Source organism: Triturus cristatus, chromosome 8 (genome assembly GCF_964204655.1).
Source record: "Triturus cristatus chromosome 8, aTriCri1.1, whole genome shotgun sequence".
NCBI lineage: Eukaryota > Metazoa > Chordata > Amphibia > Caudata > Salamandridae > Triturus > Triturus cristatus.
Genome location: NC_140591.1, coordinates 18,564,357 through 18,708,535, shown reverse-complemented (window position 1 = coordinate 18,708,535; position 144,179 = coordinate 18,564,357). Strand labels below are relative to the sequence as shown.

The following is a 144,179-nucleotide window of genomic DNA, read 5'->3' as shown; positions in this document are numbered from 1 at the left end:
AGTGACACCACCGCCAAAGTCCGCTTTAATAGGGAGGGGGGGCTGACTAGTTCTTTTCCCTGTAAGAGTGGAGTCCGACAAGGCTGCATTCTTGCTCCCTTTTTGTTTTCCCTTTATATTAATAATTTGGAGCAGTTTCTGTTGGGTCTGAAGGCAGATTGCCCAAGGGTTGGGTCGCGTCATATTCCTGTTCTGCTTTATGCAGATGACGCGGTACTGATCGCACGGACACCAAGGAGCCTACAAATCCTGATTGATGGTTTTGTTAGGTTCATGAGTGCCTTGGACCTTTCTGTAAATCTGAGTAAATCCTATGTGCTCCTGGCGGGGAAAAAAAACACCTCTAAATTTACATATAAAATAGGGAGCCACATTGTGGAAGAGGTCAAAACGTTTCCATACCTTGGTGTAACATTCGATGGTGCCCTGCGGTTTGATACCCTGGTGGAGGAACGTTGTGGTAAAATGATTGCATCTAACGGGGCAATTGCTAGCTATGGCAGGAGGCTAGGAAGATGGTCCCCGGAACAGGTGATAAATCTGTACAGCTCAGTATCATGCTCCAAGGTAATTTACGGGGCAGAAGTATGGGGCTTTGTCAATACCACTAGTATCCAACGTGAAGAAAATAAATATCTGAAATCACTCTTGAGGGTACCACAAAGTACTGCTGGTTTGATTGCCCATAGGGAGCTAGGGAGACCATATATAGAAGATTTGATAAAATTGAGGCCTATTATCGCTTGGTTAAAAATCTGGTACAATCCTGACGCGACACTTAGTAGAGAAATCTTATTGGACTGCCTAAAAAGGGACAAGTGTATGCGCATCCCCTGGCTCCTTTATGTGAAGAATACCCTGGAGGAGCTATGTTTTGGGAACCTCTTTACTCATCCTGTAACTATTGTAGCCCAGAATAAACTGCATGTAGGGAGAATTTTTCTAGAGCGGAAAAACCTACGCAGAGATGAGGCTGAAGGGTGTAAAAAGACAGTGAGGGCCCATCACCTAGTGAAGAGCGTGGAAGGTGTGGAGCCATACTTGTTCCTCATGTACAATGCACAGGATAGGTTCCTGATGTGCCGTTTCAGATTGAACCTTCTCCCATTTATGTTGGCATCACCAGCGGGGTTTGCTACATCAATAGAACAGAAGGGGCCCTGCGGCTGCGACAACAGGTCTCCGCAAGACTCCCTTCATTTTGTTCTACTCTGCCCCTTTTACTCAATGCCCAGACGCAGATACCTTGTAAATATTTTGAAAAATGCTAATTTGGTCCACGCTAGGGAGGCACTTGTATTCTTACAGAAAGCTGAGGAACCCCAAACACTGTGTAGTATTATGAACTTTATCAAGGTAGCACTTCGTTTAAGGCTTACTAGAGGAGAAGACTGAAATGTTTTTACTTTAACTTTTAAGTGTTAAATATGGCTATATTGTTGTATTTATGTTTTGTTAATTCACTGTACAAAGAACCCTGAAATGTTTAATGACTTTTTAACATGTAAATATGAGTGTGCTTTTATGGTGTTTTTTTAATCACCGAATAAAGATTCTTTGACTTGACTTGAGTATACTTCCCAAATTTCTTTACTTATTCAGGTCTATACCACTCTCGGTTAACAATACTTATTTTAAACGATTAGATGGGATCTTTAGTAGCTATATCTGGGGATACAAGAAAGCCCGTAGATCAATTACTTTACTTAAATTACCGTTTAGTCAAGGAGGGCTTAACTTTCCTGATTTTAGACTATATTTCTTTTCAGCTTTTTTAAGTCGTCTTCGCAGTTTGTTTATTCAGAACAGACAACAATATTATTGTTACAAATTTATGTTGGGTGAGGACTCTAATATGTTTCTCACTAAAGTGAATGATCCAAACTACTTTAAGCGAGTAAAATTTAAGACTATTAGAGACAGTGCTAAAATCTGGCAACTTATTTTAACTAAATGTAACACTTCGTTTTTTCATCCCCAATTATCATTATGGGCGAATACTGGCTTGCCAGAAATATTTCATGATGGGATATTCAAAGCTTGGAAATTGGCTGGAATAGAAACACTAGGTGATTTATATGGTAATGACGGTTTTCTGGCATATGAGACATTAAAAACACTATATAAATTACCTGAAATTTCACGTTTCAAATATATTCAAATTTACGATTATCTCATACGCAAAATGAAGGTATTAAATATTTCTGATTCTGACATTTGGAATTGTTTCTATTCCACCAAGGCTAGATCACTTATTAGTGTGGGGTATAGAAGTTTAATTTCTTATAAATTAGATGACTGTGGGAAAATAGCTGAGAAATGGAGAGCAAGAACTAGGTATAAACATCACGGCCAATCAGATCTCTGCTGCTATCTGCAGTTTAAATCGGACTATCCACTCCTCATGCTTGAGAATCCAACAATACAAAACTATCTGCCAGTTATATTATACTCCCGAAAGAATTTCAAAGTGGTCCAGTAATAACTTAAGTAGCGAACGGACTAGGTGTCCCAAATGCGATTCCATAGCTGCTAGCTTAGACATATGTTTTTTACATGCCCTGGACTTACTGAATTTTGGGCGAAAGTAAAGCAGGGTTTAACCCAGATACTACATCGACCAATAATTCTTAATGTGGCATATGTATTGTTTGGTATACAGACTTTAAACAGCCCACAAGAAGATCTTATAAATATTTTAATGGCATGTGCTAGACTGATCATAGCTAGAACATGGATATCAAGCAAGCCACCACACGTTATGGCGTGGTGGATACTCGCCAAATAAACATATATTATGGAGTCATCCCTCGCTAAGATTAGAGGTGCTAAATCTCTGCAGAAGCTAGAAAGAATTTGGGGATCATCTTTTATGTGAGAATTTCCTCCCCTTCTCTTCCTTTCTCCTGTTTTTTCTTACTGTAACATGTACCGGCTATTTGTCTATAATTATAATAAGTTTACTGTTTAATTGTGAATTCTGTATCCCCACAGCCCATGATCTCATTTAAATTCGATCTGTTATGTTGTTATTTGCTATTTCAGTTGAAAGGTATTGACCTCTTGTCCTGACAAAAAAAAAAATAACAAAAAAAATTAAAAGAAAAAAAAAAAAAGATACGTAGCGAGCACACTCGGAAACCAAGAGAGCGAAACACACACACAGAGGGAAAACAATGAGCACGCAAGGGAGAATCGGGGAGAGATAACAAAATAAAGAAAGATCAGCTAGAGAAAAATAGGCAGAAATCAGACGAAACAGACGACTGGACGGGAACAAAAAGCAACAAGCACGCGAGTGGTGCGTATGCGCGCCACAGCAAAACATCTGTTTTGAATTATCAGGCACGCGTCTGGGCACGATAATTCAAAACAGATGGTGCCTGTGCGGGTAACCGCTAGCAATAGGCCGTGGGCGGAGCAAAGGCGGGACATCCACCCACCTTTGCCCAATTGCATGCTGTCTTTCTTAGAAAGACGCACGCAAAGGCCGATAGCTTCTGACCAAAAACAAACCACACGCATGACCGTGTGGTCAGATTTTGAAGCCCCCTTACAAAAAGTCTCACAGAGACCTAAAATGGAGTTCTCTGAAGGCCCCCAAAGTTCTTCTCAGGAGGGTGGGCCTGAGACTTCTCCCAGACCAAGAGCAAAGCGTATCAGGGTAAGACCTGGGACCCAGCAAAGGCTTCTGGGTTGAGGCATGTCTGTCATCAGACAGGTCATAGGAAAGGAGATTCAGCATCCTCCAAAATGTCCCCCTGTGGTGGACAATCCAAGAGATTGGCTAGGATAGGAGTGGGGGAGGAACTGAATTCTGGAAAGGCCAGAGGTTACACAGAGGCTACCATAGTGCCCATGGGTGTGGTGGATATTGAAGACCCTGATTGTCTTGCCTCCAATTCTGGAGAGGTATAGACAAGGGCTTAAAATCAATGGCATCAAGGTAGAGGCTTCGAGGGATACAGGTGTCACTGTCACTATGGTGGCAGCTAGACTGGTTTCCACAGATCAAATGATACTTGGTGTCGGCAACCAGGTTATCAAAGCTGACAGTGAGACTACGTTCCATCTAATGGCCCAGGTATGCTTGGAATGGGGAGGGTTACTGTTCCAAAGAAGGTGGTTGTGTCCCCTGGCATCGCAGGGGAGTGTCTGTTGGAAAATGATCCGGAGACGTCTGATTGAACAGAAGTTAAAAGAAAGGCTCATGTAGAAATGCTGGGTCCCCTTGAGTTGGTGTATGTTACCACAAGCAGCACATCAGGGAAGTCATGGGAGCTTGGATCCTGAAATAATGGACTGAGGCAGCAAGAGAAAGGGCAAGAAGTCTGCCAAGGCAGCTTGAAAGAGGTCACAGAGAAGAGTTCTCCTTAGGGAGATGCCCTGGTGCCTGAGGAGGGAACTGCAACTGATGGAGTCTGGCCTGGCCTGACCTGGCAGTGCTCCTAAGTGCAGGGGGACCCTCCAGAGAGGATCTATGCATAGGGTCTACTGAGAAGAGGGATTTCTGTACACTGAGTCAGGGACCCCAAACCAGGGGCAGCCAGGAGAGTGGTGGTCCCCCAGGTGTACAGAGAGTTTATTCTGACCAGAACATTCCCTTAGCTGGACATCTGGGACAAACCAAAACCTGGGACAGGTTAGTTGCCCATTTTTGTTGGTGCCAGATGTCTAAAAACATGAAGGGTTTTGTAGCTCATGTGTCACCTATCAAGCCAGTGGCAAGACAGGGAGACAACTAAAGGCTCCCTTAATTCCACATCCAATGGTTGGGACTCCCTTTGAGAGGGTAGGGATTGACCTATTTGTTTCCCTTGACCCTCTAACTGCACCTGGGAAAAGTTTCATTTTAGTAGTAGTGGACCATTTCACTAAGTACCCAGAGGCAATTCCCGTCAGGGCTGTCATTGTCCCTGCAGGTGCAAAGTCCCTCCTCGGTATCTTCACAAGGGTAGAGTTTTCTAAAGAGGTGGTCTCCGATAGAGGGACAAACTTTATGCCCGCGAATCTAAAAGCTATGTGGGATAAATGTGAAGTGAGCTATACTTTCACAGCCCCCTATCACCCTCAGACAAATGGTTTAGTTGAAAGGTTCAATAGAACCATGATAGGCATGATAAAGGGCCTGCCTGAAAAACTCAGAAGGAGATGGGATGTCTTGTTACTTTGCCTACAAAGAGGTGCCACAAAGGGTGTTGGTTTCAGCCCTTTTGAACTTTTGTTTGGCCATCTTGCAAGGGGTCCTCTAAGTCTGATGAGGGAAGGATAGGAGAAACCTCTCAAACAGCTCTACCAGGACATAGTGGACTAAGTACTGGGCCTGTGTTAATGCATGGCTGAGTTCATAAAGAGACCAAACAAACATTTGAAGGCCAGCCAGGAGCTTATCAAGCACTGGTATGACCAGAAGTCAACACTAGTTGAGTACCAACCAGGTCAGCTGGTGTGGGTGTTGGAGCCTGTGGTTCCCAGGGACATCCAGGACAAGTGGACTGGGCCTTATCCCATTTTGGGAAAGTCACATACTTAGTAGACTTAAGCACCTGTAGGAGTCCTCTTAGAGTGCTCCATGTTAACAGCCTAAAGCCACACCAGGACAGAGCTGACATGACCATGCTCATGGTCTCTAATAGAGGCCAGGAGGAGGAGGAAAGTGAACCCCTCTGTTATATATACATTGTATTTGTGTGTATATCTATATATATATATATATTCACATTTCATTTGTTCAAAACCAGAGAAATTCAGCTGTTCTAGGTACCTGAGTTAACTATAATTTGCGCCCCCGCAATGCACTGCTTATGACCTCACATATTACATCACTCATGACATGGTCGGTGACAAAACTCATGAATTCACTGAAGACATCTCAAATAACATCAGTGATGACATCATCCAGTGACTGAGTTAAAAAAAAACGTTTATGAGTTTAAAATAGATATACCTAGGTGTATTGGTGAATCAGTGGGTGTATGAGTGACTGTTCAGATGACTGAGTGGGTGCGTGACTGACTGTATAAGTGAGTGGTTAGGTGTCTGTCAATGTATGGATAAGTGACTGGTTGTGTGCATGTTTCTGATGTTCAAGGGGGTGTATGATGTTCAAGGGGGTGTATGAGTGTGTTAGTGGGTACGTGAATGGCTATATGGGCGATTGATTGGTTGACTATCTCTATGGTTGTGTGTGTGTGTGGGTGAGGAGGTGTGTGACTGCCTGTATGGATGGGTGAGTGGGTGAGTCAGTGCTTGTATGGGGTAGCGAGTGCATGTGAGAAGCTGTATGGATGAGTGAGTGTCTGTATGGCTGTCAGTAATTGAGTGCTTGTGTCAGTATGGGTGAGTAACTGGGTATGTGAAAGGCAGTATAGGTGAGTGACTGGGTATGTGAGTAACCATGAGTGAGTGAATGTGAGAGTGACTATAGGGATGAGCACATACTTCTGTCAGTGACTGTATAGGTCAATGAGTATGTGTTATTATTTGTATGAGAAAGTAAGTGGATGTGGATGTAACTGTTTGGGTTTGTGCATACCTGTATGATTGACTGTGGGGGTCAGTGTGTAGGTGTGTGAGTAGTTCTATGGGTGACTCGCTCAGTGTGTGAGTGCCTGTATGGGTGTATATGTCAATGGCTGTATTAGTGAGTGGGTGGATGAGTGAGTGGCAGTATGGGTGAGCGAGTGGATGTGTGTACACCTATGAATCAGTGAGTGGTTGTGTAAGTACTGGTATGGCTCTGTGAATGTGTTTGTGAATGGTTGGGTGGCAGTGGATGTATAAAAGATTCTATAGGGCTGTAAGTAGGTGCGTCACAGACGATGTGGATGATGTCATCAGTGATGTCAGTCACTGACCATGTCATGAGTGATGTGATATGTGAGGTCATATGTAGTGCATTGCGGGGGGGCAAGTTATAATTAACTCCGGTAAATAGAACGGCTGAATTTCTCTGGTTTTGTACTAGTGAAATGTCAGCCTAACTATATCATCCCTGTAACCTTTGTTTTTTGTGTGATTTTTTAAAGGTTTTTAAAATGTTATTTGCTTTCTGTAACGTCCTTGTAACCTTTGGTTTTTTTTTAGTAAATTTGTACGTTTCTTTTTTTTGATTTTTCAAAAACCTTTATTGAACTAATTGCACAGCAAGATTACAAGATTGCACTGTTTCAAGACATCATGTACAGGCATACAATTTGTTACAGCGAAGGGTACCTCGGATACCCGAGAGCAAAACAGAAAAGAAAATGTTGTGGGAGCGCTAGGACCATAAAATGAGCCACGGAGGGAGGCATCATATGTTGAAGGGGGGAGGCTGGTGGAGCAGGAGGGGGTGAGAGTAGGGAAGAGCAACAAATTGACCTTCACCGGTGGCCACCGCAGGTGAGCACCGGCAGGGAGCACGGGAGAGGTCGCTGGGCGCTGGTGATTGTGACTTATGAGGTAGGACACGAGTGGACCCCATATGTCAATTGAGTGGGATCTGGCTGGCATAAGGGCCCAGAATTCGGACAGGAGAATCTGACAGCGCGATGCATCTTCCAGCCAAAGGGCTACCTTGGGGGCAGGCCTGCGGCCCCAGCACATGGAGACCCTACGCCGCGCAAGGACAAGCAACATGGCAATCAAGCGGTGGGAGGCATCTGGGCAAAATTTAACAAAGCCTAATAGACAAAGCAGAGGGTCGGGCTGGACCAACGACGAGGTGATCGCAGTAATAGCGGTGCAAACCTTGCGCCAATTTGCGGAGACCTGGGGGCACAGCCAGGTGAGGTGGGAGAAGTCAGCCGCAGGAGCAGAGCAACGCAGGCATCTATCATTGGGAATGAGTCCCATCTTATGCAGTTGGGCAGGAGTCCGATAGAGCCTATGTAAATACTTGAAGTGGATGAGGCGGAGGCGATAATTTGGGGATAGGCGTTTGATCTGTTTGCAGCAATAAAGCCAGTCCTCTTGAGAGATTTCCATACCCAGGTCCTCGCCCCACGCCACCCGGGCCCTGTCAGTGGAGATGGAAGATGCTGCCATTGTGAGGCCATACATTTTAGTGACTAGTTTCCGAGGAAAGGGGGCCGCGTAAAGGAGGTCGAGAGTGGGAATCGAGGGGGGGGGGGGGGCATAGAGAAATGAAGGGTGAAGCTCCCTGCAGACAGCCCTGAGTTGATAGTATAGCAGGGTGTCCATTGGGCCACAGTCAGCAGCTAGTGAGAAGAAAGTGTCCCCAGGGTAGAGGTCAGACACTGTAGAAAGCCCCAGGCAAGTGGCGTGTTTAACCATCCCAGAAGACTGGAGAGCAGGAAAAGCAGTTTGATGAGCAATTGGCATCAAGGTCACAGAAAGCATACTAGAGCCGGAAAATTTACGGAGTCCTTCCCAGGCTCAGCGTAAGGTCTCAGCCGTACCAATCTCAGTACGAGGGAGTTTCGCTGGGGCGAACAAGGCGGTCGCGAGCGGCCATGGGGCAGCAAGGTCGGCCTCCACCGCAACATGAGGCTGAAATGGGGTGGGGTGGAGCCAGAAATTCAGAAAACTGGCCTGGGGGCTAAGGGCGTAGAGTTTGAAATCTGGAGCGTCAAGACCGCCGTGCGACATCGGGAGGGTAAGAATGTTATATGCGATCCTAGGCTGTCGACCGGCCCAGACTAGAGTGATGAGCAAGGCGCGAACCTTGCAGAAGAAGTGAGCAGTTAGGGGGATGGGAACATTAACAAATAAATATAAAAACTTAGGGAGCACCACAATCTTGGCGATGGCTATGCGGCCGGCCAGCGATAGGGGCAACTGGTTCCAGAGAGGAATCTTGACACAAACCAGTCCACTGCGCTGCCAAAGTTAGCTCTCCAAAGTTCGTCCACTTCCCTACTTAGCCAGATGCCTAAGTATCTAGTGGGGCCCGACGCCCATACGTAGGGGTAGTCCGAAGTAAAAGGCACCGTGGCGTCCGTTAGGGGGAATAGCACAGACTTGTTCCAGTTCACCTGGATACCAGAGTAGCCCCCAAACTGTATCACCTCACGAACCAGAGGGCTGAGGTTCTCCTGCGAATTGCGGACATAAAGAGTAACATCATCCGCGTACATAGAGACCAGAAGGCCACGAGCCGCAAAGCCGATGCCCTTTTGGGTATGATGCTGACGAAGTCTAGCAGCAAAGGGTTCCATTGCGATGGCAAAAAGCATGGGTGAAAGCAAATTTGTAAGGTTTTTTAAATTCTATTTGCTACCTATAACATCCCTGTAAGGTTGTTTAACTCACAGTCATGTTTGCAGAGTGGTGGAAAAGGGGTCTGGGCCTCCAACCAGCTCTCAGGAATTCCGTTGCGTAGGACTTACAGGAGGTACCAGTTGGGCTTCTTGGCCCTCAAGGTCTCTCTAGAGCAAGGGGACTTTATCCCCAAACTAGTAGAGCACCGGGAGGCACATTTGCAGCGTGGTGGAGAAAGGGGGCGTGGCCTCTGACAACTTCTCAGCAATCCTGCTGTGTGGGACTTACTGGAGGTAATGTGAGGGGTAGTTGCTCCCCAAGGATGTCCTTGGGGGGGCAACTACTCCTCATATTACTTCCAGTAAGTCCCATACAGGACTGCTGAGTTCTGATAGCAGGCCACGCCCCCTGTCTCTACCACTCTGCAAACACCTCCCGCCATTCTCTTGGTTGGGGTATGAAGTCCCTTTCAAAGCTGAGGGTCCTTAGGGACCAACCAGCCCACCTGTTACCTCCAGTAAGCCCCACACAGTGGGGTTGCTGAGAGGTGGTCACAGGCCACGCCCCTTTCTCCACCACTCTGCAAATGTGCCTCCTGGCGCACTACTATTTGGGGGACCCCATTCCCTGTGGCCCGGCCATTTCTTTTTTTTCTTTTCTTTAAAGGGGGAGGGGCGGAGAAGCCCTCTTTCTGGGCCATTTTCGGCCCCGGGGACCCCATCTCCCGGGGCATGGCCATCTACTTGGGGACCGCGTGGTGTACCTAAAGTCCCAGCGGTCTTGGCCCGGCTACCGCCTTCTGCGGGAGCCGGCATTGCTTTTAACACCTAGGGAGCTGCTAAGATGCAGATCTCTGGGTGTAAAAAGAAAGTACTCCACTTTGAACAAGCGAGAGCAAAATGCTCTCGCTTGTTCAAACCGGAGCACTTGTTTGCCATGGGATGGCGGGAGCAATGCTCCCACCATCCCATAGAAAACTGCAATGTCCAAGGGGTGGGCACCACAGGACATTTCTGGAGCCAGCCCTGAGGGGTGGCGGTCCCCAGAGCCATTTACAGCTGCAGGAGTGGTGACCCACAGCCCCTCTCCCATATTTAAAATACTCATAGGGAGGTAGTGGTCCCCAGGGCTGTGGGGGGGGGGGGGGGGACATAGAGCCCTCCCTCACATCCTTTTTCAGTATAGCCCCATGGAGGTGGCAGTTCCCGGGGCTGTGTGGGCCCCCCCACACATCCTTTTCCAGTATAGTCCCATGGAGGTGGCAGTCACCCTAATCCTGCAGTTTCATTTTTTTTTAAATGCTTCTTTTGAGGCCCAGGGGTCCATGTGGGGCCCCCTGAACAGGCCTAGGCGGTCAGGGTGTTTCTACCCAGCCCCCTTTTCTTATTTTGTAATGTTTTTTCTTTCTTACTCGGTTCAACCTAGTCACATGATGGCTGCCAACACTTCCTGGTTGGAAGTGCTGGCAGCCAATCAGATTTCAGGCATGAGATAAGAGGGGTTCTCCGAACCACTGCGGCCACAGTTGTATATCTGAGAAATCTTAGTAACTACTGAACGGATTCACACCATTTAACAAAAGAGTGCTTTCTGGATCAAGAGCTACCTTTGTGCCAAGTTTGGTGTAATTCCGTTCAGCAGTTTGGGCTTTATCCGTGTCTAAAGTTTCCTATGGGAATTGACATGGAGAAAACCGCCAGTAGTTATATTTAAGTTGTTTCACCTATGCATAGCCTGTTTACATAAGATATTTATCTTCAAGTACTGTGGAATTTCTTGTGTCTAGTGTTTATTCTAGAATCTTGCTGTGGACAGTAACCAGTGGACTTGGTTGCATGCAGTCCTGGCTGTACTGTGCTGATCAATAAATACACTTCTTTTTAATAATACTAAAGCATGGATTTTACAAATGGCTACGAGTTATGAAGGTGTATCTGCTACACAGGCAGCACAGGAGTAATATTCCCTTCAGTGAACCAAAGGAAGATTTTTTTATTTTTCTCAGCTGTTTCAAGCTATTGATTTGCTGTAAATACTCAGAATTCACATACGTGTTCCTTGGATTAGCTTTTTTATTGAATTTTATGACTTTCACATTTTTGAAAGCCCCGACCCTTCCTCGGTGCGACTGCTATGAGGAAATGAGCACAGGATACAGAAGGCCATTACCACATGCACGCAAGTTTGGGCATGCATTTATTGGAGCTTCGTTACACACCATTCAAGTACTGTGAAAGTTCTTGTGTCTAGTGTGTATTCTAGAATCCTGCTGGGGACAGTTACCTGTGGACTTGATTGCATGCAGCCTTTTTTGTACTGTGCTGATCACTAAATAAACTTATTTTTATAATACTAGAGCAGGCTTCTCCAAGTAGGTTGTGAGCTACTGCTAGCTCTCAAGTTACCTGTAAGTAGCTCTCCTGTATGAAGGCCAGCCTATTACATTTGAACTTTTTGCTTGGTTGAATTAATATAAGCACACCAAAATTGTAAAGTGTGCATTTGAGATACAAATGTGTCTCAGATGCAATGCCATAATTTTTAAAACTGATTTAATGCTGATGAGCTATGGTTGTGCATTATTTATGTAGAGCATTTGCAAACCGATGAATCCTTTTTTACATTATTAATCAACCAATCAGTGGATTTGTAAAGCGCAACTAATCACCTGGGAGGGTATCCAGGCGCGGAGGACAGAGTCGTTAGCACAGAGATCACTTCAACAGCCAGGTCCTGAGTGCCTTACTGAATTCTAGAAGGGAGGTAGACCTTCGGAGGTGCAGAGGGAGGTTGTTTCAGGATTTCACCGCAAGGTAGGAGGAGGAACGTCCTCCACTGTTGCTTTGGCGGGTGTGAGCGAGGGAGAGGGATGCGGATTGCAGGTGTTTAGAGGGCTGGTGGAAGTTCATGCGGTATTTGACATAGGCTGGACCTTGGTTGTGTGGGTCAGCATCTTGAAATTGAATCTCGTCTGTACAGAGTTTCCCGAGCATAGGGGTGATGTAGGTCCATGGGGTGATGTAGGTCCATTTGGGAAATTTGAGGATGTGTCTGGCTGCGGAGTTCTGACGGGTTTGAAGCCTCTTCAGGAGGGGGGGGCGGTGATTCCAGCCTAGAGTGCATTGCCGTAGTCCAGTCGGCTGGTGACTAGGGCCTGGGTGAGGGTGTGTCCTGTGCTGGCTGAGAGCCACTTGAAGACTTTCCATAGCACGCAAAGTATGAGGAAGCAGGTGGGGGAGACTGCGTCGATCTGTGAGATTCATGCTTAACCTGCTGTCCACCTAGACTTAGAAATTACTTTATTCAGTCTGTTTTGTAGTCTACAGATCATAAAAGTACAAAACCGATATAAATACTTAACCAGGTTAAAATAAATAGAATTCAAGTTACTATCTAGCAAATCAGTGAGTCAAGATAAAAGATCACGGCATCTTCAAAGTCCCTTCAGCCCCATTTGTGAACGTGTACACATGTTAAATAGCAGCTTCAATCATAACAACAACGCAACAGTCAATCTTTCATGTATAATCATGGGATGGCAGATACATAGTTAGCCCTTAAAAATAACTAATTTAAACGTTTTCATGTGCGGTGAGAGCCATATTTCTCCTTCTTAAACAGGCTAGCAGAAAAGAGGCTGTGGCAAAGCAGATCTATGGAGTCTGGAGTTGTTTTATATACAGTAATGCCAGACGACATTGCCTAATCTTGAGCTCATTTACAGTCGGGAGGATAAAGCTAGCTCTTTCCTTCTCGTATAAACCGCGGAAAGAAAAGGTGTGAAGGTCTGACTGCACTGACTCCCTATCACAGGGGCATGCCGGCAAATCAGAACTCCTAAACCATTTTGGTGGGTGACCTAACATCGATGGAATTAAGTTTAGGCGGAATCTCAGCAAAATAAATCTGTGTTGCCTATTTCCAATGCTATATAAAAAGTAAAAATACCCCTCCATTATCGGTGGTAGTTGGAGATATAGCATCACTGATTTCTTCAACCAATTTCCTTCCTGGCACCAATATGCCGCCTTTAAGAGAAAAATTTCCTTCAGTGTTTTCGTCGGGGTTATTCTGCACAAATTGGAGGTGGTAAACGATTTCTCTAATCCTAAAGCAGCTAGGTTTACCCACACATACTGAAACCAGGGGAGTTTACATGCTTTATCCAAAGCAATACAATTTTTAATTATTAGCGGAGTTAAGTTTACAGTGTCTCTGCGCCATATTGAGTGCCATAAAAGTATCGGGGTCGATCTTAATAGTATCTGTTATATAGGGTATTCCTGCTTCCAAGTGACAAATATAATTCGAACACAATCTAGAGAGAGATAGTACTTTCTTGTAAAATCGTGCCTTTAGGTTTTGGAGTTGCATTACCGGGACCATTCCCCATATACCTGCCCCGTATGTGGCTACAGAGTGGGTCTTTGTTTGGTATATTGTCTTTATAACGGCAAGTGGTTTTGTGCCAAGTCTACTAGCGAAAGTATTTATGGCTTCCATGCTCCTTTCCATCCCCAGGGCTCTATTTTTCACCATTTGTCCAGAACTGGTTTTTGCCAAAATGAACCCCTAAAATATGAAAAAGAATCAACCACCTCTAGTCTTCTTGTACGTAGGGCAAAGGATTGCGGTCTCTTTACCACAGGGGTACCTCCTATAAGGACAATGGAGTTTCTTCATTTACTCTTAGACCCACTGAGTCCATATGGGAAGCATATGCAGTTATCAATCGTTGGAGGGCTACCCCTGTACGGGCTATTAAAACCGCTTAGTCGGCATATGCGAGAATTGGTATAGTTTGGGAGTCAAAAATGGGCACATCTAATATGCCTCCAGTCAGTGCGGCTCCAATCCCATTTGTGTATAAAGAAAAGAGGAAGGGGACGAGAACGCACCCCTGCCTATCGCCCCTTGCGATCTTAAATGAGCTTTTGCACTCCCCGTACCTTACACTGGCAGTTGCATTGGAGTACAACTGCTGAATAAAACGGGTACGTTCAGGGTCCACCCCCATTTCCTCCCATTATGTTTTATGTTCCACAAGCGAGAATGGATTATGCAATCAAAAGCAGCGCTTAAATCCATAAAATAATCAATCAATCAATCAATGACACTTATAAAGCGCGCTACATACCCGTAGGGTCTCAAGGCGCTGGGGGGGGGGGGGGGGGGGGGGGGGGGTGCCGCTACTGCTCGAACAGCCAGGTCTTCAGCTTCTTCCTGAAGGAGAGGTGGTCTTGGGTCAGGCGCAGGTCGGACGGGAGGGAGTTCCAGGTCTTGGCGGCCAGGTAGGAGAAGGACCTTCCTCCTGTAGTCGCTCTTCGGATGCGGGGGACGGCGGCGAGGGCGTGGTTGGCTGATCGGAGGTGGCGTTTGGGAGCGTAGAAGTTGACTCGGCTGTTGAGGTAGCTCGGGCCTTGGTCGTGTAGGGCTTTGTGTGCGTGGGTGAGGAGGCGGAAGGTGATTCTCTTGTTGACGGGGAGCCAGTGAAGGTCTCTCAGATGTCCGGAGATGTGGCTGGATCGTGGGATGTCGAGGATGAGTCTGGCTGAGGCGTTTTGGATCCGCTGGAGTCTCTTCTGGAGCTTGGCGGTAGTCCCGGCGTAGAGGGCGTTGCCGTAGTCCAGTCGGCTGGTGACGAGGGCCTGGGTGACGGTCTTCCTGGTCTCTGTGGGGATCCACCAGAAGATCTTCCGTAGCATGCGTAGGATGTTGAAGCACGCCGAGGAGACGCTGTTGACTTGCCTGGTCATGGAGAGGGAGGAGTCCAGGATGAAGCCCAGGTTTCGTGCATGGTCTGTCGGTTTGGGTGCGGTGCCCAGGGCGGGAGGCCACCAGGAGTCGTCCCAGGCGGAGGGTGAGGAGCCCAGGATGAGGACCTCCGTCTTGTCCGAGTTCAGTTTCAGGCGGCTGGTCGTCATCCACTCGGCTACCTCATTCATCCTTTCGTGCAGGTTGGCTCTGGCGGCGGCGGGGTCGTTGGTCAGGGAGAGGATCAGCTCTACCAAAATACCAAAAAGATCTGACCTAGTTTTGCTCTGGTATATTTATCAGTTATCATAGCTAAATTGAGGCACTGTCCATAGTGCCTCTACAAAGCTGGAAACCATATTGCGCTTGCATCAGAATCTGATGCTCCTTTGCCCACCTATTTAATAGTAGGCGTCCCATTAGCTTTGCCGTAGTGTCCTATAATGAAATTGGTCTGTAGTTCCCATGGTTTTTGTTAATCACCCTTCTTATATATCAGAACGATTATGCTAGTATTCATGAAGCTAGTGGGGTGGTTTTAGTAATTTCATTAAAAACATTAGTTAGTAGTGGGGCCCAAGTCTTGATGCTCGAGAAAGAAATCTATAGGGACACCATCGGGCCTGGAGCTTTTCAACTAGTGCACTTATCCAATCCCCTTCTAACCTCCTGTTCTCAAAAAGTTAGATATTCATTTGTTGGTCTTTCTAGATCCCGACCAATAAACCCAGAGATGTTATTTGAGTCACAAATCTGTTCGAAATGGACTACCCCTTGATCTTCACTTACATGAGTATCTAGAGAGGGGTCACTTTAAAAAAAAAATAAATAAAAAAAAAATAAATAAGGAGCGTTTATCACTCTCCGAATTCTTGGAGGAGGCCGCTTTCTCCAGTTGTTCCCATGCTTCTTCTCTTATGGCTTTTTCCCTATCCCGTCTGGCCACCGCATATGCCCTACGGAGCTGCTTGATCTGGGTCCTGTCTTTCGGTTGTTCTTTTAAGGCCTTTTGCAAATTCCTTAGAGCTTTTGAGCAGGCTCGATCAAGCCACCCTTTCTCCTGTGATTTTAATGGGGGTTTTGTACATGCCAGGGCCAATTTTACTTTCTTCAGTAGGGTCTCAAAAGAAGAGGATTAAAAGAGAAGTATCGCCCTCACGCTTCAGGCATTTTAAGACAAGCGCCATATTCTCAGTTAAGAATTGTGGTACCACTTTCATCTTACCTATTTGTGTCCATTTGAACTGGTAGCCATTTTTACGAGCTAAGGTATGTTTCTCTAATGTTTGGGCAGATTTTTCTCCTCCTACTTTTACTAATAAAGAAGAGGAGAGGTTAGCATGGTCACTAAAAGCAGTAAATTGTATTACTAATTGGGCAATTCTACCCTGTATTGGGCCTGACACTATAATATAGTCTGTAGTTGAATCATAATCCTTTCTATTGAAAGTCTTATGGAATTCGCCATGTGTTGTGTCCAACTCGTTTATTATTTCAGATTCCTTGTATGGAGGAATCTATTTGAGCAGTTTCCGTACTCTTGATGTGTAAAAGTGCAGTAAAATGTTATCCCAAGTATCTTCAAAACCACAAATTGTTTGATTTGAACTTACAGGGCTGCACATTAAAATCCCCCATCCATACTAGATTGATATCCTTCTTTCTTTCCTGTACTAACATTTCCTAGTTCAATTTCTAAATTGCTCACCACTGCAAACTATTGTTGTAGAAATGTATTAATAGCCAATCCTGGTGGCTATCTCCCTCTACCAATAATACGTGGAAATGTGGGCTAGGGGACACAAATGTTTTGATTTTAATACATAATGTGTTTGCTATTAGAGTTAGCAAGCCTCCTCGTGCTCTCCCTGCAGAAGATGAAACAGCATTTGTTTGATAAGATCGAAACCCATCTATATGAATATTTTCCAGGCCTCAAGTCTCCTGGAAAAATACAATATCATGGTTTTGCCACAGTGCCAACCATGAGTAGTTATTCAGTTTTCTACCCAAACCTGGAAGTTCCAAGAGGCTATTTTTACATCAGTTTTGTAACCCTCGCTCCAAGGGGTAATAGTACTCTCTTTCCCTTGCTCAGGGGGCAATTGCCCCTTTACTAATTGACCTTGCAGGATTTGTTTTGGGCCTGGTGTCGTTAGTCAGTTGCAGGCCTCAACATCTGTGAGGGGGGTAAATCTGTTTCTCATAGTTATCCCATCAGTTTGAGTCACATTTACCATACTCGTTAAATTTGGGTTAACGAGGGGTATTACAGTTGGAGGTCTAGCCTGGGGTTTTACATATGGTGATGCTGGAGTCAACCGACCATCAGCGCGAAGGGCAGGAGGTCGTTTCATGGTGAGAAACAGAACAGCATATTGAATTTGGGACTCTTACACCCACTGGGGTTTTATTAGCAGAACATTTAAGGCGCTGCTGCAACTCACTGAAGTTTTATTTTTGCACTACATGGACCAGCAGGCTCAGTGTGAGTCGCCGCCCACTAGGACTGGTGGTCTGAATTAACATTACTAGTAGTGCCTTTGCATCACGCCTCTTTTTGCCAGAACTGCCTCTGAAGAAATGCAAAGTAGCATGAAACGCGTCAGGCAGGCATTTGAAAGTTACAGAAGACTTCCTTTCGACATGCTGTTCCTCTGTGATTAAAAACGAAAATTTATCTTCCTGTGGTGGCTCTCCTTCATGGGCAAACTTGGTTTGATGGATGGCGATGCAGGTCTGTAAAAGTACTCCAGGGGAGCGGGAAGATCTGTGATCCAAGTGATGTATGGTCTTTCAGCTGAGCCAGTAAGAGTCTAGATACTATTTTGTTGTTAAAACTTACTACAACACAATCTCCTGGGTACGCTTTGGGTGAAGATCCCACCCAGACGATTCTCCTAGCCATTAAGATGGGATTAGACAGGCCTTCAGGTGTTCTGTCATAATGACCAAGTTGGTTATTTATCCAATGTAGAGATTTATCCATCAATTGTCTTGATTTCCTTTGACCTTCCCTTAAATTTTGCACATTTACCAAAACCAATACTAATGATGACGCTGCAGGGGGCAGATCCCAAGATTCAGTCCGACCTCTGACTGTATTGGTTTCCTGCACGTGGAAGTGGGCCTGGCTGATCCGCTACAAGCTGACCATCCAAAGACCCCGCGTGTATGGTGATGGCGGATGCAGCTGAGGAGAGCGCCATAAGTTTTGAAGGTGGTCCCTTTCCCAACAGGTTATGGACTTTTCAGTGGAACACAGACTATGGACTGACCATGCCAATGCAGATGACCTTTCCAGGTTCTTCTACTTGGACGATGAGAACTACCAGGGGATAGATTAGTTGCTCATCAACTTTTGTCGGGTTATGTAGAAAAGTGCCATATTTGTATGGTTACCACCCTCTTCCCCCCCCCCCCCCCCTAACTTTTTATTCCAATACTGATGGTTATGACTCAAAGTGCGCAGGAGCCTGCTGCCCAGGCCCCAAGGTAGTGCTCTCTCCCTAAAACTGGTATGTGTGAATCGGTAAACCCAATTGGCAAGGACTTTAAACCCTTTACAATTCCCTAGTATATGGTACACAGGGCATGGGTGTTATGGGTCACTGGTCCTGAACCACCGTTTATGCCACCCTGAGTGACCCTAATAAAACACTGACAGCAGGCCTGCTATCGCAGACTGCAGGAGCAGCACAGACTCTACTTTGCCCTCACCATGTGTGGCACAGTCAATGAACTATTTTTAATATATGCCAGTCAGCCCTAAGGAAGGACTCCTAGGCCCTGGGGGCAGGGTGCTTTATATTAAAGGTGTGAACACGCAAGTGCAGGCTTATATGTCCCTATAGTGGCTTTTGCCATTAAAGGTTGCAATAAGTGATAGACGGTCAATAGGAAAACATGGACTGGACCCGGGCAAACCAGAGTTTGGCAGCTCCATTATGGTACTGTAGAAATCTGGCTTTTTATGTAGTGGGCCGATGAAGGAGCACACAGTGGAAAAATTCCAGATGACCCTACTTGGTTTAAAGGGCTTACTTTAATAATCCCAAGTGCTCGGTTTGTGTTAGTGTGGTTGAGCAGCTTAGGCCAATCAGAGGGGAGTGTTAAGCTTTCGTTGCACAGTCCATAAACGAGAGACACTCAAAAAGAAGTTTGAGACCAATTTAAAAAACAATGTAGATTTTTATATAATTTTAGACACTAAGACTACCAGAATCAGTTAAGTACTTTCAAAAATATAGATTACTGTACAACAGTAAAATGCTCAAATAATTTGAGGTGTAAACCTCAAATGCATTAATGTTATCCTATGAGAGAAACATACACTGCATACATGTACTTGCAAACAGTTGTTGAAGGTGCCTTTAGGGACTAAAGGTACTGAGGGGTCATGGTCCAAAGAACCACCAGCAGTTTGTTTTACCTACCCTGGTATGCCCAAGTGCAGAGGTGCCTGCAGATGCAAGAGGATGGCTCCTCTTAGAGGGAGATGCTGTGAGGTTGTTGAAGCACGGCAGAGTCCAAGGTTTTGGGGAAGATGTCCAGCTGCTGGACTAGTTGGTCCTGCAATTGTAGTTACCAGCAGGCAGGGTTTGGTGCCAATTTGGGAGCAGATCTTCTGTTCTTGCGTGGTCAGCTCCTCTTTGCCCTTAATCTGTACCCATGTAGACTCCTCCACCTGTCTGGTCTCGGGGTGGAGGGGGGCTAAATACTGAATTTAGGTGTGTTAAAGTGAATGTAGTAGCATAGGGGCTACTCACCCCTTGGGTGACTACACACCCTATATGACCTCTTCCAATTAGGAGTGCATAATCCTGACCGAGCCTTCCTGGTTTCACCAAAACCAGGATGGTGACACCCTTCTTAGACTGTCCACTTCAGGTGGCCCACCTGATGGGTGTGGCTTGCATGCAAGTGTGACATGCCTTCTGATTAGCTCATTTCCTGCCTGCTCCTGGATAGAGGAAGTGTTTTGCCTACATTTCGGTATCTGGAGACCCAGACACTGAAGTGAAGACATCCCCCCCCAGGCCCGCCCCTCCCCCCACTAGATGGTGGAATAATGCAAAGCATGTGAACCCAGAAAAGATTCATGCTGCTAAACTAAGATTAGCTAAAAAACAATAATGGGTGTCGGCAAACTACTGAAATGTAAGACTATTCAGCTGCCGCAGTTAATCATAAAAATCCCTCACCAATTAAAGAACGTAGTACGCTATATATATTTTACTACAAAACATACCAAAGACTTTAAGAGCATGTCCTGGTCAACGAAATGCAAACGTGAGCCTAAGAAAAGGGTACAATGGTATATAGGGTTCTACAACGGTCTTAAGAATCGAGGCATAAAAAACAAACAAGCATTTGCAATGCAATAGGTCTCGCAATTATAAGAGTTTGAGCTATTGGCATTGTAAAATTACAATTCCTTTTATTTATGTTTTGGTCTTAAAACAAACAAAAGGCATTGTCATTTACAATGTCAGTAGCATAAACTCGCATAAAAGCAGTGTGGGGAGTGCAGCAGTGTGGGGAGTGCAGCAGTGTGCGGCGTGCAGCATTGTGCGGCGTGCAGCAGATGTGGGCAGTGTGCGGCGTGCAGCAGTGTGCGGCGGGCAGCAGTGTGCGGCGGGCAGCAGTGTGTGGAGTGCAGCGTCATGCAGCAGTGTGTGGCTTGCAGCAGTGTGTGGCGTGCAGCAGTGTGCGGCGTGCAGCAGTGTGCGGCGTGCAGCAGTGTGCGGCGTGCAGCAGTGTGAGACGTGCAGCAGTGTGAGACGTGCAGCAGTGTGAGACGTGCAGCAGTGTGAGACGTGCAGCGGCATGCAGCAGTGTGTGGCGTGCAGCAGTGTGTGGCGTGCTGCAGTGTGTGGCCTGCAGCAGTGTTTTGTGTAGCAGTGTGCGGTGTGCAGCATTGTGCGGCATGCAGCAGTGTGCGGCGTGCAGCAGTGTGTGGCGTGCAGCAGTGTGTGGCGTGCAGCAGTGTGTGGCGTGCAGCGGCATGCAGCAGTGTGTGGCGTGCATCAGTGTGTGGCGTGCAGCAGTGTGTGGCGTGCAGCAGTGTGTGGCGTGCAGCAGTGTGTGGCGTGCAGCAGTGTGTGGCGTGCAGCAGTGTGTGGCGTGCAGCGGCATGCAGCAGTGTGTGGCGTGCAGCAGTGTGTGGCATGCAGCAGTGTGTGGCGTGCATCAGTGTGTGGCATGTAGCAGTGTCACGGTTGCAGCAGTGTGTGGCGTGCAGCAGTGTGTGGCGTGCAGCAGTGTGTGGTGGCATGCAGCAGTGTGTGGCGGCATGCAGCAGTGTGTGGCGGCATGCAGCAGTGTGTGGCGGCATGCAGCAGTGTGTGGCGGCATGCAGCAGTGTGTGGCGGCATGCAGCAGTGTGTGGCGGCATGCAGCAGTGTGTGGCGGCATGCAGCAGTGTGTGGCGGCATGCAGCAGTGTGTGGCGGCATGCAGCAGTGTGTGGCGGCATGCAGCAGTGTGTGGCGGCATGCAGCAGTGTGTGGCGTGCAGCAGTGTGTGGCGTGCAGCAGTGTGTGGCGTGCAGCAGTGTGTGGCGTGCAGCAGTGTGTGGCGTGCAGCAGTGTGTGGCGTGCAGCAGTGTGTGGCGTGCAGCAGTGTGTGGCGTGCAGCAGTGTGTGGCGTGCAGCAGTGTGTGGCGTGCAGCAGTGTGTGGCGTGCAGCAGTGTGTGGCGTGCAGCAGTGTGTGGCGTGCAGCAGTGTGTGGCGTGCAGCAGTGTGTGGCGTGCAGCAGTGTGTGGCGTGCAGCAGTGTGTGGCGTGTAGCAGTGTTACGCGTGCATCAGTGTGTGGCGTGCAGCAGTGTGTGGTGTGCAGCGGCATGCAGCAGTGTGTGGCGTGCATCAGTGTGTGGCATGTAGCAGTTTTGGCCTTTAAACAACATGTCCTCCCCATTTGTAGGGTTTCTGTGCTCTGTGTTAGGCAGGCTAACCATTCAAACCTGCTCTTTAAGCTTCAACATGATAAAAGCCCCGGCACCTCTTTGGTTACAAATTAAGCACTAGGAAAGTGGCTGTAGCCAAGACACTATTGAATTTTAGTTTATATGCTCTGTGTTACGCAAACTAAATAAAGACATATACAGTGTAAAGCTGCTGCCTCATCAAAACACCGGCACTTCCTTTGTTACAAATTAAGCACTAGGAGGGTGGCTGTAGCTACGTGTTTGCAGCTACACACAAATAAAAATAATAACGTAGCTCCACTTTAGGTCATATTTATGTTTGTGTCTATAGAAATATCAACTAATTTGTCCACAATCACAGGCTATTAAGCATATTCAGACATTAAAACCTGGTTTCAAAACTCGTAGGTTAGCAGTAGTGGACTTTAAAGAACATCCCCTCCCCATTTTTCGGTTTGTGTGCTCTGTGTAAGGCAGGCTAAACAAAACAACATGCTGTGTAAAGTTGCCACCTAATCAGAGCCCCGGCACCTCCTCTGTTACAAATTAAGCACTGGGAAAGTGGCTGTAGCCAAGCCACTATTAAATTACAGTTTATGTCCTCTGTGTTACGCACAATAAAAAAAAAGTATGGCGTGCAGCAGTGTGTGGCGTGCATCAGTGTGTGGCATGTAGCAGTGTCACGGTTGCAGCAGTGTGCGGTGTGCAGCAGTGTGTGGCGTGCAGCAGTGTGCGGCGTGCAGCAGTGTGTGGCGGCATGCAGCAGTGTGTGGCGTGCAGCAGTGTGTGGCGTGCAGCAGTGTGTGGCGTGCAGCAGTGTGTGGCGTGCAGCAGTGTGTGGCGTGCAGCAGTGTGTGGCGTGCAGCAGTGTGTGGCGTGCAGCAGTGTGTGGCGTGCAGCAGTGTGTGGCGTGCAGCAGTGTGTGGCGTGCAGCAGTGTGTGGCGTGCAGCAGTGTGTGGCGTGCAGCAGTGTGTGGCATGTAGCAGTGTCACGGGTGCAGCAGTGTGCGGCGTGCAGCAGTGTGTGGCGTGCAGCAGTGTGTGGCGTGCAGCAGTGTGTGGCGTGCAGCAGTGTGTGGCGTGCAGCAGTGTGTGGCGTGCAGCAGTGTGTGGCGTGCAGCAGTGTGTGGCGTGCAGCAGTGTGTGGCGTGCAGCAGTGTGTGGCGTGCAGCAGTGTGTGGCGTGCAGCAGTGTGTGGCGTGCAGCAGTGTGTGGCGTGCAGCAGTGTGTGGCGTGCAGCAGTGTTACGCGTGCAGCAGTGTGTGGCGTGCAGCAGTGTGTGGTGTGCAGCGGCATGCAACAGTGTGTGGCGTGCAGCAGTGTGTGGCGTGCAGCAGTGTGTGGCATGTAGCAGTTTTGGCCTTTAAACATGTCCTCCCCATTTGTAGGGTTTCTGTGCTCTGTGTTAGGCAGGCTAACCATTCAAACATGCTCTGTAAAGCTTCAACATGATAAAAGCCCCGGCACCTCTTTGGTTACAAATTAAGCACTAGGAAAGTGGCTGTAGCCAAGACACTATTGAATTTTAGTTTATATGCTCTGTGTTACGCAAACTAAATAAAGACATATACAGTGTAAAGCTGCTGCCTCATCAAAACACCGGCACTTCCTTTGTTACAAATTAAGCACTAGGAGGGTGGCTGTAGCTACGTGTTTGCAGCTACACACAAATAAAATAATAACGTAGCTCCACTTTAGGTCATATTTATGTTTGTGTCTATAGAAATATCAACTAATTTGTCCACAATCACAGGCTATTAAGCATATTCAGACATTAAAACCTGGTTTCAAAACTCGTAAGTTAGCAGTAGTGGCCTTTAAAGAACATCCCCTCCCCATTTTTCCGGTTTGTGTGCTCTGTGTTAGGCAGGCTAAACAAAACAACATGCTGTGTAAAGTTGCCACCTAATCAGAGCCCCGGCACCTCTTCTGTTACAAATTAAGCACTGGGAAAGTGGCTGTAGCCAAGCCACTATTAAATTTCAGTTGATGTCCTCTGTGTTACGCAAAATAAAAAAAAAGTATAAAGTGTAAAGCTTCTGCCTCATTAAAACACCAGCACTTATTTGTTACAAATTAAGCACTAGGTGGGCGGCTGTAGCTACGTGTTTACAGCTACACACAACAAGTAACATGATACCTACAACAAGTTAGGACTATTGGCTTTGTCAATCGTTGTTAGTTGCATAAGATAAATTAGCAGTAACTGTGGCTTGTATATAATATTGAAAAAGCATCCACTCGAAGCCCTAGTGACACCACGACAATGTTACTGCTCCTGAGTTACAAAAAGAGGCACAAGAATCCAGAGCAGACATGGCAAGTAAGTTGGCTGAAGAGGTGGGGGTGGCAAATGGTGTTCACGGGCGCTTTGATGTCCTCAGTGGCCGCGCGGCTCACTGAAAACATCAAAGCGCCCTCGAAATGTAAGTGATCGGCTGTGTGACAGGCGAAAGTGAAAGACGAGTGCTTTCAGGCTGCCAAATGGTGCGCGCGCCCGGCACACATGCACAGTAGTTGGCGGCCTGAAAGCACTCGTTTGCACTTCCAAAAGTGCTTACTATAAGTCTCGCCAGAGCAGCGCTAAAGCGCTGTCTCAGGCGAGACCTAAAAAGTGGAAACAAATTGCTCCAGTGTCACGGAAACCTAAAAGTGCTTAATATAACCGGGAGTGACGGGCAGCAGTGGTGAGAACTCCTCTGAGAAAAGCAAACTTCTCAGCAGGGCGATAGTTTACGCAACAGGGAGAATCTCTTTGCAACAGCACACAGCAGGAATCCGGCTGTTTGGATGAATACATGCAAACAAGGCTGCAGGCAACAACTCCAGCATTATTAGGCAGGAGAAGAGGGCTTGCGGCAAGATTCACTAGTATAGCTGGGAGCCAAGAAAAACATGCCTCACTACTGGCGCTTTCCACCCGCGACACAGTGTAATGTCATCATGGCTCCCCAAAAACCTGCATCTCCGACAAGAAAGGAAACTTTTGGCCACTAAGAAAACGCCTTAAAATGAACTTATTGTAGCATAGGGGCTAAAGAACGAAGAGAGAAATACAGTTAGGAATCCAGTTGCACTTTCTTCTCCGAGAGAACAGTCCGACGCAGGACACTGAATAGATCCTTGTAAAACTGAACTTAGTCACGAATCGGATCATGCAGACGTCTGTAGCCATTGGACAAATAAGAAATAAGTGAGGAAAGATGTATAGAATGCAAAGGTTTGTCGTACTGTGGGTCACAACCCCATTTGGAAGAAGTTTAGTTGACTTGCTAGCTAAGATGGTCCTCAGAGGTTTGGGATAACGAACAGAGATGGGTCTGACCAAACACATATGTAACACGAATGGGTTTTGTGCAATTCAACCTTGCAATCATTGCTAATATAAGTGTGAGCGGAGGACGGGGGCTTTTGGCCTAGGTATCCAACACGGATTTCTTACTACAGGCGTTAAAGTGTCTTTCAGAGACGGAAGCATGCCAACCCACATATCGCAGGACAGAAGAGACTCTGCCAGTTCCAACCCGATCACAGCAATTACCTGAAGGTTCATAAAGTGATAAAACTGGATTGAGCAAAATGTGTTTAATTGTCTTGCCAATACAACAATATTCATTTTTTTTTTTTTTTTAAATCACATGCAGTGATAAAAACCTATTTAAACCTTTTTGGCAACTGCTGTATCAAAATTATTTGTTCTACACACTTGTGCAATTCAACTGCTAGGGGACGAGGTGTGGCGCTGCGGCCAGGGCGACTGACTCCGGAATCTGAGTGGGTCACGGTTCTATCCCGGGCGCCAGATTAGCCCAGCACCGTGCGACTCTGGGCAATAGCTTGCTTCATCTTCCCGACGGCCCCCAGCGCCTAGACACCCTTACAGGCGATTGTTCGCGCTTTACAAATGTGGATTATTATTATTATTATAACTGAGGCACTAACTGCGAATGTTTCTGGTGCCGGTAGTCAGACAAAATTCAAAATGGCTTCACAGGTTGGACTTTCTTACAGGGTTTCTGGGATGAGGAGTTCGTGGTTCTCACCCATAGTGCCTGCCCCCATTTAACCCTAAATAGTCAACTCATTTGGGATGCCAATGGGCCGGACGCAAAGGCATGAAGATTGTGTGTCAGCCTCACCTTGTACTGCAGATGGGTTTGTCAACCTTTTGAGCAAGGATCTTAATTACTAAATCCTTGCAGAAGAAAGCCATACACACCGGAATGTATGTATGGTATGTGTGTACATAGCGAAGACGAAGCTGAAAAGAGGTTACCACCGTTAGAGGCATTTTAGTCAAATTTGCTAACTGAATTCAGGTTTAAGAATTGAAGAAAAAGACAATGTTGTGAGAAACTGTACACTAATATAACAGGTTTAAAATTATATTGCAATATTATCTAGATATTTTCCCATGGCTTATTCCAAACCTTCTATAACCACAGTCCTGGTTACCATACATACCCCATTCTCTTCAAAAGGTTTCCACCGCCCCCGGTGAGCTCTCCTTTACCCTCGCCTTTGGCCAGGGTCCGTTTAAATCTAATCTGATTCATGGCTCACACTTCAGCGTCCAATCCTTTGCCAAATGATGTAGGACATGGCAGTTTCCTGTTTAATTATTTAGTAATTCGATTTCAAAGCCCAACCATGTAGTACAAATGGAATTAGTTTAAACTAAATTAAATTTGAAACATTGCAAATGTGGGTATATGTTGAAATAAAACTTTATGAAGATTGCCAAGATGAAATTTAACAACTTATTCAGACAAGCTGGGTACACGTCCAAGCTCCTTTGTCTGAGAACAAGCAACCAGCCCAGCTCCCCACCTTTTTGAGACGGAACCCCAATGAGCCAAGAGGTGGTAAACTGATAACATAAGGCAGCTCAGAACATTTGCCCAGAGGCTTATTCCAGAAACCCATCTGCAGTACAATGCGCACGAGGCGGAACTCTCCCTCCATAGGAGACACTTGACCCAGCCCGGATTCTGGATACAAGGACACTGCTGTTCACAAAGTAACCCACGACTCCTCTGGTAGGACTGACTCTTAGGTAGGTGAGCACTAGGCCAGATCAGAGGTGTGTCGGGCTGGGTGGGCTACCAGAAGTTCTACGCAACCAGATCATCATAAAGGGAGGGGTGTTGGGCTGGGTGGGCTACCAGAGGCTCTGCGCAAGTAGATCATAAGGGAGGGGTGTCGGGCTACTAGAGGATCTGTGCAGCCACATTATCTTAAAAAGGGAGGGGCGTCGGGCTACTAGAGGTTCTGTGCAGCCAGATCATCATCAAGGGAGGGGTGTTAGGATAGGTGGGCTACCAGAGGCTCTGCGCAAGCAGATCATAAAAGGGGTGTCGGGCTGGGTGGGCTACCAGAGGCTCTTCGCATGCAGATCATCAAGGTAGGGGTGTCGGGCTGGGTGGGCTACCAGAGGCTCTGTACGGCCCGATCATCAAGGTAGGGGTGTCTGGCTGGGTGGGCTACCAGAAGCTCTGCGCAAGCAGATCATAAAGGGAAGGGTGTCGGGCTGGGTGGGCTACCAGAGGCTCTGTACGGCCCGATCATCAAGGTAGGGGTGTCGGGCTGAGTGGGCTACCAGAGGCTCTGTACGGCCCGATCATCAAGGTAGGGGTGTCGGGCTGGGTGGGCTACCAGAGGCTCTGTACTGCCCGATTATCAAGGGAGGTGTGTCGGGCTGGGTGGGCTACCAGAGGCTCTGCGCAAGCAGATCATAAAGGGAAGGGTGTCGGGCTGGGTGGGCTACCAGAGGCTCTGCGCAAGAAGATCATAAAGGGAAGGGTGTCTGGCTGGGTGGGCTACCAGAGGCTCTGTACGGCCCGATCATCAAGGTAGGGGTGTCGGGCTGGGTGGGCTACCAGAGGCTCTGTACGGCCCGATCATCAAGGTAGGGGTGTCGGGCTGGGTGGGCTACCAGAGGCTCTTCGCATGCAGATCATAAAGGAAGGGGTGTTGGGCTGGGTGGGCTACCAGAGGCTCTGCGCAAGCAGATCATAAAGGGAAGGGTGTCGGGCTGGGTGGGCTACCAGAGGCTCTGTACGGCCCGATCATCAAGGTAGGGGTGTCTGGCTGGGTGGGCTACCAGAAGCTCTGCGCAAGCAGATCATAAAGGGAAGGGTGTCGGGCTGGGTGGGCTACCAGAGGCTCTGTACGGCCCGATCATCAAGGTAGGGGTGTCGGGCTGAGTGGGCTACCAGAGGCTCTGTACGGCCCGATCATCAAGGTAGGGGTGTCGGGCTGGGTGGGCTACCAGAGGCTCTTCGCATGCAGATCATAAAGGAAGGGGTGTTGGGCTGGGTGGGCTACCAGAGGCTCTGCGCAAGCAGATCATAAAGGTAGGGGTGTCGGGCTGGGTGGGCTACCAGAGGCTCTGTACGGCCCGATCATCAAGGTAGGGGTGTCTGGCTGGGTGGGCTACCAGAAGCTCTGCGCAAGCAGATCATAAAGGGAAGGGTGTCGGGCTGGGTGGGCTACCAGAGGCTCTGTACGGCCCGATCATCAAGGTAGGGGTGTCGGGCTGAGTGGGCTACCAGAGGCTCTGTACGGCCCGATCATCAAGGTAGGGGTGTCGGGCTGGGTGGGCTACCAGAGGCTCTGTACTGCCCGATTATCAAGGGAGGTGTGTCGGGCTGGGTGGGCTACCAGAGGCTCTGCGCAAGCAGATCATAAAGGGAAGGGTGTCGGGCTGGGTGGGCTACCAGAGGCTCTGCGCAAGAAGATCATAAAGGGAAGGGTGTCTGGCTGGGTGGGCTACCAGAGGCTCTGTACGGCCCGATCATCAAGGTAGGGGTGTCGGGCTGGGTGGGCTACCAGAGGCTCTGTACGGCCCGATCATCAAGGTAGGGGTGTCGGGCTGGGTGGGCTACCAGAGGCTCTTCGCATGCAGATCATAAAGGAAGGGGTGTTGGGCTGGGTGGGCTACCAGAGGCTCTGCGCAAGCAGATCATAAAGGGAAGGGTGTCGGGCTGGGTGGGCTACCAGAGGCTCTGTACGGCCCGATCATCAAGGGAGGTGTGTCGGGCTGGGTGGGTTAACAGAAGCTTCTCATATGCACAGAGATGCTAATCTTAAAGAGCTTTATTTTATTTAACTTTCAGAAGTTTGGATACAAATTTGAACCTTGGGCGTTTCTCGTACAACTGGTCTCCAGCGGTCTCCCAACTGCGCTCTCCATGACGAGGAGCTATAATGCGGACTGTTAAGGGAACCATAGCACAACTACAGTGACTCTTCGCACTGCCCCCCAAATACACCCCTTGTCAGTACGAAGGGATGGAGCAATCATTGAAAAAACAAAAGAAACCACAGACTAGAGTGTGCGCGTTGTTCCGAATGCCGCCATCTTGTGATCGATCGAAGCAGATATGGGCCATGGGGTGTGTGGAGGTCTCATGTGTGCAGAGGTTGGTCCACAGGGAGGACACACGTGTGGGCAGCAGAGAGGCTGGACACTCAGGTGGGTCCACACACCCCAGAGGCAGATGGAGAGGGTGGCTCGAGCTGGCTGTTTTCATGATCTCTTCGGCTCAAAGTTTATGGCTGGGACTGCGAACACTGGCCAATCCGTCCTGAAGTTGTGGAACTGAATCCTTCTCTGGATTTTAGCAGCTTGATCAGGGGTTCTAGCGCTCTGAGCACAACAACCGACTGACTGCAGCTTTCCTGTTCGGTCAATGCTGGTACTCCTTGTCGCCCCGCAGTACCAGCAACAACGCCGCCTGGCTAGCCTCACCATGTACTAGCAGGAGTCAGGATTATTACAACAAAAGACTTTATTCATACAGATTAGCCAAACTGAAATGTGTTCTTCGGAAGAACTGAGCTGTTAAACGTCCATCCATCCAATTCGTGTGAGCGTGCAGTGGACGTGGGTTCGGAAGAAATGCACCAGAGCCAGCCCAGCCGCAGACTGTTATAATCCGCCTTTATTTGTAAAAATCCAGATATAAAACCACATCTCGGGATCTTTCCTTTTAAAATAAAAGGAAAAGGCACATACAAATGTTACCAAGCTCAGACCGACACGTTGAAGACAGGGGCCAGGCTCCGGTGCCCCTTGCCACGAGGCTCTGTCTTTCTGAAGAGGCCAGGAGTTCAGGACAAGGCTGCAGAACAGAGGACGAGCAGGGTGCGCAGGCGCACCGGTGTGAAATGTTCAGACAAGCAACTAATAGTACGTTTCTTTTTCCACCCAACCTGGCGAGAGAAGAGAAGACAAGAGTTCAATGAGCCAGCAGGTCCAGAAAGTAAGCACATGAGAAGCCTGCGCAGAGGGAGGTGGAGGCATGTGGGCTCCCACAACTGCACCTTCCATACAAACTACACAAGGAAAACTGAGCATCGACACCCTACACAAGCAACACGCAGAGCACCGCCTGCTGCAAGATCCAACCCACTACACAAGGAGTACGCAGAGCATCAACCGCTGCCACGTCCATACATGCATACCACACGAGCAACACGCAGAGCAGACGAGCAACACGCAGAGCAGACTACACCATCCACACCACCTACACAAGTGCGCAGAGCATCAACCGCTGCAACAGCCATACCATACAAGCAATGCGCAACGCACAAAGCATCGACAACTACACCACCTACACAAGGAATGCGCAGAGCAACCACCAAGACATCCAAACAACTACACAAGCAACGCACAGGGCATCAACATCTTCCATGCTACACAAGAATACTCAGCATGAACACCATCCAAACGCCCTACACAAGTAACACGTGAAGCACCGCCCACTGCAACAGTCAACCCAATATGCAAGGAGTGTGCAGAACATCAAGCACTGCTCCATACATACTACACAAGCAACATGCACCATCCACACCACTTGCACGAGAAATGCGCTGAGCACCAACCGCTGGGACAGCCATACACGACAAGCAACGTGCATGGCACCGCAGAGTTAATACAACACCTTCCATACTACACAACGAACACTGCACATTGACACCATCCAAACGTTCTACATGAGCAACATGCGGAGCACCGGCTGATGCGATATCCAACCCACTACACAAGGAGTGTGCAGAGCATCGACTGCTGCAACATCCATACATACCACAGAAGCAACACGCAAAGCATCAACTACACCATGCACACAAGGAACACGCAGTGCACCAACCACTGGGACATCCTACCCACTAAGCAACTCGTAGAGCACCGCCTGTTGCGACATCCAACCCACGACACAAGGTGTGTGCAGGGCATCAACACCTTCCATCTTGCAGAAGGAATACTCTGCATCGACGCAGAGCACTGTCTGCTGCGACATCCAACCCACTACACCAGGAGAGCACAGCATAGAACGCTGCAAAATCCATACATACCATACAATCAGCACGCAGAGCATCAACAACTACACCATCCATATACACTACAGAAGACCAAGCAGAGCATAGACCACCTCAACATCCCTTAGAGTAATATTGTGGAGAATTTTCAGAGCTGCCATGCACAGCAAGGAGATGCTGAGTATGACACCGACTACCATCTGTCAAGCGACCTCCAAAAAATCTCCAGGTGGTTTGAAGTGTTGGGAAGCAGCGGGGCGGGGGGGGAGGGAAGAGGGGAGTGCATGCTGAACTCCACTTGTAGGCACTCAATAAGAGGTGTTAACCCAACTAGTGGTGCTCCCTTTTTTGGATAAACATGCATATTCGGGTGCCCCAGCCATCACAACACGCACCTGACGGTCCAGCTCATTCTACAAAGTGTGCCAGCGGTTCCTACATGTCCAAACACAGTGGCACTTCATGCAGGTGTGATGAGTCATGTTGGGTAGGTAGGCGAGGACCCACATCCTAGAATGCTAGTAGCAACACGAGGGCACGTGCAATACTTACCACCAGGGCTGCGTCGAATGATGAGCTTTCGGATTTCATCATAGACAAATATAAGGAGTGAGTATGGGAAGGCACAGAACCACCACGTTGGTCTATCGGGAGAGAAAAGGAGGCGATTGGATGGAGGCAATGCTCAGGGTTTCAAATACAAAATTACAAGCGGTTAATCTTTACACCTTAGTCCAAGCACCACCACACGGAGAGGAACACAGAAAGCAGTCTGTATACACCATCCACTTCCACACATACACTATCACCACCTGCTGTGATCCAAGACAGCGAGCCATGGATAGAGTGTGGACTCAGCATAACGAGTATATATGCAAGCCAGGCAGAGCAAGGACATGAAATACAGGGGAGGGGAGGGGGGGGGGGGGGGGGTCTCTTGCTCTTTTACCTAAACCGTATGTGAGCTGGTGCTTTACGGCTGTGAACTTCGTCTTGATAGAGGAGCGGTTTGAATTTGTTTTAATGTCATCACCCTTGGGGACAACGATGTAGGCATTACGAAGTGGTATTTTGAGTGCTAAAATAATGAAAATCTGGTAACCTACTTTTTTTTTTTAATAACCAAGCCTCATTAACTTCTAATAAATTCGAGCATATTTTTGGATGGGGCAGAAAGTAGTGAGGAATCGGTCAGCCACTGTAGTAAGACAAAATATTTCCAGTTGAACAATATGACAACTTTAGAACCTATTTCCTAAAGCCATTCTGAAGAGTGGCCCGGGTACTAACTCTAGAAAGGGGAAGGAATATCTAGCAAAGAGTCCAGGGCCCCAACTTTCACATCAGTAGGAAACAAGACAGCCTGTCGGTACCCCTGTGCACTATCCAAGAGTAAATTATGAACTGAGATGGTAAAGCAGTAGGTAGGGAGGAGTAATGCAATATTTGCAACCCAGGGTTTTTGGTTAAAGAAGCTAGGAAAAGGGCCCCCACCTCTGCACTCCTAGTACCAACTGTTCAAGTCCACGAGCAGTGGGGGTGGTTCGCTGCTTTGTTGGAATATGCGCAGCTTTAGAGGCACAAAGTGTCTCCCTCAGAGAAGGCCAGTGGCAGCACATCTCTTAGCTAACAAGTACTTTATAGATGTCACAATTGGTATAACTTGGGTTTCATTATATATATATAAAAAAAAAAATTTACTTTCCTGACTACAACAGCAGCCAATACGGATCAGGAATCAACTCTCCACCCATAATACACACTGCTAGGAGTAGGTTCCACGAGCATGGAAATAAAATGAAAGGAAAATCACCAGTCCAACTTACTTGAGGGGGTACATTCTTAAAGCCACGTCCATTCCTGGGCAGTAAGACAGGAACGCTGCCAGAGCAGTCTCTTCAAAGAGGCCAAAAATCAAGATTTTATTCCTGGAAGACAAAATGTGTTCCAATTAGAGCAGGAATACGTTGCTTAAACAATTTTTCAACATCAGCATATTACTTGGAAGAATGTTTGACTTTAATTTGCCTCCATGCCCCTAATCTCCATCAGGACAGTCTGATTCATACCTTGCTGAAGTTTCTCTGCAGTCCTCAGACTGAAGTCCCTCTGACACTCGTCCAGTTATGGAGGAGTGTACCCTGGGGAGCGGAAAACCCAACAGCTCATTCCAAGATGGGAGGAGTGGGTTTGGGGGGTGGCAGGGGAAGATGAGAGGGGAAACCTCTTCAAGCACAGATATAGTCTAGTTACAAAGTACGAGAGGTGGCGGACCTCCACAGGAGGAGGGGGGGGGCATACAATCGAATGATCAAAATGGGACATGGAGTGTGCAAACACAAACCCTGAATACAATGATCTGTGGATCGAGTGATACTGGTTTGGAGTGTTGGCAAAAATATCCATCCAGGGAAGGATAAGTTTAGCAGGTAAACCTCGGAAGAAGCAATTTCAGCTGCGGAGGTTCGACATCCTATTCAACTAAACAATGAGTACCAAAAATTGGCAGCAAACAGCCCACAAATATATATATTTTTTTTAAAACGAACAATTATAAGTATAGAGCCTTCAAAGGGTAGAAGTAAAGAAGGTGGCAGCTGCATCCTATTGTGTGGGGTGACTGTATCCCAGGAGACTCCTAGGTTCTATGTCATGTTCCGCCATCGGCGCCTTCATCGAATGAGACTGAAGTGCTAAGAGGTTTTGCAGCAGTGGTCAGGGAAGACTCTTGACATTACATGTTGTGATCTAGAAGGGAGGCTATCCAGTACAGAACCTGCAGGTGCCCACCCAGGGCGTACTCACTTCATTCCTTGCTGGAAGACAGAGTTCCTCCTGGTTTTACAGATGATCAAGTCAGCCCACTGGACAACCACGATGCTGACGAAGAAGGAGGTGTGGCAGGTGAACTCTACTATCTTGCGCTGCTCGAACGTCTGAAAGAGGGAAGGCACAATGAGAGAACCGCATCTGTGCAGGACAAAAAGTCTGCCACAACCAAGGCCACCACTCGCTGAGCCCAGCCCGGTGTCCAACACTCCGCACCTTCTGGATCTGCGCCGCCCAGCAGGAGTTTGCCCACATCAGCAAATGTATATCAAAGGCAAGGCTACAACCAGTCACCCGAGCACTCATGAGCACCCATCAAGAACCTCCGCCTGCCGGTCCCCCAGCAGAACCGCAAACACTAGTTTACACTCCACGACCGCCTGTGGGCAGCTTACCCATTGCTGGCCATAGCTGTCCTCCACGTCATTGACCCAGCGATCATCCCACGACACTCGGATGCCAAGGAGAGTCCAGGGAAGGAACCCGTTCTCTGCCAAGATGACGAAGTACGTGAAAAAGCCGCCCAAGGCCTGGATCATGCCTAAACATGGGATGAGAAAGCATTAAAGATGCTGCGAGACATGCGGTGGGCAACGTATAGAGAGTCTGAGGGCATTTACAGTCTCAAATGTTCAACTATACCCTGCAAAACTGAACAGCACGCGGATCAATGGTACACACAAGGAATGGGGCTCCAACTGGACATACGCGAGACATAAGTGACGCGCTAAACGAATAGACATTCATTCCCATGCACCCCTCAATACTGCCCCTGGTCTCCTCCTGGCCAGGAGGGAGCAGTGTGCAGAATCGTGCCATAGTAGCAAGGTTGCCCTGCTTACCAATCTGCCCATAGGCCATGCTAATTAACCGCTCGTTCACTAGCTTGTCCGTCTTGGGGTTCCTGGGTTGTCTCTTCATGATGTCACTCTCAGCCTGTTCATAAGCCAGAGAGATTGCGGGAACCTGAGGGAAAGGGATACGAATTACAGTGAGAAAGTGGTGAAGCAATGCAGCGCAATGTGGATCACAATGGAAGAGGGGTGAAGCAACGCAGCCCAATGTGAATCTCATGGAGACAGGGTGAAGCAACACAATGTAGATCTCATGGAAGAGGGGTGAAGCAACGCAGCGCAATGTGGATCACATGGAGAAAGGGTGAAGCAACGCAATGTGGATCACAATGGAAAAGGGGTGAAGCAACGCAGCGCAATGTGGATCACATGGAGAAAGGGTGAAGCAACGCTGCGCAATGTGGCTCACATGGAAGCGGCGTGAAGCAACGCAGCGCAATGTGATCACAATGGAAGAGGGGTGAAGCAACGCAGCGCAATGTGGATCACAATGGAAGAGGGGTGAAGCAACGCAGCGCAATGTGGATCACATGGAGAAAGGGTGAAGCAACGCTGCGCAATGTGTATCTCATGGAGAAAGGGTGAAGCAACGATGCGCAATGTGGATCACAATGGAAGAGGGGTGAAGAAACGCAGCACAATGTGGATCTCATGGAGAAAGGGTGAAGCAGCGCAATGTGGATCTCATGGAGAAAGGGTGAAGCAACGCTGCGCAATGTGTATCTCATGGAGAAAGGGTGAAGCAACGCTGCACAATGTGGATCACAATGGAAGAGGGGTGAAGCAACGCAGCGCAATGTGGATCACATGGAAGAGGGGTGAAGCAACGCTGGGCATTGTGGATCACATGGAAGAGGGGTAAAGCAACGCTGGGCATTGTGGATCACATGGAGAAAGGGTGAAGCTAAACAATGTGGATCTCATGGAAGAGGGGTGAAGCAACACAATGTGGATCTCATGGAAGAGGGGTGAAGCAACGCATCGCAATGTGGATCTCATGGAAGAGGGGTGAAGCAACGCAGCGCAATGTGGATCACTTGGAAGAGGGGTGAAGAAACGCAATGTGGATCTCATGGAAGAGGGGTGAAGCAATGCAATGTGGATCTCATGGAAGAGGGGTGAAGCAACGCATCGCAATGTGGATCTCATGAAAGAGGGGTGAAGCAACGCAGCGTAATGTGGATCACTTTGAAGAGGGGTGAAATGCTGGGCATTGTGGATCACAGAGAAACGGTGAATAAATGCTACGCAGTGTGGACCACAATGGACGAGGGGTGAAGAAACCCTGCACAATATGCATCTCAATGGGGTACTGGTACGAAGCAATCCCAGCTCGTCGTTGTCGACAGAGGGTAATAAGGGTAAGAGACCACACAAGCCCTCTTACGGATATGATGGTCAAGTCTGGCACTGGCCTCACTTTTCCAGACGTAAACCTACAGTTATATTTCTTGTATGAAGGGTCAGAGGTGGTTGGGTGGGGAGGCGCAAAATAAAAGCAGATTCAACATTGTGTAGTAATGCGAAACGAACATGAGTTACAAATTCGGTCACTAAAATCCAAGCATGCTGTTATTTAAACAAAAAACGCAAAGAACAAAACAAAAAAGAACAAAAAAAATATAGGCCTGAACACAGGCCTAAACACTCACCATGTCTGTGCCCAGATCAATGCAGAGGATGGTGACCGTGCCCAGGGGGAGTGGGATGTTGGCGATGATGAAGATGAGGAAAGGGGTGATCTCTGGAATGTTACTGGTCAGGGTGTAGGCGATGGACTTCTTCAGGTTATCAAAGATCAGACGACCTGGGCGACAAGAAACACCAATCAGACGAGGTGCTGAGCGCAGACCAGCTCTTCCCAGACTAGACCCTGCATTATCAGCCCAGGGTGATCCACCTACACTGGGGCGCAGGGGGCTTTGACTAAAAGGCACAGCCTGCGCCTACTAACTGAAGGACGATACAAGCAGCGCATTAACCAGAAGTCACGCCTGGCGAAGACTCGACATCAGTGATTAACAGGCCAACTTGGGCCATTGGTGACTGATCAGCTGGGCCACCTGAATTATGCGATTGTGCAGCTGCGACAATTTCCAGGTAAATGGAGATTTAGCGCATTTGCCACATAATCCATCCGCTGCGTAATCTGCAGAGGTGAACAAAAATAGTTTCTAGTTCAAATGACAAACGTTACTAAAAGTACAGCAACACGTGTTGCTATGCAGTGAAAGACCATTTACAAAACTGGACTCATTACCTTTTATGTCGCTTGTTGCTATACTTTGGTGTTAAACAGGTCCCAAAGAGGTGCAACTAAAGCCCAGACAAGGTTACCAAGTTACAAAATCAAATACTATTACAAACTGCGCTGCATAATTTGCCCCTTTGCCGCATAATTACTTATCACTGCCACAGTTCCACTGGCCCTGCTGACCAGTGCAGGGCACAAGGTCAGCTGGAGGTTACTCATCTGGACGCTGGTTCCCGTCCCATGCTTTGGTGGGACACATGCTTGCACAGAGGCATGCATCACACCATGGAGTGGGCGCAACAGGCAAGGCCCGCCCCGGAAGTAGTGATGCCACCTCACAGGGGAGGCACAAGTGTGTCCAGCTCTTCAGCACTCACCTTCCTCCACGCCAGTCACGATGGAGGCAAAGTTGTCGTCCAGCAGGATCATGTCGGCCGCCTGTTTGGAGACATCCGAGCCAGCAATGCCCATGGCGATGCCAATGTCAGCCTTCTTCAGGGCAGGGGAGTCGTTCACGCCGTCTCCGGTGACAGCCACGATGGCGCCCTGCAGGAAACAGGAGGGTCAGTGGTCGCATAGCCAAAGTGGCGACTACTCTTTAAGAGCTAGGCTGCAGCCTCACTGGCCACTCACACCCCTCGATGGACAGAAGCGTGGATGTGCGCTTCACAGCCCCACGGTGCGCCAGTGTAACCCTCTCTGGGGCACAGATGCAAATACACAATCTAAAGTAGAAACCACAACTCGGTACTCCAGGAAAGAAGGACTGCTCCACTGGCTCACATTAAAGCACCGAACTCTAGCTCACTCCTACAGAAGAACTTGCAACTCGGGAAATACGACTGTTAGTTACTTAAATTCTTGATTTAGCCGAGGTTTAAAACCAACCTGGAGCAGAAACTGCCCACGTGACCCAATCGCTAAGCTCGGCACCCCAATAAATGCCTTTTGGGCATAATTACCTTCATTAGACCTCCCTTTTGCCTCTCCTATAAGTGCATGTTGCCTTTCTTTTTGCTTCAACACTGAACCGATGCAAAATGCAAGGAATGAAACTGAAGTGTATACTTCATATTGGAATATAAGGAACTAAACCGAAAATGTATGAAGACTTGACAGGAAAGAAAGTAAAACTGGAGTACAGTGGTGGGGAGTCAAGATCACACATGGCCAAGAGGCACACAAATTGAACACAGCGATGGGGGCCCAAAATCGCACGGACCTAAGAGACACAGCTTAACTCCAATAATGCATTTTGCAAAACTAGCTGCATTTTCGGGTTTGTTTGCACCCCAGACCCCTTTGCTTCTCGACTAAGCCCTGCAACTCTCACGGGTGACAAGCCGCGCTCTACAAGTCCGGACTGACTGCTCCACTCCGCACCTGTCGCTGACAGCCCTCCACAATGATCAGTTTCTGCTGAGGGGACGTCCGGGCAAACACGATCTCGGTGTGGTGCCGCAAGATGTCGTCTATCTGTTCCGGAGTCATGTCCTTCAGGTCTGTGCCATGGATCACACAAGCCTTTGCATCTCTGAAGGGAGAAAAGAAGGGGTACACGTGTCAAAGTACCAAGGGTCGGGAAGCACAGCAACTTCAATGGAAAATACAGGGCGAGGAGGATGGAAGCACAGAACAGGATGCAAGAAACAAACCAGGCAGAGGCGTTAAAGACCGCAAAATCCCTCCCTTGCATGATGCATTAACGAGCAGACACAGCCCCGCTAGGGTGAACACTGGCAGACATACCAGGGAACCTACACCAAAACCCATTTCAGGAACAGTGGCGGCTGCGGAGATTTAAAATTGGTAAGGTGTAAAAATTGGGCATGGCTTTAACGTAGCATGGGAGTACAGAGAGCGAGTCTGACTATCATAAGCTGGGTGGGGGGTGGGGGTTCTCCTGGTGGAATTCTCTTTAAGAGAGCAAGAAATGACACATTTTAAAGATAATTGTAACAAAGATCTTTATGAGAAGACAAGGTTTATAAAGCAATTCTGAATGTGTGATCTTGGAATATTTAAAAACATTAAATCATCCCATATCTCAGTGCATTGAATATGCTGAACGTTTGACGTATGATAAGTTGACTTCAAAATTCACTGTACACAGGAGCATTCCACCCTTAGCACAGCAGATTATCTGAAACCCGAGAATCAGTCCTGTCCCTCCCCGGACAATGCTAGAAAGTCAGTCGCCATGTATACAGTATACCCAGCTTCGATTCCTTGTTATAGGTGGAGTCACTTTACAGGCTATTAAATCAAACACAGGACATGTTTTGTGTACACTGCGCACCCTTAACTCAAGTATTTGAAACCACTCTTGTATGAGACAAGTAAACAAGCATTGGCATAGCCAATAGGTCTCGCCTTTGGGACCTTAGAAATGTTTAGCCATGCAACAGTTGCATAACTAAATACTTCTAAGGTCCCAAAAGCGAAACCTATTGGCTATGCCAAGCGGCCGCGAAAGTGATCTCGGTAAAAGCGGCCCGCGCACATGCAATGTAGCTCTAGGCTGGCCTGGTAGCACTTTTTGGAGCCCTCTCAATAAGTCTCGCCAGACCAGCGCATGCGCTGGGTCAGGCGAGACCTAAAAAAGATGTAGGTAAAATAGGGTCTTTGCCTAGGACGTCAGATTTACTGAAAGGTCAGATTGATTTAAGACACGTGGAGATGACGTGATAATCTCAGGATGGGACCGTTTTGTACTTTGAACAGTAAACAAAAAACCACAAAATGCAAAAATAACCTGCTGCTCACATTGCAGGCTTGCTGCATAGAGAAGAGCGCCACAAACCCTTGCTCTAGAGCTGGTGACTCGGGGCACAGTACCAAGCATGGTTACTGAACGGTCAGACGCGGCCTAACTCTCAAGATGGGCCCTTGTTAATGGGAGTGGAGGTATTGTTTCATCGACCTGAGGCAGAGCATGGAGATTTCAGTGCCTCAACCCTTTCACTGCGTAAGAGCTGAAATCCCGGGTCCAGTTATGCAATACACTTTATCTGGGCACTTTTGACAATTTTTGTACCCGGACACAGATTGTGATTCTGGAGTAACTTTCATACACGTCTGAAAAACCAATACCATTTATGCAGACTCACAGGAAGGAAATTAGAGTAAATAAAAACAATTGATTCACCAGTATATAACCTTCGAGCCCGCCAAAGCGTGTTTTATCAGCCATTAAAGGCCCAAGCCAAAAACAGGTAGAGCCCGCTACGGAGGGCTCTGAGGCTATTAGAACATTCTGCCCCTTGACTGGGCTCCGTGAGGACTTTGTTAAACATTGGAACGTTGATGCTCCGGGGCTTATACCAGCCATTAGAGGCCTGGAGCACTCCACCGTCTACAAGGAAGCCCTCAACATTCCAATACATTTTATTTTCAAGTCACTGAAGCTTGAGGTGGAACCGAAGCTGGTTTCAATACGGGTCCTGAACGCCAGACTGGACGGATGAAACACGCTTCAAGCCTGTTTGCACGTACTCGGAGGGGCCTAAATGATGCATACCGGAAGGGGATTGCTCCGCTCTACTCTCCTCGTGCATAATGCTGTAACTGACCCTGTGCATGAGGGGAAAGCCGAAGAGCAACTGTCAATGCCCATCACGTTTAAAGAAACAGGACCACAGAGTATTTAAAATAAAATCTCGATTGGTCATGCTCTTTAATAGTCCCACCCCTGCACTGCCTTGGAAGAGCAGCCCACGGGGACAGGCTAGCCTGCCTAGCACCAATCCAGGCTTTGTTCTCATGCATTTTATACTTAAAAACGGCATGAGAGCAAAGCAAGGATTGGTTGGGGCAGGTGAACTCCAAGCTCAAAAGGGGACTGTGGAGGCGGTTGACCCCCCCCCCCCGCCCAGTGCTTGAAAATCGGAGGTCAATTTTAACTAGGCACACTATGGTGCCTCACTGGGGGCGGGGCAACACATGATCCTGAGGCAGAGCCGCCCTGTTCAAGAAACCCCAAATCGTGGTTGTTCCCTGCATGTATTACAAAGAGAACCCAATAAAGTCCGAGGTAAATCAACTGCCAGGTACTTACCGGGGGTTCACTTGGTTGACAGGAATGTTCAGACGAGCAGCGATGTCCTCCACAGTTTCGTTCCCCTCAGAGATGATTCCTACACCCTTGGCAATAGCCTTGGCAGTGATTGGATGGTCTCCGGTCACCATGATAACCTGGAAGAAAGGGTCATGTTCACTTTATTTTGAATCAGACATTCACCAGCATCCATGGTAGAGACGCGCCACCATACAACCCCAGTGCTCAGTAAGAGCCCAGCACTGCAGGTCTAAGGTCAGGTTGCAAACAGGAAGGTTTGGAACAAAATCAGCAAGAGACCATGAAGAAAAAAAAAAAAAAAATGAGGGTGGGGGCTGGAACAAGAATGACCCCCTCCCCAGAGAGCCAGACTGCATGTGAATCTGCTGCCTAGGCCCATCTGCTGTAGTAACAAACCAAACACAAAATGCAGTCTTACATCTGAAGCCCTACATTTCCCCTACTTCACCTCTAAAGTCAACCACAAAAAGTGTGACGCATAGTTGATTCTTCCACCATCAGCAAACCAGAACGAGAAACTCCAGTTATAGGAGGGAAGCCTTAAGCCCACAAGTCCACAGCATGGCGCGAGTTACGCAACTGCCAGCATGACTTGAAGGTCAAAGCAGCAAAAACGTTGGTATACGACCATTAAAACAAGTAAATAAATAGCACTATACAACACGTATAACCCCCAAGCCCATCCAAACACAAACTAGCGTTGAGGTCCACACCTTGATTCCAGCACTGCGGCATTTTCCCACAGCGTCCGGCACTGCAGCACGAGGTGGGTCAATCATGGAAATGAGGCCCACAAAGCAGAGGTTCTCCGTGGGGAAGTTCACCTCATCGGAGTCAAACTGGAACTCTTCTGGGAACTGGTCATCCGGTAAGGCCAGGTGGCAGAAGCCTACAGGAGAGAGCTTAGGTTAGTAACGCTCAGGCCTCTTCAGCCAACAGGGCCACTTGGCTGCAGACTGGATTTCATGTGGTGGTTGAGATAAAGATGCAGTCAACCCAGTTCAACCCCATTCCCAGATCGTTGTGGACTCCGTCACAGGAGTGACACGGAACACGGAATTCACCCGCTGGTTCCATGCTCGCGCCAGTGATGCCATTCATGCCCACTGCCAAAGTAGAGTAGGAAGTGCCACACCAGATTCCGTGTTCAACAGAGCGTAAGCAATGTTTACGTGTACAGACACCCCAGCTAAACAACGCAAACCCATTTCCATCTGATACACTGAGTTAGGAGACTTTAATCTTTGCCACAGGCTGTTTAGGTGAGGGAATGTGCACCTATAACCTGTGCCTAGATTCAGGAGTACACAAGTTTGTTGAAGCGCATATTGCCACTGTGGCATGGCCAACCACACTTAGTCAAGAGTACCTGCTTACTCCAGGAGCTCTGTGCGCACAAGTCCACACAACAGCTTCACCGCCCTAGCTGCAGTGGGTGCATTAAATCTCCTTCCCTCAGTAGACACCCCTTCCAAGTTGGAGAAATGGAAAGAATTGTACCCCCACCAGCTTTCTTACCAAGTACTCTCTCCCCCAATCCTCCCAGCTCGAGGTACGCGTTCTGGAAGGCATCTTTCATTTCCTCATCCAGAGGCTGCTCTTTGCCTTGCAGTACGATGGAGGTGCAGCGGTCCAGGATCCTCTCCGGGGCACCCTTCATGACGAGCAGAAAGCGGGACTCCGAGGGGTTTGCATTCTTATGGACAGACAGCTACAACGGAAGGGAAAAAAAACATCACTCACCCCACATGAGCAAGTATACCTCCTAGCAAGTGCAGAACAGAGGCAGGGAGAGCGCTGCTCCCAGGGGCTGCTGTGGCAGAGGTCAGAGGGCGAGCAGTGCTCCCTGCTTTGAAGCTTCTTTTACCAAAGAGTGCTGCAAGACAGACAGCTACCCATTAGGGTGAACAGGGAGACACTAGTTCAAAGACTGCTGCAAGCACTCTACAGACCGCTACCCATTTGGGTTAACAGGGAGACACTAGCTCAAAGACTGCTGCAAGCACGCTCTACAGACAGTTACCCATTAAAGTGAACAGGGAGACACTAGTTCAAAGACTGCTGCAAGCACTCTCTACAGACCGCTACCCATTTGGGTTAACAGGGAGACACTAGTTCAAAGACTGCTGCAAGCACTCTACACACCGCTACCCATTAGGGTTAACAGGGAGACACTAGTTTTTCCATCTGTTTGTGTGGGACAGGAAAAAGCAAACGCTACAAGTGAAGGTTGACTAGGTGAATGGCAACATATTTCGATGCAAACTGAAAAAGCAAAGTTTGGAGTACTCACCGCTAACCTGGAGACATGAAAACTCCAAACCTAGGAATAATGGAAACTCGCATCGCACTAGTATAGACTCTACGGAAACCAGGCTTCAGCTCAATCCAAGCAAGTAGAGATGTGTCGGGCTTCAAACTAGTGTATGGTGGAAGGCGCCATAGCAACTTTCCGCCTCGACAAGGCAGGTCAGGCCAGGCCGGGCCCCTCGCCGCGGGAGCTCAGGCCGGGCACTGTTCTGCAGAAGGAGGGTTATGAAGAGGTGCCTTCGTTGACTCACCTGGTATTTGTTGGTGGAGTTGAAGGGGATCTCTGCTACTTTGTTATTCTTTTCCCTCATATCTCTGACAGAGCCACAGCACAGCTCAATGCACTTCAGAAGAGCAGACTCAGACGCGTCACCAGCAACTGATCTCTGGGGGGAAACAGCAAAGCAAAATGAGAGCAGTGACAGGGTACAGGAGGCAGACATGTAGCAGCTTGAGAGCAGTGACGGGGTACAGCAAGGAGACATTCATTTGTAAGTGCTTGAGAGCCGTGACAGTACAGGAAGCAGACATATGTAGGAGCTAGAGAGCCCTAACAGGGTACAGGAGGCAGACATATGTACGAGCTAGAGAGCCCTAACAGGGTACAGGAGGCAGACATATGTACGAGCTAGAGAGCCGTAACATGGTACAGGAGGCAGACATATGTAGGAGCTTGAGAGCAGCGACAGGAGGCAGGCATATGTAGGAGCTTGAGAGCAGTGACGGTACAGGAGGCAGTCATATGTAGGAGCTTGAGAGCAGTGACTGTACAGGAGGCAGACAAATGTAGGCGCTAGAGAGCCGAGGCAGTCATATGTAGGCGCTTGAGAGCCATGCCAGGGTACAGGAGGCAGACATATGTAGGCGCTTGAGAGCCATACCAGGGTACAGGAGGCAGATGTATGTAGGAGCTAGAGAGCCCTAACAGGGTACAGGAGGCAGACATATGTACGAGCTAGAGAGCCGTAACAGGGTACAGGAGGCAGACATATGTACGAGCTAGAGAGCCCTAACAGGGTACAGGAGGCAGACAAATGTAGGAGCTAGAAGGCCGAGGCAGACATATGTAGGCGCTTGAGAGCCATACCAGGGTACAGGAGGCAGACATATGTAGGAGCTTGAGAGCAGTGACGGTACAGGAGGCAGACAAATGTAGAAGCTTGAGAGCAGTGACTGTACAGGAGGCAGACATATGTAGGCGCTAGAGAGCCATACCAGGGTACAGGAGGCAGACATATGTAGGCGCTTGAGAGCCATACCAGGGTACAGGAGGCAGACATATGAAGGAGCTAGAGAGCCATAACAGGGTACAGGAGGCAGACATATGTAGGCGCTTGAGAGCCATAACAGGGTACAGGTGGCAACCATCTGCAGGCACTACCAATGGCAAACATAAGCCAATTCACTGTGGAGTCTTACAGAAATCCGCAAGGAGTCCGCACCTGTACTGCTCTTACATAGTGAGGTGCTTTAGCTCAGAGAACACAGGGTTACAAAAGCCCTTACTTTACATGGGAATTTTGTTTGCATTTCAAGGAAATCATACATGAGAGGAAGGAAAAATGACAAAGTCACTTCAAGAGGCGCTCCCAACCCAGAAGGGCCACACAAGCCGACCAGTGACCCGAACAGGCATACCCATGATAACACGCAGCAAGCCACAGGTTTATGGCTAGCCTGGCGCAGTTTAGCAATGCACCTTCAGCAGGGCTCTGGGAGGCTGTGTACGACAGGACACTACAGGACATGAACAATGGGCCACCAACTGCCCACGCCAGCGGCTGCCTGCTCCACCCTGTAATGTATTCTATGTTGTCATTTCTGTGCCTCTGAGCTGAAAAAGAGCACAGGACAAAAAGAGGTGGATGGAAATAGCTGAATTCTTACTCTACTCAAGACCGTGAAACAGTCGGGATGGGAGTGCCTGGCAAAGGCTTTTACACACTGCATTAGTGACTGTCTAGCTGTACCACAACACTATTTGAGGCAACAAGTGAACTGCAGCCTGTAATGAAGTAACACAAAGGTACTGCCGGCCTCTTCCGGGAGTCAGGGGGTCATGTGCAAGGTAGCGTGAAGCTTGTACTTGCAATGTGGAGCTCACCACAGTGCACCACTACACAGTGCCAGACAAAGAAAAGCAAGTTTGTCAAACAACTCGTGCTGCAGGGTTACGAGCCTGCCTGAATGTGGCAGCAAAGTTGGTTCAACAGGTTGGGCCGGTTCTGTGCTCCGGGAAGGACCAGGCGAGCGTGGAACTGTCTTAGCCTGAGGATAGAGAGTTGCTAATGGGCTCACTGGACTGGCAGGATTCAGGTGAAACTTCATGACTTCCAGCATGTACCCAGCTATTCCAGTACAGGGTATGCAGCCTTCTCCAGGGGACGTACCTTGAGGATAGGCGTGTTCTCCTGGCCCGCCTGGAAGACGGCCCGGTTGCACAAGCCAGCTACACGTGAAAGGGCAACCCATGTGGGCGAGCTTTTGTCGAAGGAAGCGCCTGCAAGAAAGATTCAAATATTAGGAAACATGGGAAAACTTATTGTGCCTTAGCAAGCAGATTGAAGCACCATGAAAACCAAGGCAGTAGTTTTGAAAGAGCTTTCTGCAAAGTGAAGGCAGCCACTCCGTTTGAAATAAAGCTTCAGCTCCTCTAGTCCAGATCTGTGCAGCCTCGCACCAAGCTCTCATTACCCCAAAAAACACCCACCCACCCGAGACCCACCAAAGCTGCATTCTGAAAAGCAAAGTACCTGGCCAACATGAAGCAATGAGGTCTACGGCAGAACGAGCACACCTCGGTATCCAGCTTACCACTATGTCCAGCCGCAGACATCCCATCTCTCAGGGCACCCAATCCCTTTAGACTACGCACACCCCACCCACCGTCACCTCTCACACCACACCACACCACACAGTAATGCCCAGCAGCAGAGCGCTTACTCACCGCTCTGGTTCTCAGTGGTGTCTGCTTCATGGATCTGGTTGTCGAACCACATGTGGGCCACGGTCATTCGGTTCTGGGTCAGCGTTCCGGTTTTGTCGGAGCAGATGGTAGAGGTGGAGCCCAGGGTCTCCACGGCTTCCAAGTTCTTCACCAGGCAGTTCTTCCGGGCCATTCTCTTGGCTGTGAGGGTTAGACACACCTAGGACAGGGGGTGGGAAGAAGACATTAGTGGGACGGCCACCCCTTGGCTCATAATGTTTAACAAGACAAGACCAGCTCAGGAGAAATAAAAGGACTGCTCCACTCAAGGGTACACAAAGGAAACTGCTGTAGTGAAGCGGAGGGACAGCTAGGCGAGCACTCCAGTCCTATGTCACCTGGTGCAGAAACCTGGCTAGTCCCTGCATTTGAAAGAAGTTGCAGAGAGATGTGGTCAAGTTTGGAACCAGTAGCCCATCAATAGTGGCTTTCAGAGTGGGACACATTGTCAAAAGGTTGACAAGTCAGGTCTCTGGGACACTTGACAGTCTACCAAGCTTAGCGTGGAGGGTAGCATGTGAAACAGTTTACATCGCGGCTTGAACCACACTGTGCCTTAAAGCGGTCCGAACCACAAATGCGTCTATGACTTGCCTCTAGGTAAGCAGTTGTTGGACTTTCCCTACAGTTGCGCAGAGTGGAATAGTATAATTTACTATTCGAACTCTAAAGTCCAGCGCTGTTCTTAAGGCTAGTCGTGGTGATGACTTGCATGGGTGAGGAATGCGTTATAAAGACGCATTCGTGGTTTAGACTGCGTTAAAGCAGTCACGGTAAATGCCTGCGTTGTTCCGACATACATCTGGGTAAAATATTTCTAGGGCCCAAGAAGGTTCAGGCTGCAGCAGTGACAGGTTTCTACAACCAAGAAGCCATGGGGAGAAAGAAGGACTGATCAATGAACAATTTGATGGCTTCCTGGCTCCTGCCAACAAGAGAAGACACAGCCACATGCACCACCCACCACCACCACCACCACCACCATAGGGACTTACCGTGACGGTAGCCAGCAGCCCCTCAGGCACGTTAGCCACAATGATGCCGATGAGGAAGATGACGGCCTCCAGCCAGGTGTACTCTAGGATGAGAGACAAGACGAAGAAGCTGACGCCCAGGAAGACAGCCACACCGGTGATGATATGGATGAAGTGCTCGATCTCGATGGCGATGGGCGTGCGGCCGCCTTCTAACCCGGAAGCCAAGGTGGCAATACGGCCCATCACTGTACGGTCTCCTGTGCTGATGACAACACCACGGGCAGTGCCTGAACGAATAAAACGTTTAAAAAAATAAATACATTTTTAAACACAAGTTACTCTGGTCCAGCAACCTGCCCCTTCCCCCTCTTGTGAAATGGCGGTGGGCTGGCAACAGTGAAGGCCGGCTACGTTCTAGAGGTTCGGACCCAGAACTCACCGTCTTTATGGAGAAAGCTATCCAACAGCGTACAAGGAAGGCCTGTGCTGAGGCATACCAGAGGTCCAAAACAACCCAACATAACAGGTTGTAAAGCACACATTCACCCAGAAGAACATCTTCAAAATGTTAGGAACCACGGCCCTACTTTAAGTTACTTGTCACAGAGGTCATCAACTCCTGCGCCCCCATCCTTTCAGGAAGGACAGCTCCGTGGCACAGGGCGCTCAAGGGAGATTAGACCCCACTGAGGAGTCTATGGTCTGATCCGAGATCCTGAAACCAAGACCACCTCTAAGCACACCTCCTCCTACAGGGAAAGAAACCTGCCAATCACCTGCAGCAGGATCAGCGGTCCCCTCATCAGCTGGGCAGAACCACACAAGAGGGGCGCAAGATCTGGAAGCAGACACCTGGGAGAGCCCTCTGCCCTACCCCAGAACTGCAGTCCCAGGCGGGGGGCACTCACCTTCCACACAGTTGGTCGAGAAGAAAGCAATGTTCCTGGTCTCCAGCGGGTTCTCGTTGGTAAAGTCCGGCGACCGGGTCTGTGGCTCGGACTCGCCAGTGAGGGAAGAGTTGTCAACCTATAACACAGCAAATAAAAACAGGCTTCAGATAAAAAGAGCAGACGAGAGGGATCAGAGCAGGTAAAACTACCACTTGACCAAACTTAAACACCGAAGGCCACTGACTGCGCCCACCCACCGCAAGAAGAACCTGTGCTCAGCAGCAGCCGCGGTGCCCAGGGCTGCATTTAAAGGAAAGGCACCACCAGGGAAGGAGTACCAAGTGAAAAACAGGAGACGCAAACTCCAATGCACCTTCAAACGCGCCCACCGCCTCAGAAGCCACAAACCAGAGTTCAACACAAAAACCACCATTAGCAGAGTCTAAAGGTCTGGCCTTTGATGGTCGGGGACGGGTTTGCTTTGTTGGGGGAAGGTACTGGCTCCGGAAAATCTTTACAAAAAAAAAAACACACCCCTCCAACAATGTTTGGGTCCGATAAAAGCAGTCCCTAGAATTAATCATTCTTGTTTAATTGGTGTAAAGATATTGGACAAACTAAAGTGTTCTTTCGGATATACTATGAAATATGCAATTAATGATTAATCAAATATTGTCTATTAATGCAATACTTTTATATGAATTTCTACTTTTTATGTCGTTTTATGACCGAAATAAAGTTTGTTGAAATGGATAGAATGGAAGGAACTCTTTGTATGCACCGACGCGCCTTAAAACCGAGCAGAATGCAGTCACTCGCAGTGGCTGACGCGGACGGACTCACTGCCCACGCCGTTACGTTAAGCAGAAATATGTGAGACCGTAACAAATCAGTGGATGAAAGCCCTTGCAAGCAAACTCTACAGTTTTAGTAAAATCACAAAGGTCTTGGCGGGCTGAAGACCTAGCATTAATAAGACTCAGCTGTCCAGCAGGTGCAGCCCAAACCCAGCATGAAACCTGCACTTCATGCATTAACAGGACTCAGCTGTCCAGCAGGTGAAGCCCAAACCCAGCATGAAACCTGCACTTCATGCATTAACAGGAATCGGCTGTCCAGCAGGTGAAGCCCAAACCCAGCATGAAACCTGCACTTCATGCATTAACAGGACTCAGCTGTCCAGCAGGTGAAGCCCAAACCCAGCATGAAACCTGCACTTCATGCATTAACAGGACTCCGCTGTCCAGCAGGTGAAGCCCAAACCCAGCATGAAACCTGCACTTCATGCATTAACATGACTCGGCTGTCCAGCAGGTGCAGCCCAAACCCAGCATGAAACCTGCACTTCATGCATTAACAGGACTCCGCTGTCCAGCAGGTGAAGGCCAAACCCAGCATGAAACCTGCACTTCATGCATTAACAGGACTCCGCTGTCCAGCAGGTGAAGGCCAAACCCAGCATGAAACCTGCACTTCATGCATTAACAGGACTCAGCTGTCCAGCAGGTGAAGCCCAAACCCAGCATGAAACCTGCACTTCATGCATTAACAGGACTCCGCTGTCCAGCAGGTGAAGCCCAAACCCAGCATGAAACCTGCACTTCATGCACTAACAGGACTCGGCTGTCCAGCAGGTGAAGCCCAAACCCAGCATGAAACCTGCACTTCATGCATCAACAGGACTCCGCTGTCCAGCAGGTGAAGCCCAAACCCAGCATGAAACCTGCACTTCATGCATTAACAGGACTCGGAAGTCCAGCAGGTGCAGCCCAAACCCAGCATGAAACCTGCACTTCATGCATTAACAGGACTCGGCTGTCCAGCAGGTGAAGCCCAAACCCAGCATGAAACCTGCACTTCATGCATTAACAGGACTCAGCTGTCCAGCAGGTGAAGCCCAAACCCAGCATGAAACCTGCACTTCATGCATTAACAGGACTCCGCTGTCCAGCAGGTGAAGCCCAAACCCAGCATGAAACCTGCATTTCATGCATTAACAGGACTCGGCTGTCCAGCAGGTGCAGCCCAAACCCAGCATGAAACCTGCACTTCATGCATTAACAGGACTCGGCTGTCCAGCAGGTGAAGGCCAAACCCAGCATGAAACCTGCACTTCATGCATTAACAGGACTCAGCTGTCCAGCAGGTGAAGCCCAAACCCAGCATGAAACCTGCACTTCATGCATTAACAGGACTCGGCTGTCCAGCAGGTGCAGCCCAAACCCAGCATGAAACCTGCACTTCATGCAGAATGTTTAGATGTCCAACACTGCAAGTTTACACCAGCGCCCCCGAGGTGTGTAGCAGACGTACTACTTTAGTTGGGGTCCAACCTTCAGATCACCCACAGTGGACGGGTCTGAAACCTGAGTCTTCAGACTAGGAACGATAACACTACAGCGCACACGCTATGGGCAGTTGCTGCTTAGCCACGTTTTGCTGTCAGACAGTTATGGGGGGAGGGGGGTCGGGGGGGGAGGAGGATTACAGAAGGCAAACCATGGTAAACGGTGGAAGTGGAGGCAGGAGCTGAACAAGGTTTTTGGGGTTGAATGGTAAGGGTCCAATACTTTCAACGCCCCACATACTGAGCACCATGGAAGTCTTGGTGGGCAGCTTACAAATGGCGCCGTCATTACTGGTTAATGTCACAACACCAGAAGGTGTGGTGTGTGCCCTGGCCTTCAGCAAGTCACGATGCGCCAGTAGATCATATACCTTTAACCAGAACTACATCTTAAACGACCCTTCACCTGCCTACTACTCTGTGAGCTACAAATCAAGGTTGGTCACAGGAAGAAAATGGGGTGTATTATAAGGTGTGGAATACACCTACCAACCCCCTTTGGGACCAGTGGGCTTAGTTTGTTAAACCTTTGCCGAGATCCATAGTTACTCAGGACTGAGCAGTCAGGTTTACACAAAGGACCAAATGTTAACCATTTAAACAGCACAAGACAACTGGGCAAGAAATAAACGTAGAATAGCTTAGACAGAATCGCAAGCTACAAATGAGGGTCTAATGTTTATGGCCAATAATCCGGATGTATGAAACATTGGTTCACAGTGTGAACAGGTCTTTGTTGTATACAATGTATTGAGTGGGGGATGACCTGTTCTCTGCCCCTTTAGCTCCTTTGTGTAGACTGGTCTTGAGAACGGCAGCTTAGCCGTGAGAGCTTTTTAAGAATATTTTCATTTTGCACACGAGGCATAGCACAGCACTTCATGACCCGGTTGGGTACCTGTAGATAGGCTTTTTTGTAGATAATTGTACACCCTTCCCTCTCCCTTCTCTCTCCCTCCACCAGCACTCACGTCAACACAGTGGGAGATGGATAAGTTTTGTCTAGCTTTCACTGACGAACACATTGCATCTATATTATCAGGTCCTTCCCTCCTGCCCAATGCACCTCTTGATGGGACAACTTCAGCTAGGGAAGAATGGGAGAAACTGTCGAATACTAAAAAACGACAAGAAAGAATTGCACTCCATGGAGCGCTCATGACGGAATACCTTAGAGCAGGAGCAGCACCAGCCAGCCTCCTAGTGCGCATTGAGCCTAAGATCTTTTTAGAAGACAAGAGATTCCGGGTGGACTGGAGCTATATAGCTAACAAGTGCACCCGGGACTGGCTTGTCTTGATAATTAATACAGCAAAACGACTCAGTGATGAACTCCTTAAAGAAATCTTGGATATCGAGGAAACCCTAAAAGCGGATACCACCATCACTGACACAAAGGAACAACTAGCTAGAATCCAAAATGACCTTGGGGAATACCAGGCATATATGGTCAGTCAAAAGATTAAAGGCTTAAAGCGCAACCTAGAGCGATTCAGTCATGAATGGGCTTTTCCCTACGTTGATGATCAGTATTACCAGCAACCACCACCTCCCCAATCCACGTTTCAACCTCGGGGACGGGGAGGCCGTCAACAGGGCAGGAGGACACCCAACAATTGGACGTGTGATAATACAAGTAGCGAAGATGATGAAACTGGTGCCCAAACAACAACTTCCAATCCCAGGGTTAGGTTTAATCCCCAAGAGAGATCTAATGAGGATCTAGGAGCTATGTTTATGGTTTTTTTAGGTCAACAAACACTCAACACGGGAGACCAGAGGGGGAACAACTACAGAGGCCGAGGACGGGGCCGGGCTCGGCAGAACCCGAACTCAACCTGGCAGGCCTTCTCCCCCAGAATTACCCGCAGCAGAGGCAGAACACCCCTGTAATTGCCAAGGTCAACAACATTGTGGTGAATCTCTCTCATTATTCCCTTACAGAGGCGGAATCCACTATACTTAACAAGGGGTTGGGATTTGTCCCTACCCCACGCCATGATGGGTTCCAACTGCGGGCGGAATTGTACGGGCTAATGAGGAAGATAAAACTTAAAAAGTTTTTTGCTGGGAAGGAAAAGGAGGACACATCCAATTTTTGCACAAATTTGCGGCGTCCTTCTCAGTTTTGCCCTCCGGGTAATACAACAGGCCCAGAAACTGTGGTGTTTGAACAAAAGATCCTACAAGAGATTGGTAAAATTGAACAAAGTATGCAAACTGCGGATTATAGCAATATGAGCTCTAGAGACTGGCAGGCATTGACAAGCCTACAAAACAACCAAACAATTACCATCAAGCCAGCCGATAAAGGCGGGGCGGTCGTAGTGATGGACACACTTGACTACGACACAGAGGTGGCTAGGCTGCTGGGGAACCGCTGCAATTACAGACCTCTAGCGCGGGACCCAACCAATGACTTGCAGACGACCATTATCAAGTTGGTAACTGAGGCTAAAGAAAAGAAATGGGTTACGTACAGGGAAGCCGAATTCCTGATTAACACCAAACCGAGGATGCCGGCATTCTATATCGTACCCAAAATTCATAAAAAACAACAGCCCCCGCCCGGACGACCTATTGTCTCCGGCATCCAGTCGCTATTAGAACCTCTATCCCAGTTTGCAGACTTTTTTCTCAGGGAATGTGTCATCACCCAACCCTCATATGTCCAGGACACCACGGACGTATTGAGAATTCTGGAGAATGTTTCTTACAACCCAATAAACCAATTTCTAATCACCATCGACATAGAGTCGCTGTATGCCAGCATCCCTCAGGAGGCTACGCTGGTGGCAGCGGCGCGTGCCCTGAGGGACTCTGAATGGTTTTATGACTGTCCCCAAACCTTTGTCCTTCAATGCATAGAAATTGCATTGACCCAAAACTTCTTCTCATGTAAAGATCAGATATATCTCCAAGTGTCGGGGACTTCGATGGGGGCTACATTCGCCCCCAGTCTGGCCTGCATTTATGTGGGCCAGTTCGAAGCTTATTACATCAATACAGACACTAATCTCTTCCAGAGGAATATTGTCCTCTGGAAGAGATATATAGATGATATACTTTGTATATGGGAGGGGACCGAGGAAGAATTAAATGAATTCCTTGCTTGGCTCAATGGTTTGGATGAGTGCTTAAAGTTCACCTGGGAAGTAAGCAAAACCAGAGCAGTCTATTTGGACTTAGACATCCTAGCTGAGGGTGACAGGCTGGTGACCACGGTCCACCATAAACCAACGGATAGAAATTCTCTCCTACACTATAGCTCCTATCACCCGAGGGCCCTTCGGGATAACTTACCTGTGGGACAGTTTCTGAGATACCGCCGAAACTGTTCCACCACACAGGAATACTCCACACAATCAAACATCCTGGCCACTAAGCTACAGGACCGAGCTTACCCAAGGAAGGTCATACGACCGGCTAAAAAACGGGCATATAACACCCCCCGTGCAGCCCTGTTGGAAAAGACCAAAAAGGAGAAAGGAGAATGTATCCCAGTGGTCACTACTTTTGGACCACTTTCCACGAAAATCAGGCAAATCATCCGGAGGCATTGGCATCTCCTTAGTACCACCAATATGCAGATGCCCCCTCCTCGTTTCGCATTTAAAAGGTCTGCAAACATTCGGGACCGGCTGGTCCACACTAGACCCAAAACTAGTCCACGTGAAACCAATATTCCTTCCGGGCATTACCCATGTGGTAATTGCTCCGTGTGCGCATTTACATCACCGACCAAAAGTGTTACTCTTAAAAACAACAACACCTGGTTCCTAAATAAATTTAGCAACTGTAACACCTCGCATGTAATATACAGATTGACATGCCCCTGTGAGCTTCACTACATCGGCCTTACCACCAGGAAGATAAAAACAAGAATACAGGAACATCTGAGCACACTTCGTGCAGGAAAATTGAGCACCAAATTAGTGCAACATTTTCAAACGCAAAAACATACTGCGCAAGAAGTGCGCTGGGTAGTCCTTGAAAGAGTCACAGGTGACCAATACAGTATTGAATCCAGACTGAGTAACAGGGAAGCACGGTGGATTTACCAAGAGGGAGTGGACCAGAATGGATTGAATGACCTTATAGAATGGAGTAAGGTGATTACATGATCGCTCACTAGAACATAGAGGCTATACCAGCAGGGTAAGGAGTATACATGTAGTACATGGCATAAATGAATCAATGGTGCCAGTAACGCCATTCTAGGATACTCAAACCTTGACCATTGATAGTCGGAGCCTCTGTACACTTTGTGCGCATTTGTGAGGGATTCACATTTGTAAATACTACAGGAGCAACCTAGGAAATACATCACTTTGGATACTCGGCAAAGTAAGCATGCCATTATGTGCAGACAGGCACAATAAAACATTCCCTATTGGAAAATGGTCACCGCACTGTTTGTATCACACTGAGTCTTTCCTCTAAATATCACATCGAGCATTACAAAAGGTAGACTTAGTAAATGATACTTAACTGGTATAATGGAAGGGCTAAACGGGAAGAATATTGAGTAAACCAACAACAATGTGGAGCCTCATGGCGAGCCTAGCCTTTATTTGCCCATTCCAAAATGGCGCTCCGCTTTTATCATCGATCTCCCTCGTTAGCGTAGCATAGTCAAATGGCACTTTTTGCATCACATAGAGCCCCCTTTTCATACCACATCGAGCATTCACATCATCATAGGACGAAAAGCAGATTTAATAGATGACACATAATTCGTGCAACGAAATGGCTAGGCAACTATAATACGGAGTAAACTAACAATAATGTATATTCTCACGATGAGCCTAACTTTCATTCGCCCATTCCAAAATGGCGCTCCATTTTCATTGATGAGCTCCCTTGTCAGCGCAGTATAGTCACATGGTACGCGTGATTACGCTTTTAAACAGCGCCGTGGAACGATCGTGTTGTTCCTGGGCTGAGTCAACGCCAGTTTCGAACAGTTACACGGTGAGTGGTGACAGATGGTGTGAGTCTGGGGGAATTGAACTTGAGACAGGTTAAGGAGTGGAGATCTGGATGTGGATTACAACGAGGTAGTGGGGAGAAGTTTGTCCATTTGGAGGGGAACAATTTTAAAGGGTGATGTTAAAAGCGAGGCTCCTATTAATAATGATTTTCTGCGATGTGGAGGCATCACTTGAGACGGGAGGGGGACAGATCAGTATGTACCCACGAATGAGATATAAAAACGGGAACTAGTTTACATTTCTCATCATACATTACAGACTCACGTTTGGAGTGGTACAAGTGGTGCCTTGAACGCGCACACAGAGCCGCAAGGTCCCAAGGGTAAAGGTATGCCCATGTTGGGCTACATCCTGGTAAATATATGCCTTATGGGGGGGGTCCTCAAGACTATATACGAGACTTGCCCTAATTTTAACAGGTTACCAACCTAGCCATGTTGCTGTGTGTGTGTATGTTCTCTTTTGTCTCCCACAGAATGGTTTTTAAACGACAAAGAAAGGTGCAGGGATAAATGAACAGACCCCCAAGCCCTGAAGAAGTTACCGTGAGTGTGGTCCGATGGTAACGAAACATGTCGGCATTTTAACATACGAGCTATCACGCAGCTGAGAATAAAGTATGCAAGCCAGTGTGATTTAGCTCGTTCTCTGATATTAATATATATCACTCAGGGGTTTTTTGAGACGGTGCACACATTCTAGCACAGCTTCTCTTCCTTTAATTTTTTTCAATACACACCCTAGCACCTATTTAGTTCATCACTAGCATCATGCACAATTTCTTGCTGTTGGAGTGTTGGTAGCTGATGATGAGAAATTGAGGTAGCAGGCGAGTACCATCCTGCTTAACCCTCTTTGGTGGCGCTACCGTGAGGCACCAACACTCCTGCTCACTTCTTTTTCACCACATTTGGGTGTGGGAGACATAAGGTTATTATACATAAATAGTCAATTTGACATTCCTCGTAGGCAATTTGTCTCTTTCTTCGTTTTAATGAACCACACCGTAGAATAGCTTAGACGACAGAATCGCAAGCTACAAATGAGGGTCTAATGTTTATGGCCAATAATCCGGATGTATGAAACATTGGTTCACAGTGTGAACAGGTCTTTGTTGTATACAACAAGAAATAAACGGGACAACTAAATCGGACACCAATTTATAAAAACAGATTCTATGTTTATAGAAGTTAAGATACCAAAATGAAAAAGATACACCGGAGGGCTCCGGCGATGCAGAATTCACATGGTATAATAAAAATCAACACTTTTTACTGGGGCGTGTACAAGCGTTGCCTAGCCAATCAATTGGACACTTAAACGTTTTCAAGATGAACTTGGGTAAGTAGCAATGCGGTTACTCTAATTTTAGGCGCCTCTCTGGCAGGGAGCTAGTTGGGGTGTTGAAGATGCTGTGGGGTCGACATGTGTCTTCTGGGTACTACTCCTTAATCCACCGCCTGGTGAGGCGATCCTGGCCACGAGGATAGACGAGCCTTGATGTCCTCTCTTGAGCTGGCTACAAGTCCAGCCGACCAGTAAAGGGTTTTTCTTCTGATGTCGGTAACTTGCCTACTGTGCAACCTAGCTGCACTCTGACTTCTCTCTGGTCCAGCAGACTCAGGGGCAACTTTTGAGTATCTGGTCTTGGTCCCTTTGGCTACACGGCAGCAAGAGAATGTGGCCTAATGGCTAGGGTGGTCGACCTCGAAGCTGGGGAACCGGGTTGGAATCTCGGCAGGGCCGCTAAACATTCTGTGATTCTGGGGAAATCGCTTAATCTCCCCGTGCCTAACACAAATGAATGCGTCCGTATGCAACGCAAAAGCTCATGTAAAGCGTTAGATACCTCCGGGTCTAGTTAGCACCAAATAAAACTCCACCAAAAAGAAAAGGGAACGGTGATTTGGGAATTTGGTCTACCAGCCACAAGCAGGCTTCTTCAGCTGTCGTCCGGAGCTGGGCTCAGGAGGTCAGCTAACAGTCCGTTGCTACAGCTGGGCTCAGGAGTAGACTTCTCCACGAGCAGGACACAACATGAACGTCTCCTATGCGACCACCAAATGCAGCAGGCGCCGTCCACGTCGATGCAGGCTCTTTGCCGGGTCCTTGGTGCAGCAGGGAGGTCCTTCAGTCATCTTCTCCAATCCAAGGAGATTGGAGTTCTGCGGACCCAGGGTGCCATTTTTATTAACAGAAAATGCCGTCACAAGACAATCGGCTACCAGGTTCCCCCTCACCTGACAGCCTGCAAATTGTGGCATCTGGCTATTCCAGAATTCTTCAGTCTACTCACTTTCAACATGGCAGAACTCCCTCTCTCGGCATGCAGAGTTCCTTAGCCTAACCCAGAGGTGTGGCTACCAAGGCGGCTATGGGCCCTGGGAAACTGGTTTGGCAACTGGCTTCCCCGCTCTGGTCCCTAGAGACAACCGGTCTTCCAAAATAGAGTAACCTCTCTCAAGTTTTTATTTCCCCTTCAAAGGCGGCTTCTCCTTTGAAGTGAGCCTTCTGAGCGAACACGTGGCTTTCTGCTAGACCGAGGTAACCTCTCACCTTCGCAGGCTTTAGTGTCCTTTCCTTAAAAGATGTTCGCACATTCCCCAAGGAGGGCAGAAAGCAGTTTTGTGGACTGACGCCATTAGCTACCCTGTATAGGCAAAGGAGAGTTTGGCAACTTTGTAAAAATTGCACACTGTTAACAAGTTACATTAATTTCAACTTTAGTATCAAGTTGAGCTTAATGTAATGAGTTGTTTGATTACCTTACAGTATGAACATAATACCCTGGGGTTGCTCACCAAATTATAGGCCCTGGGTACCATACACAAGGGGCTTTTAAGTTAGCTTTATGCCAATTGGGTATAAGCCAATTAAACATACACGTTTTAAGGTCCGAGCACTGGCACAAAGGTCAGTTGGCAGGCCCCCCTGGTGCACGGTCAAAAACCAGCTGCCTCAGTTCAAAAACTGGGGGTGACCATACAAAATGAGGGATTTCCTTACAGACTTTCCATATAAGGCATGCCTTTTGGACCAACACTCAGTGTGGCACTCTGCCAGGAGGAAGAAACTTCATCCAGTGGCAGGCCTCTATTACCACCTTTCTTGGGAGTTGTTCACATGTCCCACAGGGGTTGGGGGGGGGGGGGGGGGGGCGGGGAGTAGGTGTTGGGAAGGAACGATGTCTCATGGCAACCCTTAGTGAATGGCCACTGGAAAAGTGGGCAACAGTCTCACAACTTTCTGAAACTTGCTTGTAGCACCAAGTTACATTCATTTTGACTTGTTCATCAAGTTGAGCTCAATGTAGTGAGTTGGTTGATACTTCGGATTACCAACTTTTCTTGCCCCATTGAGAAGCAAGGCCAGCAGGCCATATCGGGTGTTTGCTTGGGAGGCTGGAGGGCAGGTTTGGTTAGTGGGGGCCTGTTTTGTAGCAGTTTTAAAAGCACTGCAAAGTGTGTTGCATATTCAGCAGTTTTCAGGCAACAGCAAAAGTGTCCAGTTAACTCTTGACGAATATTCCTGCTGGGGAGAGATGTGATTTGTGTCTCGTGGCAGTTTCAAATTATCTGGGTAGCAGAGGGTTAATACGCCTGCTGCAAAGAACGTGTACCATGCATATCAAACAGCATTTTTATGTGCAGGTCAGTTACTGCTTTTGTCGACGAGATTTTGTTACTGTGTAGCTCAAATTACAATCCTAATCTAGCACAGTGAGCCATGACCTATGACCCAGAGCGGTTATACCACCCCCCCCCCCCCCGTGCCTTGAGACCCTCACAGGCGAGTAGTGCGCTTTATAAAACCCTCATTGATTGAACTGCCATAAAAAAGCTGCATGGTACAGGTTAGAAGAGTTACGTTTTTTCCCCCCAAACTTTGATTATCCGGATGTTGTTAAAAAAGTTCGGGTAGAAATACATTTGTATTATTAACGTCAACCCTAACCACTGTTATACTCAGTCAGAATACGGAGTGCGCTTCTCCAGACCAAGCAGTCTTGAACAGTGCCCCCCCCCCCCCCCTACGGATGACATGTGAATCCTACACCTTGTAGGCCCCTTTGCCTTAAGTAACATTTTCTATACACTGACATACAGAGATGATGCATCATATGTGTATGTGTTGAAAAGTACTCGGACACCCTGCACTGGTATGAGAGGTGCTATAAAACAAACATGTGGGAGAGGGGCGATGATCGAGAGAGGAGGCGCTGTTTGAGGGCGACAGTGAGGGAATTATTGAGGGGCCCCAACAAAGGTGGCTGTAACCCGGTGAATGGTAAGGTCACCATGGACTATGCTGGAAAAGCGTAAACAATTGAATATAGAATGACAAACTTGTTGTAGAATGTAGCATTCCCCCCCCCCCCCAACTTTTCTTTGGGGGGGGAAGAACCTGCCCCCCCCCCCCCCCATTGTAGTGATCTGCCTCCCTGCACCTGTATGCACCATAGAGGGGCTGGTCTGACAATTTGCCTGGGCTGCTTTGGATTGAGTCCGGCCGGCTTGAGAAGTTAGCACAGACGAGCGGTCAGTGTCTCACTCGGTCCTTTACCGATGGGGCTGCCCATCGCTCTCCCACTGAAAACAGCCGCAGGTTTTTACTGTTCCAACAGGTTAACCTCATGCTGTACCTCACGAGAAGGCCGCAGCCTGCCTTGGACTCGAAGTGCCTGTCGTAGGGGTGACTTGGACACCGGAGTTTGAGCCAGCTCATTGCTTTAAATGATGAAGTGGAGTTAGCAATTTAAAACTGCCCTTCCGTCTGCGATGGCAGGCGAGGACCCATGTTTGACAGTAACCCACTCGGGGGTGGCACAGCAAGTGCTACAATCCCAGGCCCTGAATGCCACTGGTACCAGATACAAGGAACTTGCGTTAGGCTGCGCCAATCGCGCACAATCCAATCAACCATGTACCCTTTTGAGTGTCAGAGCACATGCCTGGGGTTCTGATTAGCAGGGCTTTGGGCATTTCAGAGCCATTACACAGGTGCCTAGCAGTCAAAATGGGAGAAGAGGGGCGCAACCTGCAAAAGGGCCGTTTCTGCACAGTGGATCACACACAAATACCTGTTGATGTGCACAGAGCGAAAGTCTGACAACTGCTTTAACTAAATACTAAGAATTTGTACCAACATGGCCATGGACCTCACCGGTGACCCAGATGGAATGCAACTATACACATACATCAACCCCGACCCCCACCAGCTCCGGTGTAAACCCACCCCCACACTCCCGAAGCAAGGCCCCCACTCACCTTGCAGCCGTGAGCAGATATGATGCGGAGATCGGCAGGGATTCGATCACCGCCCTTCACCTCCACCAGGTCACCGACCACAACCCCCTCGGCGTTGATGCTCAACTTCTCTCCGTTACGGATGACCAGAGCTTGCTGAGATGGGAGGCAAGAGTAGGGCAGAGATTAGGGTGGACGCAGCATCCCCGCCAGTGCCTCGCGCCTTTAGAACCGGGTGCCAGACACAAGGGGCCTGCCCATTCTGCGTCTTTGAAGAAAGCGTTGCTGCATAAAGGCGCAGGGCTGCGAAGTGTGCACAGGCATCATTGTTCAAGGGTCCAGCTTGCTGAAGCAGAGCAGAACCGGAACTTACAGCCCTGGGAGCAGAATCCAACAGCAAGCGCATAGAGTGAGGAGGCAAGGCGCTTAAGGTCATACCCGTTTTGCTGCGCAGTCTGGGACTTGTACCCGTTTCTTCCCATAAAATACCTCAGGAATTAAAGTTCCAGAATGAAACGACTCCACTATGCTACATGGGCCTGAGTTTACAGAGGGGGCGATCATCACCCCCCCCCCCCCCCCCCCCCCCCCGCCAAGTACTGCGGCTTCCAAGGGATGGGAGCTGCCTTCCTATCACCGTGAAAGAACAGACACAGGCAGCCAGCCTAGATCCCACCACGAGCAGACAGTGTGCAAGCTTCCCCCCCCCCCCCGGGCCATCTCCCAGACTCTGACCGAGCACAGGCACCGACTGTCGGTCACTGCTCACACTCGGTCGTGCCAGCCAGTCACACGCGCCCTGCTCACCTGAGGCACCATGTTCTTGAAGGATTCCATGATCTTCGAGCTCTTGGCTTCCTGGTAGTACGAGAAGCAGCCGGTGATGATGACGACAGCTGATAACACCACCCCGAGGTACAGCTGTAGGGAAAAGCAACGAGTTAGGGTGCGGAATACATGGGGCCCCCCACACTGAAAGAACCAAAGCGGAGCACAATAGGACAGGATCGATGGAGACCGCAGAAAACACCAGCACCGCCAGCTTTCCACAGAGAAGCACAACCGAAAGGAAACTAACGACGACAGATCACTCTCTATAAGGGGGAAGAAACAGTCAGGGAAGAGTGAAAGGACTAGGGTATATACATGCAGCCTTGAGAACTATCACACCACAGCCTGTCTGCAAGCAGGGTACGCAGACAGGGGGCAGTGCAGTCCAGCACACACTACGAACACCAAGCACACAGGCCGTAAGAATCAGAGTCCAAAAAAATACAAGCATCACAGCACATCCTGTGTTCAAACAGGGTGAGAACACATCTGCAGCCAACACAGTCCAACAATACACCCACACCAAGCCTCACAGCACATCCTGTGTGCAAACCGGGTGAGACCAGAGCTGGAGACAGCACAGTCCAACAATACACCAACACCAAGCATCACAGCACATCCTGTGTTCAAACCGGGTGAGAACACATCTGCAGCCAACACAGTCCAACAATACACCCACACCAAGCCTCACAGCACATCCTGTGTGCAAACCGGGTGAGACCAGAGCTGGAGACAGCACAGTCCAACAATACACCCACACCAAGCCTCACAGCACATCCTGTGTTCAAACCGGGTGAGACCAGAGCTGGAGACAGCACAGTCCAGCAATACACCAACACCAAGCATCACAGCACATCCTGTGGTCAAACAGGGTGAGACCAGAGCTGGAGACAGCACAGTCCAGCAATACACCAACACCAAGCATCACAGCACATCCTGTGAGCAAACCGGGTGAGACCAGAGCTGGAGACAGCACAGTCCAACAATACACCAACACCAAGCATCACAGCACATCCTGTGTTCAAACAGGGTGAGACCAGAGATGGAGACAGCACAGTCCAGCAATACACCAACACCAAGCATCACAGCACATCCTGTGAGCAAACCGGGTGAGACCAGAGCTGGAGACAGCACAGTCCAACAATACACCAACACCAAGCATCACAGCACATCCTGTGTTCAAACAGGGTGAGACCAGAGATGGAGACAGCACAGTCCAGCAATACACCAACACCAAGCATCACAGCACATCCTGTGAGCAAACCGGGTGAGACCAGAGCTGGAGACAGCACAGTCCAACAATACACCAACACCAAGCATCACAGCACATCCTGTGTTCAAACAGGGTGAGAACAGAGCTGGAGACAGCACAGTCCAACAATACACCAACAGCAAGCATCACAGCACATCCTGTGTGCAAGCAGGGTAGGAACAGAACTGTAGGCAGCACAGTCCAACAATACACCAACACCAAGCATCACAGCACATCCTGTGGTCAAACAGAGTGAGAACCGAGCTAGAGACAGCACAGTCCAACAATACACCAACACCAAGCATCACAGCACATCCTGTGAGCAAACCGGGTGAGACCAGAGCTGGACACAGCACAGTCCAACAATACACCAATCACACAGGCCGTAAGCAGCAAAGTCCAACAAAACACCGCGAGCAGCGACAGGAGCTGGAGAGTAGAATGAGTAGCAGGAGTAACACACAGGGCATTCTCACAAGCAGTCATGAAATCTGCCTTGAGCAAAGCGGATGACCGTCCTGTGACTCGAGGCAGATAGACAGGGACTGTGACCGGTGTCGACAAGCAGCCAGGACAGGGGTCCGTCCCCACACTTGGCCGCCTGCCCTGTGCCCAGACATACTCTTGCACACAGCCAGCCTGCCCCGCGCCCAGACCTACTCCTGCACACAGCCAGTCTGCCCCGCACCCAGACCTACGCCTGCACAGACCTACTCCTGCACACAGCCAGCCTGCCCCGCGCCCAGACCTACTCCTGCACACAGCCAGCCTGCCCCGCGCCCAGACCTACTCCTGCACAGACCTACTCCTGCACACAGCCAGCCTGCCCCGCGCCCAGACCTACTCCTGCACACAGCCAGTCTGCCCCGCACCCAGACCTACGCCTGCACAGACCTACTCCTGCACACAGCCAGCCTGCCCCGCGCCCAGACCTACTCCTGCACACAGCCAGCCTGCCCCGCGCCCAGACCTACTCCTGCACACACTCACATTGTCGTTGAGCGGCTCCTCCTCCGTGGCCGCCTGGATGCCGTAAGCCAGGAAGCAAAGCACCGCCCCGATCCACAGCAGCATGGAGAAGCCCCCGAAGAGCTGCCGGCAGAACTTCACCCACTCGGGGGTGGTCGGGGGCGGCGTGAGCGCGTTGGGTCCATCGCGGGCCAGGATCTCTGCGGCACGGGTGGTCGTCAGACCCTAGAGGGAGAGAGGAGAGACAGGTTCAGCAACAGGCGTGAGGCAAAGCCCTGGCAGAGCCGAGGAGCAGGGGAGAGGGTCAGTCCCTAGAGCGAAGAGAAACAGGTTTAGCAACAGCAGTGAGGCAAAGCCCTGGCAGAGCCTAGGAGCAGAGGACGGGGTCAGACCCTAGAGCGAGAGGGGAGACAGGTTCACAAACAGGCGTGAGGCAAAGCCCTGGCAGAGCCGAGGAGCAGGGGAGAGGGTCAGTCCCTAGAGAGAAGAGAAACAGGTATAGCAACAGCAGTGAGGCAAAGCCCTGGCAGAGCCGAGGAGCAGGGGAGAGGGTCAGTCCCTAGAGAGAAGAGAAACAGGTATAGCAACAGCAGTGAGGCAAAGCCCTGGCAGAGCCGAGGAGCAGGGGATGGGAGTCAGTCCCTAGAGAAGAGACAGGTTCAGCAAAAGCAGTGAGGCAAAGCCCTGGCAGAGCCGAGGAGCAGGGGATGGGAGTCAGTCCCTAGAGAAGAGAGACAGGTTCAGCAACAGGCGTGAGGCAAAGCCCTGGCAGAGCCGAGGACCAGGGGGTGGGGGTCTGTCCCTAGAGAGAAGAGAAACCGGTTTAGCAACAGCAGTGAGGCAAGGCCAAGGAGCAGGGGGTGGGGGTCTGTCCCTAGAGAGAGAGAGAAACAGGTTTAGCAACAGCCGTGAAGCAAAGCCCTGGCAGAGCCAAGGATGCAGGGGATGGGAGTCAGTCCCTAGAGAAGAGAGACAGGTTCAGCAACAGCAGTGAGGCAAAGCCCTGGCAGAGCCAAGGAGCAGGGGATGGGGGGTCAGTCCCTAGAGAGCGAGGGGGGGGGGGGGGGGGGGGGGAGAGAGACAGGTTCACAAACAGGCGTGAGACAAAGCCCTGGCAGAGCCAAGGAGCAAGGGAGGGGTCAGAAGATGCAATATGTCAAATCAAAAGAAGCTTCGTTACTAAGGAAAACAAACACTTCAGTTATCTAGCTCGGCTTGTGCCAAGGCCAAGATCGCAGTGTACACGCAAGTCCCGGCTCTTTCGAGGTGCCTGGCGACAGGCAGACAAGAGACCCGCTGCTCCTGGTGCCAACCACTCCTCTGCACGGCCAGCGTAGGCAGGGCGCCCGGCTCGGTGCAGCGCCTCGAGTCAAGGCCCTCCGATGCAGGCACTTGAGGCGAGAACTACAATGCTGCAGGGTCTCTACCTGCAGCGTAGTGCCCGAACATGGCAGAAGTATAGCGACTTGAAACCCTCACAAGCTCCTCCAACAGAGCAGTAATGTGCCAATGGCGCCCGATGCCGGACTCCTCGCCGGTACTTGGTTACAGGGGCTCTTCCTGCCTTCGATCAGCATTTTACAACGTCTGTAACTGACAAGAGAGCTACAGGTCTCCAGCCCCACTCCGCCGTGAGGCGCACTGGGGTGCACGGGGCCATCCCACCGAATGAGGGTGCACGACATCTCACCGTACACATCGGGATGACGGGGGGGGGGGGGTTGGGGGGAGAAGCGTGCACGCCATCTCGCCGTATACACCAGATGAGGGGGGCGGGGTGAAGAGGGTGCACGACATCTCACCGTACACATCAGATGGGGGGGGGGGGGGGGTGCACGACATCTCACCGTACACATCAGATGAGGGGGGGGGGGGGGGGGTGCACGACATCTGACCGTACACATCAGATGACGGGGGAAGAGGGTGCACGACATCTGACCGTACACATAAGATGACGGGGGGGGGGGGAAGAGGGTGCACGACATCTGACCGTACACATCAGATGAGGGGGGGGGGGAGAGAAGAGGGTGCACGACATCTCACCGTCCACATCAGATGAGGGGGGGGGGGGGAGGAAGAGGGTGCACGACATCTCACCATACACATCAGATGACGGGGGGGAGGGTGCACGACATCTCACCGTACACATCAGATGACGGGGGGGGAGGGTGCACGACATCTCACCGTACACATCAGATGACGGGGGGGAGGGTGCACGCATTCTCACCGTACACATCAGATGACGTTAGGGGGAGTGCACGGTGCATATCCATCACTGTACGTATCAGATAACATGGGCTAAAAGAGGGGGGTCACTGTACGCATCAGATGACATAGCTTACTACAGACACTGGCTGGGGGTGGACTGTATCTTCACGGAGGGCACTGGCTGGGGGTGGACTGTGCGTATCCTTCACGAAGGGCACAGGGCTGGGGATGGACTGTACCCATCCTTCACGGAGGGCACAGGCTGGGGATGGACTGTACCCATCCTTCACGGAGGGGCACAGGCTGGGGATGGACTGTACCCATCCTTCACGGAGGGGCACAGGCTGGGGATGGACTGTACCCATCCTTCACGGAGGGGCACAGGCTGGGGATGGACTGTACCCATCCTTCACGGAGGGGCACAGGCTGGGGATGGACTGTACCCATCCTTCACGGAGGGCACAGGCTGGGGATGGACTGTACCCATCCTTCACGGAGGGGCACAGGCTGGGGATGGACTGTACCCATCCTTCACGGAGGGCACAGGCTGGGGATGGACTGTACGTATCCTTCACGACAGGGCACAGGCTGGGGATGGACTGTACGTATCCTTCAGGATGGACTGCAGATACTGGCTGGGGACGGATCCTAAGTCTTTCACTGTATCCACTTTACACATAATTTACTCAAAGACACAATAAGATGACGGCTGGGATCAAAATCCATCCGCAGTGCTCAACACAAGATACTCTCCAGTTCAGCCACCACCCAGAGGGAAGATACTACCACCACCCCACCCCCCTCCGGAGGCACGCGATTCGTGCACCCTGGGTAGCGGTGTGAAAGCCAAATGTTTTAAAGTCGTCATCACAATCCTATTGGTCTCTACAGAAATGATTGGGGTGTGGGGGTGGGTTACCCACAACTCCAAAGCCTTGAATGAGTGCGGGTAATACCTGGGCTAGGTGGCCACCGAGGTACTAGCCCATCCACTTTATCTGGTGAAGAGCTGGTGACAGGATTCTACATCAAACCATCACATAACAAGGGCTGGAGACTCATACTGGACCTACCCGGCTCAGGTCGGTGCCAAACTTCCGGTGCAGCTCGTCCAAGCTTAGCTTGTGCTCTTCCTGCGGGAGGAAAAAGAAAAACAGGTTACAGAGGAGAGATGGGCAGCACGCCAGGAGGGGAGGGGGAGATGGGGAAGGCCCTCCTCGAACCCACCACCGACAGAACATGCACCAGACAAGTGGCAGCGGTCGAGGTGGCGACGAGCAGAGGACGCAGGAAGCTCTTAATGCAAGGAGGGGTCAGCTGGGATTCAAGCTCTAACCAAGGGGCCACTGGCACACACTGCACTGCCCCTGCCGTGGCCGCAGTCCATCAGGGAAAGGAAGGGCGCGCCCCCACGCGGAACACAACGCAGTGCCCCGCTAGGCGGAAATCCACGCAGTGCCCCCCTAGGCGCAGTGCAGTGCTTCCCCCCCCCCCCGTGGAAATCCACGCAGTGCAGTGCGGCCCCACACGAACACCACGCAGTGCGCTGGCATGTCGCAATCACCCCAAAACGCAGGCTCTTACCCCAGGCCTCAAACCCCGACAGGCAGGGGCGGGGCCGGCAGGCACCTACCATAGACACCTCCTTCTTCAGCTCGTCCATATCCCTTTCCTTGGCCGCCTTCTTGCCCTTCTTCCCTTTGGCGGCATGTTCAGAGGTGGCAGCGGGCTCATACTTATCTCGTCCAGCCTGCGGGCAGAAAAGAAAAAATATAATTTAAACAGAAAATAACTTTCTAAACGTGCGCTGTGTCAGGATTCGGCAGCCAGAAAGGCGTCTTCCATACATAGAAAGGAAGAGGCCGAGGGAGCTTCGCCCAGGCCCAGCGAGGACGGCAGATAAGCGGCGGCAGCGCGCAGAGGCCCCCCCCCCCCCCCTATAAGTCTCGAAGGCCCGTCTGGTATGCCAAGCATCGGGCAGCATGGCTGCAGACTCCTGGCTTCGAGATCTGCTGAAATCAGGGCCCCGGGGCTATCCTGGCACCTCCAGAGGAAGGGCCCCAGTGCTGGAGGAAGTGCCCCGGGACCACCCTGGCGCCTCCAGAGGGCCCCAGTGCTGGAGGCAGGGCCCCGGGACCACCCTGGCACCTCCAGAGGAAGGGCCCCAGTGCTGGAGGAAGTGCCCCGGAGCCACCTTGCATCTCCAGAGGAAGGGCCCCGGGGCCACCCTGGCACCTCCAGAGGCGGGCTCCAGTGCTGGAGAAGTGCCCCGGGACCACCCTGGCACCTCCAGAGGGCCCCAGTGCTGGAGGCAGGGCCCTGGGGCCACCCTGGCACCTCCAGACGGCCCCAGTTAAAGCACCCCTCAAACATCAACCGTATGACCCAGAGTAGCCCCTTCTGTGCCAACTCCAAATGCCCGATGCCCATCATTACAAAGCACCCTTTGAGGAGGTAAGCAACTACGAGTGATTCCCGGTTATTTCACAGGCCCTGGAACACCCCAAGGCGCGAGTCCTCCTCCCATAGGAGGCCGCTGAAACACCGCGAACCAAAGCACCGGGAGGCCTCCGGATTCAAGGCGCTTTGCACAGACAGCAGCTTAGAAGGCAGCTAAGCCTGCGCTCGATGAAGGGGGTCCTTGGGGTGACCTCGAGATGCCGCTTCACACCAGGAGACTGTGCCCACCCACCTTTGCAGCTGCCCCGGCACTGCTCCATCCTGCCAGTTACAGGAAACACTTCCCTGCCCAGTTTGAACCCTGGTTCGCTTCCTCCAGGAAGACCCTGGCGTCCCCTCTAAAATCCACCACATACCACCCAGCCCTGGCCATCCAAATGCTGCCCTGCTGCTGGTCTGAGTTAGGTGGACTGTGAATCATTTCAATAATAATAACAAACTACCAAAGCACTACTTCCAAACCAATAAACCATCATTATCGTAGTGCCAAAGTCCCAACCCTAACCCAGCCAGCCTGGCCTACCCCCACAGCCCTAACGCAGCCATCCTGCACTATGCTAATGCCAGTCTCAAAAAACAGTTGCCTGCGCTACCCTAGCGCCAGTCCCAACCTGCGCTACCCTAGCGCCAGTCCCAACCCCGCCAGCCTGCGCTACCGTAGCCCCACAGCCCTAACCCAGCCAGCGCTACCCTAGCGCCACAGCCCTAACCCAGCCAGCGCTACCCTAGCGCCACAGCCCTAACCCAGCCAGCGCTACCCTAGCGCCACAGCCCTAACCCAGCCAGCGCTACCCTAGCGCCACAGCCCTAACCCAGCCAGCGCTACCCTAGCGCCACAGCCCTAACCCAGCCAGCGCTACCCTAGCGCCACAGCCCTAACCCAGCCAGCGCTACCCTAGCGCCACAGCCCTAACCCAGCCAGCCTGCGCTACCCTAGCGCCACAGCCCTAACCCAGCCAGCCTGCGCTACCCTAGCGCCACAGCCCTAACCCAGCCAGCGCTACCCTAGCGCCACAGCCCTAACCCAGCCAGCGCTACCCTAGCGCCACAGCCCTAACCCAGTTCGGCCTGGACAGTTCCCATTAGGCACAAGGTCAGACTGATTTGCATATGGCCATGTCTGAACTGGGGTGGTGGAGTGAGCTAAATAATGATGATGATTAAACCCAGATCAGTGGACGGGCTGACCCACCAGCCTGCACCACCCTAGTGATTGCACAACACCCCCCCCCCCCCCGAAAAACCCAGCAATGCTATCCTAAACCCACCAGCCTGCACTACCAAAGTGATGGTACCCACTCACTCCGAATACCCCAGAGCTGTTACCCTAGTACTACTATCCCAAACCACCAGTGTGTGCTACCCCAGACATGCTACCCAAACACCGCTATCCCAAACCTCCAGTGTGCTACAACAGCGCTGCTATCCCAAACCGACCTGCTGCACTACCCGTGTGACGCCACAACGCACCCCCCATTCAGAATACCCCAGATCTGCTACCCCAGACCTGCTGTCCCAAACCCCCAGTCTGTGCTACCCCAGACCTGCTGTCCCAAACCCCCAGTCTGTGCTACCCCAGACCTGCTGTCCCAAACCCCCAGTCTGTGCTACCCCAGACATGCAGCACTGCAGTCCCAAACCCACCAGCCTGCACTACTATAGTGATGCTGCCCCACACCTTCCAGCCCGTGCCACCCCAGCACTACTATTCCAAACGAGGGCTGGTGTCCCGAGCTGCAATGTAGCGCTGCTGGCCTGCACTAGGCACTCCCACTTCCTGGTATTATACACCAACTGAGCACAGCCTCTCACGGAGGCCCCTGGCGACCTCTACACTTCCAAGAATTCACTTCTCATTCAGGACTTTGCACCAGGCCCCACCCCCTCGTCACATGCGCACTTCCTTTTGTCCCGGGGCTCCAGCACGAGTAGGCGCTATTGTACATTGTCACCCTAGATGGCAACCTCCGGCGCCCAGCAGCGTGCACGTGACTTTGTGCCAACTCCTCCAGCGCCAACGTGGGAACGTGAGAGCCAGCCGCTAGCGCCTCGAGAGCCCACGGCCGGTGTGGGCAAGAGCACGTGAGTAAAGAGTCCACCATGTGAGATGGACAGGTGAGAGGGATGCTAGCGCCTTGACACCACCATATGGGAGATGGACAGGTGAGAGGGGTGCTAGCGCCTTAACACTCCACCATGTGTGGGTGAGGGACAGGCACGCAGCTCGATGCCAGCACCTTGGGAGTCCACACCTTGTGAGGGATGTACAGGCAAGCGTCCTCCTTCTGCAGGTTAAAGACTGAAGGGTAGACGAGGCACTGACTTCATGGCGCTAGCGCCTTCGCAGCTCGCCCAGTGCGATGGCGAGGGATAGCCATACTCCGATGGTCATGGGGTCCCACTGTTGATTCAGACCGCCCTTGGGTACTACTTCCAGGGCAGTCCCCTCCACACTGCACACCCCCACCTGCCCTCCACCCCTCCGCACTGCACCCACCCCCCCCCCACCTGCCCTCCGCACTGCACACCCACCCCCACCTGCCCTACACCCCTCCGCATTGCACACCCACCCCCACCTGCCCTACACCCCTCCGCATTGCACACCCACCCCCACCTGCCCTACACCCTTCCGCACTGCACACCCCCACCTGCCTGACGCCCCTCCGCACTGCACACCCCACCCCGACCTGCCCTACACACCCCACCTGCCCTCCACCCCTCCGCACTGCACACCCCCACCCGCTCTACACCCGTCCGCACTGCACACCCTCCACCTGCTCTACACCCCTCCGCAATGCACACCCAACCCCACCTGCCCTCCACCCCTCCGCACTGCACACCCACCCGCCCTCCGCACTGCAAACACCCACCCCCACCTGCCCTACACCCCTTCGCACTGCACACCCCCACCTGCCCGACGCCCCTCCACACTGCACACCCCCACCTGCCCGACGCCCCTCCATACTGCACACCCCCACCTGCCTGACGCCCCTCCACACTGCACACACCCACCCACCCCCACCTGCCCTACACCCCTCCGCACTGCATACCCCCACCTGCCCTACAGCGCTCCAATTTGCAGGGAGCGGAGCCCAACAAACGCTCTACTGAACCAAACTAAACCAACCACTAAAACGCGAGAGGTGACGAGCAGCGCTTCAGCAAGCCTGCATGCCGGCAAACACCGGCACAAAACAGGCGGGGGCAGGACGACCGTGGCGGAGGGGTGCTTAGACGGGGGGGGGGGCTGCTCAGGAGGGGACTTAGTAACCACGCCTCAGATGCCACCCGGTCTGATGTTGGTTACTCGGCGAGGACAGGCACAAACAGGGCAGTTACATCATCTGCTACGGCCCTGCAGTGCTCGCAGCACGGAATCTTCCGACAACCAAACCTTCCGCAATCCTGCGTGGGACTGGCTCGGCCCCAGCCCTTCGCACCCCTCCCCTTCGGCACCCCATCTTATCGAAGCCGGCTCCAAGCAGCCGTGCCAGGCCTTCGAGAGGCGGCGTGTCATGGAAAATGTGCAAGGAAGAGGGAGGCGGAAGCAGGCTCCCCTTGGAAACAGCCACCCAGGGCTGCCGTGCCAGGAGGCGGGCAGGAGGCACGGGCGCTGCTGATGAAGAGGCCAGGCCGGGCATTGGGGCATTAGCGAGCCTCCTAGAGGCCAGGCCGGGCATGGGCGAGCCTCCCGAGAGGCCAGACCGGGCACCAGAGGGACAAGCTTCTCGAGAGGCCGGGCCGGGCCCCAGAGCCTAGGCAAGCCTCCCTAAAGAGCGGAACGGGCACTAGAGCCTGGGCAAGCCTCCCTGGGGGGCAGGCCGGACACAAGAGCATGGGCAAGCATTCTGAGAGGGCAAGCATTTCGAAAGGGCAAGCCGGGCAGGGAGTAAGGACAGGTACCATGAAGAGGTCGGGATGGGCCCCAATGAATGGACAGGCACCCGGAAGAGTCAGACACTGCATGCCTGCGTTGACCTGGGGGTGGGGTTCATGCGCCACAGCCAGATCCCAGGCACCACAGCAGTCCGTACAAGACAAACCCATGCGCAACAACCGGAGAGGGGGGGGGGGGGGCGGGCCGGGGTACCACAGGAGCAGAGGCCACACATGAGCTACCTTTCATACCACAGGACAAGACACTTTAGCTGGCACGGCACCAGAGTACATATCTGACTGCACCATACACACCAGAGTCCACATCTGGTACCCGAGTCTATACCACAGGAAAATACACCATAGCTGGCACAGCGCTGCACCCGAGTCCATACCAAAGGACACCATAGCTGGCACAGCGCTGCACCCGAGTCCATACCACAGGACAGGACACCATAGCGGGCACAGCGCTGCACCAGAGTCCATACCACAGAACAAGACACCATAGCTGGCACAGCACTGCACCCGAGTCCATACCACAGAACAAGACACCATAGCTGGCACAGCACTGCACCCGAGTCCATATCTGGTACCCGAGTCCATACCACAGGACAAAACACCATACATAGCCAGCACACCACAGCAACAGAGTCCATACCGGATGGCACCATACATAACATGACAAGACACCAACGTACCCGGCACACCACAATCCATATCTGGTACCCGCGTCCATACCACAGGACAAGACACCATAGCTACCACAGCAACAGAGTCCATACACACATGACAAGACACCATACATAGCTGGCAAGCCACAGCAACAGAGTCTATACCTGACAACACCATACATACCATAGGACAAGACATCGAATTACCCGTCAAACCGAGTCCATATCGGACGACACCATACATACCAGAGTCCACACCCGGCACCCGAGTCCATACCACAGGACAAGACACCGTAGCTGGCCCACCACAGCAACAGAGTCCATATCTGGTACCCGAGTCCATAAACACATGACAAGATACCAACGTACCCGGCACACCACAGTCCATATCTGGTACCCGAGTCCATACCACAGGGCAAGACACCATAGCTGGCACACCACAGCAACAGAGGCCATACCTGACGACACCATACATACCAGAGTCCATACCACAGAACAAGACACCATACATAGCTGGCAAGCCACAGCAACAGAGTCTATACCTGACGACACGATACATACCACAGGACAAGACATCGAATTACCCGTCGAACCAGAGTCCATATCTGACACCATACATACCACATGACTAGACACCAACGTACCCGGCATACCAGAGTCCACACCCGGCACCCGAGTCCATACCACAGGACAAGACCGTAGCTGCACACCACAGGAACAGAGTCCATATTTGGTACCAGAGTCCATACCACAGGACAAGACACCGTAGCCGGCAAACCACAGCAACAGAGTCCATACCCGACGGCACCATACATACCACAGGACAAGACATCAACGTACCCGGCACACAACAGCACCAGAGACCATACCACAGGACAAGACAGGTCTCACCGGGCGCCACTGCACTAAACTCCATAGACGGATCGACAAGACAGGACGCCACACTGGTCACCCCCCCCCCCCCCCCCCCAACCCATGCCACGGGCCTGACAGCACCCGGCGCACCACAGCACAGGACGCCATGTCGGATACTAAAGCTGCAGGCTCGAAACACCACAGACAGCTCACAACTTGGGGCTGTTCCTGGCGGGGCCCAGGGTACCACAGCCCAAGACTCCACACACCAGCCTTGAACCATGGTGCAAGACGCTGTTCACCACCGTTGATCCACAGTCCAAGAAGCCGTTCATTAACCTTTGTCCACAGTCACAGACCCCATTCAGTCTCCATCGCCAGTCCAGGACATCCCATGCTCCTAGGGAAGGAGACCTGACGAGCAGGAATCATGAGCCCCCCCCCCCACCCAATCAATATAAAAGCATCTCAGAGACCACTTTCACTGCAGAGGTCCAACTAAATGCACAGCATGGATATCACCGGAGACCCGTCCCCCCAGGAGCGCTGCCCTCCACCGCTCCATAGACAGTCCCCAAACTAGAGCAGTGCCCTCCGAGGCGCCCTTCTAGACAACCTTTGCACCCCTGTGTTCCCCCCCCCCCCCTCCCCCAGCAGAGCTAGGACCGCCCCAGAGCCTTAAACAGCTTCCAATGGGCCAAGTCTATTTCTTCCTACCCGGAAGCGCTAAACCTACAGAAGCCCCATATTCCCCGCCACACACCACCTTCGGTCTCCCATAACCCCTCGACTCCCAGATACAGGCGGAGAGCTTCCCAACACATGACCTCCGTCCAGCAGACCCTCCCTCCTCTCCAGGAAGGATACGGCCCTATACGTGCCTTGAAGCCTCCCCTCCAACATGCCTCCCTGGAGCCACCCCTGCCCCAGATACCCTATTCTTTCCCAAACATGCAACCGCCCCTGATCACAACAGCCCTCTTGCTCCTGCACTCCAAAGTTCTTGCAACCACCCGAGGCCCTCACAGACTCATTTCCTGTGACAGCCAGGTCTCTCCCTACCCCAGGACACCTTCCCAAGACCGACTACGATCACATCCTATCAGCTAAATACCCTTCCAAGACATCAGTTGTACTGTACTCTTGCCCCTCCCCCCCCACCGAGGGGGATCGCCAGCTAGTTAATTCCTCTAAATCTATTCCCACCCACAAAGCCCCCTATGCCCTCACACACACCCTATTATTTTGGTAAGCAGAACTTGCCCTTCTCTCCTACCATGTGAACACATTTCCACCGTCTTAGACGTACTGCTATCACCTTCCACACAATTAAAATACCCCTACTGCCCCCAGACACCCTCCAAAGTCACCCTTTTGTGCCCTCAGGGCCACCCAAATCCTTCCTGGCTCTAGACTCCCCTCCCGAACTAGCCATAAACATCCTCTCCAGCCCAAAGACACCCTCCCCGTCAGACAACCTCACGTTATCTTTCCATCCCCAGACACCCTGCCCCCAGCTACTCATCACCTACTCCTGCCCCCAGATACCACCCCATTATCTTCCCAGCCCCAGACACCCTGCCCAGAGCTACTCGTCACCTTCTCCTGCCCCCAGAGATACACCTAAGCTTCTCCTGCCGCAAGCACCCCCTAGAGCCACCCCTACCCCAGACACCCTAACCCTTTTCTCTCGTGTGCCCCCCCCAGGGCAACCCAGATTCTTCCTGGCTCTAAACTCCCTCCACTGGGGCACCATAACCCTCCTCTCATGCCCCAGATACCCTTCCCAGTGCGACCCCTCGTTCCCCTAGACACATTACCCCCGAACTCCTCAACCTTGCTCTCCGGCCCCAGACACCCTCCCCAGAGCCACCCCTAACCCTCCTCTCCTGCCCCAGTGTCACCATAACCCTCCTCTCCTGCACCGGACACCCTCCCCAGAGCCATCCCTAACCCACTTCTACCCCAGATACCCTCCCCAGTGCAACCCACAACCTCCCTCTCCTGCCAGACACCCTCCCCAGAGCCACCCCTAACCCACTTCTCCTGCCCCAGACACCCTCCCCATAGCCACCCCTAACCCAGCTCTCCTGCCCCAGACACCCCCCAGAGCCACCCCTAACCCACTTCTCCTGCCCAGACACCCCCCCAGAGCCACCCCTAACCCAGCTCTCCTGCCCCAGACAACCTCCCCAGTGCCACCCCTAACCCTCCTCTCCTGCCCCAGTGTCACCATAACCCTCCTCTCCTGCACCGGACACCCTCCCCAGAGCCATCCCTAACCCACTTCTACCCCAGATACCCTCCCCAGTGCAACCCACAACCTCCCTCTCCTGCCAGACACCCTCCCCAGAGCCACCCCTAACCCAGCTCTCCTGCCCCAGACACCCCCCAGAGCCACCCCTAACCCACTTCTCCTGCCCAGACACCCCCCCAGAGCCACCCCTAACCCAGCTCTCCTGCCCCAGACAACCTCCCCAGTGCCACCCCTAACCTTCCTCTCCTGTCCCAGAGCCACCCACACCCTTCCTGCCCCATACCTCACCCACCCTGCGACAGGTGCTCCTCCCGCCCCCCGCCCTGTGCAGTCTTACCCCGTAGCCCATGGCTGCAGTGGTGCGCGCTCCCGACTCCTGCTCAGCTGGTGTCGCGCTCCTCCCGGGTGCCCGCTCTGCTGGCGCCGCGCGCTGGACACGTGTTGCTGCTGCGCCGGGTCCTCGCGCCGGCCCAGGGAGCCGAGGGGCCTCGCGCCGCTAAGGGGCCTCGTGCCACCCGCCGGAGATCTGTGCCTCGCACCGCCGCCTCCACCCACGCGCGCACACCCCTCTAGAGCGGTCCTTTCTGAACTGACGGAAGAGCCGCAGTCTTCGCGCCCCCTCATATACGCTTCCCGGCGTGAGGTCTGACGTCACGACGCAAAGGGAGGTGGACGAGGACGTCACTCCGTTCCCAGGCAACAGGGGGCGCGAGGGAGGGGCTGGGGCACAGAAGAAGTCGCCTGAACTGCACAAATCGAGGCGGAGGGCGGGGGTGTCTTGGAAAAAAGGTGGATAGAGGGGAGGCGCCAAGAACCACTTCCAAGGGATGAGGAGAGCACCTTGGATCAGAGAGCCTGACCAATCACAGAGCCCGCAGCAGACGGCCAATCAGGCTGCGGGTCCCCCGGCTACACTGCGGACTGAGCAGTGCTCGGCTGGGGGCCTGGCTCACCATGCACTGCACAAGCCCAGCCTAAGGATTCTACCCTCCACTGCACTGCAGGGGTCCCTGGCCTAGCGTGCACTGCAGGGGTCCTGCCTCAGGATTCTACCCTTCACTGCACTAAGGATTCTACCCTTCACTGCACTAAGGATTCTACCCTTCTCTGCAGGCGTCCAGCCTAAGGATTCTACCCTTCACTGCAGGTGTCCAGCCTAAGGATTCTACCCTTCACTGCTGGTCAGGGGTCCAGCCTACGGATGCTACCCTTCACTGCACTAAGGATTCTACCCTTCACTGCAGGCGTCCAGCCTAAGGATTCTACCCTTCTACCCTTCACTGCAGGCGTCCAGCCTAAGGATTCTACCCTTCACTGCAGGTGTCCAGCCTAAGGATTCTACCCTTCACTGCAGGTCAGGGGTCCAGCCTACGGATGCTACCCTTCACTGCACTAAGGATTCTACCCTTCACTGCACTAAGGATTCTACCCTTCACTGCACTAAGGATTCTACCCTTCACTGCACTAAGGATTCTACCCTTCACTGCACTAAGGATTCTACCCTTCACTGCAGTTCAGGGGTCCAGCCTAAGGATTCTACCCTTCACTGCACTAAGGATTCTACCCTTCACTGCAGGGGCCCAGCCTAAGGATTCTACGCTTCACTGCAGGGGCCCAGCCTAGGGATTCTACCCTTGACGGCACTAAGGATTCTACCCTTGACTGCAGGGGTCCAACCTACCCAAGGATTCTACCCTTGACTGCAGGGGTCCAACCTACCCAAGGATTCTACCCTTGACTGCAGGGGTCCAACCTACCTAAGGATTCTACCCTTGACTGCAGGGTCCAACCTACCCAAGGATTCTACCCTTGACTGCAGGGGTCCAACCTACCCAAGGATTCTACCCTTGACTGCAGGGGTCCAACCTACCTAAGGATTCTACCCTACACTGCAGGGGTCCAACCTAAGGATTCTACCCTTCACTGCAGTTCAGGGGTCCAACCTAAGGATTCTACCCTTCACTGCAGTTCAGGGGTCCAGCCTAAGGATTCTACCCTTCACTGCAGGGGTCCAGCCTAAGGATTCTACCCGTCACTGCAGGGGTCCAGCCCAAGGATTCTACTCTACACTGCAGGGGTCCAGCCCAAGGATTCTACCCTTCACTGCACTAAGGATTCTACCCTTCACTGCACTAAGGATTCTACCCTTCACTGCACCAAGGATTCTACCCTTCACTGCACCAAGGATTCTACCCTTCACTGCACCAAGGATTCTACCCTTCACTGCACCAAGGATTCTACCCTTCACTGCACCAAGGATTCTACCCTTCACTGCACCAAGGATTCTACCCTTCACTGCACCAATCAATCAAGGATTCTACCCTTCACTGCACCAAGGATTCTACCCTTCACTGCACCAAGGATTCTACCCTTCACTGCACCAAGGATTCTACCCTTCACTGCACCAATCAATCAAGGATTCTACCCTTCACTGCACTAAGGATTCTACCCTTCACTGCACTAAGGATTCTACCCTTCACTGCACTAAGGATTCTACCCTTCACTGCACCAAGGATTCTACCCTTCACTGCACCAAGGATTCTACCCTTCACTGCACCAAGGATTCTACCCTTCACTGCACCAAGGATTCTACCCTTCACTGCACCAAGGATTCTACCCTTCACTGCACCAAGGATTCTACCCTTCACTGCACCAAGGATTCTACCCTTCACTGCACCAAGGATTCTACCCTTCACTGCACCAATCAATCAAGGATTCTACCCTTCACTGCACCAAGGATTCTACCCTTCACTGCACCAAGGATTCTACCCTTCACTGCACCAAGGATTCTACCCTTCACTGCACCAATCAATCAAGGATTCTACCCTTCACTGCACTAAGGATTCTACCCTTCACTGCACTAAGGATTCTACCCTTCACTGCACTAAGGATTCTACCCTTCACTGCACTAAGGATTCTACCCTTCACTGCACCAAGGATTCTACCCTTCACTGCACCAAGGATTCTACCCTTCACTGCACCAAGGATTCTACCCTTCACTGCACCAAGGATTCTACCCTTCACTGCACCAAGGATTCTACCCTTCACTGCACCAAGGATTCTACCCTTCACTGCACCAAGGATTCTACCCTTCACTGCACCAAGGATTCTACCCTTCACTGCACCAATCAATCAAGGATTCTACCCTTCACTGCACCAAGGATTCTACCCTTCACTGCACCAAGGATTCTACCCTTCACTGCACCAAGGATTCTACCCTTCACTGCACCAATCAATCAAGGATTCTACCCTTCACTGCACTAAGGATTCTACCCTTCACTGCACTAAGGATTCTACCCTTCACTGCACTAAGGATTCTACCCTTCACTGCACTAAGGATTCTACCCTTCACTGCACTAAGGATTCTACCCTTCACTGCACTAAGGATTCTACCCTTCACTGCACTAAGGATTCTACCCTTCACTGCACTAAGGATTCTACCCTTCACTGCACTAAGGATTCTACCCTTCACTGCACTAAGGATTCTACCCTTCACTGCACTAAGGATTCTACCCTTCACTGCAGGCGTCCAACCTAAGGATTCTACCCTTCACTGCACTAAGGATTCTACCCTTCACTGCAGGCGTCCAACCTAAGGATTCTACCCTTCACTGCAGGCGTCCAACCTAAGGATTCTACCCTTCACTGCAGGCGTCCAACCTAAGGATTCTACCCTTCACTGCAGGCGTCCAACCTAAGGATTCTACCCTTCACTGCAGGCGTCCAACCTAAGGATTCTACCCTTCACTGCAGGCGTCCAACCTAAGGATTCTACCCTTCACTGCAGGCGTCCGACCCAAGGATTCTACCCTTCACTGCAGGCGTCCGACCTAAGGATTCTACCCTTCACTGCAGGCGTCCGACCTAAGGATTCTACCCTTCACTGCAGGCGTCCGACCTAAGGATTCTACCCTTCACTGCAGGCGTCCGACCTAAGGATTCTACCCTTCACTGCAGGCGTCCAACCTAAGGATTCTACCCTTCACTGCAGGGGTCCAACCTAAGGATTCTACCCTTCACTGCAGGGGTCCAACATAAGGATTCTACCCTTCACTGCAGGGGTCCCTGGCACAGTGTGCACTGCATGAGTCCAGCCTATGGATTCTATCTTAACTGCAGGGGTCCCTGGCCTAGTGTGCACTGCATGAATCCAGTGAAATGATTTTACCCTTCACTGCTTCGCAGAAGTGCAGCCTAATGATTCTGCCCTGAACAGCACTACAGGGGTCCAGCCTAAATATTCTTCTCTTCACTGCACTGCCGGTTGCAGCCTGATTCCACCCTTCACTGCACAGGTCCCTGGCCTCTTGTGCACTGCAAGGGTCCAACCAAAGGTTTATACCCTCCACTACATTGCAGGGGGGCCCTGACCTACTGTACACTGCACTACAGTGGGTCAGCCTAATGATACTACCCTCCACTGCAGGGTCCCTGGTCTACTGTGCACTGCACTACAGGGGTCTTGCTCGATTTCACACTGCACGGGTCCCCGGTCTAATGTGCACTGCAGGAGTCCAGCATAATGATTATACCCTTCACTTCAGGGGTCCCTGGCCTACTGTGTGCTGCACTGCAGGTGTCCAGCCTAATGATTCTACTGTACTACAGGTGTCCAGCCTAATGATTCTACCCATCACTGCAAGGGTCCCTTACCAACCGTGCACTGCGCTACAGGGGTCAACCTAATGATTCTACCCTTCACTCACTGCAGTGGTCCCTAGCCTAGTGTGCACTGCAGGAGTCCAGCATAATGATTCAACCCTGGACCCTGGGGAGATTAAGTGATTTGGCCAGAAACACTGCACTTTGAGAAGGCGCTGAGGCTCGAACCTGGTTCTCCAGAATAGTTTAGTGAACTGTGCGCTAGCTAATTGTGCCTGGAAAGCATACGTTTCAGTAGGTGAATGTTTGAACTCACTGTTATTTTTAGCCCGGTAATCAGGTTTCTACGGGTATCCCTAGAAAATTATTATTAGTCGACAAACACAATTTGGTTATGCCTCCTGCGCTATATTGGTTATGATTAATGTAGTTAGGCACACCCCTAAAATTCCCTTAAAACACATAAATCTACATATCTTTCCTAGATACGCTTGCGAAAGTAATCCTCCATGATGTCAGGTATTTACAAATGAAGAGGACAAGGCGTCTACTAGGCTCGTGCCCTGCAGGCTGCTGCGCTGTGGCGCACACTGCATATGCACAAGTCCTTCTCATGACCCCCGAGTAGGCAAAATGTGCTGTGACACAGCTGGGTGGATAGCAAGGCACTGGCTCAGAACCTACGTCGTTTTGGCTCACAAATAACCACAATGTGTTCATGTCTCCGTACTGAACCCATGATCCCACTCTATGACTATCCGTGTAACTCGATACCGCCTCAGATGGACTTCCGTCGAAAGCCCAAAGAAACCACAATCTTGCTTACACCACGCAGGCTCACCACATTTTCGCAGAAAAATGCCCCACTAACTCACAGTCGAAGTCAACCTCTGCGAAATATACACATTAACCGTTGGCACGGGGAAATATTCTTGTTGCTTAATCCCAAGCCAGCAATACCCGTGCTGATCTGATGACGCCACAACGTTACACTTCTAAGTTATTGCTCTCCCGTGACGCACAACCATTTTTCCCCCGACCATCAATGCCACGGACCCCCAGGCTACTACCACCATCCGCTTCAACATACTGAACGGCCCCGCCGAGGCCCCAACCTGGGCCCCACAGCATCGGACCACTGGACTGGCCCTCACAAGCGTATCGGAAAAGAGATCGAACTGGACAGAATCGATGGGAATTGAACATGTCACCTTGAGAGTCAGAGTCTCATACCTGAACCATTAGGCCACAGTAGCTCCGGATCCCGGTGCCCCTCAGCCCCGCCGAGGCCCGCACCTGGGCCCCTCAGCATCGGAACACTGGGCTGGCCCCCCCCCCCCCCCCAAGCATAACAGAAAAGGGGATCGCATCGAACAGAACCCACAGGAATTGAACATGTAACCGTGAGAGTCAGCGCCCCATACCTTAACCATTAAGGCCACAGTAGCTCCGGATCCCGGTGCCCCTCAGCTCCCAAACCTAGCCACCAAGCGGCCACCGCCCTAACCCCGGCCCCTGGCTCCATCTCTAACCCGCGATTCCTCCGTGCTCTCAAAAACCGCGACGACGTTCTGCACCCGACACAACCCTTTACAAAACGCTTTATTACCCTTCGGGTACTGCCGCTCCAATACATTATACGTTTCACACCGTAGCAGACATGTGTACCTGCAACCTCTTTCAAGTGCTCTCAGGGCTCCCGCCCCCACAAGTGTAGAGACTGTCACATACCGCGTTACTTGGAAGGATAATCACCTCCCCCAAAACTCCTGAGCTACACTCTCAGCGTTTACAAGACCCGCTCTCGCGAGGCTGACCACCAACTCCTGGCTCCCATGCGCTGCACAGAAGACTAGAGATTTCGAACGTGTCTACCGCATAGGGTGCGTTAGTCCGCTCCCTGTGCCGGGCAGCCGCAGGGCAAGGAAGCGCCAGGGGTCAGCGTGATTATAGCTCCCTATTATTGTCGACAATTACTTTAGCACATCCCCCCTGCGCCTGCCCAACCACAACGATCACGGCACCCCGCCCCTTACCTCTGTTCGCTGGAAAGCACCAGCACCGAAAGCCTGCCTGACCGAGAATCCCGGTGCCAGGAAAGATGGATGCCCAGTATCGCTGGCGCCAAACCTTCTCCGCGAACACGAGAAATAAAGAAGAAAACCGGGAAGACTATTAAAAGAGCCCCCTGCATTCCGGGGCCGGCGCAGTAAGAAAGAGAGGGGGAGGACAAGGGCAAGTTGCCCTAAATAGGCCCTCGCCCACTCCCCCCCCCCCCCCCCTTCCCTCGGGGTGCCGGGGACGTCATGACGCTGACCCGGAAGTAGTTCATGCGGCCGTCCCGTTTACACCACCAACGAGGGCGTGCCCGGGGGGTCGAGTCCTAAGTGCGCGCTTCATTATATTTCGCACTTGTCAGAATGAGGCTCCTGGTAGGCTGGGAAAAGTCCAAACGCGGCTCAATTGCTTGGTAGAAGAATGGTGTTATTTATGATGCATGGAGTTGTTTTTGGTATTCATATTTCATGTGCGAAGACAGTTTTTGGTACACGTGGATGTGAGGTCTATGTCACTTGTGTTATGTACGTGCTGTGTATCATATGAGAATTTGATGCATAGATTTAAATATGTAATTTGAGAAAAGAGAATGGATTTAGAAGAAAATCTTAAAATAAACTATGATCATATTAATTTGGTTGTGTTATCACAGATTAAACCGGGTTGGGTAAATACTTAGACGTCAGTACAGGCACCTGTGAGGTGGAGTATACCAAGTCAGGGGCAGCCTGAAGTCTACATACCGTGCCTGTGCAGGGCCTCCACGCCTACCTACCTGTGCAGGGCCTCCACGCCTGGCTACCTACCTACCTGTGCAGGGCCTCCACGCCCACCTACCTATGCAGGGCCTCGCCACCTGGCTGGCTACCTACCTGTGCAGGGCCTCGCCACCTAGCTGGCTACCTACCTGTGCAGGGCCTCCACACCTACCTACCTGTGCAGGGCCTCACCGCCTGGCTACCTGCGCAGGGCCTCCACACCCGACTACCTACCTACGCAGGGCCTCCACGCCTACCTACCTACCTGTGCATGGCCTCCACGCCTACCTACCTACCCAAGTGATTCCCTCCTTCCAGCTCCCCACTGCCCTTCAAAACAGGCTCGCTTTACAAAGAAGTTCGGCACAACCTACCGTGAAGATCAAGGGCTGGTTGATAAAAGGCAAGGGGGAAAGTCAACTTTACTGTTTACTCCTGCACAGCTACTCCCCACTTTTGGAGACCGGGTCCAGTCTTTAGAGGAGTGTCAAGGAGTGCCATGTGTAGCTTTGGAGATCTGCAACAGTGGCAGATTTCCAGGGGTGCTCACATGCAACTTATTTGCCCACACAAAATGTGGACCAGGGGTAGGAGGTTGGATGCAGAGCGTGAAGTACAACCCACTTTGCAGGAGCACGATTAGTTGCGTTTCTTTAGGCCTTGCCTAGCAGACAGTGCTGACCTATTGTGAGGTACAGTTGGCTTACAACCCTCCTACTCCTTACCATTGGTTAGCTTGATTGACACTCATTTGCCAGGCTTCTTGATTCGATGGCTTGCCTTCCTCTGCTGGAGTCTGTCCCTCCGCTGGAGCATAGCCATGTTCCAATCCTTTCGGTTGCCCGACTTGCATCCTTCTACTGCTCATATTTAAGTAACTGCTTTTTTCATTCAGCGCGCTATGAGAATGCATGTGTATGCTAGCTGTCTCTTGGGTGGTGCTTCACTCCTCAAATAACCCTGTGCTGTCTTGTATGCCAGCCGGGATAATTTTGCTGGGTTATGGCTGAAGAGCTCTTTTTTACACGTTCTATTTTGTTCCATCTCCTGCATTCTTCATATTGTGTGAACACAAGCTTTGGCACACACAGGCTTCCATGGGGCAGCTGAGGCAGAAGGTGTACTTAGCATGACGCTTCTTCCGGAGGCATAGAAAACTGCTCTCTGGGCGGCTACAGGAGAGCAAATGGCTGAATCCTCTGGAAGTAAATTAGGCCTTAATAACTATTAAACTTAACATTCCGACAGGCCATTCTTTTTAATTTCTGTTGCAAGTTTCCAGAGTGAAAACTATTTGAGAAGTAAAAACTTGCTATTTGACGATTGTAAATATTGAACTCAATGCACAGTTTTGAGATTCCATAAGAAAGCAATCATTTTTCCACTAGTACTTTTATATATTCCCTCCCTCAATATCTCAAATTTGTTTTTTTTTAAACAATGCAAATATAGGCAAATCCAACTGATTGGCACTCCCATTATCAAGGTGCAACCTAATGACTTAACCAATGGGAAGGTATTGTTTCTGTGTTTAATCCTATTCCCCTTAAATATGGCATTGGACAAGGAGGTGGGGTGTACCTCATTGGGGGGCACCATGTACATTCACTCTTTGGAACACTAGTATTTGTATCCAAGATGGAAATCTAGCTCAATACGAATACTCGCCACTAGGGCCCTTCCGAGGACTCCCAACCCCGCCACCCGGGCCCTTCCGAGGGCTCCCAACCCCTCATGACGGGGCTGCGGTGTTGTGCTCTCACGTGGACTTGGGGCATCTGTTTCTGGGAAGTCAGATAGATCATGTCCCTCGGGTGCTGCATGTGCCGCCCTTGATTGGCTCACTATCTCCTTGAACCATGATACGTTCCTCACCACCGTGTGCCGCCCTCTCTGGGCAGTGACCATTGTTCCATTACCTTGGGTGACAATCCACTCCTCTGGCTCCTAAGGCGTGCGGAACTTCCAGCCGGGATGGCGATCCTTTAGAACTACACGGGATCCGACTCGGATGGATGGCACTCGGGCTCCTCGGCTGTGGATGGCTTTGTCATTGGTCTGCTGGCGCTCCTGTTGAGCTCGTTCCAGGTCGAGGCCTTGTGGTTCCCAGTCGGTGTCTTCGGGTAGGAGATCCCGGGGTGGTCGCTTTAGAAGGAGCGTTGCTGGGGCACATCCCATCATTGAGTGGGGTGTTTGCCTGTAAGCAAATAAGAACTGATGAAGACAGGTTTCCGGGTCTTGATGCCGGTCCACCCCTATGCGCAGTGCCCTGTTCAGAGTCCTCATAAATTGCTCAACCTCTCCATTGGCTTGGGGCCACTGGGGTGTGATCCGCCAGTGTCTGATCACCCGTTTCTATAGAAAGTCTTGAAATTCCTGACCTTGGAATGGTGGTCCGTTCTCCGACTACACTTCATCCGGCAGACCAAAGTTTGCGAAGGTCTTTGAGAGCGGGCGGTACATGTGCAAACACTGTGGATAGCACAACCTCAACCACCGGGAACTTGGTGCAGGAGTCGATAACAAGCAGAGTGTGCCGTCCATCGGGGAAGCTGCCAAAAGCGATGTTCCCTTTGGTCCAGGGCGTATTGCATGGTTCTTCGGTGATGACCGGTGCGGGAGCAGGATCAGCCCCGGTGATGGCGCAGGGGTGGCAGGTCTGTACCTCTTCAACGACCATTCTGTCCATCCCCAGAAACCATACTTTGGTTCTGAGCCTGGCCTTTGTCTTTGCGACTCCTTGGTGGCCTCGGTGCGCTAGGGTCACTAGGCGACTGTGCAGACTTCTTAGGACCATGATGTTCTGGCCCCGGAGCACCAGTCCAGACTCTCCAATGCAGAGTTCATGCCGCACTCTCCACAGCTGTCACCAGGCATTCTGCTCTTCCTCCGTGAGGTCCGCCACGCCATCCAGGAATCTATGCCATCTTCCTGTGGTCAGGGCTCCCTTGACTCTGAGCTTGAGATCCGATTCTGTGGCGTCACACGTCCTCTTTGGTGACCGCCAGCAGACAGGCATTGTCCTCGATCATTTGCGTGACTGCTTCAGTGCTCTGGCTGTCATCCAGTATCGGACCCTCTTCGGCTTGCAAAGGGTCCCTCAACAGGAAATCTGCAGGGTTGTCCGGCCCTGGGCGATATAACAGTTGAAAGGAGTAGGCTTGCAGCTGGGCAGCCCACTGCTCGATCCTCGGTGGTGACAGCCTGTTGGACCCGCTGAACAACAGTAAGAAGGGTTTATGGTCTGTTAGGACTCTGAAGGGGTGACCAAACAGGTAGAGGTGGAAATGGTGACATGCCCAGCGGATGGCTAGGGCTTCACGCTCTGAGCATACTGTGTCTCAGACGGCGACAGCGCCCAACTGGCGTACACTACAGGCACGTAGATTCCTTGCAGAGCCTCTTGCAATAGCACTGCGCCCAGCCCCCACCGGACTTGCATAGACCACTAGCTTGGCGTTTCGGGTGGAAGTAGGCCATCGTCGTTTGGTCCAGCAGTGCCTTCTTGATCCCCTGAAACACGGCCTCTTCGTGAGGAGTCCAGACCCATGGTGCTCCTGTTTGTCAGTTGCCTTAGTGGTTCGGAGATCGCGGCGAGATTTGGGAGGAACCGCCCACAGTACGTTGCCATTCCCAGGAAGCTCCTGATAGCTGTTGGATTCTGTGGTACAGGTGCGTTCCTGATCGCCGCTGCCTTCCGGGGATCCACTCTAACACCTTCCCTGGAAAACACGTACCCGAAGAAATCTTTGGAGCTTTGGTAGAAGGTGCTCTTCTTCCGATGTAGGGTGAGACCACAGTCCGTTAGCCGTTGTAGCGTGGCTCTCAATTGAGCGTGGTGTTCGAGGGTTTGAGAGTATATCAAGATGTCGTCGCTGAGGTTGATTACTCCGACAAGGCCAGACAGGTTTTCTTGAATCACGTTCTAGAAAACTTCTGCCGCGGACGAGACCCCAAAGCTGAGTCTTGTGTATCTTCTTAGGCCCACGTGTGTAGAAAAGGTAGTTATATATCTACTTTCTGGAGCCAACTAGTTGATGGTAACCGGAGTTTAGGTCAAGTTTTGAAAACCACTGGGCCCCGTTTAAGTCCGCCTCAATGTCGTCTATCGTCGGGGTCACGTGCCGCTCTCTGCGAATGGCTTGGTTGGGGAGTCGCATGTCCACACACAAGCGAATGGCACCAGGTTGTTTTGGCTTTGGCCCCGATACTTTCTCAATTACTCCCATGTCTTCTAAATTCTGTAACTCCTGTTCCACCAGCGGGCGGAGTGGTATCCGTCGGTGGCGAAGTGCTCTCGGTTGGACGCTTTGGTCGACATGTAGATTCACTTGGTAGTTCTTGAGCTTGCCCAAACCCGTGAAGAGCTGAGGAAATTCTTTCAGCATGTCTTCGGCATGGTGTTCATGTATCTGCTTGGCGAAGAACACGAGCTCCAAGTCCTCTGCCATGTGGCAGCTTATCAGCCTGCCTGTTCCTCCTTCAGTCACGTGGAACGTCATCGTGTGACCGTCGCTCGAGATCTCAACTTCAATCATTCCCCTCAATGGAAGAGGCTTGGCGCCACCATACGTGAAGATCCTGGCTTTGCTGGGGACCAGCGATGGTTTGGGCCATAGCTGATCATACTGATTGGAATCCATTACGTTCACCGATGCTCCGGTGTCGATGAGAGCCTGTATGGGGAATACGTTGACGCTAACGTGACATAGTGGGGGCGGGCGGCTTCTCTTGCCTGGTTGTTAGAAGGGGATTCTGACACTATGGGCCGCCCGGATTTTTCGCTTTTTGAGCACCTAATTGTGGAGCTTTTACTGTGGGGGAGCCTCATATGTTGGGACTCACCCACAGTGAACTCAGGATGTAAGAGACTGCATGGGGATTTTACTGGTGTTCCCCTGGCTTGACCAGGCCACTGCGCAGCAGCTGGAGTAAGGGACACCGGGCTGGTTACATGCAGACGTGTACATGCGTGTGCACACGTGTACGGGCTGCGTAGGGGAGATTCCTAGCGTGTGCAGTCCAGGAGCAGCTACAAAGTGAACGGTGTGGCAGGACTTGTGCAGTATTGGGTGGTGACATGGAATAGGCTTTATACCCTGGAAAGAAACATGCCAGGGAAGTCAGTGTGTTTTACTGTGTTTTCACTTCATTTTTCCCCTATGGGAATGTGGGGCCCATGGCTAGATTAACTTCCATTAGGCCTACAGATTCCAGACACGCACTTAAGTCCAATGTAGCGAATGTGAAAATAAGTATTCTGCAGAGTCCAAAGTCATATTTGTACTGCTTTTGGGTCATCCAGAACGGTCATTTCTCTGAGCCAGCCAGGACCAGACCCAGGCTGAGGGCTGACCTCAGCTGGATGGCTTGATAACCTTTCTTCCACAAGCTAGGGCCTCCTCTCCACGAAGACAAGATGGGAGGGGCTACAGGCTCATCCATTAGCAGCTGTCACTGGGTGCCAGGCACCAGGCTGCACCAAGGAGGGCGGCAGCGTGGGCGAAAGGGGCTTCAGAGACATGTGGCCAGAAACCCTGGACGACGCCATTTTGAACAAGCTCAGAGGCTGGACAAGAAGGAGGGAGCAGGGGCAGGGACGTGATGTGTCGCTGTTTGATAGGACCAACAGAGACTTCCTGCCAGCCCCCTATTCAACTTTTAAAAAGTGCTTGCACAGGAAGAGAAGGTCTCTCTGGGGTGTGGTCTGCTGAGGCTGAAGGTGCTGGAGCCTGGCGCAATGGGCAGTTGGAAGGAGAGACCCCCTGACTGCCCCTCAGCACAAGAAGAGCCCAGGACTGGTGCACAGAAGCAGGGGCCTCTGCGCAGGGAGAAGAGGCCCAGAAGGAGAGCCTGGCGAAAGGCTGGCGCAGGGAGCCAGTGAAGACAGCACACTGCTAAATTTACCCTCTCAGAGACCCAGAGGGCAGAGGAGAGTGTTCCCAGTAGCTGGGGCTGGTAAGAGGAGCATGAAGCGCCCCATAATGCCTCGCCAGGCATTTGGAAATCTGCAGTTTTGGTGCTTTGTGGCCCCCAGAGGAGGGGGGGGGGTCACCCTCTTTTGTGAAAAGGTGCTGGGGCAGCTGCTGGAGAAGCACAGTCTTCCCCCCCCCCCTCCCCCAGTACAAAGAAATCTGCTGTTTTGGCGCCTGGTGGCCCCGGAGGAGGAGGGGGGGGGGGGGGTCACCCTCATGTGTGAAAAGGGGTGCAGGGGGGCTGCAGGAGCACCGCAGCCTCCCCCAGCATAAAGAAGAACAGTCCACCCATAAGTTTCACGGGGCATCTGAAAGAATAACCCCTCAAGGGCTCAGCCAGCCGTTAACACCTTCTAGGCTGGAACTTATGTTCTACAGCTGAGGATGTACTATGAAGTGCATCATGGAGTGAAGGGCTGAGATGGGGATGTCTGGAGAAGGGCATCCCCTGGAGGTGAAGTGGTGTAATTGCACCGAAATGCATTTACTATTGGTTATTTCTTTTTAGGTGGACTGGAAGTCACGTGTGTAAAGTGAAGTACCTGTGTAAGGTGATGTTAAGCTAAATGGAGTTATGTTGCTGGACCTTCCTGCTAGGGGGTCTGGCTGTATTTACGTAATCTTCTAATCAAAAGAAGGGAGCTAAAAGGAGCAGTCATCCATTCTTCTTCCTAATTGTATATCATGAATCAAAAGGGAATGGATCACTTGTAACTGGAAATAGGGGTCTTTTAGATCGTTATCTGAACCACTAATACCTGAATAGGTATTATGAGAACCCTCAATCACGTATTTTTGATGGTATTGGCGGTTTATCTTGGTTCTCCGCCTTATGAATACGTGTCAGCATTATCATTGGGTCTCTTGTGTGTAATGCTTCCTCCACCAGGAGGGAACCGCTAATTCGCAGTAGTGATCAGAAATATTGGTGCAAAAAAGGTGCAAAATAAAGTGATAAGTTGACGTTAAAAATATGTCTTACCGACACTGCCCTCAAAAAACAAAATTTATTCTGTCAGGTGTGTTGGTAGACTCTTAAAAGTTAAAAATAGTGGTGCAGGGGAGGAGCCTAGCGCGCATCCAAGATGGTCGCGTGAGCACAGGGCTCCCCGGACCCTCGCTGCTCCTCGGAATTTATCCTGATTTTATCCTGATATGGTTTACGGAAGCTGGAAGATGAAGGTTGGCTGAACACGGATCTCCTTTCAGAAATCGAATCGGACCTGGGAATCCTGATTTATCGTGGTCTGAACTTTTGAGACCCACCCGACGGCGGTGCCCGGTGCGAGGGTGAACTGTGGAGCCGGGGCGTAATCGAACAACAGCGGCTGCAGAGCTGTGCCAGTGGCCGCTCCAACACTTTCGGTTTCACTTTTGGACTTCAAAGGGGCTGGACGGCGGAATCGCTTGGAGTGGCTGGGTGTTTCCTTGGCCTCTGCGTGAGGCCTTTGTCTCCGCCTGCTACTAGGGTACCCATTGCCTTTGGTCCCCTCGCACCGCTATACTGCGAACTCTGGTGAGGCGCCCGTCTGCGGTGCCGGTGCCCATTCGACCCTTGATCGACGGTCCCCTTCGGTGAGGGTGGCCCACATGGGGGGCAAGGGGGGCCCCGAGGGGCGTAAGACTAAGGCTTCCCTCTGCGGGGGACCTGTCCAGGCGAACAACATGGACCGCTACACTCATGGCAGAGGGTCCCCTGGAGCGGCCGGTGCCCCCCCAGACTACGCCGGTGGTGGCACGTGCAGGACATCATGGGCACCATTAACGGCATCAGGGAGACCATCGCCACGCAGTACGAGGCCTTGGCCCGTAAAATCGACACGGTGGCTATCGATGTCACATTAATTCGGGCGGCTCTCTCTAAAACCAACGAGAGGGTTCAAGCGCTCGATGTGCGGACTTCCACCCTCGGTGCGGATGTGTCGGACCTGCGGACCACTCTTGGCGACATCAAGATGGCCAACGATCAGATGGCCCGGCGGCTGGAGGACTTCGAGGGACGAGCCCGACGCAATAACATCCGTGTCATAGGCGTACCGGAGTCCTCCGACAGCCGCCCGGTTGACCTCCTGGTCGAGGAACTCATCCTCCAACAGCTGGCCCAAGCAAGTTCTTTGCCGTGGAGCGGGCCCATCGAGTTCCGGGCGGTCGGCCGCGGCCGGGGGCCCCCCCCCCCCCCCGAGGCCTATTGTAGCCAAACTTTTCCACTACAGAGACCGAGATGCGATTCTGCAGGCCTCACGGGTCCACGGCCCGGTTCGTCATGAGAACTCGTCAATTAACTTTTATCCGGACTTCACCCAACTTGTCCAGAAACAGCGGATGGGTTTCCAGGGGGTGAAGCGTCGTCTCCGTGACCTGGGCCTTAAGTACTCTATGCTCTATCCTGCAAAACTCCGAGTGGAACACGAGGATCGGACTGTCTTTTTTGACTCTCCCGCGACTGTGAGTGACTGGCTGGACTCGCTGCCGGACAGGGGTGACCGGCCGGGGCCCTCTGCCGGTACCGAAGGTGACGGGTCCCCTTTGGAGTGACTTTTGGTCCTTGACTTTGCCATTTTGCACTGTTCGGCTGGGTTTTACTTCTTTTGTTCATTTTGTCTCACTATGACCTGTGTGGGGGGCGGGCGGGGACGGGTCCCTTTCCTCCTCCGGGGTCTTTTCGTAGAATGGGGTTTGTAGGGAGACAGGCACACTGCAAGTTGGGGTGGTTTTTTGGCCCGCAGGGGTGCAGGGTGGGGGGAGTTGGAGTTGGGGGGGGTTGGGGGGTGGGAGGGGTTGTTTTGATGTGTGTTTTTTGTTTTTAGGGCGAGGTACTGATTTTTGTCCAGTTTCGGGTGCTGCGCTATTGGCTGGGGGACCTTTGATCTACTGGAGGGGATGGGGGGGGGGGGGGGGGGACGGGTTGAGATTGATGTCATGGAACGTCAATGGGTTGGGGGACCGTATCAAGCGGGGTGTTGTGCTTCAGTATTTGCGTCGTCTGGCTCCTGATGTGGTGTTTTTACAGGAGACGCATCTGGTTGGTAATGTTTGTCATGCAATGAACAGGGGGGGATACCGCCTCGTGGCCCATTCTGGTTTCACCACTGGTTCTAGAGGGGTTGGCATTCTCCTGCGATCCTCACTTCCGTTAGAGATCACCAGGGTAGTCCCGGATGATAGAGGGCGCTATGTGGCTTTGACTGGGAGATGGGAGGGGCAGTCACTTTCCTTGGTCTCGGTTTACGTTCCCCCGGGCCTCCAGAATTCCACCTTCTCGGACTTGGGTCGAATGCTGCTTGAGCTTCCGGACAGTCTTTTGCTTATGGGCGGGGACTTCAATTCGGTGGTTTCGGGTGACCTGGATCGTCACCCGCCCAGGGCCCTCCCCGCTGCCCAGGCATGGCTCGGCGGACTCTTGGAGACCTTTGGTCTGGTAGATAGTTGGAGATTAATGCACCCGGCACAATGTCAGTACACCTTTCACTCTGGGGCGCATGGGAGTCTTTCCAGATTAGACTATTTTCTTATGCCCGCGGCCCAGACTGCCCGGATTCGAGAGGTTAGGCACCTGGCGCGGGGTATCTCTGATCATTCCCCGCTGTGGCTGCTCTTTGACACCGGGTCGCGGTCTGCAGGGCGGATCGCTCCCATTAACCCTTGGTACCTGCGAGACCCCACGACTCGCGACAGCCTGGTCAAGTCGATTGACCAATATTTCCTTGAAAACGAGGGGTCGGTGTCGTCCGCAATGTCCCTGTGGGAAGCTTTTAAAACCGTGCTCCGCGGACAAGCCCTCTCCCAGATAGTGGTGGCTAAGAAGCTCAAGAATGAGGCAGTGGTGAAGCTGGAGACTGACATATCGGGGCTGGAGTCGGCCTTGGAGGCGGGTGTCACTCCGGATGGGCTCCATGCCCTCAGCTTGAAGCAGTTTGAATACAGGTCTCTTGTTACAGATGCTGCCAAGACTATGTATAGGGAGGAGCAGGGTAGATTGTATGACGCCGGGGACAAGGCGGGTAAATTGATTGCTTGGCTGGACAGGAAGGAGAGAGTGAATCGTGTGGTCCCGGAGCTTCGGGTTTCGGATGGAGCGTGTGTGACTGAGCCTGGTGAGATTGTGGAGTGTTTTGCCGACCACCTCCGGGCCGTGTACTCCCCGGTGACTGATAGGGATGAGGAAGACTCTCGCCTTCTGCTGCGGGATATTGCTCTGCCCGGCTTGTCCGTCGAGGACCGTGAACAGCTGGACGCCCCCTTGTCTGTTGACGAAATTGCAACTGCGATTCGCTCCCTCCGCTCTGGCAAGGCTATGGGTCCCAACGGCCTGCCTATTGAGTTGTATAAATTGCGCCCGGATAAAATCGCGCCTTTCCTCCGTCGTATGTTCCAGGAGTCCCTCGAAACGGGTTCCCTTCCCGCCGACCAGCGTCTGGCTACTATAGTCGTGATCCCCAAGGATGGTAAGCCACGAGACCACTGTGCCTCCTACAGGCCTATTTCTCTATTAAAACGCCGAGCCTAAGATACTGGCTAAAGTCCTCGCCACTCGCTTGCTGAGCGTTATCTGTGATCTGATCCATCCGGATCAATGCGGCTTCATCCCTCATCGTAATACCGCTCTTAACTTGCGGCGTCTCCATGGCGCCCTCGCTAGGGCGGAGTACCTCTCCGAACCAGCCGTACTGGTTTCTTTAGATGCCACGATGGCCTTTGATACCATCGAGTGGCCATTCCTCTGGGCTGTCCTGACCAAATTCGGCTTTGGGGAGGGATTTCTTGGCTGGGTGAAGCTTCTTTACGCTGGACCAATGGCTCAGGTGGTCGTCAATGGGCGGGTCTCTCAGCCTTTCGCTCTCGGTAGGGGTACGAGGCAGGGGTGCCCGTTGTCCCCTCTGCTCTTTGCTCTCGCTTTGGAACCGCTCGCTGCCTGGCTCCGCTGGGAGCCCTCGATCAGAGGGATCCGGTGGGCCCCGGGCTTCGAGGACCGGGTCTCGTATGCGGATGACATTCTTTTGTATCTCACCTCGCCGCGGCAGTCGCTTAATGTTCTCTTTGATGTCCTTACTTCCTTTGGGAGAAATTCGGGTCTGACGATTAACTGGTCTAAATCTTGCGTGTATCCTATCTCTGGTGGCCCTCCTCTCTTGCCGCCTCGGCTTCCGATCCAACTATCTCTGTCCGGTTTTAAATACCTGGGGGTGTACGTTTCGTTGGACCCGGCGGTTCGCTATGAGCAGAACCTCCTGCTTCCACTTCGGCGTTTGAGGGAGGATACGGCTCGGTGGTGTAAACTGCCCTTGTCCCCGCTTGGTCGCGCAGCTCTGTTTAAAATGATGTCCCTTCCCAGATTCCTTTATGCACTTCAGAACTCCTTCGATGTCATTCCGGTTGCCTACTTTCGGGAGGTGGAGAGCCTGCAGAGGAGACTGGTGTGGGACGGGCGGGCGCGTATCGCTCTGGCAAAGCTCACTCTCCCCTGGTACGACGGGGGCATCGCGCTTCCCGACATTAGACGGTACTATTGGGCCTCCCAACTATCGGCCATTAACCATGCCACGTATGCGCCCGGCTTGAACCCGGCGTATGAGATGGATACATTTCTGCTTCCCGGCGGCAACTATAATAGGGCGCTTTACTCCCGCTTGGCTGGAAGGACCCTTACGGGCCCTACTAAGATTGCGGTAAGGATCTGGAAGGCAGCTAATGTAGCCATGGGCTGGAGTGAGCGTTTAACGTGTGCTACTCCTTTATTCGCCTCCGACCGATTGGGTAGCCTCTGGACAACGAAAGGCTTTGAGCACTGGGACACGATCGGTATTAGCAGAGTGGGAGACTTATGGGTTAAGGGCGCGGTTAAAACCTTCGCGGCGCTCCAGAGCGAATACGAGCTTACTGAAAGGGAATTCTTCCGTTATGCCCAGGTTCGGCATGCCCTGCACTCTGTCTTTGGGGAAGGGACCAAGGTCCCGGCTTCTTCGCCCCTCGAGGACCGCATACTCGATGGTCACGTGCCCGACACTACTATTTCTCTAATTTATAAAAAACTGATTAATAATCGGGCTGACCACTTGGTGCGTCTTCGGGAGGCATGGACGGGAGATGGGGTGGAGTTGGACGACGAGGACTGGCAATCCGCACTGTCGTCCCCTAAGGAGGTGGCCATTCCGGCCCGTCTCCGTCTGGTCCAGCTTAAGATTCTCCACCGGGTTTACGTGACGGGTCCCAGTTTGGTTTCGATGGGATTTTCTGACGACGGGCTCTGTAAGCGGGGCTGTGGGCTTAGTGCCACCTTTCTCCACATCCTATGGGAGTGCCGCGAGGTGGCGGAATACTGGCGCCAGGTGCATGAGGTTATGGGACGAGTCACCGGGGTTGCTCTGTTGCCGGAGGTGCGTCGCTGTGTTCTGAATGTTTGGGAGCCCAATGATTATAACGCGGCCCAGACTCGGTGGGCGGCCCTGGGGAACATGATTGCCAAGAGAGATATAGCGCAGCTTTGGGGTTCCCAGCGGCCTCCCACCGTGTCTGTATGGATGGAGAACATGGACTGGTGCATGTTCAGGGAGAAGACTGTGTATGTGGCTCGTGGTAAACCGGGGGCATGGGGCAGAATCTGGGGGCAATGGAATGAGTATCGGGGGAATATCTGTGCTCCCCCCCTGGTGGACACTTCCGAGGTTGCCCTGTCCCCCTGACCCGTGATGGTTCCTTGCGTATTTGGAATATCCGAGTGTAGACCTGGCTCACCCGTGAACCCCCCCTGACCTCTTAGTCCTCCTTCCTCTTGACCGCCATCTGGTGGTCGGATGTGAAGTCTCCCTGCTGTAGTCTGACGCCCACTTCATGTCACTACGCCTCGCCTTTTGGTTTTTGTTTTTTTTTTAGTTGTTATTTATGTTAAATGTATGTATCCGGATTCCCTTATGTGTAACCGGAGCTTCTGTAATGGACTGGGCCCCATGGGCCGGTTAATGACTTTAACACTGTGTGATCCTTTTTTGATTCTAAAAGAGAGGAGACCACCCCCAGGCCGCCCAATTGTGTCAGGCATTGGATCTGTCCTAGAGCCTCTTTCACAATTTGCGGACCATTTCTTAAAACCTTTGGTTCAACAGACACCAACTTACCTGAAGGATACACGTGATCTTTTGAATCTTCTGAAAAATGAGGATTACACTTCAAAAACAATGCTCCTGGCAGGTTTTGTTGTAGAGAGTTTTTACACCAGCCTGCCTCAGCAGAAAACTCTTGAAACCCTCGAAACAATACTTTTTGATCAAAACTGGACATACCAGACCCCACGACATTTCGTATTACAATGCTGCACCCTGGCGCTCACCGAGAACTACTTAGAGTACGAAGGGAAACTATACCATCAGCGACACGGAACATCTATGGGGAGCACATTTGCGCCGAGCGTAGCGGGACTATACGTAAGCACCTTTGAAAAAATCTATATACAAAATGCAAGGAATCCATATCAAACTAACATCCGTTTTTGGAAACGATACATTGATGACATCATAGTGATTTGGGAAGGTGATCAAGAAAGCCTGAGGAAGTTTCACCAATGGATGAATGAACAAGATGAATGTTTGAGATTCACTTATACAGCTAATGACACAGCTGGATTTCTTAGATCTCACGATTTACATTGAAGACACTATCAAGACACAAACTTTCTTCAAACCAACTGCCAGAAACAGTCTATTATCATTTAACAGTTTCCATCCTCGTCCGTTAAAAGAAAACCTACCATACAGCCAGTTCTTAAGGCTGAAGCGTAACTGCAGTGATTTAACGGAATACAAAAAAGCAAGCAAACGACCTTAGCCAAAAGCTTCTCAAACGAGACTATCCAACCAAAATAATATCTAAATGCAAAAAAAGGGCGAGAAATCAGCTAAGGGATTGTCTACTGGAAACAATGCACAGAGATCCTACAGATGATACACCTACATGCGTGACAACCTACAGTACAGCGAGCAATGCTGTAAAGAAAATAATCAACAAAAATTGGCGTATCTTGACCTCAGGTACTTTAAAATGGCATAAACCCAGGTTTGCAAACAGAAGGACAAGGAATATAAAAGATATCTTGGTACATACACGACCACCCCTTCCCTCCACAAAAACGATCAACACCCTGTGGGACTTACAACCAGTCACAGGTCATTACCCTTGTGGACAGTGCTCAGTATGTCATCTAACTACATCAACAAAGACTATCCAACTAACGCCAAACCTCAAGTGGACCATAAGACAACACACAAACTGCAATACATCCTTCGTCATCTACATGATCACATGTCCTTGTAACCTTAGATACATCGGAATGTCATGCAGGAAAATCAAAGAATTTGCGAACATAGGAGTAATGTAAAATGTAAACGAGAAACCACAAAGATGAGCCGACATTACATTGAACAAAAACACTCAGTGGATGATTTGAAATGGATTGTAATTGAAACACTACTAGGATCAAAGACTAATGCTGAAAAAATCCTATTTGAAAGAGAACAAAGATGGGTACACCGTCTATGTACAGATACTAAAGGATTGAACGATAACATACCCTGGTTAAGTTTCAAATAACTTCTGACAGATCTTGACCCTCTACACCCGCAACGTGAGGAGTCCTTCCTGAACTAAGTCTGACATACTTTCATCTTGTACCTACGATGCGATGGACAATATTCTGATTTATACGACAAAAATAAGCATTGACCTCAACTTGCTTCCACCTTTAACGCAACGAGATAACTATATCTATCCGATGGAACTTCTAAACGCTTCGTCGTCAGGAAATTAAGTGTACAAATACATTACCATTACACACAAAACACCTACATATTTAAAACTAAGCTCTTTTTATATATATTTTTTTTATTCATTTTTTCAAATAAGAGCCTTACTTTATTGCGCAAAACACGTCACACACAAAGTGAGTCCTTCCTCGATTCACACAAACAATGACTTGTATAGTTCCTCCTCGACCTTCATCACGAGAGTACAAAACGGCAAGGACACGGGATCTCGTTCAGTACGAGCCCTGCAAGCCATCGTCAGCACAAGTTGTGCATAGCCCGCAAAGGAGGTATGAAAGAAGAATCCTGTAAACGGCAACCAGCCCTGCAGCCTTCAACTATTACACGGTATTTCAAACCTCCCAACCCCTACCCATCCCTGCCCTATCCCGTTTCTTTTTAATTACAGGCTACGCGCTTACGGTGGCAAGGCAGCAGCCGCAACACGGATGCGCCTAAAGGTAACTCACAATGTTTGTTTCTTTTTCTGTCTCCAAGTACCAAGGGATATTTAAAGCTTGTAAACAAACCGCTTATATGATTAATAGTCTCTACTAGAAAACTACGATGTGACGTGTTATTCTGATGCCAAATATTTCACTTGAACAGTTCAAGACCACTCCACCACAATAACTTCAATTGTGATAGCGAGATCTACATCCCAAATACTATCTCTCCTCGCACCCAGCTCTCTGTGCTCAACTTAAATAGTAACAGATACGAACTTTTGTGATCGCTCTCTCTAAATACAGTGAAGATTTGCCATTTTTGACATTGCTTTACAGTACAGTATCTTAAAGAATTGCAATTTTTACAAAGATATCTGCTTTATAAACACCTAGATTGGTGTGCATTTCATTGTATTGTCTCTTATTTTATTTTACTTAATTTGTTCTTCCTTTCTGTAGGAAAAGAATAACCTTAAGATACTGATAGACTATTTGTTTATGGAAACAACCATAAACTTTCTTTTTTGAACTGGATACTACCGGTTCACACATTCACTAGGTCCTGAAGAATGCCCAACGACCCCCTCCAGGGGCGCTAGAGGGGCAGAAACATGTCGACCATTTTTGATTTGGACACCAAAATGTGCTGTGGTTACATAATTTGACCTACTGCACCACTATTTTTAACTTTTAAGAGTCTACCAACACACCTGACAGAATAAATTTTTTTTTTTGAGGGCAGTGTCGGTAAGACATTTTTAACGTCAACTTATCACTTTATTTTGCACCTTTTTTGCACCAATATTTCTGATCACTACTGCGAATTAGCGGTTCCCTCCTGGTGGAGGAAGCATTACACACAAGAGACCCAATGATAATGCTGACACGTATTCATAAGGCGGAGAACCAAGATAAACCGCCAATACCATCAAAAATACGTGATTGAGGGTTCTCATAATACCTATTCAGGTATTAGTGGTTCAGATAACGATCTAAAAGACCCCTATTTCCAGTTACAAGTGATCCATTCCCTTTTGATTCATGATGTATTTACGTAATCCCATGCTTTTACCTGTGATTCCTTTTAAAGTGAAGAGGCGCACTGCAGGAGAAGTGTAGTTGCCAGGAGTACTTCTTTTGAAGTGACTGTAAGTCACATGTGTAAGGAGATGTCATAAGCCAAGTGGGGCTATGTTGCCAGACAGTCCTGCTAGGGTGTCTGGCTGTATATGCGCAATCCTGTGATTTCATCTGTGATGCCCTTAGGGGCTGTAATTACAATGCATTCAAATGATCAACCAAGGTGATGAGTACTGTCATTCTAAAGTGTGCGTAAACATGGATTCTTGCTGCTGCGCTTAGGTGAAGTCCCCAGACTGCGAGCCCTTAAGATATAGAGGTGCATACTTTATGTTCAGTAGGAGATGCTCAGTCAGGGTCATGTGTCACCAAGGCAGGCTTACCCCTTTTTAATGCTTGTTGAGGTAATGGGGTGGGTCGCCACTGGGATGGTGCCAGTGCGCAGGGCCCTCGCTTCAGGTTATGTTCAGCTATCTGCATTGGGGGCAAGTTGATGTGCATACATGGGAGTGGTGGTACCAGACCCCCACCCCCCCTTTGCGGGGAGGGGTGGAGATGTTATGCAATGTCACAAAGTAATTCCAACAGCTTATGTATATTCGTAAATTGGTGCAAAGTATTGAGTAGTGTGTGTGTTTAATAAATGTACTCTTACTTTTATAAAGCAAAGTACAGACTGGACAATCAATTAGTGAGTGTTATTTTTGTGCACCTGCAAATGGCGATTACTAGCCCACACCACCTCCCTTGAGTAAACCTCAGACTGCTCTGCAACGCTACCCTCTGAGAGTCAGGCGCTACAATTGGGTGTTTGGTTCCCAGTGAAGGACAAATGTAGTCATGTACTGGTCATCCAGCAAACGAAATGACGAAAGCGTAGTCATCTTCATAGTATGCCGTGTTGGTAGCCTTGGCCGGGGCATCGGCGTCTTCCTGGTCTTCCAACATGAGGTTCCCGAGACATATCTGGCGCCCTCCGGGTGCACTGCCACGTGTTCCTCCTCCTCTCCCACGGCACACGCTAGCGTAGTGGTTGGCCCTCCTGCACTTGGCGCATGCTTGTCCTCTCGCGGGGCACTGGTCGTGTTCTCCGTGGTCAAACCCACAGTACCACACTTGCTGCTGGATCTTGTTCCTGTGCCCCATCACGGATTCCCCACGGGACGTCTTTGGATGGCCTCCACTATTTCCTCCTTCACAAGCACTTGTTTCGGTGCGACAGACATGTTTCGTATCTGAACTGCCTCCATCTCTTCCGCTCGCTTGTCGGAGAGCTCATGGAACCGGGCCAGTATCAGGATTTCATCCAGCGAGATGCCAGGTTGTCGCAATATGAGGCGCCTGAGGGCAACAGATTTACATCCAGAGATCAGTTGTGCTCTGATTTCATCATTGTGGTCTAACCCTGTGCACGTGGCTGCAAGTTTCCGAAGTCTGGCATAAAACATATCCATCGTTTCGACATCCGTCTGCCCAGCTTGCCCCAGTTTGAACCGCTCGTAGTCTGGGTTCATCTGGGGATCGAAATACTTGTTCAGGGTGGTAATTGCAGTCTCGTAGTTGTCAGCGCCGGTATTGGGCAGGGACTCAAATAGTTCACATAGCTCATCCCCTCCGAAGTGCATGAGCAGCGAGCTCTTCACTTTCCCATCATTTTCACGGGTCCCAGGGGAAGTAGTGGTTCAGGCACCCTACCCAGCGCTTCCAGCACGGCGCTGCTGTGGCCGGATCAGCTAGCTGGCTGAACGGTGGCAGTGACGTCACAGAGGCATGTGAGTGTGGAGCCATGGGCGCCGGGGCCTGTGCCACAGGTTCATCGCCCATGCTGTTGCAGTACGGTAGCGCCTCTGCGTGGAGAGAGGTAGGATTCCTGCTTCGGTCGCCGCTTCTTCACCTGCGTCGCCTGTTAGTATTCCTCCTGGTGTCACTGCTCTGAAACAGCCTGTTCACCACCTATGCTGCCCCACCGCCACTAGGGTGCGTGCTTCTGCCAACTGGGGTCTTCTCTCCAGCCCTCCAGGCAGTGATGCTGGCACAGCTCAGGCCTCTGGAGATGGCACCTCCCCACCAACACGGTGCTGTAGGGGTTCGCGTGAAGGCACAGCCTAGGAGCCGGGACAGCACTGGAGAGCACGTGGACACGCGCGCACGAAGCGCCGCCGGACTCATACGGGCCTCAGGGGAAATGCAGGCCTTGCAGATGTGCCGGTCCTGGTGTAATGTGGAGCGCGGCCACTGCGGGAGCAGGCTCGCTGGAGACGCGCCTGGGGCGAGATAGCGCCCATGTCCGTAAGCGGCCCCACATGCTGGGAGAAGCAGTCTCAGGGATGCGCTGATGCAGGCCAAAGGGCGGGTGCGGGCACTCACCACACACGCCAGACAGCTGCCGCCAGAGAGGAGCAGGATAGCGGCCCTTCAGGAGCGGTGCAGTCGCTGTGGAGTGCGCGACTCACCGCAAGGTATGCACGTCCTCCCCGACGCTGACCGCAGTCGGCTAGACCACCCGCCAGACACAGGATCAGGATGGGGAGGGCGAGGGTCCGCAAACACTCCCTCGTTGCCAGTGTGGAGTGCAGGGGCTATTACAATGACTAGGCCTTTTCTGGCATAGTAATAAGGGACCGCCACACGTTGTTGCAGTTCGGCCGTAAGGTCACGTGTGACCTTGGCCCGTTTATTTTATACCCTCGGACTGAGCCCGGTCACGAGGGGTGACGTGCGTACGCACAAACTCGTAGAGGCCGGGTGGCACTCTACACAGGGCTCTTCCGAGGTCTCCCGCCACCAGGACTCCTCCGAGGGCCCTTCTGAGGGCTCTCGCCCCACCTGCCCCCGGGCCCTTCCGAGGGCTCCCGCCCAGCCGCCGATGACCAGGCCCTTCCGAAGGCTCCTGTCCCCCCCCTGCCACCCAGGCCCTTCCGAGGGCTCCCCCCTCCACCCGCCGCCACCAGGTCCCGCTCCCACCCCCGCCACCAGGTCCCTTCCGAGGGCTCCCGCCGCCACCAGGGCCCTTCTGAAGATTCCCGCCCCCCGCCACCAGGGACTGCTCCCACCCCCGCCACCAGGACCCTTCCGAGCGCTCCCTTCCCCCTCCCCTCCCCCCCCCAGGGCTCCCGCCCCCACCAGGGCCCTTCTGAGGGCTCCCGCCGCCACCAGGGCCCTTTTGAAGGTTCCCACCCCCCGCCACCAGGGCCTGCTCCCACCCCCGCCACCAGGGCCCTTCCGAGCGTTCCCGCCCCCGCCCCCCCGCGCCCCCCCCCCCAGGGCTCCCGCCGCCACCAGGGCCCTTCTGAAGGTTCCCGCCCCCCGCCACCAGGACCCTTCCGAGCGCTCCCTTCCCCGCCCCCCCCCCCCAGGGCTCCCGCCCCCACCAGGGCCCTGTAATATCCTCCGACGTGGGGTAGCGGTATAGTCTACCCGCGTCGGAGGTGAGGTGCGAGCGCTGACGCATGACGTCAGGCGCTCAGTATAAATAAAGGGGTGTGGCCCGCAAACGGCAGTCGGGACCACGCTGGAAACTATGTCGGGTGTCCTGTAATTCACTGCGCGTTGCAGCGCGCTAGCCACGTGGCCTCTGGCATATAGGCCATCACACTGGCGACGAGGGGCAGAAACGACCCCATGCTATGGTGCTGACAGCCATCTCTTCGTGCACCACTGCTGTGCCCTCGACCCTGGCTCCTTGCTGTCTCGCCTGGGTGCAGCTCGCCTGCGATGTGCCCTAGGCAGGTTGTGAGACCCCACGCTCGGCCCCTTTACTCGGGGGTGTGCCTGCTGATGGGTGTGTGCATCGCACGTGGCCGGCGGAGCCTGCGGAGGTACGCGCCCGGCACCCTGGTGAGCGGAGGACCCCGCTGCGAGGCCTAACACGACCAGGCCGCTGGAGAAGCCCTAAGGGTGTCCATCCTGACCTCAGCCAAGCGGCTGTCACTGTCCCAGGAAGGTAGGCGGCGCACGTGCTGCGGAGTGTCTTTGCGACTGCGCCAAGATGGCGTCGATTCCCGCCATTGAGCCATTTGTGGTCGACGGAGCTTCCTCCTCTCTTGCCCCACGATGGGGAGACTGGACCGATCGTCTCCAGATCTACTTCGAAGGGGCGGGCATAGCCCGAGAGCGGCGCAGGGCCCTGCTCCTCCACCTGGGAGGCAAGGACATCCATCGCATTTACAAGACGTTGGTGGAGGCTACACCTAAGACCTACGTCACGCTTCTCAATGCCCTGAATGCGCACTTCGAGCCGATGGCGAACAGAGACTACGAACGGTTCATATTTCGCCAGGCCAAGCAGGAAGCAGAAGAATCGCTGGACGCATTCCATGGGCGCCTGAAGGAACTGGCCAGCACGTGTGGCTTCCGCGACGAACAGGAGGAGATCCGAGGTCAGATTATTCAAGGATGCTACTCGTCCAAACTCAGAGTCAACATTCTTCAGGAGGACGGAAAGCCCCTGGCGGACATCCTCACTCTGGGCCGGTCGAAAGAATTGTCGCAAGCCAGGGCGTTGCACGTGGAGGCGGCGCTCCACCGCCCTGTCAAGACGGAGCAGGTCAACGCGGTGGACACGACCAACGTGGTAAGGCCCAAGTCACGCCAAAACGCAGGGAGAAAGCCGCAAGACAGGAAGAAGGGATGCGGATACTGCGGAGGCACGCCACATCGCCTGCAAGACTGCCCGGCAAGAGGGAAAAGATGCAGTGCATGCGGGTGGATGAACCATTTTGCGGCAGTCTGCCGGTCCACAAAGTCACGGAAGGAGGCAGCCCAGACGGTGGCGGAAGAGCAAGACGGAGAGGACATGGATGATGACACAGGGGACTACCCGGTCCACTACGTGTTCGCGGTAGACCAGCCACGACGGAAGAGACGACGACTCCCAAGGTGCAAGGTCAAGATCCACAACCAGGACGTGAGAGCCACCATAGACACGGGGGCGTCGATCGAGCTCATGGCGGCCAATGTGTATGAACAATTGAATCCCAGCCCCCCACTGAACAAAGCAAGAATCAGAGTATTCGCATATGGGCAGAAGATACCTATCCCGCTCTTGGGGTGTTTCAAGACGGAGATGTGCCACAATGACATCAAGATACCCACCACAGTGTAAGTGACCCCTGAGGGAAATGGGATGCTGATCAGTGGGCAGTCAGCAGAAGAGCTGAGGCTGATATCGTTCGCCCTGGCGGTGCAAGAGGAAGAGTTAGAGGCCATCCTGGAGGAGTTCGAAGAAGTCTTCAAGGGCATCGGATGCCTCAAAGGTAAAGAAGTATCCCTCCACATCGACCAGTCGGTCCAACCGGTGGCGCTGAGGCACAGGCGCATTGCTTTCCATTTGCGCAAGAAGGTGGAGGATGAGCTAGAGGCACTGGAGAGGCAGGGGATTATTGAGAAGGTCAGCGGACCCACCCCGTGGGTGTCCCCGATCGTAGTGGTGAGAAAACCGAAGCAGCCGGGGCAGGTCCGCATCTGTGTGGACATGCGCCTCCCCAACGCCGCGGTGAAGAGGGAGCGTCACCTAACTCCCACCATTGACGACATCCTGGGAGAACTGAACGGCGCAAGATGGTTTTCGAAGATGGACCTTAGGTCCGGATATCACCAACTGCCGCTGCACCCAGACTCTCGCTACGTCACTACTTTCTCGACACATGTCGGTCTCAGGCGGTACCGACGCCTCAACGTCGGAATCTCAAGCGCCGGGGAGGTGTTCCAAAACGCTATCCGAGAAGTCCTCAGCGGGCTGCCAGGGGTCCTGAACGTAAGCGATGATCTCCTGGTGTACGCCTCATCGATAGAAGATCATCACCGGAGGCTGCGAGGGGTCCTCCAGAGGATCAAAGAATCCGGACTGACCCTACACAGGGAGAAGTGCCAATTCCTGAAGAAGAAGATCAGTTTCTTTGGGTACACATTCTCCGACCAAGGAGTCACCCCGGACCCGGACAAGGTCAAAGATGTGCAGGACGCTCCAGCACCTTCCAACATCTCGGAAATCAGGAGTTTCCTGGGGATGGTGAACTTCTGCGGACGATTTGTCCCGGACTTGTCAAACCTCACGAAGCCCCTCAGGGAACTGACAAAGTCCTCCACCCCGTGGCAATGGGGACCAGAACAGGAACAAGCCTTTAAGGACACCAAGGCGGCGTTGTCGGCTGACACCACCCTATCATACTTTAATCCGGCCCGGTCCACCAATGTGGCAGTGGATGCCAGCCCATATGGGCTAGGGGCAGTGCTCGCGCAGCTGCAGGAGAATGGTGAGTGGGCCCCAATAGCCTATGCAAGCTGCTCTTTGACGGACACAGAACAGAGGTACTCGCAGATCGAGCGAGAAGCGATTGCCATCCATTGGGCCTGCCGACATTTTCACGTCTATGTGTACGGCAATCCATTCACCGTGTCCACGGACCACAAACCCCTCATCCCCCTGTTTCAGGGATCGGCGTCAAAACCCCCGCCGCGGATCGAAAAGTGGATCCTTCAGCTACAGGAGTACGACTACACAGTGGAGTACAAGCCAGGCTTCTCGAATCCCGTGGACTATCTCTCGAGACATCCCAGAGTAGCCACTAAAGCGGAAGAGGATGCTGAAGACACGGAAGAATATGTCCGGATGGTATCAGAGAGGTCCCGGCCGTTGCCCATGAGCCTCGACACGATCGTAGCAGCCACCCAGGGGGACGAATGTCTGCAACTGGTCCTGACGGCCGTCCAGTCACATGACTGGCGCCCCATCCAGTCCTCAATGGCCAGACGAACGCTGCAAGCCAAGGCCATCCTGGAGTCGCTTATGCGGGTCAAGGATGAACTCTCGGTCGACACCAGTGGGTGTCTTCTTCGGGGCCCGCGACTGGTAATCCCCTCCCGTCTGACCCAGCAAGCGGTGGACCTGGCACACCGGGGCCATCAAGGCATGGTGAAAACAAAGAGTCGGCTGAGGGCCAAGGTAAGGTTCCCGGGGATGGACCCCATGGTGGAGCGAACAGTCCGAACATGCTCCTGGTGCCAGGCGTCGGGTCAGCCGGATCACCCCCACCCCTCATCACCGAGGAAAACCCGCAGCGACCATGGGAGAAGGTGAGCGCAGATTTTGGGCACCTCCCAGATGGACGCTATGCCCTGGTGATCATCGACGACTACACAAAGTACCCGGAGGTCGAGGTGGTGGGAAGCCAGACCGCCGCGGAGGTCATCACAAAGTTCGAGAAGACTATCGCCACGCACGGAATATTCGAAGTGGTCAAGACAGACAACGGCCCACCCTTCCAAGGGCAAGAATTTGCGGACTATCTAAAGGAGTGGGGAATCCACCACCGGAAAGTGACCCCGCGCTGGCCTCAAGCCAATGGGGAAGCGGAGAGGTTCATGCGGATCCTCAACAAAGTGGTACGCATTGCGCACGCTGAAGGGTCGCCGCTCGAGAGGGCCATCTACAGCTTCCTGAGAGAATATAGGCTGACGCCTCATCTCACGACAGAGACAGCCCCTGGACCGGCGAGCATGGGCAGAGTAGTGCGAGACACCATCCCGCATCACCCAAGCTGGATTCCGCCTCAGATCGACGCAGGGAAGGTCCTAGCCAACAGGACCCACTCCAATGAACAGGCCAGTGCCGACCGGGGAGCCCGGATGTCAACCATTCAAGTAAGAGAGAGTCTATCTCAAGGACCGGTATCCTGGGAGCAAATTCCGGCTCCCCTTTGAACACAAACCTTGGACAGTAGTCCGCCGAACTGGAACTCTGGTCACCGCGAGGAGAGGGACCGAGGAGGTCACCAGGAACATATCGTTCTTCAAAAGAGTGCACCCCGGGACCTCAGACCAGCGTCCGTCAGAACGCCAGGGCGACTGGCCGAGTCAGCCGCCAGCGGATGGAGGTCCGGAAGGGAGTCAGGGGTCCACCCCCACCGATTACGAGAGTCAACCAGACCAGAGAGCAACGTCGCCGCCAGGAACACCAGGCGGGAGGTCGCCCAGCCCTCAGGAGAGGTCCCCAGGGAGCGCAGCCTCGCAAGGAGTGGTCCCGACAACACCATCAGCGCGGGGACAGCAGTCCGGATACAGCCTGAGAAGAAATCCGGCGCCATCCTCCCAGCTGGCTGACTTCCTAGTGTGACGGACCTGGGACTGGAATTCCAGTGACTGGTAACAGACCTAAAAGGTCAAAATGTTTATTGTTTGTTTTTATAAAGGTTAGAAGGAATGTAATATCCTCCGACGTGGGGTAGCGGTATAGTCTACCCGCGTCGGAGGTGAGGTGCGAGCGCTGACGCATGACGTCAGGCACTCAGTATAAATAAAGGGGCGTGGCCCGCAAACGGCAGTCGGGACCACGCTGGAAACTATGTTGTGTGTCCTGTAATTCACTGCGCGTTGCAGCGCGCTAGCCACGTGGCCTCTGGCATATAGGCCATCACAGGCCCTTCCGAGGGCTCCCGCCGCCTCAAGGGCCCTTCTGAAGGTTCCCGCCCCCCGCCACCAGGGCCTGCTCCCACCCCCGCCACCAGGGCCCTTCCGAGCGTTCCCTTCCCCAGGGCTCCCGCCCCCACCCCCGGCCCTTCCGAGGGCTCCCGCCGCCGCCACCAGGGCCCTTCCGAGGGGCTCCCGCCGCCCCTCCGCCATCAGGGCCCTTCCGAGGGGCTCCCGCCACCAGGGCATTGTGCGGTGCACCGCTCCTCTCCCAGAAAGTCCACATCCCTGCCCACAAACAGCTTTGTGAAACGCACCATTCCATACCACCGGGTTCTCGGAAAACAAGCCCCGTGGAATCTGTATTCAGGTTTGGGTGCACTTAATATCAACTGGAGTACGCAAAACAATGCGATGCGTCAGGCTTCTCAAGCAGCGTGCTCGAAGGGGGGGCCTGTATATATATTCGGCAGATTCAGGCCCCGTTCCCTTTAGTGTGCCTTTCAAAGCCAAGGTCAGTGGTGTGGACATTGTTGTCCTGCGCCCTCCTGCCAGGAAGAGGATGCTGCTTAAATTATAAAATAGAACAATAATCAGGGTTCAGTGAGGCCCTGGTGCCACTGCACCTACTGCACCCACTGAAGCTACCCCCCTAGTCAAGACACTTGTTGACAAGCTCAGCGCCCTGTAAACGGCGTAAATAGACCAGGTGAGTGATAAACTGACAGCCCCTCACACTACCTGTAGGGAAGGAGCAAGACCGTTCTGTCACGCCCTTAGTGTAAAATGTTTTCAGAGTGCATTGTGCCCCCTCCCCCGTGGGCTCCCCTCCAGTCTTACAAACTCATACAAAGGAGGATTTTGCTACACAATGATGGAAAGGTTTATCTTACAACACTTAACTAATTAAATCAACAGACGCCACACTCACTTCACCCACCAAACTAACACGTTACCCCCCCCCCCCCCCGGAAACAGCTACAAGAGACGGTGCCCATGGATGCCACGCCCCACACCCTCGCATGACCTTTGAGCCGACGGCAGTGAGCTAAGTGCTGCATATTACATGGTGAACTCCAAGTCCCAGAATGCAGCTTGCTCGTGGTAGCCAGGTACACCAGCTGTTTATTGACGCACAAGGCAGGTGTGTGAGCCTCGCCATGGCTGTTTGTGCCATGCTGGGGGGCTTCTGTTGACAAGACCCCCCCTTAGGCCTGCCCAGTGCACCCGGCGCGAGGGCAGGTGCCAGACACGGGAGCCCCGCTGGAGGCCAAGGTGAAAACACAATTAACAACAATCCCCAGAAAGGTTAATCCACTTAGAGAAGACGCGCAGGCGGCGGGGGCGGCGAGGGGGAGGAAAGTGTATTAGCATCGAATGCCCTGGCCCATCATCGCCCCCCCCCCCCCCTCCCCCAAGGGCACACAATGAGCTTGGGAACTGTCACTAATGCGATTACCTCTTCGGGCCCCCAGGACACTGCTTTGTATGTAAAGCCCGGGTCCTGCCCACTCACTGGTGTAAGCCGACAGAATTTGGCCCTTCTATAGCACACGGTGCAAATGAGATGGGCCTCTAGGTGCTTTACAGATGACCGGATGTACCGTGGATGGGGGCTACAAGGCCAGCTGCAGGGCGGGGAGGGGTGCGCGCACTCAGTGCCTCAGGCGCCAAATCTGCGCCTCGCGTGGAGTTTACAGGCCAGGGCGGCTGCCACCAGTCAGTCATAAGGGCCAGTCATAGGTCAGGCCTTCGAGGATAGATTCAAGGCTGGTAGGGCTGGGGCAGAGTCGGCGCCCTAGTGAGGCTGGGGCACAGTTGGTGAGGCTGGGGCACAGTCGGTGAGGCTGGGGCAAAGTCGGCGCCCTAGTGAGGCTGGGGCACAGTTGGTGAGGCTGGGGCACAGTCGGTGAGGCTGGGGCACAGTCGGCGCCCTAGTGACCCAGGGGCAGAGTCTGTGCTCTAGTGACCCAGGGGCAGAGTCTGTGCTCCAGTCGGCGCCCTAGTGAGGCTGGGGCAGAGTCGGCGCCCTAGTGAGGCTGGGGCAGAGTCGGCGCCCTAGTGAGGCTGGGGCAGAGTCGGCGCCCTAGTGAGGCTGGGGCAGAGTCGGCGCCCTAGTGAGGCTGGGGCAGAGTCGGCGCCCTAGTGAGGCTGGGGCAGAGTCGGCGCCCTAGTGACCCAGGGGCAGAGTCGGCGCCCTAGTGACCCAGGGGCAGAGTCGGCTCCCTGGTGAGGCTGGGGCACAGTCGGCGAGGCTGGGGCACGGTCGGCGAGGCTGGGGCGAGGCTGGGGCACGGTCGGCGAGGCTGGGGCACGGTCGGCGAGGCTGGGGCACGGTCGGCGAGGCTGGGGCACGGTCGGCGAGGCTGGGGCACGGTCGGCGAGGCTGGGGCACGGTCGGCACGGTCGGCGAGGCTGGGGCACGGTCGGCGAGGCTGGGGCACGGTCGGCGAGGCTGGGGCACCGTCGGCACCCTAGTCAGACTGGGGCACCGTCGGCACCCTAGTCAGACTGGGGCACCGTCGGCACCCTAGTCAGACTGGGGCACCGTCGGCACCCTAGTCAGGCTGGGGCACCGTCGGCGCCCTAGTGAGGCTGGGGCACCGTCGGCGCCCTAGTGAGGTTGGTAATAAACAACAGGAGCATAAACCCTTAAACCTCGTTGAGACTGGGGTAATAGTATAAAAGGCAACAATGATTCTCAACAGGTATCATTTAAACAAGATGGATAAATAGCATGTACAAAAACATTACATAAAGAATAAGGAAGACTCCGAAGAAATGAGGTAGAAAAAGGTCAAATTGTATTAGATCAGCAAAAAGTTTTGCAAAAAGGACATACAATAATGTGAATGGACAATGGAACAGTTGTATCAGCACTGTACGTAAAATGAATAACGTATAAGAACAACCCAAACTTGTACTTGGTGCTTAAAAGTGTACGTGACACGAAGACGGCGACGCAAGTGACAAGGTGAAGACAGCTAAGAACGGCGCAAAGTGAAGTGAGAGTGAAATTTAGAAAATATTTACAGAGGTTCTGAATTTAATTTTTTACAATAGAATTACTTAAATATACACAATAATAAGGAACCATTCGACGCCGAATGCTGGTTGACTCAGACGCCAACCCTGACGCTCTATTCATTAGGCAGTCACTACCCTTTGCGCTGTTTAAGCGCTTATTTATCTGAGGATTTATCATATTCGCCTTCTCTACTGCCCCTGGCTGCTTCCATTACCTTGAACAGCACCCTTGATTGACTCAATTACCCTCCTCTTGCGTTTCCCTGCGCCGACTTAACTTTGGAAATTTCACAGAATCCCAGAATTACTCTTGCACTCTCCTGAGCAGCATTTACGTTGTGTCTTAGTACCCTTTTATTTCTTCGCCCTGGATTTTCTCCAATTACCCACGTCCAGAATTGTGTCTACGCGCTTTCCCTAGCAACGCTCTGTATTTTAGAGTTACTCATGATTACAGCACTTTTTTGAATATTACAGCCCAGTCCTGATGATGATCCCAAATTGCTCGGATCGAAACGCAGTCGACTTATCAGCTTAAACTGATGGCCCTATGGTTCCTTCTTATTGTGTATATTTAAGTAATTCTATTGTAAAAAATTAAATTCAGAACCTCTGTAAATATTTTCTAAATTTCACTCTCACTTCACTTTGCGCCGTTCTTAGCTGTCTTCACCTTGTCACTTGCGTCGCCGTCTTCGTGTCACGTACACTTTTAAGCACCAAGTACAAGTTTGGGTTGTTCTTATACGTTATTCATTTTACGTACAGTGCTGATACAACTGTTCCATTGTCCATTCACATTATTGTATGTCCTTTTTGCAAAACTTTTTGCTGATCTAATACAATTTGACCTTTTTCTACCTCATTTCTTCGGAGTCTTCCTTATTCTTTATGTAATGTTTTTGTACATGCTATTTATCCGTCTTGTTTAAATGATACCTGTTGAGAATCATTGTTGCCTTTTATACTAGTGAGGTTGGGGCACAGTCGGCGCCCTAGTCAGGCTGGGGCACAGTCGGCGCCCTAGTCAGGCTGGGCCACAGTCGGCGCCCTAGTCAGGCTGGGCCACAGTCGGCGCCCTAGTCAGGCTGGGGCAGAGTGGGGCAGAGTCGGTGCCCTAGTGACCCTGGGACTGAGTCGGTGCCCTAGTGAGGCTGGGGCACAGTCGGCGCCCTAGTCAGGCTGGGGCACCGTCGGCGCTCTAGTCAGGCTGGGGCACCGTCGGTGCTCTAGTGAGGGTAGCGCACAGTCGGTGCCCTAGTCAGGCTGGGCCACAGTCGGCGCTCTAGTCAGGCTGGGCCACAGTCGGCGCTCTAGTCAGGCTGGGCCACAGTCGGCGCTCTAGTCAGGCTGGGCCACAGTCGGCGCTCTAGTCAGGCTGGGCCACAGTCGGCGCCCTAGTCAGGCTGGGCCACAGTCGGCGCCCTAGTCAGGCTGGGCCACAGTCGGCGCCCTAGTCAGGCTGGGCCACAGTCGGCGCCCTAGTCAGGCTGGGCCACAGTCGGCGCCCTAGTCAGGCTGGGCCACAGTCGGCGCCCTAGTCAGGCTGGGCCACAGTCGGCGCCCTAGTCAGGCTGGGCCACAGTCGGCGCCCTAGTCAGGCTGGGCCACAGTCGGCGCCCTAGTGAGGGTGGGGCACAGTCGGCGCCCTAGTGAGGGTGGGGCACAGTCGGCGCTCTAGTGAGGCTGGGGCACAGTCGGCGCTCTAGTGAGGCTGGGGCACAGTCGGCGCTCTAGTGAGGCTGGGGCACAGTCGGCGCCCTAGTCAGGCTGGGCCACAGTCGGCGCCCTAGTCAGGCTGGGCCACAGTCGGCGCCCTAGTCAGGCTGGGCCACAGTCGGCGCCCTAGTCAGGCTGGGCCACAGTCGGCGCCCTAGTCAGGCTGGGCCACAGTCGGCGCCCTAGTCAGGCTGGGCCACAGTCGGCGCTCTAGTCAGGCTGCGGCACCGTCGGCGCTCTAGTCAGGCTGCGGCACCGTCGGCGCTCTAGTCAGGCTGCGGCACCGTCGGCGCTCTAGTCAGGCTGCGGCACCGTCGGCGCTCTAGTCAGGCTGCGGCACCGTCGGCGCTCTAGTCAGGCTGCGGCACCGTCGGTGCTCTAGTGAGGGTGGGGCACAGTCGGTGCCCTAGTCAGGCTGGGCCACAGTCGGTGCCCTAGTCAGGCTGGGCCACAGTCGGCGCTCTAGTCAGGCTGGGCCACAGTCGGCGCTCTAGTCAGGCTGGGCCACAGTCGGCGCTCTAGTCAGGCTGGGCCACAGTCGGCGCCCTAGTCAGGCTGGGCCACAGTCGGCGCCCTAGTCAGGCTGGGCCACAGTCGGCGCCCTAGTCAGGCTGGGCCACAGTCGGCGCTCTAGTCAGGCTGGGGCACAGTCGGCGCCCTAGTCAGGCTGGGCCACAGTCGGCGCCCTAGTCAGGCTGGGCCACAGTCGGCGCCCTAGTCAGGCTGGGCCACAGTCGGCGCCCTAGTCAGGCTGGGCCACAGTCGGCGCCCTAGTGAGGGTGGGGCACAGTCGGTGCTCTAGTGAGGGTGGGGCACAGTCGGTGCTCTAGTGAGGGTGGGGCACAGTCGGTGCTCTAGTGAGGCTGGGGCACAGTCGGTGCTCTAGTGAGGCTGGGGCACAGTCGGCGCTCTAGTGAGGCTGGGGCACAGTCGGCGCCCTAGTGAGGCTGGGGCACAGTCGGTGCTCTAGTGAGGCTGGGGCACAGTCGGCGCTCTAGTGAGGCTGGGGCACAGTCGGCACCCTAGTGAGGGTGGGGCACAGTCGGCGCCCTAGTGAGGCTGGGGCACAGTCGGTGCTCTAGTGAGGGTGGGGCACAGTCGGTGCTCTAGTGAGGGCGGGGCACAGTCGGCGCTCTAGTCAGGCTGGGCCACCGTCGGCGCTCTAGTGAGGCTGGGGCACAGTCGGCGCTCTAGTGAGGCTGGGGCACAGTCGGCGCCCTAGTGAGGGTGGGGCACAGTCGGCGCCCTAGTCAGGCTGGGCCACAGTCGGCGCCCTAGTCAGGCTGGGCCACAGTCGGCGCTCTAGTGAGGCTGGGCCACAGTCGGCGCTCTAGTGAGGCTGGGCCACAGTCGGCGCCCTAGTGAGGCTGGGGCACAGTCGGCGCCCTAGTGAGGCTGGGGCACAGTCGGCGCCCTAGTGAGGCTGGGGCACAGTCGGCGCCCTAGTGAGGCTGGGGCACAGTCGGCGCCCTAGTGAGGCTGGGGCACAGTCGGCGCCCTAGTGAGGGTGGGGCACAGTCGGCGCTCTAGTGAGGGTGGGGCACAGTCGGCGCTCTAGTCAGGCTGCGGCACCGTCGGTGCTCTAGTCAGGCTGGGGCACAGTCGGTGCCCTAGTCAGGCTGGGGCACAGTCGGTGCCCTAGTCAGGCTGGGCCACAGTCGGCGCTCTAGTCAGGCTGGGCCACAGTCGGCGCCCTAGTCAGGCTGGGGCACAGTCGGCGCTCTAGTCAGGCTGGGGCACAGTCGGCGCTCTAGTCAGGCTGGGGCACAGTCGGCGCCCTAGTCAGGCTGGGCCACAGTCGGCGCCCTAGTCAGGCTGGGCCACAGTCGGCGCTCTAGTGAGGGTGGGGCACAGTCGGCGCCCTAGTGAGGCTGGGCCACAGTCGGTGCTCTAGTGAGGGTGGGGCACAGTCGGTGCTCTAGTGAGGCTGGGGCACAGTCGGCGCCCTAGTGAGGGTGGGGCACAGTCGGCGCCCTAGTGAGGCTGGGGCACAGTCGGTGCTCTAGTGAGGGTGGGGCACAGTCGGTGCTCTAGTGAGGGTGGGGCACAGTCGGTGCTCTAGTGAGGCTGGGGCACAGTCGGTGCTCTAGTGAGGCTGGGGCACAGTCGGTGCTCTAGTGAGGCTGGGGCACAGTCGGCGCCCTAGTGAGGCTGGGGCACAGTCGGCGCCCTAGTGAGGCTGGGGCACAGTCGGTGCTCTAGTGAGGGTGGGGCACAGTCGGTGCTCTAGTGAGGGTGGGGCACAGTCGGTGCTCTAGTGAGGCTGGGGCACAGTCTGCGCCCTAGTGAGGCTGGGGCACAGTCGGCGCTCTAGTGAGGCTGGGGCACAGTCGGCGCCCTAGTCAGGCTGGGCCACAGTCGGTGCTCTAGTGAGGGTGGGGCACAGTCGGCGCTCTAGTGAGGGTGGGGCACAGTCGGTGCTCTAGTGAGGGTGGGGCACAGTCGGTGCTCTAGTGAGGCTGGGGCACAGTCGGTGCTCTAGTGAGGCTGGGGCACAGTCGGTGCTCTAGTGAGGCTGGGGCACAGTCGGTGCTCTAGTGAGGCTGGGGCACAGTCGGCGCCCTAGTGAGGCTGGGGCACAGTCGGCGCTCTAGTGAGGCTGGGGCACAGTCGGCGCTCTAGTGAGGGTGGGGCACAGTCGGCGCTCTAGTGAGGGTGGGGCACAGTCGGTGCTCTAGTGAGGCTGGGGCACAGTCGGCGCCCTAGTGAGGCTGGGGCACAGTCGGTGCTCTAGTGAGGCTGGGGCACAGTCGGTGCTCTAGTGAGGCTGGGGCACAGTCGGTGCTCTAGTGAGGCTGGGGCACAGTCGGCGCCCTAGTGAGGCTGGGGCACAGTCGGCGCTCTAGTGAGGGTGGGGCACAGTCGGCGCTCTAGTGAGGGTGGGGCACAGTCGGCGCCCTAGTGAGGGTGGTGCACAGTCGGTGCTCTAGTGAGGGTGGGGCACAGTCGGTGCTCTAGTGAGGCTGGGGCACAGTCGGTGCTCTAGTGAGGGTGGGGCACAGTCGGTGCTCTAGTGAGGGTGGGGCACAGTCGGCGCTCTAGTGAGGGTGGGGCACAGGCGGCGCCCTAGTGAGGGTGGTGCACAGTCGGTGCTCTAGTGAGGGTGGGGCACAGTCGGTGCTCTAGTGATGCTGGGGCACAGTCGGTGCTCTAGTGAGGGTGGGGCACAGTCGGTGCTCTAGTGAGGCTGTACACGTTTCCAGAAGAGATACTTTTTAAACTAACGTGTATAGATTACACCCTCCCCTCCTTTCTTAACATGGAGTCTCAGCCAACCTGCCCAAGCAGCGGATCCTTTCCTCGTTTGTCTTCCATTGACCCGCGGCTCCACCGCAACCGCTTCGGCGTCTGTCCGAGACACGTTTCTTTTTAATTTAAAAGGAAAAAAAACACCGCTCTCATTAGGCCTTAAAGCGCCAGAGCAGTCCAATGAAACAGCGTGCTGCCCATTTCAGCTGTGGACAGGTCAAGCCCCGCCCCCTCCCTTTGCATTCTGGTACCTGCAGTCCTGGGCAGCAAAACTCAAGACTGGGGTCTTTGCGGCTGGTAAATGTGGTGTTTTACACTAGAGGCACCTACACCTAGTCACAGCTGTTTTGGCACAATGCATGCAGGGGGTTGTAGGCCCAAGTTTATACCTCGATGAACAGCCCCCCCCCGCTGAGGTCACAATGCCGCGAAATGCAGACACCAGTGTCTCCCCAGGAACTGCTCATTGTGGGCCGGACTGGTGTCCAGGGACTTGAGGCAGGTAAAGTGAAGCTGTGTGTGAATTCTCATACTGTACTTGCTAGCCACTTGTTCGCCGTCTGCCTCTAGCCATTGGTGTACAATGGCTTGTTCTATGCAACTTTATGTGGCCAGCTATGTCATGTGTTTCTTGTCGTTTCTTTTTCTTTTTTTTCTTTGGCTAATTTGTTTTCGGTCCCACATTGGGCTGCTGTTAATGTTATATAATAAAATCGATTTTTTTTTCTTTATTAAATTCACATCTCCAGTTCCCTTGACTGGATTTTTGCCGTTTTGCTGATTACATTTTTTGAGTGGATTTTTAATGTGTTTTGGTACTTCTAAATGCTGTACACATTTTAGTGAAGTCAATCTGTTTTCTCTGTGTCCTAGCTGCCAGGGGTGAAGCTGGTGTATATTGTTGCGACCTCTGTCTGGGCCCAGCACGTTAGTGACCTGTGGTGGTCTGCGGAACAATCACCCGCAAGGGTCTTTAGGCGCTGGGGGCCGTCGGGGAGATTAAGCAGAGTCACATGGTGCTGGGCTAATCTGCCGCTGGGGATCGAACCGTGATCCCCAGATTCCGGAGTCAGTCGCCCTGGCCGCTGCGCCACACCTCTTCCCTTCCCTTTACCCTTCCATAATCCACATTTGTAAAGCGCAAACCATCACCCGTAAGGGTCTCTAGGCGCTGGGGGCCGTCGGGAAGCTATTGCCCAGAGTCACATGGTGCTAGGCTAATCTGCCACCGGCGCCGGGGATCGAACCGCGATCCCCAGATTCCGGAGTCAGTCGCCCTGGCCGCGGCCCCACCCCAATTGATAATTCGCTTTCTTACAGTGCTGCTGTGGATTCGTCAAGCCTCAGACCGGTTGCCCGGTGGCTGGCTGAGTGATGCAGGTGGTCTGTGGCAGGGGGCCTTGTATTATTCTTCATGGCTGACCCCCGCGAGGAGACGCAGCATTTCCTCTAGTATATCCGCTACCTACACTCTCTCACCCATCCCAAACCCCAAACCACTACTATGACCCCCAAAATAACCCTTTCTGGACTTCTCCAGCCTCTGCCCCTCCTTGCATCATCTCAAACCTCACAAATAGGCCTTTCTAAACACTTACCTTAAACCTCCGCCTACTGATATGAACCCCCCCCAAAAACGTTCTAGACTCCGCCCTCTTCCATCTCTTCACATGTCCTCCGCTCAAATTAATTTCATATTCCCCTATACCAATTCCCCACTAATCCTGCTAGGGTTCCGGTATAGCGGGCTACCCACCAAAAAGTGCTTCAACGCCCCATCAGGGGTAGCAAGCTGTGAGAAATTGGTCTGGCATATGTTGTCCACTAATTAAAGTGGGCACCTTGCACCAGTCCAAACAACCCTTATGGTGATTTAAGAGGTCAAAGATAACCTAAGAAAGCTATCCAAGTGGTAGCTGTGGAGAGCAGCCTTCAGGCTAAGTCTTGAAGGAATGTTAAGCAGCATGTTTTACCAGAATGCAACATTAATGTATTGGTTAAATGAAAGGAGAACCACGCAGTAGTTATAAACATATTTTTTTAAAAATATAACGCACTAAAAGTATGACCCAGTATCTTCTACACGAAGATACTCACAAAATACACAATACTGTAGCACAGAAACAATCGTAAGTAGAACTAATACACAGTGGGCTCCAGGCGGAGACCAAACCATATACTAAAATAGTGGTATAAGAACCACGACTCGAGTCAAGACAGTGTCTAGAGGGTGTAGAATTGCTGGGACCCCAAGGAACCACCCAAGGTGAGTAAGTAGGGACCCCACGGAGGACGGGTGCACTGTCGGAACACGACCGCGTGCACCGTACAATTCTATGGGAGAGTTGCGGTTGTAGTTTTAAAGTGTTAGGACCCTTCTGAGTGGACTTCGAAGAAACCCAGTGGAACTTAGGAGGTTGAAGAGCCACCCCACCCGTGGATACTGTAGTACCACAGATACCTATCCCAGGGAAGCCGGGTGCATAGGGCTGAAGTGGTGTCGGAAACCGCCGTCAATCTCAATGGAGGACTTCAAGGAAGAGCAACTGCTGGGAAGAAGAAAAGTGTCAGTCGGAATCCAAAGGTGGATTCTTGTTGAAGAGTACCTAAAAGCAGAGGGGACAGAGTCTGGGTCTCTTAGCAGCGACCAGGGGCTCGGTAGACGAATGCCCATCGATGGCAGGTGTATCAGGTGCGATGAGGGGGTTCTTGGCTCTGCAGCCACTGGGACCAGGAGATGGCGAGGACAACCAGGAGCCGGACACGAGCTGTCCCACAAAGGATGTCGAGTACTGAGAGGTCGGGGTCCGGCTGGAGCACCAACAAGCCTTGACAACGGCAACCCACGCAGTGGGTCAAAGAAGGTTACAGTTCGGACCAGCAAGGTCCAGGAGACTCACCAAACACAGGAGAGTCAGGGCAGACCTAGAGCAACCAGGGGAGCCCAATAAAAGCAAAGATGATCCTCAAGAGGACCCACAGGCCGGAGGCACAGGAGTCGCGAGGGGACCTCGAGCAGTTTCACAAAGCAACAGCTCACAGAGCACTCAGTGTGAGGAGGCCAAAGTTCTTCGGTGGAAATGGTGCCAGACGTTAGGGCAACTCGGAGCCCAGTGCACTTGTTTTGGGAACGCCAACAAGCATATGCACTTGCAAAGGTACGCAGTGCACAGGGGTACAGGTATTGTAGACCCCACAAGGGATTCTGACCTCAAACTTGGTGAGAGGGCTGCTTGGACCTCGGGGGACTAGGAAACCCATCTCCTGTGTTGCTGTAGCCTTCGGAGTCTGTAGGAGCAGCAGACCGGTCAGTTGAGATGTGGTGCTCGCGGTTTCAGGGGTGTGACTCCTTCACTCCAAGGGAGATATCTTCAGTTGTCCTTGATGCTCCACAGGTCCTGCATGGAGCCTGTATGGTGCACGGACACAGAGGATGCTTTGGACAGAGTGGGAGATGAAGCCGGGCCCAAACAAAGTCCGGCGAAGTCCAGAGTGTCCAGACAGTCGAAGTTCAGTAGTTTCTGGTTCAGAATCTTGTCCACTTAGAATCTAGGCTCCTACCCACGGAAGAGGGTTGGACAGATTAAAGGAACGCTTCCAGGGGAGGGTCAGGACAGTGGGGAGGTAACTCCCATGTCCTTTGTCCAGTTTTGCGCCAGAGCAGGAGTGTTAGAAGGTGGTTCTGACACTATGGGCTGCCCGGAATTTTCGCTTTTTGAGCACCTAATTGTTGAGCTTTTACTGTGGGGGAGCCTCATAGGTTGGGACTCACCCACAGTGAACTCAGGATGGAAGAAACATGCCAGGGAAAGTCAGTGTGTTTTACTGTGTTTTCACTTCATTATTCCCCTATGGGAATGTGGGGCCCATGGCTAGATTAACATCAATTAGGCCTACAGATTCCAGACACGCACTTAAGTCCAATGTAGCAAATGTGAAAAGAAGTATTCTGCAGAGTCCAAAGTCATATTTGTACTGCTTTTGGGTCATCCAGAACTCTCATATTTCTCTGAGCCAGTCATGACCAGGCCCAGGCTGAGGGCTGACCTCAGCTGGATGGATTGATAACCTTTCTTCCTCAAGCTAGGGCCTCCTCTCCACGAAGAGAAGATGGGTGGGGCTGTAGGCCAATCCATCAACTGCTGTTGCTGGGTGCCAGGCACCAGGCTGCACCAAGGAGGGAAGGAGTTTGGTTTCAGAGGCCATGTGGCCAGAGACACTGGACAACGCCATTTTGAACAAACCCAGAGGCTGGACAAGAAGGAGGGAGCAGGGGCAGGAAAGTGATGTGTCGCTGTTTGATAGGACCAACAGGGACTTCCTGCCAGCCCCCTACTCAACTTTTAAAAAGTGCTTGCACAGGAAGAGACGCTCTCTCTGGGGTGTGGTCGGCGGAGGCTGAAGGTGCTGGAGCCTGGCGCAATGGGCAGTTGGAAGGAGAGACCCCCTGACTGCCCCCAGGACCCAAACAGCACCAGAAGAAGAGTCCAGGACCGGTGCGCAGGAGCAGTGGCCTCTGCGCAGGGAGAAGTGAGGCCCCGAAGGAGAGCCAGGCGAAAGGCTGGCGCAGGGAGCCAGGGAAGACCGTTCCCTGCAGAAGGCACCCTCTTGGAGACCCGGAGGGCGAAGGAGAGTGCTCTCAGTGGCTGGGGGGTGCCACCAGGAGCAAGAGGACGCGAAAATGGAGGAGATCGGACCCCTGGGGGCTGAGATATGCCCCCCAGAAGGTACACGACCTTTGACCTTTGATGGGACTGACGACGAAGCACGTGGGGCTCCGCTGCCGGTCTGGAAACTGCCCCCCGGGTGGGTCAGATCCCGGGGGCTGCCCCCCAAGGAAGGAAAGTCGAGGTGCGCCGTCGCGCACCCCGTGAAGGTTCCACCCCCGGGGAATGCCAGGAGCCCACCCTGGCCCCCGACGAATAAGGAGGAGGGGGAGTGCCTTCGCGCTCCCCGGGAAGGTGGCCCTTGGCAGGGGGCCAGGAGCCCACCCTGGCCCCCACCGATGCTGAGTGAGGGGGAGTGCCGTCGCGCCCCCCCCCCGAAGATGTTCGGGGGCCCGGGACCCCATCCCGGGCCCTGAGGGTGGAGAACGTGGGGGGAAGTGCCGTCGCACTCCCCCCAAAGAACCGCTCCATGGAGGATGCGGCGTGTCTGCCCGCTGGAGCGGGCAGAGGAGAAGAGTCGTGCCGGCTCCCGTGGCAGCACATGAGGGTGCTGGCCGGGCGGGGAGCCGGCGGGGGCAGCCGGGTTTGGGCTCCCCAGGCTGCCCCCCATCTCGGAGGCATTCGGGGGTCCCGGGTGGGACCGGGGACCCCAAACATGAAGACGTGGAGGCGCGAGGGGCCCGGGTGGGACCGGGCCCCAGAAACAAGAAGGAGCAGCCGGGGATGGGCTCCCCGAGCCGCCTATCGGCACCTGGGGGTCCGGGTGGGACCAGGCCCCCCACCGATGGAGGAAGATGCGGTGAAGCCGCCGGCACCGCCAGCGCGGCTCTCCCCGCCACAGGGGGAGAGCCGCTCATCAATTATGCAAAGGAAGGAGCTCTATGCGCCCCGTAATGCCTTGCAAGGCATGGGGAGAACCTCGTTTTTGGCGCCTGGTGGCCCCCAGAGGAAGGGGTCACCCTCATGGGTGAAAGGAAGTGCATGGGGGCTGCAGGAGCACCGCAGCTTCCCCCAGCAGAAAGGAGAACAGTCCCCCATAAGTTTCCTGGGGCATCTGAAATAATAACCCCTCAAGGGCTCAGCCAGCATTTATCACCTTCTGGGCTGGGACTTATGTTCTACAGCTGAGGGTGTACTACGAAGTGTATCATGGAGTGAAGGGCATCCCCTGGAGGTGAAGTGGTGTAACTGCACCGAAATGCATTTACTAATGGTTATTCCTTTCAGAGGGACTAAAGTTAATTTGTTTAATGTGATGTGCTGGTGTAAGGTGATGTCATAAGCCAAGTGGGGTTATGTTGTCAGACAGTCCTGCTAGGGTGTCTGGCTGTATATGCATAATCCTGTGATTTCATCTGTGATGCCTTTAGGGGCGGTAATTGCAATGCATTCAAATGATCAACCAAGGTGATGAGTACTGTCATTCTAAAGTGTGCGTAAACATAGATTCTTGCTGCTGCGCTTAGGTGAAGTCCCCAGACTGCTAGCCCTTAAGATATAGAGGTGCATACTTTATGGTCAGTAGGAGATGCTCAGTCAGGGTCATGTGTCACCAAGGCAGGGTTACCCCTTTTTAATGCTTGTTGAGGTAATGGGGTGGGTCGCCACTGGGATGGTGCCAGTGCGCAGGGCCCTCGCTCCAGGTTATGTTCAACTAACTGCATTGGGGGCAAGTTGATGTGCATACATGGGAGTGGTGGTACTAGACCCCACCCCCCCTGCGGGAGGGGTGGAGATGTGATGCAATGTCACAAAGTAATTCCAACAGCTTATGTATATTTGTAAATTGGTGCATGGTATTGAGTAGTGTGTGTGTTTAATAAATGTACTCTTACTTTTATAAAGCAAAGTACGGACTGGACAATCAATTATTGAGTGTTATTTTTGTGCACCTGCAAATGGCGATTACTAGCCCACACCACCTCCCTTGAGTAAACCTCAGACTGCTCTGCAACGCTACCCTCTGAGAGTCAGGCGCTACAATTGGGTGTTTGGTTTCCAGTGAAGGACAAATGTAGTCATGTTATTTGTGCAGGCCTCACAGATGCTGCCTCGTTTTCCAACACGGAGCCAACGGCTCTCAGGACTGGTTTGAACTGGACTATGCACAGGGACACCAAATGAGCCCCTCATGCAGACTTTCGGTCCCTGGCAAGCGCACCCACCCAGGCCTAATACACTAAATCCTGTCTGGGAGGTGGCCACACCTCCCTGTGACAGTATACCTATTGTTCTGCCTTTCCCTGCTCGAGTTTGGATCAGCAGCAGGTGGGCAGAAATGTGTCTCTGGTCGGCAGCAACCCTTTTGGGCTGCCTGGGACTAGAAGACTGGTACCGGGAACACCAGGGACCTCCCAAAGCTTGTTTCTGAGGGGCGGTTGCCGGTGTGGGGGTATGATTTCAGAATGTTTGACACAAAACACGATAGGGTTACTTTCAGCCGTTTTAGAGCTGGTCATTACGCGGTAGTATATTGCCACTCTATATGTCGTAAATTGCTGCAGCACTAACAACCCGGGATAATGGACTCCATAGGCTGCAGGGGTGCCACTGCTCACCTTCTCACTTAGAACCAAGCACCCTGCCTTCAGGATTGTCAAGGCCTGCTATAGGGGTAACTTATGGGTTTTAAGTGTAGTGGCTCTTAGATATAGTAAACATAAATCTTTAGTAAGTGGTGCATGCACCAACTTACACAGGCTGCAATGGCAGGCCTGTAGATCCATCTTGCATGGACTCTCATGGGTGGCATAATACAAGCTTCAGCCCATGGGAGGCCTCTGGGGTACCTATGCCCTGGGTACATGGGTACCATATTCAAGGGTACCCCAGTATCCAATCTGGAGTGTACCTAAGTACATGACATAACAGTTTAGGGAGAAAGCAGATAGACTGGGGTCCTGATTAGCAGGATCCCAGTCAGACTAGTCAAAAGCAGTGTAACATAAAAGCAAAAAGTGGGGGTAACCATAAGAAGCAGATCCTACTTTCCTACACAAGCGCTATGTAAATGCAAACCTTTTCCCTCTTCTCTCCCTCCAATATTCTTTTCGATTCAGATAACAGACTAACATGTTTACCGCTCACATTAATTTCGTATTTCCCCATACTAATTCACCATGAATCATTTTTGGGTTCCCGAGTAGCATGCCACTCGCTGAAAAAGCGCTTTGACGCCTTGTCAGGGGTACTAAGCGCTATATAAACGCAATTACAACTACAATGTAGAATCGGGAAACAACAAGTTCCAGACTGCAAAGCACAGTTTATTCAAAGGTAAGGGCTGGCTGAAGGGTCACACCTGACTTGTGGCCTTTTGGAAGCAGAATTGTACGGTCCCCTCTGGCGCTCTCTTCTAGTAAAAGTCTCTGGAACACTGGTCCAGCAAGGCAGCAGTGAAGGGACCAATGATCACTGGGATCAGGGGCCCCATGACCGCTGGCATCAGGGACCCAACGACCCCTGGGATCAGGGACCCAATGACCCCTGGCATCAGGGACCCAATGACCCCTGGGATCAGGGACCCAATGACCCCTGGGATCAGGGACCCAATGACCCCTGGGATCAGGGGCCCAATATCCCCTGGGATCAGGGACCCAGTGACCCCTGGGATCATGGGCCCAATGACCCATGGCATCAGGGACCCAGTCACCCCTGGGATCAGGGACCCAATGACCCCTGGCACCAGGGACCCAATGACCCCTGGCACCAGGGACCCAATGACCCCTGGGACCAGGGACCCAATGACCCCTGGCATCAGGGACCCAATGACCCCTGGGACAGCGGCACTCCAGACCTGGGCTTTCCTTTTGGAAAGCTTCGTTTTCGGGCGAGTGCCATTCAATAAATCAAGACTACAACTCCCAGAACACATTATGTAGGTAAAATAAAGGAAAGGGATGTAAAACGGTGTTCATGATGTAAAGGAGCAATCTGGTAAGCACAGGCTGAGGGGTAGAACACAGGAGGCTGTCGAGGGGTGGTCAGAGAGTGGATTGCATGATCACCACAGAAGGATATCAGACTGTAACACTGATGCTTTCAGCTGTGAAATGAAAGGACTACAATTCCCAGAATGCACTGGTTTGTTTGATGGATGTCTAGAGTAGTGTTCCGGTGACATGGAGACACCCGGTGCTCCTAGTACCGCATTGATCTGGTAATCTCAGCCTTTGACACAGCTGTGCAGGCCTGGGGCGCAGCACTGAGCAGAGACAGGAAAGCACAGAGACCCGGCGCTTCTGTGTTACCCGGTTCCTTGTGGGAGTCGCTCATCCAGTCCAGGTTATTTGTAGCATGCTGGGATTTGTAGTCCTGTGTAATCAATTGTCACACAGGACTAAAAGTTCCAGAATTCAAATACAGTTCCTGGGTGGGAGGAGTTACTGACGTACGCACCTGGGAAGTTCTGATAACGGGGGCTAGTGCCACCCAGTTACGGTGCCTATTCGGCAACAAGGGGGAAAACAAAGCATGCTGGGATTCTGGCCAAGAGTGAGGGGTTCTCTGTCACGTGAGCACGCAAGGCAGCGCAGGTTGTTTGGTGAATCCAGCCTGGGACATGGAGCTTTGCTTTTAGCAATGCTCGCATGGGTAAAACATTCTAGATCGTTAACTGCTCTTGGCTAAAGTTATATCTACTTTACAGCCATGTGAGTCGAGTACGACGTCATACACAAAATGACCAGGAATTCTCAGCATACTGGCCTTGTGTACGAACATTTATTTCAAATGCTTTTGTGAAGCACAAAAATATTTTATTTTTATTGATTTGTTCTTTAAGGTTTTCTCTCCTAAAGGCGTTGAGGGTTTTCATACACTGCGGTAACAAAATCGAAATAAACAACGGATTAAACTAGGCCCTGCAAAGATAGAGATGTCTGCCAGCACTCCCAGAGTACTCACATTTTCAGGACAAATACGTGAGTAGTGAGTCCAGACCATTCTTTTTCTTTGTGTTGTGTTACTTGTATCCCCAAACGTATAATGGAAGAAACAGGACTACAAGCCCCAGAATGCAAAGGTAAACCCCAGAGGCCTGCGCGCTCTGCACATTGGTGCTGCACATTGTGAAGTCTGAGCCCACTGCAGCCCCCATATCTTTACACTAGTCTCAAGCTGCCCTTATGGTGCCACATACCTGCCAAGTTTCCCAGATCCATGTGGTATGAACTGATCCTAGACAGGTTTTTTCCCTATGAATTCTGGGAGTTGTAGTCCTGGTTCTGTAATGAAATAAGCAAGACTACAAGTCCTCTAATTCAAAGAAAACACATGGGCTGGATCAGTTATTCACGCATGGACCTAGGAAGCCTGGTGGGGCTGTTGCCACTTGCAAGAAGCTATGGTGCTGAGTTCATTTCAGTGTCCAGCTGCTGCCCAGAGCTCTCATGTTTCCCAGGTCCATGTGTGAATAAGTCATCCAGTCCAGGCATTGTGCGTCCTTTCTTGCACTAGCATTAGTGCAATCATATGCTAGTGCAACATACAGATTTGTAGCTGGCTTGAGCGCTCAAGGTTCTCAGGTCCAAGCTGTGTTGACCGTCCAGTCCGGATTTTTGCTTTGCATTCTGGGACTTGTAGTCCTGTTTATGCCAGTACGTATGTCTGTAAAAACAGAGAGGGACCCCTCGTTCCCAAAGGGCAGAGCACCGTAAATAGAATGTCCAGTCAAGTGAGAAGCTCCCTCTGGGTACATTTTACATCCCAGTCATACTTTGCTAAAAGTCTCATTCAACGTTACATTCATTGCCCTGGAAGCATCAAGGTGGGAACCTGAAATTATACAAAATTGAAATACTTAATTTATTTAAGACCGGATTGGCTATACTGGGCAAAACAATAAACTAACAATCAATTGTATTAAAATTGTTAACAACCGGGTTATAACAAATAAAAAATGCTGTTTGCATACAATAAAAGAAGTGCACATTGTACATACATAAGCAGAAAAGATAACAATAAAGCAACACATTCCTATTTAAACACAGAATTGTTAAACCCGAGCCATTAGTTCTATAAATACATTTACACAGACAGAAACGAGACACATTAGACATAAACGTTTGTCTTATGGCCACTAATCTGTTCTGGTCATTGTCTGTACTACAGAGCATCAGGAGGACAAAGTTCCTATGAGCAGGTGCAAAAAGTCACCACGCCCTTAAAAAAAGAAAAGAAAACTGAGTGTGAAAAAATTCCTAGATTGGAAACCCACTCAGGAGACTGGAAGACCACTCTTTGTCCTCTGTTGCCCTCACACACCCCGAAGGGTGTCATGCTTCATCATCGGGCGGTTGCTCCTCGTAGGGCCGGCGCTGCAATTCCCTACGGGCCCCCCGAAGGGTCACCTTGACGGAGATCTTTTAAGGACCGCCGGATGGTGCATGTGGGTGTGTGGGGAGTGGGTTATTGATGGAGGGTAAATAAAGTGCGTGCTAGTTGGTGGAATAAATATATATAAAAAAAGGGTCATCATGCAGCAAATTTTATTAGATGTACCCTTAGCAGGCTTTTGACTGCTAAAAAGTTGTAACCCTAGAGGCACGCTATGCCCAGGGGTCATGGGTCATAGGTCAACATGTTTCGCGCCTCTTTCGCCTATAAGAGGTCGGTGGCGCTTCATCAGGACCAAATTGTTAAAATTAAGTGCACGTGAGAGTTGGTGAAACATAATAAAATACCCTCAATATCGATCTGGGCAACAAACTGTGCTCCTCAGTGTGGTCACAGGTCAATGATGAAAAATTTGCTCCAGGTCAATATCTAGGAAAAAGAAAAAGAAGACAGCAGTAGGGATGTGTATCAGTAAAACTTGATACAACATATGTGTGCCACAATCGTGTGCACATCTAACCCACGTTAAAGCAGGCAAACAAATCCATAATTTACATGAAGGCACGACAACCGTACATGGCATTTCACACAAAACCTCACCTCACAGCACCCATATTATTGGTATGTAAAAAGTAAATGCGCCACAGAATGAAGTGGCAGTCTCCTGAGAACCTACCTTGTGTACTTCTAGGATAACTGTACTAGCTGCAGCTAAATAAATCCAATCTTCTAACGCCGACAGAGTGTCCCGTGTCTCTGTGTATCGAAGCAGGTGAACCCAGGAGACGGAGGGCGTACCCTGCGCCGCCAGGTCCAAAAGGTTCTGGTTCTTCAATTGGTGCCCAACGTGGGGCGGCTTCAGTGGTACCGGTTCTGCTCGAAGGTCGTGAGGAACCTCGCAAGAAAATTCCAGAGGGTTCGCGAGCCACACTAAGCGACCCCTGTATGTCGAAAGTGGTCCGAAGGTCTTTTTCAGCGCGGTTACTCCTTCCTGACGGCTACTGGCGACCGCTACCCTGACTGCTGCCCTGCTTTGGCCCATTCCTTTGGTGATGTATGGTAAAGCGAGACGATAGACGGGCCTCTGTTGGTGGAAGAAGACGTCCTTAGTTAAGTTAAGTATTTTCGTGGGTCGCGCCCTCAACTTTGGTTCTTTGTTTTGATGTCCTTAGGTATCTTAGATTTAGTTTTTGCAAAGACTAAAGCCGAGGGTAAGTGCATTTGTGCTGCGTAAACTGAGTTTACTCCCTTGAAGTTTGTGAACAGTCCAGAGTCATTGTGAAATGTCTGGTCTGACTAAGTTTGGAAGAATTTGTTGTCTTGGTTGTAATAGGGACTCCCGACTTGAGGACTCCTGTCCGATTCCTTCGGTTGGAACTCCCACATATGAGCTCTACTCGAAACATGGTATCGGCCCCATTGCCTTTAACGAGACATGGACTCGATAAACGAAGAAAGATGGTGTTCTTAAATGGCCAGAAAACTGTAGTTTTGATCCTGATGTGCTAGATAATTTAGAAACAGTTTTATTCAAAAGAAAAGCCCGGCCGGCAATGTTTGACTCTCTCCGCCTTTGGCGTAAGGAAGCCAAACAGAAAGAAATTAAACAAGCAAAACGAGATAGGAAAGCACAGGGTATGACGATTATACAGGCTGCCCAACAGTTCAAAAATGATGAAATTGACAATGCGACTGAAATCTCAGAAAGACAACATCGTATGGCGATAGATAAATGCTATCCGGTGTTGACTGTTTCTCCTTCTGATAACAAGAAAGATATAGAAGAAGGTCCCCTAATGTCTCATTTATTAAGGTTGCCTCCGTCCTATGCGCAAAATGCTAATGTGCCTCAGCCGTTACAGCCTGCTCAAATGTTGGTAGTACCTCCGCCGGTTCCGGCTCTTCAGCATCTGCCTCCTCCAGTACTACCGCCCTTGCCGGTATTACCAGTTTCTCAGCCATCATCTCCTTTGCCTTCTGCTCCTCCTGTAATTTCTAGTTCTTCTCTTGACAATTCTCCTAATATTCTGTCTCCAGTTCTGATGTCTAATTCACCATCTATGCGTAAGCGTCTTACAGATTCTGTCACTAGTATTTTATCTCCTTTCTTTGGAGCTCTTAATACGTCTCCGGCTTTTGCTCAATGACAATCACGTAGTCAGTTCCCAGATTTCGAGGAACGAGAGAAGCTAGATTCTCTTGCACGAAGATGGATCAAGAAGGGTCCACAATATAGTGTGTCTGATATTATGCCTACCTTTCTGCAATGGAATGCACCTACACAAAGGTATGTTTTCAATGTGATGTGTGATATTCTCATTAAAGAGTGGGAAGATGTGAGTTCGAGTCCGATCTCACAAGATTTATTAGATGTCCAAACTGATTTTGAAAAAGGACTTATTGTAGGTTCCAAGGTTGAGGAAGCTGTAAGAACACTCATCTCTTATAGAACCTTATTGTTCTCTCAGATTTTTCTTGATTCTGATCCGTCGGTTAGACTGACGTCGAAAAATTATCCTATGAGAGAGGTACCTCCAGTATGGAAAGAAGAGGTTCCAGCAGCAGGTGCTAATCCTCTTATTCCTGCTCACTTCCAGCGTATATGGGTACATGTCCCTTGGAAGAGATCTGAAGTTTTGGCCCTTAAGCAGACTCCACCAGATCCTCGTAAGAACCCTGCAGGTTATTATAAAGAATTATCACAGACAATCGATGCATGTATAATGAATCTAGCAGATATTGATATGCTAATGGGTAATGTAGTTCCACAGACAATATGGGCTAAGATTCGTAGAGAGGATCACGCACAGGAATTGGGTGCTACTTGGGATGTCATAGCTAATACAGATAGAGACCAAGTGGGTGGTGCAAAGCCTGACGCTTTGATTTCGGAACTTCCTGGGAGAATCATTACGTTAATGAAAACTATGATGCCTGCATTGAGAGTGAATTGGGATAAGCTAGCCGCATGTAAACAAAAGAAAGATGAAAGTGTCTCTGATTTCTTTACTCGGTTTGAAGAGACATTCACCACAGTCTCCTGAGGCTTGAGCCGGGAGTTAGAGCATACGTTATTTACTGCTGCTATCTTTGCATTTTACTATCGTAGAAACTGTTTTAATTGCGCATTTTATCTTTTTAGAATCTGTTTTTTAACGTGTGTTTTACGGTTGGGGATTTTACCTTCTGTAAATTTTGGTGTTAAAACAGATTACTAGCGCTACGCTTGCTGTGCCTACCTGCCGCTTTTGGGGGGCATCAGCACCTGGAACGCCTCCAGTACGGCACTCCGGCCTCACGTGTGGTGGCTGGGGGGACGCCATCTTGGAGGTACTCCTGGACCGCTCTAGTGTTACATCACATGTCAGCACTTAAGCAGACGCTGACTCGGGCGCGCTACCACAGTCTCCTGAGGCTTGAGCCGGGAGTTAGAGCATACGTTATTTACTGCTGCTATCTTTGCATTTTACTATCGTAGAAACTGTTTTAATTGCACATTTTATCTTTTTAGAATCTGTTTTTTAACGTGTGTTTTACGGTTGGGGATTTTACCTTCTGTAAATTTTGGTGTTAAAACAGATTACTAGCGCTACGCTTGCTGTGCCTACCTGCCGCTTTTGGGGGGCATCAGCACCTGGAACGCCTCCAGTACGGCACTCCGGCCTCACGTGTGGTGGCTGGGGGGACGCCATCTTGGAGGTACTCCTGGACCGCTCTAGTGTTACATCACATGTCAGCACTTAAGCAGACGCTGACTCGGGCGCGCCGAAGGCGCGCCTAAGTCAAGCCCGTCTGCGCCCGTCTGCGCCAGTACGCCGCCAGCCGCCAGCCACGCTGCCAGTCCTGTGTCAGGTACGCGGGGGTATACTAGGGACTTCCTGCTTGCTGTCAGACTTAACCTACCCCAGTGCAGTATGGTTCAATGTATTGATGCTGAGGGACCTTTTTGCTGTAATAGCTGCAGGTTTAGCTCCTACCCTTCACCCTCACCCGTCTTTCCTACCCCTACCAAACACCCTTTTAAAATCCTCCACCTCAACACACGTTCACTAGTGAAACACCACAATGAAATATACGATCTTATTGAAACCGAATCTCCTGATGTCTTTTTTATTATGGAGACATGGCTTACGACCGATACGGTGGTCGAACCGGGGCTTGCTCTTCCTCCAGGTTTCAACATCCACACCATTAACAGAGATACCAGAGGCGGTGGTCTGGCGGTCATCTATAAGTCTTCCCTTCTCTGTACTTTCACTCGTGAAGACATTGCGGGCTCCGAATGTGCACGTTTTTCTATCTCTCCCAATGCAAATTTTACCCTCTCTGGCCTCCTGGTATATCGCCCTCCCGGCCCTTCTTCCGAGTTTAAGATAGCCTTTATGGAAGCTATTCATGCTCTAGCATCTAGAACAGCTAACTTTACTCTTATTGGCGACCTTAACATCCATTTTGACCATCACCTCGATCCATGTGTCAGCTCTCTGCTCGCGGACTTGAAAGCCTGCCAACTTAAACAGTTGGTGTTGGAACCCACGCATCTGGCTGGTCATCTTTTAGATCCGGTCTTTTCCAATATCCCCTCTCTCCAGGTTATCCCCCCTAGCCCGGTCTGCTGGTCTGACCATTACCTTATCACTATTCTCCTTCCTCTGGCAGAAACCCCCTCCAGAACCACGCCCAGAGCCATGTTTAAACGGTGTTGGCACAAACTCAAACGGGAGGACCTGTTGGCCCTCCTGTCTTCTAGCCTTCCTATCCTAGATAACCTTGATCCAGAACAAGCTTATAAGGAAATTTGTGACTGGATTTACGCTGCACTGGACTCCCTTATCCCATTAAAGTGGTCTAAGGGACGCGGCGTCTGCCCTAATCCTTGGTACACAGACTCTCTTGCCACAATGCGCAGCACCTGCAAACACTGTGAGCGAGCTTGGCGCAAGGACTATTGCCCGTTAAGGAAGAAACAATATCAGGCTACTTTAAAAAGTTATCACAAAGCCATACACCACGCCCGCACAGCCTTCTTCACGAACCAAATTGCCTCCAGCAATAACCCTACTAAATGTATTTTCAAAATCCTTCATGATTTGAAAAAAAGGAAGGATCCTCTTACGTCACATATCACTTCTGATAAACAATGCCAAGAATTGGCCTCCTACTTCGTTCAAAAGGTTGTAGACATTTATAAATCCTTCCCTAATCATTTCACAAAGCAAGAACACCTTCTGATTTCTACTCACTACTCTCCCCTGGAATGTATTCCTCCCATCTCGCAAGAGGAGTTCCTGACCCTCAGCTCTAAAGTCAAATCAGGGTCCCCTCTGGACCCCATGAGACCCTCTCAATACCGAGACTGTCTCCCGGTCCTCCTTCCGCCTCTTCTCTCTACTATTAATTCCTCTTTTAGCAGGGCTTCGGTCCCTCTGGCCTGGAAACAGGCCAAGGTACTCCCCCTGCTAAAAAAAACGCTCCTTGACTCTTCCAAGCCTGAGAATTTTCGGCCAATCTCCCTTTTACCATGGGCGGCAAAAGTTACAGAGGCCCATGTCAACAAAGTTCTTGCTGAGCATATAAACAAAAATAAGATTTTAGATCAATCCCAAAACGGTTTTCGCGCGGGCTATAGCACCGAAACCGCTCTTTTAGCTGTAAGCGAAAATTTACGTTCTATCCTTGACAAGGGCCAAACAGCAGCACTCATATTATTGGACCTGAGTGCTGCATTCGATACGGTTTCTCATCGGATTCTCCTGCGCCGGCTGGAAGAAGCCGGGATAAAAGACGCTGCTCTTGAATGGTTCCGTTCCTTCTTGACCGATCGATCCTTTCAAGTCTCTGCCCCTCCTTTTTCCTCCTCTATTAAACCTATTGCGCAGGGGGTCCCCCAGGGCTCAGCACTCAGCCCGGCTCTGTTCAATCTTTATGTTCAGCCCCTGGCCGCTGTCGCACGTCACCACGGACTCTCCATGGTTTCGTATGCTGACGACACCCAGCTCACGGTAGCTCTCTCTGACGATCTTGCTCAAGATGCCGCTCATTTCCAACAAGGCCTTGAAGCTATCGTGGGCTGGCTGACGGAGAACTGTCTCCAGCTCAATGCTAGTAAATCAGAGGTCCTTTTAGTAGGCAAAAACAAGGAGCTCTGGAACTCCCATTGGTGGCCTCCATCCCTGGGACCGCCCCCCCCCCTAAACTTGTGGTGAAGAACCTCGGCTTTTTGTTCGACTCGACCTTAAGCTTCCAGGATCACACCAAAAAAATAGCTGGCACTTGTTTTGGGCTGCTACGTACTTTAAGACCTGCCCTCCGCTTCTTTGATTCAGCTACTCGCCAACTTATAGTCCAAGCAACCATTCTTTCAAGATTGGACTATGCCAACTCTTTGCTGCTGGGGGCCAATAAAGCAGAGCTTAACCGTCTCCAGCGCACTCAGAACTCCGCAGCGCGCGTCATCCTTGGCCTTTCTAGATCATGCTCTGGAAGAGGGGCCATCCGTCGCCTTCATTGGCTCCCAATCTCCAAAAGAATTGAATACAAATCCCTCTGTATCACCTTCAAAATCCTCAAATTCTCCGCCCCCGAGATCTTGTTTGACCTTATCATCCCCTATATCCCTAGGCGCACGCTGCGCTCCTCCGAATTGATGCTGGCTGCTGTCCTCAGAGTTAAGAGATCCAGAGCCGGTGGCAAATCCTTTCGTCTCTTGGCACCTAAGCTTTGGAACTCCCTGCCTTTGTCAATCCGCACTCTGGACTGTTTGACCACATTTCGTAAAGCTATCAAGACTTACCTCTTCCCTGTGACTTGATTTCCTCCTCCCTCCTCTGGATTTTTGTGGTTAGCGCCGGGACGCCCCTTTGTTGGGGCAGCTGTGTGCTTTATAAAAATGCGTAACATAACATAACATAACATCATAGTGGTCAGGACATGGCTACTGAAGGTGGACAGCGATTATTCGTGGACAAATTTGTATTCAATTTGCTTCCCGAGCTGTCACACAAATTAAAGGATTCAGAAAGTTCTTGGGCTGTTTCTTCTTCTGCCCAAATATTGGCTACTGCACAATATTACGAGAATAGAGACAAAGACGAAAAAGAAAAGCAAGAAAAGAAAACGAAAGATTTAAAAACAAAGGTTCTCTTACAGCAAGCTTATCTGCCACGTTATGTTCAGCCTCAAACTCAACAGCCACCGCAGTTTCAGAGATTGTATCAGAAACCTGAGCCATACATTCCGCGACCTTTGTTAGGTCCTAATCAATGTCCCTATTGTAAGGAAGAAGGTCATTTTAAGAGCAGTTGTCCGATTTTATTGCAGCGCAATGGAGCATCGTCTGCTCCACGAGGTCGTGCTGGCCTCCAGTCAGCAAACAGAGGTAGAGGTTGAGGCATGTTGACTCAAGAACAGCGTGCCCTTCCTTCTCCTAATTCCATGAACTACTTTGATCAGCAGAATGTGAGATCCACTCAATATTATGATGAGGACCATTATGTTGAAGGCGAGAACGAAAGTCTTCATACCAACTAGGACAGCCATGGACGAAGTAGAGGAGTTGTGCCAATCCCAGTAGATCAAAATGGCCCTTATGTCAACGTCACTACAATGGGTGTATCAGAGCCATTTCTTCAAGATACTGGAGCAATGAGAAGTTCTATTATTCATTCTAAACTCCCTGGCGCACCTTTGTCTGGCTTAAAGAATGTTTCTGTAGGATTCTCTGGCGCCCCTGTTCGCAATCCGGTTTCTTGTCCTTTACCTATTTCAGTGGGTTCTTATGATTTGGAAGCTTCACTTCTGTTAACGAATGGTTGTGGTGAAAATTTGTTGGGTCTAGACCTATTGAAAAGGATGCATGCTACAATATATTGTTCTCCTTCAGGCGTACATCTCACTCTAGGTCAGAAGTTGATCTCCCCTATGTGTCTGTCTAAAGATCAGTTTCCTCCTGAGTTGCTTTCTCTTCCGACAGCACTTTGGGCCACAGGTCCGAACGATGTGGGTTGTCTTGAGATACCGCCTTATGTTGTTACTCTCAAGCCCAATGTTGAATTACCACGTATTCCACAATATCGAATTTCTGCTGAAGGTGAAAAGGCGCTTTTAGAAATCATTCATGATCTCATTCGGAAGGATGTGGTCGAAGAAACGAGAGGTAACATATGCAATAGCCCTATTCTTCCTATTCTTAAACGTACTGATCCTTCTCAGCCTCCTGTGTACCGGTTTGTGATTGATCTGCGAGAAGTAAACAAAATTGTGATTCCACAATTTCCTGTTGTTCCAGATATCACTGCCTTGTTGACTATGATACCCTCCACAGCGACTTGGTTCTCTGTTATTGATCTAAAGAATGCCTTCTTCAGTATTCCAATTGCAGAAGAGAGTAGGGACATTTTTGGTTTTTCTCTTGGAGGCCGAAGCTTCCGGTTTAAGCGCGCACCCCAAGGTTACTGTGAAAGTCCCTCCATTTACAGCCAAGCTTTGAAATGTCATCTTGATACTTGACACTTGCCGTCTGGTGCTGCCCTTAGCCAATACATGGACGACTTGTTAGTCGCCGCTGACTCAGAAGATATCTGCAAAGATGTCACTGTTGCACTGTTGCGTCACTTATTTAAGCTGAATCACAAGGTTTCACCTTCCAAACTACAGTATGTTTGTCGAGAGGTTACCTACTTGGGTCATCTCCTATCAAAGGAGGGACGACAATTGACACAAGAACGAATTCATGTGGTTACTCAAATGTCTGTGCCATCTACACAAAGGGAAGTACGTGCTTTTCTGGGAATCACTTCTTATTGTAGACAGTGGATCCCTAACTTCTCTTTGATCGCCAAACCTCTGTTGGCACTCACTTTAAAAGATACGCCTCAGCCCTTACCTTGGACTGATGAGTGCCAAAAGAGTTTCATTGATTTACGCACTGCTCTGTGTTCTGCTCCTGTACTGGGTATCCCAGATTACACTAAGCCTTTTATGCTGTATGTTCACAAGAAAGAAGGTTGTGCATTATCAGTCTTAACACAGCAATTTGGAGATAGACAGTGACCATGTGCTTATTTTTCGGCTACGTTAGATCCCGTAGCTAAAGCATTGCCTAGTTGTCTCAAAGCCACAGCAGCCGCAGCGATTTCAATTCGACAGTCCGCTGGGATAGTGTTGGATAACACTCTCATTGTCATGGTGCCACATGCAGTTGATACCTTACTAAACAAAACAAAGACACAGCATCTCACTAGTGCACGTTTAACTGGTTACGAGCTGACGCTATTGGCTAGTCACGTACATATCAAACGATGTAATACCATGAATCCAGCCACTTTGTTGCCCCTTCCTAATGAGGAGAGTGTGATCAACATGACTGTTTCTTCCGTACTGAGGAAGAGACAAAAGGAAGGATTGATTTAAGAGACACACCGTTAGAGAATCCAGATGGGACTCTATGGGTAGATGGTTCTTGTTTTAAGATGCCTAATGGGGATACGGTTTCAGCCTATGCTGTAACTACCTTGCATACGATTGTGGAAACTGCGCGTGTTAGACACAACTCAGCGCAAGCAGCAGAGTTGATAGCACTGACGAGAGCTTGTGTACTATCAAAAGGGAAAAGAGTGAACGTGTACACTGACAGTCAATATGCCTTTGGTGTCGCGTTCAATTTTGGGCGTCTCTGGAAAGAGAGGGGTTACCTAACTTCACATGGCACTAAGATACAGCATGGTCAGTTAGTGACTGATCTCCTTGAGTCACTTACTTTACCTGTCCAAATTGCGATAGTGAAGTGTAGTGCTCACAAGAAGATTACGGATGATGTTGGACGAGGAAATGCATTTGCTGATGAAACAGCAAAGAAAACAGCGAAAGATTCAATGAGTCGAATATATATGGCAGGTCCTGCGAATTGGGTCAGAGAGAGAGGAATGTGTGAGAATACAGTGGAAAGCGTGAAAACGATTCAGAAAGAGGCTACAGAAAGAGAAATAAGCAAGTGGAGAGAAAGTACGGGAATGTTAGATGAGATGGGTTGTTGGGTTGAATTGTCCGAACATCAACGATGGTTGTTGCCAGATGCTTATGTACTCCCAGTGGTTACTATGGCTCATGGTCCAGCTCACCTTAGTGCAAGAGGTATTTGTAAACTGTTAGCTCCAGTTTGGCAGAATGAGAACATCCCTAAATGTGCAGACAACGTAGTAAAGCATTGTATTGTTTGTCTGATGTATAATCCAGGAAAGGGAACCCCCACTCCAGCAGGTCACTTTGCTCCTCCGACATACCCATTTGAAGTGTTGCAAATCGATTACATTCACATGGATCGATGCAACAACCTCAAATATGTTCTGGTGGTAGTATGTGCCTTTTCGAGATGGATAGAAGCATACCCTTTGAAAGACAACACAGCTTTGTCCACAGCCAAAATCCTTCTTAAAGAGTTCTTTCCCAGATTTGGATTGCCGCGCATTGTCTTGAGTGACAATGGGAGCGAATTTGTTGGCCAAGTCATGCAGAAAATTTGTGCAGGTCTTGGAATCAAGCAAAAGTTCCATGCGGCAAATCATCCCCAATCAGCAGGTTTAGTAGAATGCTACAATGGGACCTTGAAACTAAAGTTAGCGAAAATTCAAGCGAGTACGGGACTTAATTGGCCTGATGCTTTGCCGTTAGCTTTGCTATCCACCAGAACTGCAGTACACTCTCGTCTGGGACTTAGCCCTTACGAAGTGGTGTTTGGCCGTCCGGCCAACATATGGGGAATACCTCGTCCTAAAAAGTACTCAGATTTGCCCTACCCAATGTTAATTGACTATTTGCATGACCTTACAACTAAATTGCATGTCCTTCATCGACAGGTTTGGAGTGCTTTGCCAGAGGCTTCCACAGATCCAGGTCACTCCATCCATTCAGGTGACTGGGTCTGCATCCGCAATTTTTAGAGGAAGAAGAATTTGGAGCCCAGATGGCGGAAGCCCCGAATGGTCCTTCTCACCACGAGGACAGCAATTAAAGTTGAAGGAAAGAAAAATTGGATTCACGGTGTGCACTGCAAGAAAGTACCTTTGCCCTTGCCTTTCGATCAGTGGGTTCGTAGAGGGATTGGTGACTGTGAAGGCGAAACAGTTCCACCATTCATGCCCTTTAGCGATGCACACCTGAATGGGACATTGTCTGAAAAAGAGGACGACGACATTTTACAGGAAGCAATTCCATTGCATCGTCGCTTGAGTACGACTGAACCAAGAACATTGTTTCAAGATCAGAGTGTTCCGGGGAAGGATCACTACAATCTTAGGCCCCGACAAAAGAACATTTGAAGACTCTTTTTCCCCTTTTCCTTGTGTAGTGTTCTGTTTAGGTTGCAGGGTCACGGTAGGAGTCTAGGTCACGACCTGAGTAGTGACAATAGGTCTGCAGGATCTTTCAGTGTCATAGGACGGTAGAGCATCGTGATTTTAGTGATTGAGGAAGATTGCCGTGAGCATCCACTAGTGAAAATGGAAACTACACCAAGTGTTGAAAAGAGAAGAAATTAAACAAAGGAAGCATCTTGTAAAATAATGTACAGTCGTTACAGTATAACCCTATGTATTTTGATATCATTACGTATTGCCTTGGCAATTATTGGTTGGATAGTTTATGTTCTGCAGCCAAGAAACACCTCCCCTTCCTTTTCTTTGCCTTCTTCTACTATCTCTCCACACCTCTTTCATACTTTCCCTTCACATGAACTTGTCAGAAGAACCGAGTATTGCAATAATTCTTTTGTTCAACTGTTACACCAGCATCAATTAGTGGTTAACACAACTGATTGTTGGGTATGTGGTCTTATGCCGCATACTACTGAGAAAGGAATACCATTCCTAGTTCTTCCTTTCTCCTACGAAGGTTCCGCTTGGGCATTCTTTGTTATTTTCTCAAATGCATTTCAAAGTAAATTCAGACGGTCTGTTGCTTCACAAATTAATTATCCGGATTTTAGTCATAGTTCTTTGATTAAGGGTATGGTAGTTATGGCTAAAATCATGGAGAATAGCAAGATTTCTATTGATGAGAGAAAAGCCTACACCAATTGGAACGTCACCCAATACATGTCAAGTCTTAATAATAAAATGGGAAAAGAGAAATCCTCACCAATCTGGACTGCACCGCATCAAGGTAACCTCTGTTTAAAGATAAACGATCGTTCTTCTGACTCTGTACCAAAAAGTAACTGTTCCTACACATACATTTATTCCTCTCTGAACTCACCTCCTCTAGTACCGTCACAAGGCACCTATTTCATTTGTTATGATAGAGCCTATACCTGGTTGCCAACGGGTTTCTCTGGTACCTGCTACATAGCTTTTCTTCTTCCCCCCACTTACACTGCTTCCGCCAATTATCACCGAACCCGTCTCAGTCGAGGAATTCTTGATTCGAAAGACACCACGGGACAAGAAGGAGGAGATTTCCTTAAAGGTTTTCCTCCTTTCTGGGGTCCAATGGCCAATAGCAGAAATATAAGGCAACTGGTCCGTGTTGTGGAGACTACAACAGACATCACTGTAGGAGCCTTGAGTAATATCACGGCGGAACTACAGGCAGATCGTTTTATGACCTTACAAAATCGAGTTGCCCTAGACTTTATTCTTGCCGATCGTGGTGGAGTTTGTAAATTGATCGGGTCAAGCTGTTGTATTTTCATTCCTAATGACGCTCCGACAGTATACCAAGCTATTTCCAAGTTGCATATACTCTCCGAGTCTATTCATCAGGACGAAGGAGATTGGTCCTTAATGGAATGGTTTTGGGGATTACTTTCCAAATGGGGCTGGAAAATATTGACATTCCTTGGAGTAATTTTGATAATCATATTCTCTTGTTGTCTTTGTATGCACTGTGGTCCTGCTATCTGTGATCTTTGTGCCACTATGTGCATTTCAAGACCCAAACCCCAAGTAGCAGAAAACATAAAGATGATGCTACAACAACAGCTTGATGATCTCATGGCTATTGATGTGGACTCAGATTAACGTGAGTCTATCTTGCCTGAGTTCTGGCAAAAGGAGGGTCTGAGGAACTTCGATTTCCGATCACGATCGAATCGACCCGCCATTTTGTAACCTGCCGCCATTTTGTGTTGCCACCACTCAGGCAGCACGGCGAACGAACTCTATTCTGCCTTTCCCGTAGCTTGGTGTCAAAATACGTCCTCGGCCTTGTTTGCGAGGCTGGTGTTTGGACTAGCCGAGTACACTAATCCATGTCTGGCTCTCCTAATCCCTGTTCCAACTATCTGTAGGCTCACACCATTCTCTCCTGATCATATCTTATCGACTGGCCTTCACCGTCTCCTGCTAGCATTCTCTTGTCTCATGCCCGTCCTCCAATATACACAATCGTATCTCACCACCTGCAAGTCAGTCGTATTCTGTTAATAAATTAAGTTCGGGGATGGGATGACAAACACAGTTGGAGGAGAGGACTCTTCGAGACATCTGATCTTTTTGTTTTCGAACCTTTCTTACTAGTTCCGCTTTGTTTTCCACTTACCCTATTGGCTCTTTTCTTCTTTGCTTGGGGCGTGTGTTTCATTAATAATTCTACATTGTATAGTATTTAATCTGATGCGCCACAGAATGAAGTGGCAGTCTCCTGAGAACCTACCTTGTGTACTTCTAGGATAACTGTACTAGCTGCAGCTAAATAAATCCAATCTTCTAACGCCGACAGAGTGTCCTGTGTCTCTGTGTATCGAAGCAGGTGAACCCAGGAGACGGAGGGCATACCCTGCGCCGCCAGGTCCAAAAGGTTCTGGTTCTTCAAGGGTCAGGGGCCCAGAAGATATGTCCCTACCCAGTACATGATCCCAGGTCCTCAGTGCCAATGCCTCTGAAGATTCCAGGGTAGACACAGACACCATCTTGCCCCTTACATCGTGCGCAGCTCTGGAGAGGCAGGTAGGGTCCCCACCGAGCATTCTGATTATCACAGCACAGTTTCCCAAAATTTGAGAGAATCCCACAAAGTTTGAGAAGTGAGGAAAACTGACCTTCAATGTTATTTCGAACCTGACACCATCGGAGGCAGGGGGAGTGACGCCTCATTGTTCTACCGCCGCCGTGAGGGCAACGGCCATCTAAACTTCATCTCCCAGATGCCCCAGCCAGTCGCCGCAGTGACGCGGCCAAGAGCGCCCGCAGGCGCATAAATTCCTCTGCAGCCTCCCGCAGCGCGGGAATCTTATTTCGAACCTGACACCATCGGAGGCAGGGGGAGTGACGCCTCATTGTTCTACCGCCGCCGTGAGGGCAACGGCCATCTAAACTTCATCTCCCAGACGCCCCAGCCAGTCGCCGCAGTGACGCGGCCAAGAGCGCCCGCAGGCGCATAAATTCCTCTGCAGCCTCCCGCAGCGCGGGAATCTTATTTCGAACCTGACACCATCGGAGGCAGGGGGAGTGACGCCTCATTGTTCTACCGCCGCCGTGAGGGCAACGGCCATCTAAACTTCATCTCCCAGACGCCCCAGCCGGTCGCCGCAGTGACGCGGCCAAGAGCGCCCGCAGGCGCATAAGTTCCTCTGCAGCCTCCCGCAGCGCGGTACTCGCGCGGGCAGCGCCCGGGCGAGGCCCGGGCCAAGGGCGGGCCTGTCCTTGCCCGTCAGTGCCAGAAAGAGCCAGGGCAGGGCCTCCCCCCTAACATTTGTTACCTGCCCTATGGATTTTTACGAAACATCTTCCGCAAGGGTACGTACTTGATTGAAATAAACTTGTGTATATTGCAACATACGAGGGAATCGCTCTCTTCCATATACGATTCCTTTATTGCCTGGAACAGGTACATCCATTCAGACACTTTGGCCTTAGCTGCTTCTCCCGGCAGTTATATTTCAGGATTTCGTTTATTGTTTGTCTGATCCAGTGGGGGTTTTTAAATAATTGGACAAATTGTATTTGTTTGTTTTTGTGACTCCTTGCTAGCACGTGTCACCTTATCTCGGGCTCATTTACCTTGCCTATGCACCTGCACTTTATATTTTGGATGTCTACTGCATCCTAGTACTATAATCCTGCTAGCACGTGACACCTTACTTGATGGTCTTCTTGTCACTGTATTCTGGGCCCACTTACCTTGCATTTGCACTTTACATCTTGGATGCCTTTTGTACCCTAGTACTGTACTCTTGCTAGCACGTGACACCTTACCTGAGGGTCCTTTTGTTACTTTATCCTGGGCCCATTTACTTTGCATTTGCACTTTACAACTTGGATGCTTATTATACCCTAATACTGTATTTTTGCTAGCACATGACACTTTACTTGATGGTCTTCTTGTCACTGTATTCTGGGCCCACTTACCTTGCATTTGCACTTTACATCTTGGATGTTTATTGTACCCTAGTGCTGTACATTTGCTAGCACGTGACACCTTACCTGAGGATTTTACTGTTCTGCATTTGTATCTTTAAGGTTGCCTAACAATTTATACTCAATTCTATGCATAAATAACAATAGTGTGGCAGATCAAATTCTTCTACTCTGAATTTGTATTATACTAAACGGATTGTGTTTTCCTCCATTGCTTCCCGTTTTCATATAGTCTCCTCGGTAATATTATCATGGCCAGGAGGAAAGTAGCTAAGCCCCCTAGCGATCGATCATGTAGTACGATCGATTTGTTTCTGGTCAAAGCAGTTAATGTCCTCTCAGAAGAAATTAATCAAACTGAGAGACGTCTGTCTTTAGGTTCCAACCATATGGGGGTTAATCAAGGAAACAAGGCTGGAATACTCTGTAGCCCTTCTAGGGAGACTGAGATTAATATGACAACCAATAATCCTCCGGTCATAGGGGAGACAGCCCCGGACATCACCGATATTAGATCGAGAAGTGGGGACTGTTCTCGAATATCATCGCCCCATAATTCAATCCCCCCCGAGAGCCCCCCTCCTTTGGGAAAAACCAGGGGATGTAGAAAGAACATGGTGGAACGGGGAAATTTACATTCTAATCCCAAACCAAAAAAGGTTAACAAGAATATTCGGCCTGCAAAACCAGGCCTGCGAAATGACCATTCGAACAGAATAGATCCCATACCCGAGCCTTTAACACTGGCCATTTTATCGGATAAAATGACAGAGTTATTAAGGCGACTATATGACAAACTGGATACCCTGGCCAGGGAAATCCATAAAATCATTGAGCACTGGAGAAAGTTAATGTTAAACTTATAAAGGACACAAGTAGAACTAATCGGAAAGTTGCCGCACCAGGCGCAAATAACTTACTCATCTTACAGGATAGGGAACCTTTTGACAACTCAAAGGAGCAGCCCCTTAACTTGGATGAGAGTAATAAGGATAACGAAAGAATTCTGGTATTGGATAACTCTCTTACTAATGACCGACTTAATCCATCTCAGAAGGATGGAATGGTGACCAAGCCGGACAAATACATTCCTCGCAATTTTGTAAAACCAGTCGATTTGAGAGGGCCTGTTTGCGAGGCAAGGGAAATGACTCCAACTGTAAACCTGCCCCCACAATGCAGTGCATATGTCGCTATTCTGGCCAACGTACCAAAACTTAAACCCGGACAGGCAGAAGATCACGAGTCCCTCTTAAACAAAGTAGTGTTTTGGTTAACCAACAATTGTAATTACCCAATCGGAGGGATCAATCAGATCCTGACAACACGGAGAGTAGGGTGGATAGGTTCCTCTAG

At 51.3% G+C, this 144,179-nt stretch overlaps 1 protein-coding gene across 2 annotated transcripts; it reads right to left on the bottom strand.

The window, feature by feature from the left end:
• Positions 1 to 29,662: 29,662 nt before the first annotated feature.
• LOC146799852 (sodium/potassium-transporting ATPase subunit alpha-1) lies at positions 29,663 to 116,635 on the bottom strand. Of its 2 annotated transcripts, none has more exons than XM_085620746.1 (23): positions 116,498 to 116,635; positions 67,870 to 67,986; positions 67,310 to 67,369; positions 64,050 to 64,253; positions 61,784 to 61,897; positions 60,998 to 61,132; positions 48,408 to 48,525; positions 47,518 to 47,786; positions 46,484 to 46,682; positions 45,927 to 46,036; positions 43,788 to 43,922; positions 42,745 to 42,937; positions 41,940 to 42,115; positions 41,206 to 41,342; positions 38,532 to 38,682; positions 37,526 to 37,694; positions 36,547 to 36,701; positions 34,883 to 35,006; positions 34,436 to 34,581; positions 34,017 to 34,147; positions 33,038 to 33,139; positions 31,764 to 31,855; positions 29,663 to 30,104 (listed from the first exon to the last, which is right to left on the bottom strand). In XM_085620746.1, the coding sequence occupies exons 1-23, from the start codon at positions 116,534 to 116,536 to the stop codon at positions 30,076 to 30,078; spliced, it is 3,105 nt and encodes a 1,034-aa protein (XP_085476872.1). In that variant the 5' UTR covers positions 116,537 to 116,635; the 3' UTR covers positions 29,663 to 30,075. The 2 variants fall into 2 exon arrangements, with proteins under 2 accessions (XP_085476872.1, XP_085476873.1); XM_085620747.1 differs by lacking the exon at positions 116,498 to 116,635 and adding an exon at positions 76,693 to 77,002.
• Between the last annotated feature and the right edge of the window lie 27,544 nt (positions 116,636 to 144,179).

What these genes read in the sequence shown, in the direction of transcription:
- LOC146799852 (XM_085620746.1), bottom strand. Translation starts at nt 116,536, where the DNA reads ATGGAAGACAAACGAGGAAAGGATCCGCTGCTTGGGCAG. An exon ending in TTGATCTGGGCACAGACATG is followed by an intron (nt 35,007 to 36,546) that starts GTGAGTGTTTAG and finishes CCTTTCCCTCAG; the next exon opens with GTTCCCGCAATCTCTCTGGC. An exon ending in CATTCGACGCAGCCCTGGTG is followed by an intron (nt 30,105 to 31,763) that starts GTAAGTATTGCA and finishes TTCTCTCGCCAG; the next exon opens with GTTGGGTGGAAAAAGAAACG.